This window comes from Pholcus phalangioides, unplaced genomic scaffold (assembly GCF_987345545.1).
Source record: "Pholcus phalangioides strain wild (caught in Gottingen) unplaced genomic scaffold, Ppha-v1.0 ptg000041l_1, whole genome shotgun sequence".
Classification (NCBI taxonomy): Eukaryota; Metazoa; Arthropoda; class Arachnida; order Araneae; family Pholcidae; genus Pholcus; species Pholcus phalangioides.
In genome coordinates, this window is record NW_028301627.1 from 1,776,839 (window position 1) to 1,921,017 (window position 144,179).

The 144,179-nt window shown below is 40.4% G+C and overlaps 2 protein-coding genes across 2 annotated transcripts; one reads left to right on the forward strand and one right to left on the reverse strand.

Moving 5' to 3' along the window:
* Positions 1 to 745: 745 nt before the first annotated feature.
* Positions 746 to 80,196, reverse strand: LOC149065037 (uncharacterized). Its single transcript, XM_089254273.1, has 4 exons — positions 79,300 to 80,196; positions 60,540 to 60,979; positions 27,419 to 27,476; positions 746 to 1,221 (listed from the first exon to the last, which is right to left on the reverse strand). Exons 1-4 carry the CDS (start codon positions 79,676 to 79,678, stop codon positions 746 to 748), a joined length of 1,353 nt encoding a protein of 450 aa, XP_089110399.1. The 5' UTR covers positions 79,679 to 80,196.
* A 14,994-nt stretch (positions 80,197 to 95,190) lies between these two features.
* On the forward strand, positions 95,191 to 99,651 carry LOC149065038 (uncharacterized). Its single transcript, XM_089254274.1, has 2 exons — positions 95,191 to 98,425; positions 98,654 to 99,651. The coding sequence occupies exons 1-2, from the start codon at positions 95,191 to 95,193 to the stop codon at positions 99,649 to 99,651; spliced, it is 4,233 nt and encodes a 1,410-aa protein (XP_089110400.1).
* The last annotated feature ends 44,528 nt before the right edge of the window (positions 99,652 to 144,179 follow it).

Here is a 144,179-nt window from a genome sequence, read left to right on the forward strand (position 1 = left end):
TAAAGTTATACATGAAATTGACCACCAGGAGGAGCTTTGTCCCCATCATTCCTCCTGGCGTATCCGTCTCGTTATAGGTGGTTTTGAATTCAGTTATGAGAAAACATTTAGTTCATGGGGTATTTGGCCGTCTCCGGACTTGACGCACACCCTGTACGTTAGTCACGTAGATGAACACAGCTGGAGTCACACACCCTGTGACTGTTTTCGCGGTATCTTGAGCCTGTACGTGTCAGGTATTTATTTTTCCAGGATTTGTTCCTGTTTGGAACGTTATGTTAAAGGAGGTAACGAAGTTGTTGCTGCCGCACACACCAGTCGCGTTTTGGCACCCATAGAAATTGGTTCCAGTGCCAATCAGAATAAAACTGGAGAAATTCGATCAAGTTTCCATTTAGTTGACGATTCTCACGGTTCTAGAACATATTTCAGTACCAACTACTGTTTTCCTATAGAGTTTTTTCCCCCCGTATTTTCATCGCATCTTTCGTCGGTAGATGTCGTTGAAGGAATTCGGTTAGTGATGAAAGTGTGTGGGAACTTGGCGATGAGACACATTCATTGGTTCAATTTATTGCTGAATCCAAGAGAACCAATTTATTTCTGTTGGTTGAGTGGATTATCTTTTGGTGCTCTCGTTATCCCCATCATCGGACTCGTCCACTACAGGATGGCTGTCTCCAGCGATGTCGTCGTCGTCTTTTCTCGATACGTGTGCGTCCTCATCGCACACATAGAACTGACGTCACAGTCCCAGGGCCGCGGCGTGCTTCTGAGCCTTGAGCCTCAAATCGGCGATGCTGGAGTTCTTGTTGTTCAACCTCTCGGCCGCCATGAGCGCTGACAGGCTAAAAGGATGCGTCGGCGTCGGGTAGAACAGGAAGCTGTGCGGTGGTGGTGGGTGTGCCGTTGGTTGCGCCGCCGCCGCCGCCGCAGCGGCTGCCGCCGACAGCGTGGGACCCCCGGCCCCGCCGCTGGACGTCGTCGGGGGCGTCGTGGTCGTCGCGGCGACGGCGGCCGCCGCTGCGGCGTAGTGCTGCGCGGCCGCGATGAAGGCCGGGTCCGCGTACGGTAGGTAATGAGCCGCGCTGGGCACCAGGTATCGCTCCTGAGGAAGTCTCGCCACGGCGCTCGAAACGTTGATGTACGGAGCTATCCTCGAAGACTCGATCGGTGTGCTGGCGGCCATCATGAGGTCTGAGGAAAGAGAGTTTGGACCAACTGAAATGCAAAATATAGTAAAAGGCATCTAGATTTGTCACTTAAAATTCAATCAAATATGTTACGGTGAATGACAAATCGGTTATTATGCATACTTACTAATCGCGTCTTCGTAAACTTGATAAATTTATCACTTTTACCGGCGAATATGCATAATAGCCAAACGTCGTTGGTAAATTTGATAAATGCTAAAAAAAAATTGTCACTTTTACCGGAGATTATGCATAATACCCAAGCGTCGGAAAAATGATATAAGGATAACATACGCGATAATATCAATATGATACAACGATATACTGATAACAAATTTTACGATCGTACAACGATTTAATGATACATGAATGAATTACTATGTAGTACGATTTACCTAGTTTAACAACGGAGCGACGCTTGGGTATTATGCATAATCATCTGTAAAGGTGATAATGTTTTTAGTACTTATTAAATTTACCAACGACGCTTGGGTACTATGCGTAATCGCCGGTAAAATTGATTAATTTTAGGAAAATTTATCAAACTTAACAGAACGCTTGGCAAGTATGCATAATAACCGGTAACAACATTTATGCATAATTGCCGGTAGTGATCAATTTATGGATATTTACCGACGATGCTTGGGTACTATCAGGGTTCGTACGGAGCTTAAAAACTCCTTAGAAAGTAATTAATTTTAATTTCCTTTTTAAGGACCCTTAAAATACTCCTTAAAATCCTTCCAGCTGTTTCTAAAACAAAGTCGACTCCCCCCCCCCCCCTCCCCCCGGTCTCGATTTTGTCCCCGAAAATTGGATTGTGGTAACTGCAGCTCCTTATTCAAATTATCGGCCCCTCATCGGGCTTTTCATCGTGAAACCCCGATTATATCCTTGATCGTACAGCTGAAGATGGTTTAATCTAGTCCAGTGTTTCTCAACAACCGACCCACGGTTTCCGTTTCCAAAAAAAGGAAAGAAAAGTCGCCACTGCAAGCAGCAGAAATTACTATGGTCGATCGTCATTGCGTCAAATCCCGAATGTTTCGTGGGGAAAAAAAAATTCATTTCATGAATAAGAGCGCATAAGTCCGCCGAATTATGAGAGTTAATTTGTAAATTTCGCCAAATTACGAGCGCTAAATCGCCAATGTCGCCAAATAACGAGCGCTAAATCGTCAATGTCGCCAAATAACGAGTGCTAAATCGCCAATGTCGCCAAATAACGAGCGCTGAATCGCCAATGTTGCCAAATCACGAGCGCTAAATCGCCAATGTGGCCAAATAACGAGTGCTAAATCGCCAATGTCGCCAAATAACGAGCGCTAAATCACTAATGTCGCCAAATAACGAGTGCTAAATCGCCAAACATCGTGTTGAATGTCCTGAGATTTGCTCTCATTTTGCAACAATTTCTTTCTGAGTATAACTGAAAAACAAGAAGGAAAATTGAAAAACTTAATTTTAAAGAGTTTGTGTATGTGTTGATCCACTTTGAGCGAGAGATGAATAAAGAGTTGCTGCAAATTTATAATTTTCTAAAAAAAATTTTGCCAGCTGTGGATTTTTGTTTTGATGAATGAATATCACTTTTTTAGAATTTTTATAATTTGTGTGATGCTGTTATGAGTTATATTTTTGACCGAAACTTCAAAGTTTTAGAATACTTTGGTGACAACAGAAAAGTATGTATGTAGATTGATTATTTTATGAATTCTTATGATGCTGGGTAACAAATCAATAAGTAAGTTGTCAATCATCAAGTTGTAATTTCTGAATCACTTCTGCGTCTATTTTTGAGAAGAGGGAAAATTTGTTTTTCAAATTAAAAATAAATTTGCATATGTGCCCCGCACCCCTTTTCTTGCTGTAAAACTTATACGTTATGAAGTTTGCCATGACTCCTTGAAAACTGCTTGAAACTCCTTAATTTTTATTTAGAAAATTTTGTATGACCCCTGACTATGCGTAATCACCGGTAAAATTGATTAATTTCAGGACAATTTATCAAACTTACCAAAACGCTTGGTAAGTATGCATAATAACCGGTAACAACATTTATGCATAATTGCCGGTAGTGATGAATTTATGGATATTTACCGACGATGCTTGGATACTATGCGTAATTGCCGGTAAAATTGATTAATTTTAGGAAAATTTATCAAACTTACCAAATCGCTGGGTAAGTATGCATAATAACCGGTAACAACATTTATGCATAATTGCCGGTAGTGATCAATTTATGGATATTTACCGACGATGCTTGGGTACTATGCGTAATCGCCGGTAAAATTCATTAATTTTACGAAAATTGATCAAACTTAACAAAACGCTTGGTAAGTATGCATAATAACCGGTAACAACATTTATGCATAATTGCCGGTAGTGATCAATTTATGGATATTTACCGACGATGCTTGGGTACTATGCGTAATCGCCGGTAAAATTGATTAATTTTACGAAAATTGATCAAACTTAACAAAACGCTTGGTAAGTATGCATAATAACCGGTAACAACATTTATGCATTATTGCCGGTAGTGATCAATTTATGGATATTTACCGACGATGCTTGGGTACTATGCGTAATCGCCGGTAAAATTGATTAATTTTACGAAAATTGATCAAACTTAACAAAACGCTTGGTAAGTATGCATAATAACCGGTAACAACATTTATGCATAATTGCCGGTAGTGATCAATTTATGGATATTTACCGACGATGCTTGGGTACTATGCGTAATCGCCGGTAAAATTGATTAATTTTACGAAAATTGATCAAACTTAACAAAACGCTGGGTAAGTATGCATAATAACCGGTAACAACATTTATGCATTATTGCCGGTAGTGATCAATTTATGGATATTTACCGACGATGCTTGGGTACTATGCGTAATCGCCGGTAAAATTCATTAATTTTACGAAAATTGATCAAACTTAACAAAACGCTTGGTAAGTATGCATAATAACCGGTAACAACATTTATGCATAATTGCCGGTAGTGATCAATTTATGGATATTTACCGACGATGCTTGGGTACTATGCGTAATCGCCGGTAAAATTGATTAATTTTACGAAAATTGATCAAACTTAACAAAACGCTTGGTAAGTATGCATAATAACCGGTAACAACATTTATGCATTATTGCCGGTAGTGATCAATTTATGGATATTTACCGACGATGCTTGGGTACTATGCGTAATCGCCGGTAAAATTGATTAATTTTACGAAAATTGATCAAACTTAACAAAACGCTTGGTAAGTATGCATAATAACCGGTAACAACATTTATGCATAATTGCCGGTAGTGATCAATTTATGGATATTTACCGACGATGCTTGGGTACTATGCGTAATCGCCGGTAAAATTGATTAATTTTACGAAAATTGATCAAACTTAACAAAACGCTTGGTAAGTATGCATAATAACCGGTAACAACATTTATGCATTATTGCCGGTAGTGATCAATTTATGGATATTTACCGACGATGCTTGGGTACTATGCGTAATCGCCGGTAAAATTGATTAATTTTACGAAAATTGATCAAACTTAACAAAACGCTTGGTAAGTATGCATAATAACCGGTAACAACATTTATGCATAATTGCCGGTAGTGATCAATTTATGGATATTTACCGACGATGCTTGGGTACTATGCGTAATCGCCGGTAAAATTGATTAATTTTACGAAAATTGATCAAACTTAACAAAACGCTTGGTAAGTATGCATAATAACCGGTAACAACATTTATGCATAATTGCCGGTAGTGATCAATTTATGGATATTTACCGACGATGCTTGGGTACTATGCGTAATCGCCGGTAAAATTGATTAATTTTACGAAAATTGATCAAACTTAACAAAACGCTTGGTAAGTATGCATAATAACCGGTAAGAACATTTATGCATAATTGCCGGTAGTGATCAATTTATGGATATTTACCAACGATGCTTGGGTACAATGCGTAATCACCGGTAAAATTGATTAATTTTACGAAAATTTATCAAACTTAACAAAACGCTTGGTAAGTAAGCATAATAACCGGTAACAACATTCATGCATAATTGCCGGTAGTGATCAATTTATGGTTATTTACCAACGATGCTTGGTTACTATACGCAATCGCCGGTAAAATTGATTAATTTTACGAAAATTTATCAAACTTACCAAATCACTGGGTAAGTATGCATAATAACCGGTAACAAAATTTATGCATAATTGCCGGTAGTGATCAATTTATGGATATTTACCGACGATGCTTGGGTACTATGCGTAATCGCCGGTAAAATTGATTAATTTTTGGAAAATTTATCAAACTTATCAAGCGTTTTGGTAAGTATTGATAATTACTAGTAACCACATTTACCGTAACACACACACACATATATATATATATATATACACTGCATTATGGAAAACGCTGTGTGTATTCACGACTTCAGTAAACATCAGAAATTCAAATAAGTATCGTTGAAAAATCAAGACAAAATAATATATTAAAGGAATCGGAGCAACCAAAATTACAGGAATGTCCCGTAATACGAGACGCAGGATAGTCCGCCAAATTGTTTCAGGCGTTTTACTACTTTACCGCACACGAACTCTGGTCATATATCGCAATACGGTAATTTCCAACCGGTGGAGTTGGGCGGGAAATGAAATCGCAATCTATCGGTGGTCGCCCCCAGGCTCGGTAGGTAAAGAACTTGATTTTGACTTTCTATGGCCGGATTCGAAGCCGTGGACCACATGACGGGAATATTTCATATTGGAAGACGCGCATCTCCCCACTGCGCCACTAGGGCGCCAGCTATTTTAGTGGTCTTTGTTTTCAGAGAAGTTGTGAAACGCTGAAATCCTAGGCGGCTTTCCTCTTTTTTTTTTCACCACAAGGCATTCATAATCATCCATTTCTATAGTAACTACTACAATCAAAACTCACAAACAACGCCAAAAACAGAAGAAAAACGCCAAAAAATTAGCCAAATATGCTTCTGTCTTCTTATATTCAATGTGAAAAATTCTCAAAATATCTTCAAGAATTACTCTGTACAAGTTTTGAGAGTGAAAATACAGTGTGGTCACAAAGCCGATGTGGTGGACGAGTGTCATGGGGTCGCTTAAATGATGGTGAAACGGTGGCGCTGCGATCTGCAAATACGCTGCTGGTCGCTTGAGCGATTTGCAATTGTACCGCGAGCCAGTCAATCGAAGATTTACATTTTGTGACACACTGTATTTCCCCTCTCAAAACCAGTGCAGGGCGATTTTTGAACACATTTTGAGCATTTACTAAATTGAAGCTATACCGTTGAGGGGGGGGGGGGAAGGCCGTGCTATAGCACTCACAGGTCGCTCTGTATAAACAAAAAAGAAAACCAACTTGTGTTGTGACACGTTTCGAAGAGTGATACTTGGAGGGCTCGCGAGCCAATCAACGCAAGTGAGTGGCTCTCAAACTTTCATCGCCCGCGATTCCCTTGACCGATTCCGGATTTGACTGCGGCTCCCCCCGGAATAGTTTGGTACAGCGTTTCTCAACCTTTCTGAACCCATGGACCAGTAAAATGTCGAAACGATCCGACGGACCACTTAACTTACAGCGGTGTGATTATGTGTCCCACATTTCACAGGAAGTTCCCTATATTGTTCTCCTCCCACCCGGCTATAAGTTGGATTTGAACGACCCATCCCCGAAGCCGCTGCGACTCCAGGGCAAGGGGTGACTCTGCGACCCAGGGCTGCGATCCTATGCTAAGAACCCCCTGAAAACGATCGTGCTGCTATCTTATATCGAAGTAAAATGAATATACTTCGACGGACCACTAACTCACAGCACGAATGGTGTGATTATGTGTCCCGTATTTTTCACAGGATGTTCCCTGTATTGTTTTCCTATGGAAATGGATTTGAACGACCCATCCCAGAAGCCCCTGCGACCCTAGGGTTAAGAACCCCAGCCTGCAATCTGAAAGCGATCGTGCTACTATCTTATATCGAAGTAAAATGAATATACTTATGTATAATGAGTATTACACACTTCACTCACTATGAGATGAGAAAAAATCATAGTTTAAAAAAATTCATTCCAGATGGCAGCACCACACATAACAATCATTACACAGAAACAAACTTCACGGGAGAGGTTCAGTGTACGTACACACACATTCCAACATGTACCGATTCGTTAGAAGTTCCGCAGAGGAATATGGACGAGGTGCATGTCTGGCTTAGTAGTAGTAGTAGTAGTACTATCTTATACATTTACCTTACCACGAACGATACTCTCGCACGCATTTGTTTTGCAAGCACATGCCATACCAGAAATAAATGCCACAAAAATTCAATCTTTAAATTCGAGAAATCCAGTCCCTTTTTTTTTGGTGGTTGAACAGAAACCCGAAAAAAAAAACGGGACGGAAAGAGACAAATGGATGCGGTGGGTCGCTTAGAAAGGAATCGGGCAATGGCTTTTGATATGCATTATATCCTCCCTCCGCCCCTGCCCCTATGCGAGGGCATTCGCGACGCTGCAACGGTTACATGCAAATGCTTTATCGCACTTTCAATAAAATCATGGGTAAGGAAACGAACAAAGAAGAAAAAAAAAAAGCGCGCAATTTCAATGTTTTCAAAGCCCATGAAGCTCACATCCTAAAAGATGAGAACGTTTAAAGAAAAACGAAACAAAACCTACAATACACCAAGCAATGTAATGGTTGGAAGAAAGGAGGGAAGGGGGGCGACTTTTACATTTTTGTGTTTTAAAGAAAACGTCGCGGAGAGAGTGCGGCACATGATGCCTATATACAATCTTTCTGGCCCCGAACCAGAAACGGCAAAAAAACGTGGTCGGACAGGAAAAAAAAAAAAAAAAAAGAAGCGTGAGACGGGCGCGAGGGGGGCGACGGGCCCTCCTTCTTTCCATTCCGTCCCCATGTGGAATGTGTTCTCAACCATCTTTATAAAAGGAATTTATTCTTCCCTCCCCCCCGACTGTACTGGAGAAATTGATGTGGGCGTTTACGTGTGAAAAAGTCTGGGGGGGGGGCCCCACTTACCGCCTCGAGCCCCCCCCCCGTTCCTCTCATTCTTACTCTTGAAAAATCGCCGCCCCTGCTCACATCTTATCCGAAGCCATCATTCAATACATGCGAGAAATAACGCGAATTGTTTTATGGGGAAAAATGGAAATATTTTTTTATGGTATTCAGATTGTGGCTTTGGATTTGTCTCAAGTAGTCGAAAAGAATTCGTCGCCGTCGGATGCATGCGTCGAGATTGTGTTTTTGCCCAGGGCTGCAGAGATACTTGGCTAGCTTTGGCGAGTAATGCAGGGGGCTGTACTACTACCTCCTCATGCTTATTCTCATCCGATCCGAATCATAAGCATCGGTTCATAAGCATGACGTTAAGAATAATCCGGAAAAACGATACCAAGGAATTATTCGTAGGCTCACTCCTTAACGTCACGTGACGTGAAAGAGGGAAAATCAAAGAAATCGCTTTCTACACAGGGAAAAGCGATTTTTCCCTTTGGCCGATCGACCACTGCCCAATCAAAATTAAGCTTGGGGTATACAACTACTACTATACATTTACTGAATTTTTTTGTTGATCGACGGTGGCAACGCAATTCAGTTTTACTAATTCTTTCCTCCATGTAATGCACGTGCAGAACATTTGTTGTTGTTTTTCACATTCTTTAACGTTAAAAACGGAAGGTGTTGGCGGGGCCATCAGCTAGATACTTTTCTTTATTTTTTTGAAATGGGGGGGGGGGGGATGGAAAATAAGAGTATATTTTAATTATATTTCTATAATTAAAATATATTTTTCAGCGTGTAAATACTATTCAGAAAGATATTTCAGCATTCTAATTAATTTATTGAAGTTCTTTTTAAGCCGTACTTCATAAGGAACTACCGAAATCACATTGGGATGATAATGTATTGTCCTCCATTGCCTATTTTGATGGACGTGGGTGATTATTACACTTTGCTTCATTTATTTTATATATATATACAGGGTGATTATAAAAAAACTATCCCGACATATGGGCCCCTAACTATCATACCATTCACAGAAACTGAATGGAATTTTGGCATAAGATATTTTGATGTATGCGCTCAAGAATGATATGGAAAACAACAGTGTCACTATAACAGTTACGGTTACAGTGAGGAAATTTCGAAAATATCAAATGGCAACACCAAGTTTTTTGTATTGGAATGTGATCTGCATTGTGAAAAACACTAAATGGCGTTCGAACGGCAACTGTAGCATGAAAATCACCAGCGGTAGATAGGCTAAAAGTGAGGACAACCAATAAGGACAGAGAAGCTGCATAAAATAAAGCATTTTATTGTGTTTTCCACATGACCTTGTGGAGGGCTAATCAGGCTGGAATCTCAGCCGAAGAAACGGTGTGACGAATGAAACGAACATTAATGCTCTGGTGCACGGCAAAGTCCTTTTTCCTTGCCTAGCTCCGGGCATTTTCGTGCTACAGGTGCCATTCCAACGCTATTTAGTGTTTCTCAATATGGAGATCGCATTCCATCGCATGACTGACGAAAGATTGACATTGCGTCACTCCCTCCCCCTCCCCCCGACAGTCCAGTGCCTAGGTCGCATTTCTACGAACCTTACATTGACACGAGAAAGAAAGAAATTGACACGAGAAAGAAAGAAATTTATCGTCCAGTGATTGGTCACAATGACTGACGAAAGCATTGCGTCAGTTTTTGGCGGTGTTCTTGGCGAATTTCTGGATCATCCATTTGGCGATAAAAATTTGTTTTCGCTAAATAAATTGGGAAATTTAAGGATGAAATTAATATGAATAAAAGATGGAGAGTACCTGAAACCAGTGACCTAGTCAGGGAGCAACAGAGTAAGCGATCTAGTTAGTGAGTAAACGAGTGAGAGTGAGCTACCTAGTGAGTGAGTGAGTGACGGAGTGAGCGACAAGGAGAATGATTGTATAACAGAATGACCAACCGAGTGAGTTGATGATAGAATGAGTGACATAGTGAGTAAATGACAAAGTGAGCGACCCGGTGAGAAAGTGAAAGACCGAGGGAAAGTTAATGAGTGACCGAGAGATCAAGTGAGTGACCGGCGTATTGGGAGAGTGATCGAGTGTCGTAGAGTGAGTGAAATTGAGTGAGTGACCTGATAAGCGAGTGATATAATTAGCAACCTAGTGAGTGAGTGACAGAGGGACCCGTGTGTGAGTGATAGAATGAGCTACCTAGAGATTGACTGAATGACCTTGTGAGTGAGTGAGCTAGAATGAATTAGCTCCAGTGACAGGCCGGTTTAATTCATTCATTCATTCACTCACTCGTTAACTTGCTTACTCATTTATTCACTCGTCATTCACTCAATCAATCACTTGCGTATTCATTCATTCACTCTTTCATTCACTCACTCAATCACTCACGCATTCATTCATTCACTCTTTCATTCACTCACCCAATCACTCGCGCATTCATTCATTCACTCTTTCATTCACTCACCCAATCACTCGCGTATTCATTCATTCACTCTTTCATTCACTCACTCAATCACTCGCGCATTCATTCATTCACTCACTCAATCACTCGCGCATTCATTCATTCACTCACCCAATCACTCGTGTATTCATTCATTCACTCAATCACTCGCGTATTCATTCATTCGCTCACTCAATCACTCGCGTATTCATTCACTCACTCAATCACTCGCGCATTCATTCACTCAATCACTCGCGTATTCATTCACTCACTCAATCACTCGCGTATTCATTCACTCACTCAATCACTCGCGCATTCACTCATTCACTCTTTCATTCACTCACTCAATCACTCGCGAATTCATTCACTCACTCAATCACTCGCGAATTCATTCACTCACTCAATCACTCGCGAATTCATTCACTCACTCAATCACTCGCGAATTCATTCACTCACTCTTTCACTCGCGTATTCATTCATTTACTCTTTCACTCGCGTATTCATTCATTCATTCATTCACTCACTCAATCACTCGCGAATTCATCCATTCACTCGATCACTCGCGAATTCATTCATTCACTCTTTCATTCACTCACTCAATCACTCGCGTATTCACTCATTCACTCTTTCATTCACTCACTCAATCACTCGCGAATTCATTCACTCGCGAATTCATTCACTCACTCAATCACTCGCGAATTCATTCACTCACTCTTTCACTCGCGTATTCATCCATTTACTCTTTCACTCGCGTATTCATTCATTCATTCACTCTTTCATTCACTCACTCAATCACTCGCGTATTCACTCATTCACTCTTTCATTCACTCACTCAATCACTCGCGAATTCATTCACTCGCGAATTCATTCACTCACTCAATCACTCGCGAATTCATTCACTCACTCTTTCACTCGCGTATTCATCCATTTACTCTTTCACTCGCGTATTCATTCATTCATTCATTCACTCTTTCATTCACTCACTCAATCACTCGCGAATTCATCCATTCACTCGATCACTCGCGAATTCATCCATTCACTCGATCACTCGCGTATTCATTCATTCACTCTTTCATTCACTCACTCAATCACTCGTGTATCCATTCACTCATTCGTTCAATTAATAATGTCGAACTGATGTCTGTGAATTTTCCTTGAGGGGAATTGCTGGTGGTGAGTTTTCCGGGCACGGTCCCTACTTACTTGCAGCCCTGAAGATGCTACAGGATTGTGTTAGTGTGAGTCAGGGGTTGCTGTGGTTGCTCGAGCACCCACGGTATAATCTGTGGCACGGCGGTCCAAGCAACGACAGAATTTGATTCAAAAATCAAAATATCCTATGTAAAGCACAAGACGAGCACCCGCAGGTTTGAAAAACTTCCGGGCCTCTGGCCCGGGGCAGTCTTAAGAACATTCGTGGGGCCCTCCCGGGCTAGATGATTTTTTCTTCCCCCCCCCCCCATCTGGCTAGAAATGCCTGTTTGTTTACCACTCTACATGCTTACTCTTAAAAACGTTAAACGAGATCTCATTTCCACGAGGCCGGATGGGCTCCATGCGTTAAGACGACGCTCCCCTTAGGGTGCTGTTTTTGTTGAACCGAGTATGGCCAGGCTCTGTCACTATTGCGATTATAAGCCCAGTGCCTCGGACAGCGTGGTCGTGCCAGAGGAAACTCGGAGCGGTGACTAGACCGGGCACCCTCATTTCTATAGCGCCTCCAGAAACCGGAGCTGGAGCCCCACGCAACTGCCCGGGGAGCGCCAACTTGGGGCGGAGCGCCATTAACAGACTGCCCTTAGGCTTTGGTCTTTGACGGGGGCCCCCATTCCAGGAGTTTCACAGCCCCCCCCCTTAAGTAAATTCAATAAAGTGCTAAAAACAAAATAGGATTCCCCCTCTTGCAAGAGCCCTATCAGCCCCCTCCCTTTGTAGCCAAAAAACAAACTGTTAGAAGAAAGAAAAGTTGTCAATCAAAGCCAAAAAAATTCCAAAGGGAAGTTGCCAATTACATCTAAAAAAAATTGTCAAAATAAAGTTGCCAATTAAAGCCAAAAAATTTCAAATGAAGTAAATTTTATAATTAAGGCCAAAAAGAAAATGTCAAAGTTGCCAATTACAGCCAAAAAAAAAGTCAAAGGAAAGTTGCCAATTACATCCAAGAAAACCGTCAAAATAAAGTTGTCAATTGAAGCAGAAAATTTTCAGTAAATTTTATAATTAAAGCCAAAAAAAATGTCAAAGTTGCCAATTACAGCCAAAAACAAATTGTCAAGGGAAAGGAAAGTTGCCAAATATAGCCAAAGAAATTTTTTCAAACGCATCAATTTATGTCACGAAAATAATCTTGATTTCAGAAATTCCACTTCGTCTTGTTGGAAGTAGGAGAAAAAACGGCGCATTTTATGGAAAAATTAAGGCAACACAAATTTAAGGCAATGTCCCGTAAAATGCGGGTTACATGGTCACCTAATAGAGCCCTCTGCGGTAGAAATACAGCATATCTGACGTGACACGCCTTGTGTGACGCGTCACAACCCAATCAAACCTTCCAGATTTTCGTCAGAGACTTGACTTTTCGTTCCTTCGTTCGTGCTATATTCAATTTTTTTCGTGGGCTTACTTATGTGCAATTTAATGTTTAATGTGTACATGATCGACCCATGCCCCACGAGCAAAATGTGGCCCTCGGAGTCATGTGATGTGGCCCGTGACCTAAAACGTAGTTTTGTAAAAATGAAGTAAGCGGCACATTTACAGACCAGTTATGTGACCCACGCAGGGGGGGGGGGGAGGAGAAGGTGGCCCTGGTGCCACGGGTGACGGACTAGACGGACTAGAGGGGGGCGCAAACTTCCCCTCTTTTAGCCTCTTCAACATTACAAGGGGGAGCGACAATGTGCGCTTGCCCCGGCTGATCGAGCAAAACTAGTTGTGGTCCTGGACCCCACGGCACAGTCCCAGATCTCTAAAGTGATGTACGATACAGTTCCAGAACCCTCAAGCATAGGCCCTCACAAGGGTGAGGCTGGCAGGGCTCCAGCCCTGGGGGCCCGTGATTTTTTTTTGTTATTATGCTATAAATTACCTATAGAAGGGCCCGTGAAAACTTTGACTTGGGGTCCCACCAAAGATTCCAGCCTAGAGGCCCTGTTCCAGAATGTAGGGGCATGCCCTCAAGTTATCCGCGGTACAATTTTGTGCCTCAAGTGACCCACCGCATATCCACAGAAAATGTAGCCACGGCATACTTATAGATAATCGCAGCGCAGTTCCAGTGCACTTAAGTGACCCGCGGCACATTCACCCATCAGTGACTCACGGTGCTAATCCATACCGCTTAATTAAGTGGCCCGCGACTCTTTTTTAAATCAATGAAATGGCCCGCGAATCGAGGTTGCCGAACTTTTTGGAACGTGCGGGTCACTTCACTATATTCGAAAACGTGTCACGAGGCACACTTACAAATCACGTTAGTGACCCGCGGTACATAAACAGATCCTTTAAGTGACCCGTGGAGTAATTCCAGATCGCTCAAGTGGGCCGCGACGCTGCTCTAGATCAGTGGTTCTCAACCTGGGTCCATATGTCCCCCTTGCGGTCCTGGGATATTCTAAGGCAGTGTTTCCCAACCACCGGGCCCTGGCATTAGTCAAACCGGGCCGTGAGAGTGATTCATCGTTTAATTTTCCCCCCATTCATTATTGACCGGGCCTTCCACTCGAAAGAAAAATTCTCAACCCGGCCGCGAGCTTCCAAAGGTTGAGAACCACTGTCCTAGGGGGGAGGGGGCGTGGGTGAAAATCAGACGAAAGGGGAGCCACGGTAAGTGACAAAGGGGAGCCAGAGGGAGCTGTGAAAGTTTAGAGCTTTCGAGTGGGGAAAAAAATGTTACAATACTTTCACAGAATCCAGCAGAACTGCCCATAGAACCAGGGCCATCCTAACTCACGGGCGTATGTGTTAATGATCCGGACCTAATATCCTTGGGGGGGGGGCACATGATGAGATCTGGTGCCATGATTTTGAATGTAAGTATGATGTAAGCAGATTGTACTGGTACTTAGATCGTCCTATGTATTGCACAGACCTATTTGCCCCATGAAATTCGGCTCTTGGAAGGGATGATCACCCACTTTCTGGATCCGGGCCTGGCCCAGGGTTCAATAAATCGAGATCTTATTTATAAAATTTTTGTTCATAACGAATTTAGTTTTGATCAAATTGAATTCCACAGGTAGATAGGGTCTCGGTCTGGGATGAGGGACGGCGGCCCTGGATAAGATTAGGGGGGGGGGGGCACGAGAAGAAAATATTGCCCAAAGGGAGGCCATGGGCTGAGAAAAAAAATAGGTTAAGGAAACGCTGTTCTAGATCACTTCAGTTGCCAGCGGCACGTTTTTGAACTCAATGAAGTGCCCCCCGCACTCTCCAAAAAGGTTGAGCAGATGCTGAACCCGTGCTGAACATGCAACGTCGGAAACATTCCTCAGGGAAATTTCTAAAGCCGGGTTTTCCTAGGAGTGTGTGCAGCGTGAAAACGCTGATTGGTTAAAAACCTGAAATTCAGGTTTTTTTTTTGACCAATCAGCATTTACACGCTGCGCGCGCTGAAGAAACCTTCTCCTAGGAAAAACCCCGGCTTAACGAATTGGTACGTGCAGGAACGTATCGTTGCTCACATTCGTGCCTCGAAGTCGGAAAGCAACTCCATTCGACCACCACCACGGGGTTCGAACCCGGATCCTACTTAATAAAACCTCGGGAGAAAGCTACACTGAAGCAATGTGAACAGGAAAATAACAGTCTAGCATTCGGATTTTCGTGGACAGTGTCCATTAACGCGTGTGATAAAGCACATCCCACCATGAAGCGCCCTCCTTTTTATCCTTTCTCAGAGGAGGTCCACCCTCCCTCCCTCCCGACTGGACTCAACTGTCCGTCCTGCCAAGAATCAGTTCTTCAAGTCCACTCTCCGGACATCGGAATCACTAAAATGGACGTCTCGCTGAAGGAATGGACAATCTGTCTCTTTCTACTTATTTGCTTTTTTTTCCTCTATATCTCCCCCCCCCCCATCTCTCTCTAAGGACCGGCTGCATCTACGCCACTGTCTTATTTCACCCACTCATCTGTTTGGGTGGCAGTGGCGGCGGCATGCGTCCGTTTGAATGTCCAGACACTGCGTCAATCCCAGTCGCGTAACCGGGTCCGTCAGCGTCCGAATTAAGCGGGAAATTTGCCAGATCCTCAGACGTAACAGACACAGAGAAGCAAAATGCATCGTTGGCTGAACAGATTCAGAAATTAGATTGTGATCGGATGGCAGCAGTGGTAGGGGGGGGGGGACACCATTCCGGGGGGAAGGGAAGGACTGCTTTATATATATATAATTCTTTGTGTCCTTTTCGGGAATAAAAAAAAAAGGAAACCTCGTCGGGTTTAGACCGACTTTGACGAATGGTCCGTTGCTTAAACTTCAGCTGTTAGTCGTGTGTTTGCTGAGTAATTCGCTCTGCGAATGAATTGCTCTGCACAGAATTTGATTATGCCCGACACTGCTTATAAGAGGAAACGTTCTTTTTTTCGGGATCCTCTCCGGGTATTGCGGTGACGTCGGGACGTCCCTCCCTCCATCTATCGGAAACAACGATTCGACGACGTCCGAGTCTTCTGATGTCGTCTCGCGGCGAAAAAAGAAGGGGGCGCAAAAGAGGAACGGTATGTATAAGAATCAATTTCAATGGATACCACCGAGGATATTTGCTCCTGGGTATAATTTGATATGATTCTCTTTATGTACAGGGTGTCCCGTAAGTGCTAATGCGGCCTTTATCTCAGGAACAGTTCGTCGTAGTAGCAGGGGGTATTCAACGCATGACCCTCGGAGCGTTCAGAAAATGTTTGAGAACATTGAAAAAACAGATTAATCCCGGAATAAATGACAGAAATGATTCTGGAATGAATGAAAGAAATAATTTTTAAATAAATGACAGAAATAATTCTGGAATGAATGAAAGAAATGATTCTCAAATAAATGAAAGAAATGATTTTGGAAAAAATGAAAAAAATATTTCCGGAATGAATGAAAGAAATAATTTTGGAACTAATGAAAGAAATAATTCTGGAATGAATGACAAAAATAATCCTGGAATAAATGAAAGAAACAATTCCAGAATAAATGAAAGAAATGATTTTGGAATAAATGAAAGAAATGATTTTGGAATGAATGAAAGAAATGATTTTGGAATAAATGACAGAAATGATTTTGGAATAAATGACAGTAATAATTCTGGAATGAATGAAAGAAATAAATCATTTTGGAACTAATGAAAGAAATAATTCTGGAATGAATGAAAGAAAGAAATCATTTTGGAACTAATGAAAGAAATAATTCCAGAATAAATGAAAGAAATGATTTTGGAATAAATGACAGAAATAATTCCAGAATGAATGAAGGAAAAAAAGAATTTTCTAGAATAAATGAAAGAAAATATTCCGAAACAAAGTGAGGAAAATTCAGAATTAATGAAAGGAATAATTTTTCAGAATTATTGAAACAAGTAATTCCAGAATTAGTGAGAAATAATTCCGTATAGTTTCTGATAGAAATTATCTCACATTCAATAAAAGAATAATTGCATTATTATTGAATGAAATGATTTCAAGATCCATTGAGAAGGAAAACAATTTCAGAATTACCCAAACTAATAATTACAGAATCATTTAAAGTGATTTCAGATTGGAATAATATCAGAATTAATTAATTTAATCAGCAATTAATTAAAAACTCTTTCAGAATAAGTGAAAAAAAATTATTTCAGACCTAATCAAAATTGGTAATTAACAAAAGAAATAATTTCAGAATAAACTGAAGTTTCAATTATTTTTGTCCCTGTTTAACGTGGGAAGTTTCAGTTTGGCACGCCGTGACTCAAAAATTGAATACCACTGTCGTAAAGGTTGGTTTCAATCTAAAAGACATGCTCAAAAGGCATTCAAAAATTACCCTGTACCAGTTCTGGGAGTGAAAATACATTGTGTCCCCCAAAATTAAAAAAAATAAATTAATTTTTATACAGTCCCCACATCCCGTTCTCCAACTTCCAATTAGAAAGTTATTGCCATGTCAGTCTTATGACCGACAAAAAAAAACAAAAAAAAAACAATTTCATGTTTCTAACAAGGTAAGGGTCCAAAGGTGTCAACCTCAAAAAGTTTCGAAAAAATTTACCACAAGTTCTACTCCTTAGAACATGCACAAAAAATATAAAAATTATCATGTGTCGCGCTCAAAAGAAATTAATATTTTGAACGTGAATAGAGGCCAAGAATTACAAAAAATCCCACAACCCTAGAGTATTAGTGACGTCATTCAAACAACACATGATCAGCTACAATATACACGAGGAGGGGGGGGGAGGGTAAGAGAGAGAAAACCGGTTTCTAGAGGATAGAAGCTGTAGGGGAAGGAGGAAACACTTGCACAAAAGTGTTAAGGAAAGAGGGAAAGGGGAAAGAAAGAAAAAAACCAGTTTCTAGAAGAGAGAAGCTGTAGGGGAAGAAGGAAACGCTTGCACAAAAGCGTTAAGGAAAGAGGGGAAGGGGGAAAGAGAGAAAAAACCGGGTTCTAGAAGAGAGAAGCTGGAAAGGGAAGAAGGAAACGCTTGCACAAAAGCGTTAAGGAAAGAGGGGAAGGGGGAAAGAGAGAAAAAACCGGGTTCTAGAAGAGAGAAGCTGGAAAGGGAAGAAGGAAACGCTTGCACAAAAGCGTTAAGGGAAGAGGGGAAGGGGGAAAGAGAGAAAAAACCGGGTTCTAGAAGAGAGAAGCTGGAAAGGGAAGAAGGAAACGCTTGCACAAAAGCGTTAAGGGAAGAGGGGAAGGGGGAAAGAGAGAAAAAACCGGGTTCTAGAAGAGAGAAGCTGGAAAGGGAAGAAGGAAACGCTTGCACAAAAGCGTTAAGGGAAGAGGGGAAGGGGGAAAGAGAGAAAAAACTGGGTTCTAGAAGAGAGAAGCTGGAAAGGGAAGAAGGAAACGCTTGCACAAAAGCGTTAAGGAAAGAGGGGAAGGGGGAAAGAGAGAAAAAACCGGGTTCTAGAAGAGAGAAGCTGGAAAGGGAAGAAGGAAACGCTTGCACAAAAGCGTTAAGGGAAGAGGGGAAGGGGGAAAGAGAGAAAAAACCGGGTTCTAGAAGAGAGAAGCTGGAAAGGGAAGAAGGAAACGCTTGCACAAAAGCGTTAAGGGAAGAGGGGAAGGGGGAAAGAGAGAAAAAACCGGGTTCTAGAAGAGAGAAGCTGGAAAGGGAAGAAGGAAACGCTTGCACAAAAGCGTTAAGGGAAGAGGGGAAGGGGGAAAGAGAGAAAAACCGGTTTCTAAAAGAGAGAAGCTGGAGGGGGAAGAAGGAAACGCTTACACAAAAGCGTTAAGGAAAGAGGGGAAGGGGGAAAGAAAGAAAAAACCGGTTTCTAGAAGAGAGAAGCTGTAGGGGAAGAAGGAAACGCTTGCACAAAAGCGTTAAGGAAAGAGGGGAAGGGGGAAAGAGAGAAAAAAACCGGGTTCTAGAAGAGAGAAGCTGTAGGGGAAGAAGGAAACGCTTGCTCAAAAGTGTTAAGGAAAGAGGGAAAGGGGAAAGAAAGAAAAAAGCCGGTTTCTAGAAGAGAGAAGCTGTAGGGGAAGATGGAAACGCTTGCACAAAAGTGTTAAGGAAAGAGGGAAAGGGGAAGGAAAGAAAAAAACCGGTTTCTGGACGAGAGGAGCTGGGGGGGGGGAAGAAGGAAACGCTTGCACAAAAGCGCTAAGGAAAGAGGGGAAGGGGAAAGAGAGAAAAAACAGGGTTCTAGAAGAGAGAAGCTGGAGAGGGAAGAGAGAGAAGGAAAAGCTTGCAGAAAAGCGCTATATTAAAATGATTTTTTTCTTACTCATTATATGCTACTTTGTCTCCCATCGCTTCCTTTTATTGCTATTTTCTCCTCACCCCCCCCCCTCTCGTTCTCTTTGTTCTCACTTAGTATTCAGCAGAAAACAAAAAAGGCTGCTAGAGAGTGAAAAAAAAATTTATATAAAGACATCGCCACGGAGCGCGAAAGGCGATGAGTAGCCAACTGTTGTAATTTTTAATAATTGTTTTGTGGGACACATGACGTTCAAATGAAAATTTCATATTACTCTATATTTCTTGCTGAAAATTCTTTAATGACATTCCAGTATCTATATAATAACAATTCCAGGTCTCTTAGTTTAAAAAATACGTGTTATAACAAACTTGGCACCTTATTTATAGACAAAAAGGCGCCAAATTGTAAAGGTAATTTTTTAGTCATTTTTTGTCCCCTTCGTCTCAAATTTCATTGAAAAGCATCAATTTTTTTTTATTTCGCTCTCTAGGCACATATCAATGAATTGTAGCGAGCATTTTGTATTATGATAAACCATTGATGAATAAAAAAATATTAACATGTTTTTATTGCTAATTTTTCATCGCTTTCAAATTTTTTTGCCAAAATTATCATGAAAATAAAATCACAAAGTAAAATGCATGCTAGAATTTATTGATACATGATTACAGAGCAAAATAAAAACAAATTGATGCTTTTCAATGAAATTTGAGACTCATTGGACAAAAAATGACTGTACCAATTTGGCGCCGTTTGGTGTATAAATAAGGTGCCAAGCTTGTCAAAACACTTATTTTTTAAACTAAAAGACCTGAAATTGTTATTATATGGATACTGGAATGTCATTAAATCATTTTTAGCAAGAAATATAGGGTAATAAGAAATTTTCATGTTACCGTCATAATATGTGCCCTTAACAATTTTTTCACTAATTCTGGAACTATCGTTCATTAATTCTGAAATTATCTTTCATCAATGTTAGAATTATCACTTTCATTAATTTTGTTATTATCACTTTTTAATCAATGTTCAAATTATCTCTTCCATTAATGCTGGAATTATCTTTCATTAATTCCGGAATAATCTTTCATCAATGCTGGAATTATCACATTCATTAATTTTGGAATTATCACTTTTTAATCAATGCTGAAATTATCTCTTTCATTAATGCTGGGATTATCTTTCATTAATTCCGGAATAATCTTTCATTAATTCCGGAATAATCTTTCATCAATGCTGGAATTATCACTTTCATTAATTCTAGAATTTTTCTTTCATTCATTCAGGAATTATCTCTTTCATTAATTGTGGAATTATCTTTCATTAAATCTGGAATTATCTTTCATTAAATCTGGAATTATCTTTCATTAATGCTAAAAAATTATCGTTCATTAATGCTAAAATTATCTTCATTGGTTTGGAAGCGTTCCGCGGGCCACTAGAGTCATCTGGAGATGTGCCGTTGGCCACTTGAGCCAACCAGAAATGTGTCGCAGGCAATTTAAGTAATCTGGAAATATGCTGAGTCAGTTCGGTGAACTAAAAATGTGCCGCGGGTCACCCAGGTAATCTGAAAGTTGGGCCACTTGAGGGATCTGGAAATGTGCCAAGAACCACTTGAGTGATTTATAAAACTGCAGTACGCTTAGGTGAACCGTAAATGTGACGCGGGCCGCTTAAATGGTCTCTAATTGTGTTGTTAGCAAGTCAAATGTTTTTGAAACGTGCCGCTGGCCACTCGAGTGCTCTGGAAATGTGTCGGCTAGCTTTTCAAGTAATCTGCCAATGAATCACGTGCCGCTTGAGTGAGCTGGAAGTGTGCCGCGGGTCGCTCAAGTGATTTGGAAATGTGCTTGGGGTCGCTTAAATAATCTGGATATGCGGCTCAAGCCACTGGAGTAATCTTGAAATGCGCCACGGGCCACTTAAGTGATTTGATAATCTTTCGTGGGCCACTTGAGTGGTTCGGTTATTTATAGCGGGCCGCAACAGATGACTTCGACGGCTACATTTAGCCCGTAGGTAATGGGTTGAACACGCATGCTCTAATTGGACAGTTTCGCTGCGTCTACTTGGCGACCACCTAGCTGGTGCAATCATTTCCTGGAAAATAAAGTCAGCCATGGCAATGAAATTGCTGGCGTCGGTTTTGTATCGTTCATTAACATGCCCTTAACCCTTTCAATGTTTTTGACGTAATATTACGTCGGACGTGATGTTCCTTTCTAACCCTGCATGCACCAATGTGATGGTTGCTTTTTCTCACTGTATAAATGTTTTGGTTTCAACCACATTGAATTAAGCCCTTGCTTAAAGATTGTTAATTTGGAGCTATAAATATGGTGAATATGAACTTTGGGGGCTTCCACCAGAGGGCAGCACTTGAAGTTGAACTTTCGGGTCTTTTTTAAAGATGACTTCCAGGAGAAAGTGCCTCCGGGAAAAGTGTGATTTATTACATAAAATTTAGCAATAAAATTCTGGAAAAAAATTCCCGTGAAGATGAATACACTTTGCATCATCTTGGCTGAAAAAGTTTGAAGGAAATAAATTATTTCTGCACAAAAAAAAATTTAAAAATTTGAAAGAAAGTAAAAATTTGCTGAAAAAAAATGCTTCTAATGCATTTTTCGATCATGAAAACTGCAAAAAAAATTTTGAAAATTCCAAAAAATGAATGTTCGGGCCTGACAACACCGAATATAGTAGATGATGATATACAGTCGAATCCCGTTATAACAAACTCCAAGAGACCGGAGAAATCACTTCGTTAAAACGAAATTTCATTATAAAGGAATTCGAGGTCTTTGCATTGTTCCCATGCAAACCTATCTGGGAGATTAGAAAAGTGTTCGTTAAAACGAGATTTTCCACTATAACGGTATTCGTTAAAACGGGATTCGACTGTATCTACTATACAGGGTACATAGCAAACAGGGGCTATGACATTTTACTGGCGAACCTTTGATCCTAGAGAGGCACACTTCCAAGTAGGAAAAAGTATCAAAATAACGTGTAGTACTTAGATAGGAAATTCATGTTTCAAGGGGTTGTGTAGTTATTGAAATAAAAAAGTTAACTTTTTATACAGTCCCAGTGTGCCCCAAAACCTAATTAGAAAGTTGTCCTGTCTCTCCAGATGCCAACAAAAAAAAATTCCACGTTTCTAAGCGCAATATTCGCATAGATATTCGAAAAACGGAGGAAATTTGGGGCAAAGCCCGAAGTTCGCCTGTTGAATGTCCGAAATTCGGACTTTCGCCGGGCTTTGGCCGCCCCTATGCATTGATCCTAAAGTATCTATCCCTATGATTCGGTCATCGTCACGTTGGCGTATTTTTTGTGTGATAATTATGGCCGTTTGTAATTAGTTATAGCTAACCATAATTATTATGGCCAGCGACGGCAACGCTAACGATCAGAGGAATGTGAATATCGATATACCTTGGTGATCCATACAGAGGGATGTACAGAGACGGGCCAAAGTTCGAAATTCGGACATTGGCCAGATCAAACTGGCCCGAAAATTTCGCGAACTGGCCAACTTCGGGCTTCGGCAGTTAATGCTACTACCGAAGTCCGAATTAAAGAAATGATTCAGACTTTGGCCGGCTATTTCACGAAGTGGCCGAAGATCCCTGGCTAAAGCTCGATGTTCTGATGTAGGATCGCCCAGTAGGAGCCAAATCCATTTTTGTAATCGCCAACGTGTGATACATTTCTATATATAGCAGCTCTATTGCATCAGCTCCATGTGACGAGAGGAGGGAAAAAGTGAAATTTGAGAGAAAAAACTACAAAAACAATTATGTAAACATATAGTTTTTTCTCTGCCAAATTTTGGAGAGAAAAAATGATTACCGCATCTTGACTGCGGTTTGATGGGTTGCCGTAATTATCGTATTCAATTATCACGAAAGAATACCTACGACAACTTGACGATGATCTCGAATCACGTCTTTTGTTATCAGACTTTGGCGAACTGGCTGGTTCAATATTTAACTAAATTGTCCGATTCGGGCCGGCCTCATCGCGAATTCGCCAATTTTGGGCCTTGGCAGTAACATATAATATTCGAGCATATAAAGTGAAGAGCCAAAAAAACTGGTACACAGGTATGTGTATGCAAATAAAGAGATATGGAACCAATCAGACTCCACGACACAAAGCTTTACGCCTCACCTGGGCCCGACAACACCGACATTGGACTGTTGAGGACTGGAAACACGTTGCCTGGTCTGACAAGTCTCGGTTCCAATTGCTTCGAGCTGATGGACGTGTACGGGTATGGAGACAACCTCATGAATCCATGGACCCTACATGTCAACAGGGGACTGTTCAAGCTGGTGGAGCTCTGTGATGGTATGGGGCGTGTGCAGTTGGCGTGATATGGGACCCCTGATACGTCTAGATACGACTCTGACAGGTGACAGGTACGTAAGCATCCTGTCTGATCACCTGCACCCATTCATGTCCATTGTGCAATCCGACGGACTTGGACAATTTCAGCAGGACAATGCGACACCCCACACGTCCAGAATTGCTACAAAGTGGCTCTAGGAACACTCTTCTGACTTTAGACACTTCCGCTGGCCACCAAAATCCCCAAACATGAACATTATTGAACATATCTGGGATGCTTTGTAACGTGCTGTTCGGAAGAGATTTCCACCCCCTCTTACTCCTACAGATTTATGGACAGCCCTCCAGGATTCATGGTGTCAATTACCTCCAGCACTACTTCAGACATTAGTAGAGTCCATGCCACGTCGTGTTGCGGCACTTCTGCGGGCTCGCGGGGGCCCTACACGATATTAGGCAGGTTGACCAGTTTTTTTGGCTCTTCAGTGTATATATACCGTTTTACCCGCATTTAATGCTGTTTTTCCCCCCCAACTTTCCTTGGTTTTTCGAACATCTCTGCGAATATTGCACTTTAGAAACATGGAGTTTTTTTTGTGGGCCTCGGGAGAGACAGGGCTATGGCCCACACATTCTGAAGCAGGGCCCCTAGGCTGGAATCTTTTGCGGGCCCCCCCCCCCGACTAGACTTTCACGGGCCCCTTTATGACGAATTTATAGCATGAAAAAGCAAAAGAATTGTGAACATTTTGCCGGGCCCCAGGACTGGAGCCTTGTCAGCCCACCCCTTGTGGGGGCCATGGACAGGGCAACAACTTTATAATTGCGGACTTAATACAACCCCTAACAATTCCGGAATTACTCTTGGTGATTCTGAAATTACACTTGGCAATTCTGAAATTACACTTGACAATTCTGGAATTACACTTGACAATTCTGGAATTACACTTGACAATTCTGGAACTACTCTCGATAATACTGAAATTATTCTCAATAATTCTAAAATTATATATATATATATATATTTCTATCAGTTGTTCTGCAACTACATTCAAACCTCGTTAGTGCGTCACCCGGTTAACACGTCACTCCGCTTACCGGGTCACTTTTTTGGAATTCCCAAATTGTCCTCGGACAGTAATTGGCACAGCTATGGCTTACTCCGTTTAACAAGTCACTCCGCTTACTAAGTCATATTTTTTCTTCTCCCAAGAGTGACGCATTAACGAGGTTTGACTGTATTTCTTTCATTAAATTCTGTGACTATTTTCCTTTCATTAATTATAAAGTTTCATCAATTATGAAATTTGAAGAATGAAAAATATGAAAATATGGGAAAAGAACGCGCCATGTTTTGTTTATATGACGCTTAGAATCAAAGTTACGTTCACTTTAGTGTTGCGTTTTTACATACAAGTAATACGCGAGTAAAGACTTTAAACGTGTTTTACGAAGAATGCTATTTTTGACATTTTACTTGACTTTGTGACATGATTTGTAAACATTGATGCACTGCATCCTTACAAAATTTTAATATGATATTTTGCTATACATTGTTGAGGTTATGAACCAAAATCTAAGGTCTATCACATATACTTTTTGAATTACAGCGTTTTATAGACAAAATGTAGGATGAAATTTCAGAAAAATTCACACGTACTTGAACATATTTTGGTGTAACTTATGAACATATCACGCAATCCTTTAAATTTCGGTTCATAACCTGCAACATTACTAGCTAAATGCACTGAATGAATGAATGAATGAACGCCAGGGTCTCTTGCCACCGGACTTATCCCGTTGCCGAGATCTCTTCCAGCCCAGCTTCGTGGGGAAGAGTCTGGAACAAAGTGAGTGTGCACACCTAACAGTCTGAGTGTGTAGCTAGTGTTGTGTATGATATTTCAGTGCTGCCACCTACACTTCAAATTGTGAGTGAAGTGCAATGATTGAATATTTGTAACGTTGTAGGCCTGTTGCTCTCTGTGGCGAAGACTTTTTAACGGGGAGATCGGCTCGCATTCGCGCCTTGACACTTTTCTTTAAAATGGCTCTGGAGTGAACTTTAAATACATTTTGTTGATAGAAAGTGTCTCGAAATGGTCGAAACAGTGACAAATTTTGGTCTATCTATTACATTTTCTATGTCAAATTTTAGGCAAAATTCATGTAATATTCGAAACACAATTGCAAACAATTTTATTGATGCAATGCTTTGTGATTTTCACACTGTATTTAGCTAGTAATGTTGCAGGTTATGAACGAAAATTTAAATGATTGCGTGATATGTTCATAAGTTACACCAAATTATGTTTAAGTACGTGTGAATTTTTTGGAATTTCATCCTACATTTTGTCTATAAAACGCTGTAATTCAAAAAATATATGTGATAGACCTTAGATTTTGGTTCATAACCTCAACAATGTATAGCAAAATATCACATTAAAATTTCGTAAGGATGCAATGCATCAATTTTTACAAATCATGTCACAAAGTCAAGTAAAATGTCAAAAATATAATTCTTCGTAAAACACGTTTAAAGTCTTTATTCGCGTATTACTAATACGTTTTCAATGTAGTCGGATACCTTAAGGCGTTTTTTCTCGCATTTCCGTAATTCTGTACATCTTTTTGATGCCGAATTCGGCCTTTCGAAATATGTTGCAAATAAGAAACCATGGGCTTCAGAAAAACCGTTTGTTTTCTCAGGGTCCCTCGGATTCGTTACGACGGTCCTTTTAATGCATCAAATGCAAAAATGCATAGCAATTACTGTTGAATCTGGAAATTATAATGAAGTATAAGCAACTATTTGCCTTCGACAATTTTTCTTTTTGACTTTAAATGGCAACTTTACTTGAATTTGACAAATATTTTGACTTTAAATGGCAACTCTACGCGCCATTTCACAAATTTTCTGACTGTAACTGGCAATTTAACTTGCCTTTGGAAATCTTGTTGGCGGTCATAAGCAACTTTACTTACCTTTCAAAATTGGTTTTTGGCTGTAATTGGCACCTTTACTTGAATTTGACAAATCTTTTGACTTTAAATGGCAATAATATGTGCCTTTGACAATTCTTTTTAATTGTAACTGGCGACTATACGTGAATTTGACAAATATTCTGACTAAATGGCAACTTTTTTTTGGCGATATCCGTATTTTTTATGAAAGAAATATGGTCCGCCTAGGTATTTTTATAGTGTTGTGTGTTTTGATACTTTCTACTGGAGTCCCTTGGCAGGCCGCATTTGGCTCGCGGGCCAGAGGTTGGCGCACTCTGGCTTAATTGATACATACATATTACAGCATGGGGGCCCAAACTTTTCGTTCCGCGGACCATATTAGACTCGGAATTTATTTTCCGGGCCGTCTAAGAACGAAATTATTCGGGCCAAAATATTGATGAAACAAAAAATCAGGGCCATAATGAATGCAAATAAATCCACACACAGACTTACTTTTCTGCATTTGGCTCTCGTGCTTCCGACATTTGGCTCTTCTGTTTTGGAACCAAACCTAAACATGAAAATACATCAAGAAATGCAATGAGTATCTGACTAAGTAACTGATTTCGGATTTTATCAACTAACGCATTAACTTATCGATAACATTCTTGTGGCCCTCCCCCCCCTCCTTCGGACCACATTTTCTTTTCTTGCCAATCCCCCTCCCTTTCCTCAGAGGTGCATTTAGGGTTTTGACACTTGTGCCGAATTTTGGCCGCCCTTTTCCCGTTCTAGTGTAATTTTCATGACTACATATTCTTTCCTCGAATTCACCACCCTGTGCTATAATGCGGTTGACCTCAACCCCTGCGTCTCTAAGTCACTGTTTTGGTCACTCCTATTCTCGAACGCTCCAAGTTAATATTTTCGTCGTTCACATGCTTGCACACTGTTTTGGTCACTCACATGCTCGCACACCGTTTCGGTCACTCACGTGATTGCATACTGTTCTGGTCACTCACATGCATGTTTGCACGCTTTTTGGTCACCCCCTTGTTCACACACTCTCTAAATCATTCACATGATTGCACACTGTTTGCATCACTCACATGATTGCACACTGTTTTCATCACTCACATGATTGCACACTGTTTTCATCACTCACATGATTGTACATTGTGTTGGTCACACATGATTGCACATTGTGTTGGTCACACATTATTGCACGTTGTATTGGTCACACATGATTGCACGTTGTATTGGTCACACATGATTGCACACCGTTTCGTCACACACGATTGCACACCGTTTTTGTAACTCATACGATTGCACACTGTTTTGGTCATTCGCATGCTTGCACACTTTTTTTTGGTCACTCCCGTGCTCACACACTCTCTAAGCAATTCACCTCCCTTCTTCACATACTCTCTAAGTCATTCACATGATTGCACACTGTTTTTGTCACTCACGCGCTTTCACACTGTTTTTTTTCCCTCACATAAATACACACTGTTTTGGTCAATCACATGATTGCACACTGTTTTGGCCACTCGCATGCTTGCACACTTTTTTGGTCACTCCGGTGCTCACACACTATATAAGTTATTCACCTCCGTGTTCACACACTCTCTAAGTCATTCATATGATTGCACACTGTTCTGGTCACTCTCATGATTGCATATTGTTTTCATCACTCACATGATTGCACACTGTTTTCATCACTCACATGATTGTACATTGTGTTGGTCACACATGATTGCACATTGTGTTGGTCACACATTATTGCACGTTGTATTGGTCACACATGATTGCACGTTGTATTGGTCACACATGATTGCACACCGTTTCGTCACACACGATTGCACACCGTTTTTGTAACTCATACGATTGCACACTGTTTTGGTCATTCGCATGCTTGCACACTTTTTTTTGGTCACTCCCGTGCTCACACACTCTCTAAGCAATTCACCTCCCTTCTTCACATACTCTCTAAGTCATTCACATGATTGCACACTGTTTTTGTCACTCACGCGCTTTCACACTGTTTTTTTTCCCTCACATAAATACACACTGTTTTGGTCAATCACATGATTGCACACTGTTTTGGCCACTCGCATGCTTGCACACTTTTTTGGTCACTCCGGTGCTCACACACTATATAAGTTATTCACCTCCGTGTTCACACACTCTCTAAGTCATTCATATGATTGCACACTGTTCTGGTCACTCTCATGATTGCATATTGTTTCCATCACTCACATGATTGCATACTGTTTTCGTCCCTCACATACTTGAACACGCATTCTTGGTCATCCGTTTGGTTGCTCACTTATATGGATCCTTGCTTAATGGGTAAATCTTTTGATCATTTACACGTTTACACTTGCACTAGGTCATTTTATTTGGTCATTCACATGCTTGCAAGCGTTCTAAATCACTCTTTTTCTTTTTATGCTCGGTAATTCAAAAATTTCGTAAATTACGGTCTATCTCAGGACACCTTGATTCTTGCGAGGTTTCTATGCAGGCCGTCTCAATACCATGGGGCCCTCGGGTGAATTGATGTTCCGAGGAGGGGGGAGGGCGTACTTACATGATTTGATTTCGAAAAGAATGATACCGGATTTTTATAACGTAGGTCCCTTTTATGAATATGAGTGCCCAGATGGGCTCATGCGTTAAGATAGCCCTGAAAAGAGTACTAGCATCAGCGAACCCCACCCCCCCCCCCTTAACCCAGCTGGAATTACATGCCCGCGATATATATACGTGCTTATTCTAGAAAAACACAGTATCAGATCTCATTATTACGAGACCCTGATTTGCAATCGAGACCGGTGCCGCCCTTACAAGAAGACCCGTTGCGAAAATAATAGCGGGGACCAAATATACCGGGGCGAAGTGCCAGGGGCGAAATTTCTGGCGCCCCCATCGTCAAAACAAGAGCATCCTTTACGACAAGCTCGATGTATACGAATGCGTGAAATCAGAGTGATTTCAATCCTTGAATGCAATTTGCACAAGGTGTTCAATTGGAATGTTGATCGGGTGCTCACGAAGCGCGAAATCGGGCACGGGCATCGGGCCCCGTGGTGCTCGCGAGCAACGGTTGAAGATGCCCGTGGTAGGCAGTACCGCGAAAACAAAACCGTTGAAAGATTGGCTTCAACGCAAAAAAATGACCTCGTATGAAATTATGAAAGATCCCGGAGTTAAAATTTCAAATAGATGCAATTCATAGACAGATCACAGAGAAGCTTGTATTTGATTCATATATGAGTGGTTAGGAAATCGCCTGCCACGAAGAAGCACTAAAGAGAAGAGAGACTGAAACATGGGCGCGAAATCATGTTTCATGGAGACAAACAGTACAGGGGGGCAAAAAGTCCGTAGAAACTTTAAAAATTCATAAAAATCCGAAAAACAACGGTTTGCAGGGTTAGCATCGCTAGGTCACGGGAATTTTTTTAAGACAGGAAAAAAACCTCAAAAACAGCCGATAGATGGTGCTGACGTACACAAGTCAAAGAAAAGATACGCGGATAACGAACAGAATGCCTCCAAATCGTTTATTACAGCAGTATGTGTTTTTTTCCACATGACTACCACCACAGGAGATAACACATAGCAAGCGAGTCACAAATCCAGCAACGGCAGAGTGAAGCGGGTCCACATACACGGTTTACAACGGTGAACTGATTGTGGATTAGGAGCGAAAGTTCTCATTCGCATATTTCCACAGAAGTCGCTCGTACCAGCGCCACCTATCGGCCGTTTTTAGGTTTTTTTTTTCTTGTCTTAAAACAATTCCCGTGACTTAGCGATGCTAACCCTGCAAACCATTATTTTTTTCGATTTTTATGAATTTTCGATTATGGCATGGGCAGAGTTTGCTTCTAATGGTCACTCTTCCTCAACTTTTGACTAAGTCAAAACTCTAATGCCCAAAGGAGAGCCTCGAGAACACAATTTGCTACTGATTGGAGGAGATTTAAGGCAACTCACACTACGTACGGAGCACTTTTTTTTTGAAAACTGTGATTTTCACAAAACAAATGGGGTTTGAATCAAAATACTGTATTACATAATGAAATCCAGTGGAATTTCTCTGAAATATCTGTAAAACATTTTGAGATATTCTAAATATTATGTCCTCAAAATTGGCTCATTTTCAGTACTTATGCCAGTCATTGTACATTGAAAACCACACAATTTATTTGAATAGTTTTGATACCGTATATTTTTATGACTATTATCTGTGCAATGAACTAAAAAAGTTTTAAGATACATAAAATATTCTCTGAGATATGACAGTTTTCGTGAAACGATACGTGAATTTTCACAAAAAATTCAAACACCTGTAAAATATTACATTCTATAGCCACAAGATCTTAGTTCATTGCACAGCTAATGTTATCTCAAACGCTGCCGTAAAATTTCACGAGAATATCTTTCAATAGTTTTTGAAAAAATTTGGTTCCGCTTGGAATAAAGTAACGATAAAAAATGTGTGAATCTTCAAAAAACGCGCTTGAACATTGTTTGTTACCTTCAAATTACAATTGTTGCAGCTGATTTAAATCAGCCATAACTTCGTTGTTACTTAATTGCATGTACAAGAATAAAATAGTTTTTTTTGGATTCTGTGTGTAAAACAATCTTTTCCAAATGAATTTAGAAAACCATTTTCTACAATTTTCGAAAAAAAAATCGTCATTTCAACGTCGTCAGTTGCCTTAAGAGGACCAAAGTTGACATTTCAATGTTTTATAACGTGTCTATTCAAAGATCTGCTGCCACCAAAAAGCTCTCTAATCGCGAAAATGTATCGGTTTTAGACTGGACATAGGAAATTACAAATACAAATACAACGCCACAACAGGCAAAATGCCCAACGAGGTGGCTGATAAAAAGATGCCCATAAAAATATGGTTGTCATATATTTCAAAAATACAGCAACCCAATTAAAAATGCAATTAACACAAGTTATAAACAATATATACACGTGATAAAATATTATACAATGCCCATAAAGAATACTTATGGTTGTCTTATTCTAAGAATGGATAGCTTCTCGATTTAACCCAACATGTTTATCGTATTTCTTTTTAAACGTGTCAATTGTGTTACAATTTACTACCTCCGGGAGTAAGCTATTCCATTTATTAACAACCCTATTAGAGAAAAATTCCCTGCGACACCATAACCTTGCATTGTTCCTCACCAATCGATACTGGCGTCCCCTTTTAAAAGCAGTCGATTGGCGGTGTACTAAAAGTTCATGGTCCATCCTATCCATCCCATTGAAAATTTTGAACACTTCGATCATATCTCCTCGACACCTGCATTCATCCAATGTAAACATATTCAAAAGATGAAGTCTCTCTTCATTACTCAAGCCCCGTGTGCCAATAAGGATACGCGTAGCTCTTCTCTGCACCCCTTCAACCAAGTCTATGTCCCTCTGTAGGTATGGTCTCCAAAACCTTACAGCATACTCCAGTCCAGGACGAACTAAGCCTCGAAAAAGCGGAAGAATGACTTTAGGAGAACGCGAAGAGACCTTTTTGAAAATGAGACCAAGCATTCTATTCGCTTTTTTGACCACCGCTGAACAATGTTCAGAAAACTTAAGCCGCTCGTCAATAAGAATTCCCAAATCGGTGACCCTAGTTGCATTCGGGAAAGTGACACCATTCAACTCGTAAGAGAACCGTGGGTTGTTCGAATTAAAATGAGCGACCATGCAGTTATCAACGCTAAACGTCATGTTCCATTCATTTGCCCATGCTGAAATCCTGTTTAAGTTGGTCTGGAGCAACTCCCTATCGTTTTGATTCCCGATTACCCCCATTAGCTTCACATCATCTGCGAATTTGCTAGTAAACCCATCGATACCCCGATCGAGTTTATCGATAAAAAGTGAAAAAAGTATGGGGCCAAGGACACTTCCTTGAGGAACTCCACTTGTGATGTAGAAAATGGTTTTATAAATTCATTTGGAAAAGATTGTTTTACACACAAAATCCAAAAAACAATTTTATTCTTGCACATGCAATTGAGTAACAACGAAGTTATGGCTGATTTAAATCAGCTGCAACAATCGTTTTTGAAGGCAACAAACAATTTTCAAGCGCGTTTTAGAGAATATTTTATGTATCTTAAAACTTTTTTAGTTCACGAGTCCTGACTTGAATCCTTTTAAGGAATGTGTATGGGCAGTGCCGTCTTAAGGCATGGGCCCGGGGGCCTCAAGAGAAAAGGGGCCTCACGAAAATGAAATCTGGTTGAAATTTTCAAGAATTTGCCTGGTAGGGCCTCAGAAAAATCACTTGGCCCGGGAGCCCATGATGCTCTTAAGACGGCCCAGTGTATGGGGGCATACTTACGATAAACGCACTTGCAAATGAATTGCAGTATTCGACTGGTGATGACTTAGGGCCGTATTCACCGACATGGTTTAAACTGTAGTCACAATTTTTGGATAAGACATCAACATAGATTGGTTAAAAACCCGAACTTAACCAATATCCGTGTCGATCTCTCACCAAAAAATTGTGACTATAGTTTAAACCATGTCTCGGTGAATACCACCCTCAGGCCATATTCACTGACATGGTTTAAACTGTAGTCGCAATTTTTGGATAACGGCCGTATTCACCAACACAGTTTAAACTAGAATCGCAGGTGGAGGAATTGAAGATCGAAACGGATTAGTTAAATTGAGGCTTTTAACCAATCCGTGCCGATCACTAATCCTTTAACCTGCGATTGCAGTTTAAACTCTGTCGGTGAATACGGCCATAAGAGATCAACATAGATTGGTTGAAAACCTATCTATCAGTAAGTATAGTCTTATCAAAAAATTGTGACTATAGTTTAAACCATGTCTCGGTGAATACCACCCTTATTGGCCGTATTCACGGGCAGAGTTTAAACTACAATCGCAGGTTAAAGGACTAGCGATCGATACGGATATTGGTTGAAATCCTCAATATTTAACTCATTCAATCTTCAATCCTTCCACCCGCGATTGCAGTTTAAACTGCCGTTAAAAAGAGCTATATCGAGGAAGTATGGGTACTGTTTTGGATGTTGGAACCCTACAGAATCCATGGGGGGATAGTGAGCGTTTGAAAAAGGTTGTGCAAGACAAAAATCTATTAGCCAAAAGTCTATTAAAAGCGTGGCCGCCGCGCACACTTTGAGAAACACTGGCCTACAGCTCTTACAATCTTGATGCGAATTCGACGGTATGTTGCTTGCTGAAAGCTATGCCCAGACATCTAAGAACTGTAGAGTAGGCCAGTGAGTGATCAAAAGTGATTTAGAGGAACTGCACACGGAGTAAGTCGGTGAGTGAATAAAAAAGTGACCTATTGCAAGCACGTGAGTGAGCAAAAGAGTGACCCTAAGAGCGTGAGAAAGTACGTGAATGACCAAAACTGTAAAGTAGAGCAAATGACCAGAAAAATGACCTAGATTAGTCATCTTCAACCTGTCGCTCACGAGCACCATTGTGCTCTTTGAGGCATCGAGAGCGCTCACTGCTCGCGTTCGATTCCGCGGTCACGAGCACTTGATACACGCTTCAATTAAACACCCTGTAAAAAATTTCATTCAAGGATTACAAACTATGCAGATCTCAGGCGTGAGTACGAGGGGGGGGGGTTGTTGCCGTAAGGGGTGGGGTGCTCCTCGTTTGATGATGATGGGCATTGGTAGTGCTCGTGGGTCAAGAAAGATTGAGGACAATCTGACTTAGAGCATGTGTAAACATATAAAAAGAGTGACCCATAAAGCAAGAAACCATGTCAGTGAGCAACCGAAAGATGATAATGAAGCTGTTCTACGGAACCCAAACGAATTTTTGAATCCGAAAAAGGTGTCGCTACTGACGCCTCAACACCGTAATAGCTCCAGGGCAGAGTGAAGGAAAACTTAGGCATCACTTTTCAATTTACACAGGGCATGCCCCCCCCCCCCTACATCCTGGGGTAGCGCCACTGGGATGGGATCGTTTTCGGGACCCCGAAGCCGGAAATTCCATGGGCCCCCTTCTATAGTGAATTTATAGCATGGAAAAAAAAAATGATGGTATTCGTCCCGGGCCCCCCAACGCTGGAACCCGGTCAGTCCCATCCTTGTGGGACGGCATTTAGGAACTTTCTGGAGCTTCTGGTCAAAAATCCGATGTGTAATGCCACTGTTTCTGAGTTGTTCAGTCATCCAAGAGTGGTCTGATTTTGTATTAAACCTGTGGTTCTCGACCGGGGAACCATACGGCCCTCCCTCCGTGGTCCTAGCATTTTCTAAGGGGGGCACAGCAGAAAATAAAGTGAACGGGGAGCCGTGGCAGGTACTCAAGGGGGGGGGGGCACAAGGAGCCGTGGAAAAAATGTCCACTTTTTCGCAAAACTGCCCGTAGAACCAAAATGATCTTAACACATGTACCAATCCAGGCACTGTCTCCGTGGGACCTCATATCCACAGGGCGCCTACTCAGCACCGTCTTAAATCATGGGATACCGGTGGGCAGGGTGTGTTCCTCATGAGTTCGGGCAGTGGGCAAGTGTGAATTTTCGGGACCCCCCTTATATTTTGTGTTCTTTGAGGCAGAGGTAGGATATAGTCTCGTGCCTATAATACGCAAGGCAGCCAATTTCGAGGCCCTGAAAATTTGTGGGCCTTGGGCACGTGCCTCGTTTGCCCATGCGGGAGACAGATAGTGCCGTCTTAACGCATGGGCCCACCCGGGCGCCTCAAGAAAGGAGGAGGCCTCACAAAAATGAGAACCGGTTCAAATTTTCGAGAATTCGTCAGCTAGGGAATCAGAAAAATCACTTGGCCCTGAGGCCCATGCATGGGCGGAGATACGGGGGGGGGGGGCGTGGGGGGGCATTGCCCCCTCCCCAGAGTCAAACGTGGAGTCGACTGATTTAATGTATATATGTATAGATGAATTGACATCATCGTCATCGTGCTCCCCCCCAGCAGTAGTGACCTTGCCCCCCCAGACTTCCAAGCCAATCTCCACCTATGGGCCCATGCTGCTCTTAAGACGGCCCTGGAGACAGGTCCTGTCAGGATTGGGGGGGGGGAGAATAATGATAGTGAGATCTAGTTACAATTCGAGAGTGCGTATGTAAATGTGTTGGCTGTTACTTCTAGCCAGGGGCGGGAGCCCCCGAAAAAAATCACTTTGCTATGATGCTGTTAAGAACAACACCCTGGTGGGCCAACGTGATGAGCCCTGGTAATATGTATAAGCTGTTACTTTCAGCTCCAGAACCCTTTACCCGGTGGCCCCACGATGCTGAGATGGCCCTTCGTGTAACTGCCACAAAGAGGGAACTCCAACCCAGGGATCCCGAGTTTGACTTTACCCTTTGTTCATTCTATATATACATTTACTTTGAAAAATCACTTCAAGAAGTACAAAGAGTCTCTCTCCGTAATGAGAAGGGAGAGGGCAGCCCTTGTATATAAGAAGGGGGCCACGGGAAGAAAATATTGTCCAAAGTGGAGACCATGGGCTTAAAAAAGTTGAGAAACACGGTATTAAACGATGCAATCTCGTTAAAATTCCAAAATAAAGAAGAACTTCACGGGTCTCAGTAACAAAAATCTCTCCGGGTTCCGGGATTTTTAAGGGTTCCCTGGCATTTGATCAAGCTGAACCCCCCAGATATAGCTGTCACGGAACCACAGAGTTTTTACGGAACACCAATCGGAAACCCATGATGCTATACATCACCGTCGTCAATCGGAGGTGTGTGTGAGTAATGCATTTCAACCATCCTCATCCGAACCGACATCACCGAAGCCATTAGAGATTGATATCATCCCCTCCTCCCATCGTCCCCTCGGGACAGATCTTCAATCAATTAATCCCACACAAATCATTTCCATGGCTCTCAATAATCCGATATCCCACAGCACCTAGGGATTGTCTCCCAACGCCGTATTCCTGGATTCCGTCCCTCGAAAAAGATCCTTGCCGAAGGATTTGCATATTTGACGCTCCTTTTAGTGGTGGCATCAACATCATCAACAGCCCGATGATGTCGTGGCCGCGGCACACACACACACACGCACCCCCCCCCACCCAAACTCCATTCCCATTCCCACAAATCCCGGGCTATTTCCACGCCACCTTCTCCCACACGCTCGCCGATATTATTCATTACCCAAATTGGTGCTTAACAAGATTGAATTTGGGGGCGGCGCAATCAACTCGATTAGGCCTGCAGAGGTGTAGCTTTTAAAACACTGCCGCGCCTATCTCTACGGATTTCTCCCGGACGCGTGTGCGGCCGACTCTGACTCTCTCATCCATCTCTCTTTCTCCTGGATTTTCATCGGAATTCAACACTTCTCCCCCCACCCCCGCCACAAAAATCCTGATCCGTTCTATCCTCTTTTATGGCCGTCCTGTCGCGAGTCCAGAATTCCCGATTTTACTTCAATTTAGGGGGGGTTTTTTCCGGAGGCTCTGGATCATTTAATGGGAGGCCAATACCGGATAAAGGAGGAGGATTAATTGCTCTATTTTCTGGAATTAGGTCCGATACTAAGAAAAAAGGACGGAGAACAGCTCGGTGGTGGAAGAATGATGGGCCCTCGTCATTGATAGGAGAGTCTCTTATTTTATCGGCCAGATTTGATTGGCTTAATTTTTGCAAGAAATTCGTGAAAAAGACGCCAAATTTTGACGAATATAATCGTCCGATTTTCGACTTACAGATAAAAGGGTCCGCTGTGGTGGTCGAGTGGTCATAGTGACGGGTTCGAGCCCCACCGTCGCCACAGTGGTGGTCGGCTGAAGTTGGTTTTCTGTGGTTCCCAACTTCGAGGCGCAAATGCGAGTCGATCTCCCCGTTAAAAAGTCTCGCCACAGAGAGCAACAGGCCTACAAACAGTACAAATATACAGTCACTACACATCACTCACTTCACTTCTGAGATATAGATGGCAGTACTGAAAAATCATACACAACATTAGATATTCACTCAGACTGTTAGGTATACACACTTACAATTCCAGCACAACTCGCTAGGTAGTAAATTGCCTATGGCGATAGACCTGAGTTGTGCTCGGCATTAAAAAAAAAGAAGATAAAAGGGTCCCAAGATGACGCCTCCAAAAAGTTTTCGAAGAACCGCCATGGATTTTCTACTCATTAAAATATCATCATCACAATCATCATCATCAACGCCACCACCACCAACATAATCATCATCACTACCGCCACCGCCATCATCATCAACCGTTTTCAATCCACTGCTGGATGAAGGTTTCCTCTAAATTTTCCCATTCTGCTCTGTCTGATGTTTTAGCCTTCCAGTTGATTCCTGCCACTTTTCTGATCTCGTCGATCCATCTTGTTTGGGGACACCTTCCCGGATGTTTCACACCACAGGGATACCAATCCAGAATACTCGTGGTCTATCCGTTGTTTCTTGCAGTATGTCCAGCCCATTTCCATTTTAAACGTTTAATTGTTTCCATGATGTCATATACCTTTGTAAGGTTCCTTATCCAAGAGTGATTCGTTTTCTGTCTCTCCTTGTGATGATACCTAACAGCTTTCTATGCTCCTTTCTGTTGTCCGTAGCCTTTGTATCGTCTTGCTTGTTAGTGTCCATGTTTCAACTCCATACGTCAGTGCTGGTATCACATACTGGTTAAACACTTTTCTTTTCAGGCATAATGGCATGTGACTCTTCAGAATTACACAGTTTTTGCCAAAAGTGCCCCACCCAATCCTGATCCTTCGGTTTATTTCACTAATGATTCCGTTGCCCATGGTAATTTCTTGTCCCAGGTATACATAGCTTTCTACTTCTTCTATCTCTGTGTTGTTGAGCAAGATTGTCCTCTTTAACGCAAAGGGGTTGAACATAACTTTAGTCTTTTGCAGATTCATTTTCAAGCCCACCTCAATACTTGCCTTCGCCAGTTCTTGTATCATTTTTCCTCTAGTTCGTCTGGATAACTGCTGGTAACAACAATGTCATCTGCAAAACGCAGATGGTTGAGAAACTCTCCATTTATTTTAATTCCTTTTTTATCCCAATCCAGTTTTCTGAATACTTCTTCTACAACAGCGGTAAAGAGTTTTGGTGAGATAGTATCACCCTGTCTGACTCCTTTTCCGAGTTTAATCTTTGCTTTTCCTTTATCCAAACGAATCGTTGCAGTTGCTTTGCCATAAATATTTTCTTAATGATATTGGTGTATGTCTTCCCTACCCCCAATTACTTCTAGGGCTTTAACAACAGCAGATGTGAAAACAGAGTCAAGGGCCTACCTTTGCGTGGTAGTTACTGACATAATGAAATTGGTATCATCGGATTTTTACCTCTCGAAGATTCGGCGTGAAGCAATTTCATTACGAAAGCGGGCCGCGAGTCTTGCGCACCGGACCATGACCACCTTCACTCCATTCGTAGCTGAAGAAGTCTACCTTGGCTTCATTCGTAGCTGAAGATATCTGCTTCGGCTCATTCGCAGTTGAAGATGTCGGCTTATATGCTACATTCGCAGCTGAAGATGTCGGCTTATATGCTACATTCGCAGCTGAAGATGTCGGCTTATATGCTACATTCGCAGCTGAAGATGTCGGCTTATATGCTACATTCGAAGCTGAAGATACCTGCTTATGATACATTCGCAGCTGAAGATACCTGCTTATGACACATTCGCAGCTGAAGAAGATGCCTACGTATGCTACATTCGCAGCTGAAGATGCCGGCTTATATGATGTATTCGCAGCTGAAGATGCCGGCTTATATGATGTATTCGCAGCTGAAGATGCCGGCTTATATGATATATTCGCAGCTGAAGATGCCTGCTTATATGCTACATTCGCAACTGAAGATGCCGGCTTATATGATATATTCGCAGCTGAAGATGCCTGCGTATGCTACATTCGCAGCTGAAGATGCCTGCTTATATGCTACATTCGCAACTGAAGATGCCTGCTTATATGCTACATTCGCAACTGAAGATGCCGGCTTGTATGATGTATTCGCAGCTGAAGATGCCTGCGTATGCTATATTCGCAGCTGAAGATGCCTGCGTATGCTACATTCGCAACTGAAGATGCCGGCTTATATGCTACATTTGCAGCTGAAAATGTCTGTTTATGATATATTCGCAGCTGAAGATGTCTGTTTATGTTACATACGCAGCTGAAGGTGTCTGCCTTCGCTCAGCCGTGGCTCCAGAGGGTCGATGGGAACCGCTGCCCCTCTATAGAGCCAAATAATATTAGTAAAATACGGGTCTACCAAACGAACTTGGACTATCCGCCCCTCCAGTCATATCCAGCGGATCCGATCCTGATATAAGCAAAATGTATTAGAACGGAAATAAATGAAGACACGTCACAAAACAAAGTTGAAGAAACTCATTAGAGAGCGAGACACTTCTTTTATTGCCATTTATTTTTAATTATGTCCCTTCCCGGACACAAATTAACTGGAGTCGCTCTAATTTAGGGAGAAATTTTGCGTTCCCTGCGCTTTCTGTGTGTATGATCTCTTTAAAACTAACGAAATGACTTAATGCAATTACCGGGAAAAACGGGAAACACACACACATATATACGTAAAATTTAGAAGAAAATAAGAAAGGGACGAAAAAAAGGAGCGATTTTCCCGGACGGCCACAAAATACTCGGGCATTAACATCCCCCCCTTTAAAAGGCTTCCAGGAGCAGAATCTCTTATTGATCCGATTCCGCCTTTTCCGCGTGTGGGCGTGGCATTTAAACGATCTCACCCCCCCCCCAGTCGCGTGATCTGATTGGCTAGGTACTTGCGCTAATTAATGAAAAAAAGAGGATAATTAAATAGTTATATATTTATTAATTGGTTCCTTTTTTTTGTTGCGGTGACGTAACAGGTGGGGAGAAATGACATCGTTAGAGATTTTCCGTGATTGGATTTTCGGATTAGATCAGGCGTTCCTCAACGTGTGGCCCGCGGGCCTACATTTGGTCCCCGGAGTGATCTTGGACCGTTTTTAGAAAATGGCTAATAAAACATTGAAGGCAAACGATTAGGAGGAAGGAATAATAATTTGATTACACCCTTCGGAATAATAATAATAATAATTAGGAAAATAATTTTAAGAAATAATTTCAGAATTTTTTTTTGGAAGAAATAATTTCGAAATCTATGAAAGAAATTTCGGAACAAGAATAGAAATTTGGAACTATTCGGAAAAAAAATGATTTCGGTCAAAATTATTACCAAAGAGGAATAATTTCAGAATTTTTGAAAGAAATAATTTGGAAATTAGTGAAAGAAGTTTCTCGGAACAATAATAACAATAATTTGGAGTATAATTTCTGAATAATAATAATAATTCGGAACATACTTTCTGAATAATAATTATAATAATTCCGGAACATAATTTCGGAGTGATAATAATAATAATTCGGAACATAATTTCGGAGTGATAATAATAATTCGAAACATAACTTCGGAGTGATAATAAAATAATTCAGAACATAATTTCGGTGTGATAATAATAATTCGGAACATAATTTTGGAGTAATAATAATAATTCGGAACTTGATTTCGGAGTGATAATAATAATTCGGAACATAATTTTGGAGTAATAATAACAATAATAATTCGGAACATATTTTCTGAATAATAATAATAATTCGGAACATAATTTCGAGTGATAATAAATTAATTCGGAACATAATTTCGAGTGATAATAAAATAATTTGGAACATAATTTGGGAATAATAATTCAAACATAATTTCGGAATAATTAAATGAAATAATTTCGGAATAATTAAAAGAAATAATTTCGGAATAATTAAAAGAAATAATTTCGGAATAATTAAAAGAAATAATTTCGGAATAATTAAAAGAAATAATTTCGGAATAATTAAAAGAAATAATTTCGGAATAATTAAAAGAAATAATTTCGGAATAATTAAAAGAAATAATTTCAGAATTTTGGAAAGAAAAAATTTCGAAATTATTGAAAGAAGTTTCGGAATAATAAGAACAATAATTCGAAACATACTTTCGGAACAATAATAATAATTCGGATCATAATAATTAAAAAAAATAACTTCAGAACTTTTGAAGGAAATAATTTCTCTCGGAATTATTGAATTTATCATTTCGTAAAATTATTTCTAATTAAAGGGAGAATAATTCCAGAATTATTGAGGAAAAAAATCCCAATTTTTGAAACAAATATTTTCGGAATCAGTGGAAGAAATAATTTTGAAAATGGCATTAAAATTTATTTCATAATTGACGAAAAAATAATTCCAGAATTATTACAAGAAATTAGTTCGAAATTAATGAAACTAATATTTTGAAGTTTCAGAACTATCCGAATAAATAATTACAGTAAATAACTGTAAATTTATTAATTAGTAATTTAAAAAACACAATAATTACAGTTATCTGATAATAATTACGAAATGTAATTATCATTCGAATAATATCATTTTCTGCCTATATGATTCAACTTTCATGGGAAATGCAGTCCACGCTCGTCATATTAACGACCCCACGTTATAGCGACCATTTCATTACAACGAGGATCCTCTTTTAGACACGGCAGGCTCAGTTGAAACTTGGCCCGACTGGCCACCAACTTGTATAACTTAGTGACATCTTAATAGAACGGGCCAATTAGGCCCCGAGTTGACAAAAGGGACAAAACTGATTGAATTGAGCTTTATTTATTCTGAAATAATTTCTTCTCCGGGGGCCAAATGTGGCCCGCGTAGAAGACCTCCTGCATTACAACGACCTTCAAGACAAGTCTTGAAAGTTTGCGAAAAATGGCTATCCTGTATGGTTTTTTTTCCGATATAACGACCATCCTGTATGCTTCCCTTCCGATATAAGAACTATACTAACGAGTGGTGGTTGCCTGAAGTTGGTTTTCTGTGGTTCCCAATTTCGAGGAGCGACTGCGAGCTGATCTCCCCGTTAAAAAGTCTCACCATAGAGAGCATTAGGCCTCTACAGCGATACAATTATTCAACCATTACACTTCACTCATAGTTTGAAAAATTGATGGGAGCAGTGAAAAATAGGACAACACACTAGACATGCATTCCGACTGGTAGTTGCGTAAACTTTGTGGCTGGCAGACTCGGCCACGAAGCTGGGCTGGAAGAGATCTCGACACCGGGTATAAGTCCTGGCGTTCATTCATTCAGGCGTAGAAGCATAGCTTTGCACTGCTCATATCTACTGTTCGAATCTCCTTTAGAGGTGCGGAAGTGTTACCCTGCGCAGTTCATCTATTGTTCGAATCTCCTTTAGCGGATTTGTAGCATAGCTTTGCAAAATTCATCTAATGTTCGAATCCTCTTTAGAAGCGTATAGAAGCATAGCTTAGCACTGCTCATTTTATGTTAGAATATCCTTTAGGGGCATAGCTTTAAACGGAATATCCTTCGGGGGCATAGCTTTGAACGGTTCATCTGATGCTGTAATCTCTTTTAGAGGCATAGAAAGCATAGGCGTGGCGTGGAAGCGTTGCTCTATACGGTTCATCTATTGTTCGAATTTCTTTTGAAGGCATAGGAGCATAGCTTTGGACGATTTATCTGATGTTCGAATCCTCTTTAGAAACGTAGAGGCATAGCTTGGCAATGTTCATTTGATGTTAGAATCTCCTTTAGGAGCTTAGAAGCGCAAATTTGCACTTTTCACAGGCGTAGAAGCGTAGCTTTGAACGGTTCATCTAATGCTCGAATCACCTTTAGAGGCCTAGAAGCATTGCTTTGCATTGTTCATCTAATGTTTCCCGGTTCATCTATTGTTTGAATCTTCTTTAGCGGCAGAGAAGCCTAGCTTTGAATGGTTCATCCGATGTTTAAATCTCCTTTAGAGGCATAGAAAGCCTAGTTTTGCGCTTTTCATATATCTAATGTCCGAATCTTCTTTAGAGGCGTGAACGTGCACGGTTCATCTCTGGTTCGAGTTTCTTTTGAAGGCATAGAAGCACAGCATTTGCACGGTTCATCTAATGTTTAATCAGCTTTATAGAAATTATAATAGAGGCCTAGGAGTATAGTTCTGCAGATTCATCTGATGTTCAAATCCCCCTTTAGAAACATAAAGACATAGCTTGGCACTGTTCGTATGATGCTAAAATCTCCTTTAGGGGCATAGAAACATAACTTTACACGGTTCAGAGGCATAGAAAGCGTAATTTTGCATTGTTAATCTAATGTTCCCCTAAAGACCTTAATGGCCTTTTAATTCTCTTTAGGCATTAAGGCCCCTTTAGGCCGGGATTACACTAGAAAAGTTTTGTTAAACTTATATTATAAAACTTGAGAATGCAACCTATAGGCGCATCCATTACATCCAAGCGAATGTAACCAATCGGCGTATTGGTTGTTTTTTTCAAGTTTTGTAAGACATCTTTCATCAAACTTTTATACTGTTATCCCAGCTTTACAGTTATAGAAGCATAGCTTTACGCTGTTCGAATCTGCTTTAGAAGCGTGAAAGCGTTGCTCTGCACGGTTCATATATTGTTCGAATCTCCCTTAGCAGCATAGGAGTATAGCTTTGTACGGTTCTACTAATGTTTAAATCTCCTTTACAGGCACAGGAGCATAGATCTGCACTGTTCATCTATTGTTCGAATATCCTTCGCAAGTTTAAAAACATGGCTTTGCATTGTCTATCCGTAATGTGCCCGGTTCGTATATTGTTCGAATCCCCTTTAGAGGCCTAGAAGCATAGCTTTCCACGGACCAATCTAATGTTTATTTTTGCGAATGTGACTTGCCATCAGACTAATATTTGTTTTTGGTCGTACTCTACCTCTTCCCCAACTTGGCCAATCTTTTTTGGAACACGCTGCATGTAATTTTGATGGTCTTGGTGGGCTTGTGATCGGTCGTTTCTCTTTAAAAAGTCGGACACCACCTTCTGTCCGTCGCGTTGTGATAAATGTTCGTTGTCTCTGCGAGGACACTCTCTCCAGCCTCTAGAAACGTAACTTGTTACTCGTCAATGAGAAGAGTTGTGGAGGGGGGAGGAGAGGAATGAAGCCCCCCCCCTCCTGCCTTTGCCCCACGCCAAGAAATTCTCTTTCATTTCCTCGAGGGAGAATAAGGTTTAAAATTTCCTGACGGACGGACAGACAGAAAAGCCCGGGAGGTGCTCAGTGGGCGCGGAAGATTTAATTACTTAAAATTGTGAGGTTGGCCGCCTCGCAAATGACCAGCACTTAAAGCTGACCCTGACAACAAAAGGGGGAAAACTAACTGCAAAGAATTAATGTACATACACATGGAACACATGAACACTTCTTCGGCCTTTGTTCCAGCTTCATCTGCGGCGCGATCAATCCTTGCCGTGGAAGGAAACAACACTTTGGAGCAAATTTTAATCAGTTGCCAAGCCTCCCTCCGTACACACACCATTCCGCTTTCCCTAAAACTCCAAAGTTAGTTATAGATGAAGAGGCTGGTTCGGAATTTAAATTATTAAATTTCCCTTGGTCGGAGGCAGAAGATTATTATTATCGTTTCGGTGGGGGCCGCCCCCCACCCATCCCTAATGAAATTCTTCAATTTCTTGGGAATTGGAACGTGTCTCGAGGAGATTATGGACTTTTCCTGGTGTGCGCTCGTTACTTCTACTGGGGGTAGAGACTGTTATTAGTTGCACGCATGCATGAAGGTACACTGTTTGTATTCGTTGTATATATTGAATTACGGGGGGATACCTACTTAGTGACGAGTGGGACCACCTCTAGAATGGACTTAAGTCTGGGTTTTCTAACTGGCCAGTTCATTACAGAGGCCATGGAATGCTCCTCGAACAACCCAGTAGCCAATCAGTGATAAGAGAGGTCTTGCTGGTACACTCGACGTGCATAGGGTTGGATGGCCAGCAGCGTATAAGGAGACGCATTAAGAGTGATTGGCGCCAAAACTACCGAATATTTAAGGGGGGAAAGAAATACCTTCAAGCTATTTTTGAGCCTCCATGCTGTCGAACAGTACCGATGTGGTATGCAGGGTCACTGGACTGTTGCTGTATCCGTAGTCGCAGCCCATTGACGTGGGAACGGGACTTACCCAGGGCCATCTTAACGCATATGCCCACCCCGAAATACAGTATTGATTGTCTCAGCGCTCACCAATGGCTTCCTGGTGTCTGAAATACCGCCAATCACGGCAAATTGAAACTGCAATGCCCTGATTGGAAGAGGAATCCAAATTCGGTACACTGATCTCTATTTGGTGTTCTGCGGGTTCCCTGCGACTCGCGAGAGGTTTTCGAAAGTTGTACGGTATTAAAAGCTTTTAAACGTTCTAGAAATATCTATATCCGTTTGCGTTGCAAGGAACATTCTTTCCAAGGCCGAGCGCATAGTGGGGGCGACCAAGAGGTACGGGAGTGTATAATAGAGACAAGCGACGGAAGCAATTGTATTGTTTTGTTCTACACAGCAGATACTCGAGAAGCGAGACAAAGGAGAGAAAGAGGCGTGACTTGAAAAGACATGTTTGTTTTCAACTCAATCTGCTAATTTTCGTTATTTGCTGATCAGTGCGTTTTTCCCCTCTTTCCCTTGCGGAGGGATCCTCACATCATCATACCCTTGCATTCCAGAACCCCTTCTGTGATTTACTCTATCCTCTTCCTCCTTTATTATTTGAGATCATCTCTTTCTCCACCCCATGCGATTTTTTCTTCCTAGTCACAATTCTTGTAACTCGTACCTCTTCGTCTCACTATGAGCGTAGCCTGTATGTTCTTCATTGTTTTACGCTGAACTTTTGCCTTCAACGAGAGGTTTTTGAAGGTTTTACGGCAATTCTTCCCTCAAACCTTTTCCAGTCGCGGCTTCCCAGAATAGTCGAGAAAGTAGCTTCAAACCACTGAAATTACACTCATCAACACACTAACTCTTCGCGATGCCTTCAAGGAGCTGCAACGCCACTTTGAGAATCACTGGTCTGCAAAAACGTTTCATAACTATCAATGTTCGTCCAGGTTTTTATGGAATATTCTTCCGAAAGATCCCTTTCCGATGTCCCGTGGAACCTTTGATATCTGTGAATGGTTTTCAAAGATTCTACGAAATCAAAAGCTGTTAAACGTTCTTAACCAGAGGTCCACAGACCCATTGGGGTACCTAACTTATTGTGTTTACATTGTTATGCCAGGATGATATTCTATAGAGGGGTCCATGGCATTCATTTTATTGGCAAGGGGGTCCCTGGCCTTCATCCCATCTAGCGCAAAAAGTATGCAAAACGCAAAATTTCGACCTCCTTATTGCATAAATATCAATACTTTCCATGGAAAATTCTTCCCAAGGGTCCCTCACCGGCGTTCTGTGGAACCCACGCATTCACGTTAGGTTATCGAGGGTTCTACTGTATCAAAATCTGTGAAACGTTAGATAAATATTAATAATCGTCTCGGTTCCATGCAGAATTTTCCCCAAAAGTCCATCACCGGCCATCCGTGGGCAGAGCCACAAGTGTAAATGAAAATTTACTTTATCGAACGGGACCAGTGCCCATTTTGGCCTACCCTGCACGTAATTCTGAACGAAAGGAAAAACGTAGAATAGAACGCCCTCGCGTGGCCAGACTCTTCTGCAATCCTTGTCAGTGGAACCCCTGCGTCCCGTGATAAGTTTTCGAGGGTTTTACAGTATCAAAAGCTGTGAAACGTTCCACGAATATCAATATTCTTTGTTTCCTTGGACCATCCATTCTTATAACCATTGATGGTTTCGCTCGAATGGTTTGAATCATTGGTCGTTTTTATTGTTTACATCATCATTGAGTTCAAGTTCTCAGTTCACATGAAAGAATCTGGGGAGGGGGGGGGGCGTCCAATTCTGTCCACAGACCAGAGGTTTCAATTGCGTAACCCACCATCAATTCAAGCGCATATCCAGAGGAGGGGTGATGGGAGTGATCGCTGCTCTCAAATGCCGAATATTATAAGAGAAATTTGTCTGTCCTGAGAAAGGTGTGCCTCTTCTCCATTCGCAGCTGAAGATGTTTGCATTCGCTCCATTTGAAATTGGAGACATCTGTTTCGGCTTCTTTAGCAGCTGACGGTATCTGCCTCCACTTTATTCGCAGCTGAAAATGTCTACCATCGCTTCATTTGAAGCTGGAGACATCTGCCTCGGCTTCATTTGCAGCTGACTATGTCTGCTTCTGCTGCATTCACAGCTGACTATGTCTGCTTCCACTGTATTCACAGCTGAAGGTATCTGCATTCGCTCCATTCGATGCTGAAGATGTTTGCCTTCGCTTCGTTTGAAGTTGGAGACATCTGCCTCGGCTTCATTTGCAGCTGACTATGTCTGCTTCTGCTGTATTCACAGCTGACTATGTCTGCTTTCACTGTATTCACAGCTGAAGGTATCTGCATTCGCTCCATTCGATGCTGAAGATGTTTGCCTTCGCTTCGTTTGAAGTTGGAGACATCTGCCTCGGCTTCATTTGCAGCTGACTATGTCTGCTTCTGCTGTATTCACAGCTGAAGATGTCTGCCTTCGTTCCATTTGCAACTGAAAATGTCTACCATCGCTTCATTTGAAGCTGGAGACATCTGCCTCGGCTTCATTTGCAGCTGACGATGTCTGTTTTCGCTGTATTCATGCTGAAGGTATCTGCATCCGTTCCATTTGCAGCTGAAGATGCCTCCGCTCAGGCACGGATTCAGTGGAGGAACGACCACCCTTTCCGAGGAGCCGCGGATAATATGGGAAAATTCGGCTGTCCCGTAGAATACGGCACGATCCAACGAACTCACATGATTCGATCCTCCCGTCACACATCGTCCTGGATCCGCGCCTGTATGAATTACAGCTATTAAAGTCATTGTTAATTGTGTTCAAGGCGCCTTAATTCTAAGATCGTTCTTGAGATATCAGACATAAACAATGGAGATAATTGGAACGATCCCGTCTTTAGAAAAAAGATAAAGAGAGAAGTTTTCATTAGTTTGATGAATCGGTCACTTAGAGCGTCCAGCCGCTATGAATGGGACGTCATAATTGGTGTCTTCGTTTCCTCCTCTTCCAGGACTCCCTCCCCCACAGAACGAATAATATTAATACCCGAGTGAGAGACCAGAATTGTCCGCGAGTGATTCTTTGTCCATATCCATCGCCCATCCATCATCATCTCGGATAAAAATCGACGTTATTCTTTCTATCTTATACGTTAATTTGAGGGACAGACAAAAAAAAATATGGCGGTAACGATCACGTGATAAACCTCATATTAAGATAACGGAGAGGAAAACTACACTTAAAGTAGGATGGGCGGTGGTAGCGTGGAGAGTCCACTTACAAAATTAATGGGTCTCTTTCAATTCCTCGTGAAAGCCATTATTGTTCCATTACACGGCGACACTAAGGAAAAATACGAGAGTGGAGGGCGCTCCGTTCCCCTCCCCTTCCCTCACCTCTCCGTCGTAAAACGAGCGTTTCTCTCCCGTTTCTCCCGGACACCCCCCTCCCACATCTCCAAAAAGAGAGATGACACACACACATATACAAAACAAGAACAATATTAACAACATAAAAGAAGTCCCAGAAACAAACCAACACGGATAGACTTAAGTACCAGCTCCCGGTTCTTGGTTCCTTCAAGTCCAGGACAACCCCCAACCCCCCATCCTTCCTCCTCTTCCTTCATGGGAACTGTATATACATAAATACTACCTCTCCTTAGGAGTGCTGGGGGAAGGGGGGGGGGGCGAACAAAGACAAGAGGATGGAATGCCCTGGAAGAGATTCTGGTCTCCTAACCCACCCCCCTCTTTTCCAGAATCCGGGGCTAATTAATGACTTCAATATGACAAGCCCATTAAAGGGACTTAAGAAAATTACTGTAATTAAGATTAATTGTCGCTTTATGAAATTCGCGAGTATTAAGAAAGGCTTGAACGGAAGGGGGGGGGGTCTTCTTTCTTGCTCCCTCTTTATAGGCCCGCCTCCCCCGCCGCCCCCTTGAGTAATTGTACAAAGGTCTTTAAGGAAAAGAGAGAGAGAGAGAGAGTAACTGCCAGGCCATTTTGTGTATATTAGGGCGTCTCGCGGAATTCTTTTGTGAGAGAATTTCACTTAGTTTGTTATGATGGTTGGATAATTTCGTAATTTGTGTGAATTTGTAACCGTCCGTCCTCCGTTATTTTCCTTTTTTTTTTTCAAACTCCCGGACGGGGTCCTACTAATGAACGACTGCATTTTTCTACTCCTTTTTCCCCGAAAACGTCCTGGAGATGGGAGTTCCTTTTTTTTTTCCTTTACGTCTTCTTCTTTTAATTCCTCGATATTCTTTCCTGGAATTATAAATGAGGAGACTAAAGAGCGTAATAAATTAAATTAATAATAAAAGGGAGTTGTTTCCTTTTTTTTTTTAATGTCCTGGAAATTAACAGAATTATTTTTGACCCGGATTGGATCGGTTTTTTTTTTCCAGGAGTTAAAGAGACGTTTGTTTTTGTGATTCGTTGTTTTAATTGGTTTTTTTATTCCTTCAAATGACCATGAATTTGATTTGGGGGAGAAGTGCTGCCATCTATTTGTAAGGTTCGGATTGAATATTTTTATTTAATGGACTGTGGGGTTCCTTCTGCTCGTGTGTGTCAACGGGGGGAAGACGTGGACCTGCCCTGGCCAAGTCAGAGGGCTCACCCGAGCCAACAAGCCGAGGGAAGACGCGTGGTCCAGGACCTGACCTGGCCACGTCAGAGGTCTCACCCGAGCCAACAAGCCGACGGAAGACGCGTGGTCCAGGACCTGACATGGCCACGACGGAGGGCTCACCCTAGCCAACGAGGGAAGACGCGTGGTTCAGGACCTGACCTGGCCACGTCAGAGGGCTCACCCGAGCCAACAAGCCGAGGGAAGACGCGTGGTCCAGGACCTGACATGGCCACGGCGGAGGGCACACCCGAGCCAACGAGGGAAGACGCGTGGTCCAGGACCTGACCTGACCACGTCAGAGGTCTCACCCAAGCCAACAAGCCGACGGAAGACGCGTGGTCCAGGACCTGACCTGGCCACGACGGAGGGTTCACCCGAGCCAACGAGGGAAGACGCGTGGTCCAGGACCTGACCTGGCCACGTCAGAGGTCTCACCCGAGCCAACAAGCCGAGGGAAGACGCGTGGTCCAGGACCTGACATGACCACGTCAGAGGGCTCACCCGAGCCAACAAGCCAACGAGGAAAGACGCGTGGTTCAGGACCTGACCTGGCCACGTCAGAGGGCTCACCCGAGCCAACAAGCCGAGGGAAGACGCGTGGTCCAGGACCTGACATGGCCACGGCGGAGGGCACACCCGAGCCAACGAGGGAAGACGCGTGGTCCAGGACCTGACCTGACCACGTCAGAGGTCTCACCCAAGCCAACAAGCCGACGGAAGACGCGTGGTCCAGGACCTGACCTGGCCACGTCAGAGGTCTCACCCGAGCCAACAAGCCGAGGGAAGACGCGTGGTCCAGGACCTGACATGACCACGTCAGAGGGCTCACCCGAGCCAACAAGCCAACGAGGGAAGGCGCGTGGTCCAGGATCTGACCTGCCCACGCGCGGAGGGCGCACCCATGACAAGAACTGGAACAAGAGGAGCGGGGCAAAGGGGATGATTGCACCGTGCGGCAAACTTCAGGGCCGATAAATATTAGCGATAAACAAAAATAATGTGCTATATGAAATCATCGAACCTGGCAGTGGTGGAGGGGGGGGGGGGGCGGTGAAAACATGATTTTGCTCCCCCCCCCCCAGCCCCGAATGTGCTGAACGGTCACTTCTTAAACTATGTGCTGGAAAAGCGCCGCCCATTTTTACTAAATTAGGTAGGAAGTCACGTGCCACATCAGATAATTTGAAGGCTACGTTTGGCCCGTGGGCCATGGGTTGAGCATGTGTGGACTAAGCGGTACATTTCCAGATGATCACTTCAGGACCTCGGTATATTCATAGATCACCTGAGTGACCCGTTCCAGATCACTTAAAGAACCCGCGACATATTTACAGAGCACAAGTTACCCACGGAGCGATTCCATATCACTTGAAGGGCTTGCGGCCCATTCTCAGATGGCACGAGGGGCTTTTGGCACATCCTCAGATGACACGAGGGGCTTTTGGCACATCCTCAGATGACACGAGGGGCTTGCGGTGTATTCCCAGGTAACTGAAGTGACCCACGACGGGATATTTACAGATCACTTGAGTAACCCGCGGCACAGTTCCCAAGCAGCTATCGACACATTTCCAGATTACTTAAGGGACCCACGACCTATTTACAAATCAATTAAGTGACCTGCGGTACAGATTCACGGCATTTAAGCGGCCTAAGCTGCAGTTCCGCATCACTTGTGTTGCATTCGAGATCACTTGAGCAACCCACGGTACATTTTCAGACAATTCAAACGATCTGCGGCACATTTACAGATCACGTAAGTGTCCTGCGGTGCTGTTCCAGATCATTAAAGTGGCTCGTGGTACATTTTTAAGCTAATGAAGTGGCCGTGACATGTTTTCAAACCACTGAAATGGGCTGTAACTCTCTTGAAGATTGGGCACCCTTGCCCTTCGTCGACACATGGCTACAAAGCTCGACCGACCACTGAGGGCTCAACTGGGAGCCCGCAATACAAAAGCTCGACCGATCACCGAGGGCTCAACTGGAAGCCCGCAATACAAAAGCTCGACCGATCACCGAGGGCTCAACTGGGAGCTCGCAATACAAAAGCTCGACCGATCACCGAGGGTTCAACTGGGAGCCCGCAATACAAAAGCTCGACCGATCACCGAAGTCTCAACTGAGAGCCCGCAATACAGAAGCCCGACCGATCACCGAGGACGCTCAACTGGGAGCCCGCAATAGAAAAGCTCGACCAATCACCGAGGGCTCAACTGGGAGCTCGCAATAAAAAAGCTCGACCGATCACCGAGGGCTCAACTGGGAGCTCGCAATACAAAAGCTCGACCGATCACCGAAGTCTCAACTGAGAGCCCGCAATACAGAAGCCCGACCGATCACCGAGGACGCTCAACTGGGAGCCCGTAATAGAAAAGCTCGACCAATCACCGTGGGCTCAACTGGGAGCCCGCAATAAAAAAGCTCGACCGATCACCGAGGGCTCAACTGGGAGCTCGCAATACAAAAGCTCGACCGATCACCGAAGTCTCAACTGAGAGCCCGCAATACAGAAGCCCGACCGATCACCGAGGACGCTCAACTGGGAGCCCGTAATAGAAAAGCTCGACCGATCACCGAGGGCTCAACTGGGAGCTCGCAATACAAAAGCTCGACCGATCACCGAAGTCTCAACTGAGAGCCCGCAATACAGAAGCCCGACCGATCACCGAGGACGCTCAACTGGGAGCCCGTAATAGAAAAGCTCGACCAATCACCGTGGGCTCAACTGGGAGCCCGCAATAAAAAAGCTCGACCGATCACCGAAGGTTCAACTGGGAACCCGCAATACAAAAGCTCGACCGATCACCAACTAGGAGCCCGCAACAAAAAAGCTCGACCGATTACCAATTAGGAGCCCGCAATAAAAAAGCTCGACCGATCACCAACTAGGAGCCCGCAACAAAAAAGCTCGACCGATTACCAATTAGGAGCCCGCAATAAAAAAGCTCGACCGATCACCGAGGGCTCAACTGGGAGCCCGCAATACAAACTCCCTTTGGCCTGTCATCGCTAAAAAGCTAAACCGAGGGGGCTCAACTGGGAGCCTTCAACACAAAATCCCTTTGACCGACACCAATGTCGAGACGTGACAAATGACACAAGAGATACGTGTGACGGGCCTCTCCCGTCCTCCTTAATAAAATTATTCTCTTCGATTGTGAAATGGGCAGAGGCTTTCAACAACGAGACGAGATATCTCGTCATTGTCAGCCAAAGTATTAAAAGATTTTAGGGAAAAAAAAGCGTAATTAATTGATATGGACAACCACGACCAAGAAAACGAATAATAATAATAAAAAAAAACCTCTTCAGGATAAATACACAAGTGTTTAGAGTTGGCCGCGTCTCTCCGGACGCTACAACCACACGGCCATCAGTTATTCGCAGTGGCAGAGAGGACGCGCTTTTAAAAGGAATAAAAGCGAGAGAATCACGGTCCCCCTTTCCCGGCACACTGTCCCTCCTTTCACACTGATTAAGTTGGCACTACATGTGCGAGGCGCAAAAAGGCGCCCCCTCACCACCCTACTTATACGCGAATCCTCTTGTTCCTTATTCCATTTCATTAGGCGATTTGAGCCTAAGGCCGGGTCAACAGGGAGTCCAGGCGCTAAAGGAAAGGAAAACTCCTATCCTTTAATTGGAGAAAGAGCATTGCAAAAAGGAGTCTGAAGGGGCCCCCCACACACACGCGCGCCAACCTTTCTCATTCTATCTCTCGCAGAATTTAGTGCCTCCAAGAGAGTATCCTAATTTTTTTCCCCGTCCCGGAAAGGGGAAGGAAGGCTCTCGAGGGTATATATATATCCACTGGCAGATCGTAAATCCGGGACCCTCTCGAGCCTTTTATTGCGTCTTCACGACCCGATCAGGGTTGAGGGGGACTGCGTGTGTGTGTGTGTGTGAAAATATACGGACGGCATTTAGAGCAGCATCGCATTCAATATCGACGGCTATTCGCGCTCAATTCACTCGATTTAACCTCCCCTTTTCTAAGGAGGGGGGCGGGGGCGTCGGCTATTAAGGTATTAAGAAGTGTTTTATGCGACCGGGATTCTGTGGTCGAAGAGACATCTTTTAGCGGAGTATAAATTTTTGACCGTAACAATCGTTTGTTGCTGCTGGAGTCTCTCTTCGTGTCGCGAAATAGCGGCACCTTTAACCACTTAGCGTTGGAGGTTTTGGCAAGAAATTTGGATTATCTGTATTTAACGAATCGGCGATAAATATGGTAACCTTGCTCTAACCTAACCGCATGTTAGAAAAAGGAAGAGGGGAACATACGTGACATAAACCTAAGTGTATATGAAAAAGTTCTCTTTTCATTCTCATCATACATGTTCTCATTCGCTCTTAGATACATATGTTACTGCCAAAGCCCGAAGTTGGTCACTTCCCGAAATGGCCAGCCTGGTTAACCTGGCCAATGTCCGAAATTCGGGCTTTCGCCGGCCCTATGATTCGGGGTCATCACCACGTTGCCGCATTTTCTTATGATAATTATATTTAGCCATAGCTAACCATAATAATTATGGTTAGCTATGGCAACCCTAACTATCAAAGGAATCTGAATATCGATACCTCAGTGATACATATATAGGGATCGACATATAGGGGGTTGGCCACAACCCAGCGAAAGCCCGAATTTCGAATATTGGCCAGACAAACTGGCCGGTCAGCTCACGAAGTGGCCAAATTCGGGCTTTGCCAGTAGCATGTAAACTGTGCCACATGTCAATTAAGCAATCTATAAATGTGCTGCGAGTCACTAAAGTGATCTGTGAATATGTCGCGGGTCACTTAAGTGATTTGGGAATATGTAATGGGCCACTTAAGCCATGTGGAAATTTGCCGTGGGTTGCCTAAGTGACCTGACCAGACCTGTGCCATGGGTAACTGGAGTGAGATGGAACTGCAACGCGGACCGCTTAAGTGGGTCACCCTGGATTACTCAAGGGGTTGTGTAGCTTAATTCATTTTTAAGAAATTGGGGTTGCGGGCCACTTCAGATGACTCCAAGGGCCATAGGTTGAGCATGTATGGTTTATGAGGATGACGTTTTGACCTTGTGTTTTATTGTATAGGCTCTGTGAGCGTCCAAGAGGCGAAATGGCATCTATGAAAGTGAAATGCATGATTCCTGGATCTTCCGAGCGCCTGTAAAGGGTCTTGTAAGTGCTAATGCGGTCTTTAATGTGCTCAAAAGTCACTCTGTGCCAGTTTAGAGAATAAAAATACAGTGTGTTATAAAATAAAAAAGTTTAAACGTTTATACGATCGCCCTGTCCTCTAACTGCCAATTAGAAAGTTGTTTCCCTGTCCCCCCTGAGGCCAACAGAAAAAAAATTCCCATGTTTCTAAGCGCAATATTCGCCGAGACATTTGAATTAAAAAAAACCAGCGAAAAGTTGAGATATAACAGCATAATGTCCTTAATACGCCGTCCTTTCCCAACTTGTTTATTTAAAATTTTCAGCGGATATTGCACTTAAAAGCGTGGGAATATTTCTGTTTGCCTCAGGAGAGACGGAGAAACAACTTTCTAATTAGCAGTTAGAGGACGTGGGACGTATAAAAGTTTAGACCTTTTTATTTTATAACACACTGTATTTTTATTCTCTAAACCGGCACAGAGTGACTTTTGAGCACATTTTGAACATTTTATAAATTACGACCATACCTCTTCGATGAGCGGTTGATGAGATAAAGGATACATTAGGACTTACAGGACACCCTGTATATCTATGTCTTCGAATGAATATAATAGTTCGCGGTCCGAAGCGAATGTAATTGAGAACTTAAGGTTATAGGGACACTTTTTCATGACCACTTAAGACACGAAACTTGTAAACGTTGGACCTGATCACGATATGAAGACATTGTTGAGAATTGTTGAGACAACGCCAAAGACAGCTCAAGACGTGATATAGCATTGCTTGGCACCTGAAGGACATCGTCTGAGGCTTTCCAGCTTTGTCCAAGATCTGAAAAATGTGTTGAAGGTCTGATGAAAACTATGCTAAGGATCTAACGATTGTGCTGAGAGAGATCTAAGGATAGATCTTAAGACATGAAGGCTACATTTCAGATCTGATGGAGAAGCCAGAAATCGATGACGACGTAAAAGTATGGCTACGATGAAGGTAAAAACCACGTGAAAGACTTAAACAGTGAGAGATCTGAGGTCTGAATATCTCAGGAATAGCTAAAAATTTTAAGACTGCGTTAAATACCTACAAAATATGCTAAAAGATCTAAGGATTATGTAAATACCAAAAAACTATGCTGAAAATATGGTTACTATGCTGAGACTGTGCTGAAGATTGCGCTCAAGATTTCCGAGGATTGCATTTAAGATTTGAGGACTACGTTGAAGATCTGAAGCTTACGCAGAAGGCTTAAAAACTATGTTAAAGACCTGAAGAATGAGAGAATGCTATACAGAATATCTTAGGAATAGCTAAAGATCTAAGAACTATGTTAAAGACTTGAAAATATGTTGAAGATCTGGGAACTATATTAAATATTTGAGGACTCTGTTAAAGACCTTAACACTTCACTGAAGATCTGTAGATTATGTTAAAGACTTGGGGACCATAAAAATCTGGATACTATGCTAAGAACCTAATGACTACGTTAAAAATCCGAGCATTTCACTTAAGATGTGAGTACCATGATAAAGATCCGAGGGATCAGCTGATGGATGAAGACTATGTTAAAGAACTAAAGAGTGAGAGACGTGAAAGATCTGAGAGAAAAATATGCTAAATATCTCAAGAATAGCTTGAGATCTGAGAATTATGTTAAAGTTCTGAAAATTATGCTAAGATATTCCTAAGATATTAAGTGTTGCGTTCTCTCAGATCTTTCGGGTCTCTAATTCTTCAGATCTTTAACATAATCTTCAAGCCTTCTGCATAAGCCTCAGACCTTCAACGTAGTTTTCAAATTTTAGGATTAAGGACCTAAAAGCAATGCTAAACACCTGGGTACCATGATTAGAATTGAAGAACGATCAATAAAGATTGAATAAGATCTGAGAACCACGTTGAAGATCAGAGGGTTATTCTGAAAGTCAAGGACTATGTAGAGACTTGAAGAGTGAGAGAACCGGAAAAGAGCTGAGGCAATACTACTCTAAAAGATTGGGAGAACTAGAAGAGCTGAGGCTAAAATACACTAAAAGAAGGAGAGAACCGGAAAAGCTAAGGCAAAACTGTACTAAAAGAGTGAGAAAACCAGAATAGCTGAGGCAATTCAGTGGACCCCGCTTATAACCTTTCTCAAAAAACCGTCATAAAAACGTTGTAAGCAGTAAAATGTTTTAAGCGAGAAATTTTAATGAGAATTAGTAGAGTTGGGACCCCACAAAAATAAGTCGTATTAGGCAGGAAAACTTTCAAAGTGAGAACGTTATAAGCGGGGATCGACTGTACTAGACTAAAATAATGAGAAAACCGGAAGAGCTGAGGCAGTACTACACTAAAAGAGTGAGAGAACCGGAAAATTTGAGGCAACAATATAACAAAAGAAAGAGAGAACCGGAAGAGCTGAGGCAATACTACGTTAAAAGACTGAGAGAACCGGAAGAGCCGAGATAATAATACACTAAAATAGTAAAAGAACCGGATGTGAGCTGAGACAATACTGCACTAAAAGAGTGAGAAAACCGGAAAAGAGCTGAGGCCGTAATACTATACTAAAAGATTGAGAGAACTAGAAGAGCTGAGGCTAAAATACACTAAAAGAAGGAGAGAACCGGAAAAGCTAAGGCAAAACTGTACTAAAAGAGTGAGAAAACCAGAATAGCTGAGGCAATTCAGTGGACCCCGCTTATAACCTTTCTCAAAAAACCGTCATAAAAACGTTGTAAGCAGTAAAATGTTTTAAGCGAGAAATTTTAATGAGAATTAGTAGAGTTGGGACCCCACAAAAATAAGTCGTATTAGGCAGGAAAACTTTCAAAGTGAGAACGTTATAAGCGGGGATCGACTGTACTAGACTAAAATAATGAGAAAACCGGAAGAGCTGAGGCAGTACTACACTAAAAGAGTGAGAGAACCGGAAAATTTGAGGCAACAATATAACAAAAGAAAGAGAGAACCGGAAGAGCTGAGGCAATACTACGTTAAAAGACTGAGAGAACCGGAAGAGCCGAGATAATAATACACTAAAATAGTAAAAGAACCGGATGTGAGCTGAGACAATACTGCACTAAAAGAGTGAGAAAACCGGAAAAGAGCTGAGGCCGTAATACTATACTAAAAGATTGAGAGAACTAGAAGAGCTGAGGCTAAAATACACTAAAAGAAGGAGAGAACCGGAAAAGCTAAGGCAAAACTGTACTAAAAGAGTGAGAGAACCAGAATAGCTGAGGCAATTCAGTGGACCCCGCTTATAACCTTTCTCAAAAAACCGTCATAAAAACGTTGTAAGCAGTAAAATGTTTTAAGCGAGAAATCTTAATGAGAATTAGTAGAGTTGGGACCCCACAAAAATAAGTCGTATTAGGCAGGAAAACTTTCAAAGTGAGAACGTTATAAGCGGGGATCGACTGTACTAGACTAAAATAATGAGAAAACCGGAAGAGCTGAGACAATACTACGCTAAAAGAGTGAGAGAACAGGGAGAGCCGAGAGACAAACTACAGTAAGAGAGTGAAAGAACCTTAAGAGCCGAGACAATAGTACACTAAAAGAGTGAGAGCGAACCGGAAAAGCTGAGGCAACAATATACTAAAAGAAAGAGAGAACCGGAAGAGCCGAGGCAATACTACGCTAAAAGAGACAGAGAACCGGAAGAGCTGAGATAATAATACACTGAAAGAGTGAAAGAACCGGATGAGCTGAGGCAATACTACACTAAATATATGAAAACCGGCTAAAGATTTCAGCTTTGCGCAAGAAACCTGACAACTAATGCTAAAGATCTGAGGACACATGCTTGAAAACACATTTTTACGAGTAAACCTGAAACGAACCTCTTTTGACGTAAGGACACCATCGATGATGGAAATACCAACAATCAATGCAATTCAACTCTTCTCTATGTTCTCTCCAGGAAAGCCTTAGTTTAAGAGAAGTAACTTTCTATCAGACATTAATTTTGCGATACATACTAATTGGCCCAATCTCACAGCAGCAATTCTTACATACGCCAGCTCCACTGTAACCAATCACGTGCAACTAGCAGATGATCGAATCAAATCCCCTGAAAATCATTCGTCATATTTTCTGTCTGGATTCTAATTAATGATCGAATAGAACAGAGAGAGAGAGAGCGACTCACTTTCATAAAGCTAAGCAAAATCGCCCGTCAAATTTGACTCGGTTAATTTCATCACGTTGCGCATCACTGGTAGGTTGGATTCACTACCACATAATGAATAGGATTGAGAGAGAGAGAAAGAGAGCTTGCCTAAGCACCCAACCAACTGACGGGAGGGATACATCATACAAACTGTGGATGGAGCAAGAGACACTTCCCTCTTCAATCGACCAATTTCCATTTTCAGCTTGCTCAGCTGTTTTTTCGCCCGCACACGCAGCAGCAACCCACCCTTACAGAATACTAGGGGGGGGGGGGGGGAATGCTCGTCCAACCGGGCATTTTCGGGCTCGTCCCCTCGACCAGTGGAAGGGTGGTGATAGCGGGAGATTGGATAATTTCATTAGGATTAAGTCACCTTATCCATTGAATCAAGATTAAGCTGTTCGAGGTCGGTGGTTACGATCCGTCTTTCCCCCTCTTAATCTGTATTATATGAATTTAGGGGAGTGGGGAATGTTCCCGCGGTGTGTCCCAAGGCTGGTCCCTTCCACCGATTTTGCCGATGAGTCGCTATGCTTGATAGTTTCATATCGCTGATGATTTTCACGATGGTTAGCTGAATAAAAAGGACAATAGTTTCGCTTACCTGGACCCTGGCTTCGGATAATCCAAGCCTCTGGGAGAGTTCTTCCCTCATGAAGGCATCCGGATAATGCGTTTCGTCGAACAGTCTTTCGAGTTCGTTCAGTTGCTCGAGTGTGAAGTTAGTCCGGGATCTCCTCTGCTTCACTTTGTGCTGCTGCTGTCCTCCGGAATGATGGTGCTGCTGCTGCTGCTGCTGTCCGTGATGAGGGACGCTGTCGATGGTCGACGAGGAGCCGATGGACCCACCGTCAGTCGTTTCGTCCTTGTTGTTGCCATTCTCCTTACGGTCGTCCTGGTCATTGTCGTCGTGGTCGAACCTCTTGCTGTTGCATATCCGGGACACCTCATCCTTGTTGTCCGGGCTACGGGTCTCCGATTTGACGTCCGGTGTCGGGGATTCGATTCCTGGCGATGTCACGGACACTACCGGTGACGCTGGAGCTGTGGCCGGGAACAAAGAAATGAAAAATAACACGTTAATACTGCCATACGGTCATTGAAATTTACTTTACCAAGAGAGTCAATTGAGATACTAGGAAATACGTTCCCGGAAACGTTTCCGGGATGGTTTTGTTTTTCTGGATCGAGTATCAATGTTCGTGCGTGATTGCAAAGAAACCGTCTTTAAATGTAAAACACTTGGGATCCATCATCGGAAGTCAACGGCTTCAGCGCTCCCCAAGACACTGCCGTATTCATGGATCCCGTTTCACACATTAGAATACATATTTACATTATCCTTTTTCCGTGTGGATCGAAGAAATCTCTCTGGAAAATGGGTTTTCGAGTGTTTTCAAAATCGCATTAAGCTTCGCTTACGATGGTGCGATCAGATTCGTCTGCTCTTTCTCTGTCCAAGGGAAATTGCTTCCGCCCCGTAGTCATATCGGCTGATGAAGTCAAGTGCATTTGTGCTCGTTTCATGCCAATCGATGATGCACGAAATAGGGACGATCGCGAACGTCGTAGCCAAAGATGGTCGAAGCGGTAGTGATTCCGTGTGAGTTCTTTAATAATAATCCGTTCAGGAAAGACAAATTTGTCCTTAATTGATTTTTTTTTCACTGATTAAATTTATGTCCTGGTGCAGGTACGTATTTTCAACTGAGGTGCCTATAAAGGAGGGCGGACTTGTCGTTCGTCTTTGGGGAAAGAACCGCTCCGAGTGCTGTCTCGGGAGTCATTTAGAATAAAGCGGGAAAGGAAACAACGATTCGCTATAGCCAGTGGTGCTCAACCGAATTTGGCCCCATCGCGGGCCAAATGCTGCCCGCCAAGGGGTTCCATCCGGCCAGCGAAAGGTTTTCCGGTAGAAAAAGTATCAATGGAAACAACATGATAAAAAAAAGCTAGGATGACCATATTTCATTCACAAAAATACGGGAAATTTGGATTCATGGGAATATCACAATTATCGCAAAAAAATTGTCTAAAATTACCAATTACAGCCAAAAAAAAAATTGTCTCAGCCAATTAAGGTTGCCAATTTCAGCCAAAAATTTCCGATAGCACAGTCAAGTAAGGTTGCCAATTACAGCCAAAAGAAGTCAAAGGCATAATTGCACAAGTCATGAGAGAATAATTTCAATCATTGATTTCAAAAACTCAAGTAATCTTCGTTGAAAATGATGGGAAAAAAACGGGACAGTTTTTTTTTGTGAAAACGTTGAGGGAACAGAAATTACGGGAATCTCCCGTAAAATATAGTTCATATGGCCATCATTCTATATACACGAGTTTCTAGCCCGCGAGCGGCAGAGAATATAGCATATCTGACTGAAAAGGTTGCGCATCTCTGGCTATAGCTATTAATACTGACGACATTTTCGCTTAAAGATGGCGGATGAGTCCGCCTAGTATTTCAGGGAGCTCTACCTTTAATGTGTGGTGCTTGCTCATCTCTTTAAAATTCGTAAGAGATTTACTCAGCGTATCATAAAGATACGTGAGATGCTTGCTAGAAATGAGTAGGAGGCACGCGTAATCCTAGAAATGCGTACTTCTGAACTGCTTAAAAAACTTGGGTTCTTCTAAAGTATTTAGACAGCTTACGTGCTTCTGAAATGCATAGGCGGCTTACATGTATCTAAAATGCTTAGGAAGCTTTCGAGCTTCTGAAATGCTTAGGAAGCTTTCGAGCTTCTGAAATGCTTAGGAAGCTTACATGCTTCTAAAATTCTATGTAAGCTAGAGTGCTCCCAAAATGCTTAGTCAGCTTGCGTGTTAAAAAATGCTTAGGCAGCTTGCGTGTTAAAAAATGCTTAGGCAGCTTGCGTGTTAAAAAATGCTTAGGCAGCTTGTGTGTTAATAAAATGCTTAGGAAGATTGCGTGCTTCAAAATTCTTAGGAAGCTTGAGATTCTTCTGAAATGATTATGAAGCTTGCATGCCTTTAAAATTCTTAGGCTGCTTGCGTGCCTGTAAAATGCTTACGCTTCTTGCGTGCTTCTAAAATGCCTGGGAAGCTTGCGCTCTGCTAAGTTGGTTTGAAAGCTCTCGTACTTCTAAAATGCTTAAGACTCTTGCATGCTTCCAAAATGCTAGGTAAGCTTGAATGCTTCCAAAATGGTTAGAAAGTTTGTATGCTTTTAAAATTCTTAGGAAGCTTACGTGCTTCTAAAATGCTTGAGAAGCTTGCATTCTTCTGGAATTTTTAGAAAGCTTGCGTGCTTCTAGAATGCTTAGGGAGCTTCCGTGTTTCTAAAATGATTATGAATCTTGCGTTTCTTCAAAATGATTATGAATCTTGCGTTTCTTCAAAATGATTATGAAGCGTGCGTTGCTTCAAAATGATTATGAAGCTTGCGTTGCTTCAAAACGATTATGAAGCTTGCGTCGCTTCAAAATGTTTAGGAACCTTGTGTTCGTCTGATATTCTTAGGAAAATTGCGTGCTTCTAAAATTTTCAGGAAGCTCGTGTACTTCTAAAAAGCTTAGGCAGCTTGCGTACCATCTTGTACATTATGCCATGTAATCAATGCATATACTTTGCACTTCCCTTCAATTACTGCGTGCGTAATCCTATAAATGCGTGGTTCGGTGTGCGTATTTTTAAAACGCTTTGGTAGCTTGCTTGCTTGTGAAGCAGTGTTTCTGAAAGTGTGCGTCATGGCTCCTAGGGTCGTCACGAATCTGCTGGAGGTATTGATTTGTGTACCTATTTGCACATCGAAGTAGTTCATTTATAAGCGAAAATATCTACCAAAGTGTTCTAGAAATCCGCAGCTGAACCCTGATAGCCGCAGATAAGTACCCCGATTAAGAGATTGGGCGAGTGAATCGCTGGTAGCAAAAATTTGTGAGCTACTGTCCTAAAGTGTTCGCGTATTTCTAAAATGTTTTCCTCGTGTTTTCCCGCCGTTACTGCTAATTTTCCGCACACACAGAGAAAGGTACGCGCGACATAGTTTGGGAGCCACAGTTATGGAACGTCAATGATAGAAAATAACGCTAGGGTGACCAGAGGCGTATTTATGGTTTACGCCGCCCGCTGGCGCTACACGGATTTTGCCACCCTTCTCCCATTCTGGTCTAATTTTTTTGACCACTCATTCCTCGAATTCACTGCCCTATGCTATTGCCTGTTCACCCCCCTCCCCCCATCCACCTGTAAACATGCTTGTGTCTCTAAGTCCTTCATTTTGTCACTCAAATACTTGCGCAAGCTTTTGGTCGCTCTCATGTTTGCGTACTCTTTTGGTCGCTCTCATGTTTGCGTACTCTTTTGGTCGCTCTCATGTTTGCGTACTCTTTTGGTCACTCACACGCTCACATACTCTCTTAGTCACTCTCATGCTCGCGCACTCTCTTAGTCACTCTCATGCTCGCGCACTCTCTTAGTCACTCTCATGCTCGCGCACTCTCTTAGTCACTCTCATGCTCGCGCACTCTCTTAGTCACTCTCATGCTCGCGCACTCTCTAGGTCACTCTTTGGTCTCTATTTACATACTTCCACACTGTTTTGGTCACTGTGTGCTTGTACACTGTTATACAAATACAAATACAAATACAACGCCACAACAGGCAAAATGCCCAACGAGGTGGCTGATAAAAAGATGCCCATAAAAATATGGATGTCATATGTTTCAAAAATACAGCAACCCAATTAAAAATGCAATTAACACAGTCACCCAGTCACCCACACACGTGCTTGCACATTGTTTTGGTAATTCACATGCTTGCACATTGTTTTGGTCATTCACATGCTTGCACATTGTTTTGGTCATTCACATGCTTGCACATTGTTTTGGTCATTCACATGCTTGCACATTGTTTTGGTCATTCACATGCTTGCACATTGTTTTGGTCATTCACATGCTTGCACATTGTTTTGGTCATTCACATGCTTGCACATTGTTTTGGTCATTCACATGCTTGCACATTGTTTTGGTCATTCACATGCTTGCACGCGCTCTAGGTCACTCTTTCAGCCTTTCACATGTTTGCACACGCTTCGCGTCACTTTTTAAGTCATAATCATGCTAGCATATACGCTCCAGGTCATTCCACTCTTTTTTCCATTCATCTGCTTGCTCACTCTTTTGCTCACTCACATGCTGGCAAACTCTTTAGGTCACTCTTCTGTTCACTCACCTGCTTGCAAACTCTTTAGGTCACTCACTGACCTAGTCTCTCGCTCTGAACAGAGAGGGATTTCGTGGTTATAAAATTTTGCTGCCCTTCTCCCATTATGTACTAACACTTTCTTAGCCACTCATTCCTAAAATTTGCCGGCCCTCCAGGCTATGGCCCGCTAAGCCGCCCCCCAGTAAATACACCACTGATGGTGACAGACCAGAACTGTGTGCGGCGCAATTAAGTGAGTCCGATTCTTGGGATAAATACATTTTTTTTGGGGTTCTTTTGGAATCGATTTTTTAGAAAGAGAAGACACCGTAATCGAGTTTCCCCCGTTCTCTCTGCGGGAAATGAGCGGGAATGAGTCTGTAGTTCTTACATAATGTAGTACAAGGACTCGGGGACTCAGCCCGTGTTCGAACCTTGTTTTACAAGAGTGTAAATATGAACAACGGGGGGAGAGAGAGAGAAAAATCAACGGGACAAAAAAAACGTTTTGTCAACGATCGAATAGAATGGGGGGAGACGGTCCATATTGGATTACAATCAGACCAGCGCGTCTGTGAGGGACTTGACGTGCCAACCTTATTGAGGGGGGGCTTCTCCTCTGAGGCACATGAATACTAACTTTCGTATGGAATCGTAAGAATATCGATTTTTGTCTTGTTCAAGATAACTTTTATTGCCGTAAGAGTTGAGTAATTTAGTCGGTAACCTACGGTCTGAAGTTTTCAAATCCTGAATCAGGAATGGATGTTTGGCAGTATTTCCAAGTTGAATCGAGGAGGAAATTTTCCAGATATTCAAGAGTTTGAACGTAAATGTATTAATTATAATGGTTTTCTTGAAATTCCTGAACCTACGTATCAGTAAAATTTCTAGATAAGGTCCGACAATGTATATGGAAACTAAAGACACATGGGAAATATTTCATAACCTCTGAAGAAACTCAAAAGTAAGATCGGTTCGAGAATTGAAGCCAGTGTTGAAGATCTGAACAATATCTTCCTGTGCGCGAGAATATCCCAAAAGATCTCCAATCATACTTGTATTATAGCATTGTTTAAGACCTGAAAGACTTCGTCAAATGAATAATAAGGTTTTTTTTTAAGATCTGAGAACTACGTTAGAAGTCTGACGAAAGGCAATGCTAAGGATCTGATGATTGCTCTGAGAGAATATCTGAGGACTACGCTGTGAAGATAACATTGCAGATCTGATGATTGCGCTGAGAGAATATCTGAGGACTACGCTGTGAAGATAACATTGGAGATCTAATGATCGCGCTGAGAGAATATCTGAGGACTACGCTGTGAAGATAACATTGAAGATCTGATGATTGCGCTAAGAGAATATCTGAGGACTACGCTGTGAAGATAACAGTGGAGATCTGATGATTGCGCTGAGAGAATATCTGAGGACTACGCTGTGAAGATAACAGTGGAGATCTGATGATTGCGCTGAGAGAATATCTGAGGACTACGCTGTGAAGATAACATTGAAGATCTGATGATTGCGCTGAGAGAATATCTGAGGACTACGCTGTGAAGATAACATTGAAGATCTGATGATTGCCCTGAGAGAATATCTGAGGACTACGCTGTGAAGATAACATTGGAGATCTGATGACAAAGCCAAAGATCTAAAAAGAAGATTGTGGCACTAGTTTTAGTGATAAAAGACCGAATATGACTCGAGTAAAACCAAAAGTTATGTATTTTTCCAGCTAAGAGACCGAAAAAGACTCAGATGGAAGCAACAGAGATGAGTATGACACAAGATTTTTATGCCTAAAAGACCAAATAAAACCTGAATAAAGCGTAAGAGATGGTTATGACGCCACATTTTTGTCCCGAAAGACAACAGGACTCGAATGCAACCCAAAAAATACGATTATAACACCAGTTTTTGCGGAAGACCGAATGAAATTCGAAGAAAACCGAAAGACATGATTATGACACCAAATTTTTGGTTTGAAGACCGAATAGGAGGAATTTTGTAAAACAAAAGAGCAATTTAATAAGATCGAAAGAGACGATTGTGAGATCAATTTCAGGGACAAAATACCGAATGATGCTCGAATGAGAACGACTGAGGTGATTGCGACATTAGTTTCGGTGACGAAAGACTGAATATTACTCGAATGGAACCAAAAGAAATGATTATGACGCCAGATTTTTGTACCGAAAGACTCAGTGTGACTCGAATAAAACCAAAAGAGATGGTTGCGCATCAGAGTTTTGTGCCGGAAGACCGAATATATATATATAAATATATCACTCGAATAAGATGGTTGTGACCCCAGATTTTTATGTCTGATACAAATACAACGCCACAACAGGCAAATTGCCCAACGAGGTGGCTGACTTAAGAACATCATGGATCCCCGAGCCATTTTTTGGAGGCCCTACCTACTACTGCTACACCACACACGCACCCCGCCCACACCCCCACACCCCCGCAGAACCCCCAACGAATCGGTACATGCGGGAATGTGCGTGTACGTGTAGTGAAACCTGACGTGAGGTTTTTCTTTGTTTCTCTGTAATGCTTGTTATGTGAAGTGCTGCCATCTGCCACCAGTTTTTCTAACTATGAGTGAAGTGTTATGATTGAATGATTTATCGTTGTAGGACTGTTGCTCTCTGTGGCGAGACTTTTTAACGGGGAGATCGGCTCGCATTTGCGCCTTGAAGTTGGGAACCACAGAAAACCAACTTCAGCCGACCACCACTGTGGGGTTCGAACCCGGATCCTCGCATCGCGAGTCCGTCACTATAACCACTCGACCACCACAGCGGCACGATACTGAACACGACCCTAATAAAACCAAAAGAGATGGTTATGACACAAATGTTTGTGCCGAAACGCCGAACACGACTAGAATGAAACCGAAAGACATGGCTATGACACCAGATTTTTTGTGCCTGGAGACCGAATATGACTCGAATGAAACCAAAACGTCATGACACCAGGTTTTATAGTGGCCAAACACAGAATACGACCCGAATAAAACCGAAAGAAGTGGTTATGGCACCAGATTTTTGTGCTGGAAGACCGAATGTGACTCGAATGAAAACCGGAAGGTTACGGCAACACATTTTAGTGCCAATACGACAAAAATAAAAACCGGAAAAGAAAATTACTTCAAAATTCTGATGCCGGAAGACCGAATACGACTCAAACAACATGGGAAAGGCGAATACAGTGGAACCAGTTGTGGTTCCAAATACTAGGAAACAGATGATCACGGTACACGTTTTATCGTGAAAAGTCTGCTTAAGCTAATCAGGGGAGCCAATTAGTAAAAATAATTGCATTCAATCGTTATACGATTGATTGAAACTAGAACTCGAAACAAAAAAGTAGAACTCGACCGTGAAGTGCTTCCCAAAGTGGGTGATACCGCCCTCCAGGGGACACGCCAGAGCAGCAGCAGAAGGTCCAACAGCAGTATAAACTCTTACGAGCTGGTTTAAAAGGAAGCCGAGCCTGAAGAGAAAACTCCTGTATGGAGCTAAGTGTGATCGAAAAAACAAACAAACACAGTCACTACAATAGTAGAACGATACAAAAAAAAACGGGATCAGGATGAAAATAAAAAGTATCCTGTTAGAATAACAGGAATCAAATGAGAGAAAATAAAAAACACACACACACACACACAAAACCTGAGAAAATTGCCCCAGAAGTGGTAAAACGATTGCCTAAAACCATAGGCTCTCAACGGTTTGCATCAAGAGCCTCCGGAATTCAATGTTTACTCCCGGAAAAATAAAAACCCACAACCAACCTCTCTCTCTCTGTCTCTCCTCTCACACCTGAATCACGTCTAGAAGTCGGTCACGTAAACCCGAAACACGTCCACTCCAAATCCATGCGTGCTGTAATCACATATATTATAGGGGGAAAGGGGGGGGTGTCTATCCCCTTCCCCCCTCCCCCTCAACCCCAAAAACCACCTTCAAAGATGGACACAAAAAAAAAAAAAAAAATCCTGGATTTTTCCGGGGCCCCGAAAAATTCGCCACTTAGGATTTTCCCAACCTGCTAGAAAAGTTTTGAAAGGTCTAACGCAATTACTCTCATCCAATTTTGATGAGGTTTCGGCTTCTAGCGCCTGAGGTTTTTCCTCCTCCTCCTCCTCTCCCGTTATATATATATATATATTTCTCCCGGACGGAGAGAGAGAGAGAAAAGAGGAGTATAAGATTTTTAAAAGAAAGGTTACAGGGACGTTTGACACGTCACAGTATATCGAGGTGGTTCCGTTGCGCAACGGCTTGGATGAGATGGTTTTTGATTTCGTTGATGTGTTACGTTGATGCCGTATCCGGCAGAAAAATCGTAAAACCACTTGCCGCTCCCGATCCTGAATATTTTATGATACCTTCTGTGTGTGGGGTATTTTTTTTTTTATATATATGCCTCTCTAACACTACTCAGAATTCCAGCTCTTGTTTTTTTTTTCCGGTTTTGCGGGGTTTTTCTTATCTTACTCTTAAAACTCGTATAAATAGATCGGTGAATTGTCGTATCCGCTATCTCGGAATTGTCGTATACATTTCGGACCGTCTATTTCCTTGCGTATTGTCCCGGAAAATGGGATGAGGCCTGAAACAAACGTGACAGTGATATAAAATGGTTTTATTATTCCGGTCGCTTTCCGTACTTTTGCGCGTATCCGGATTGGTTGGGTAAACATTTTACTGTTCTTGTAAAGTATCACACATAATGTTCTCGACTACTTGGAGAACATTTACTTCGGTGTGATATGATTTTAATATTCGGGAGCGAACTTGCGTGCTTCTGGAATGCTCAGGAAGTTTGCACGCTTCTATAATGCTTAGAAAGATTGCATATTTCAAAAATGCTTTGGAAGTTTGTGTACTTCTAAAATGTTCAGGAAGCTTGAGTGCTTCTAAAATGTTCAGGAAGCTTGAGTGCTTCTAAAATGTTCAGGAAGCTTGAGTGCTTCTAAAATGTTCAGGAAGCTTGAGTTCTTCCACAACGCTTTGGAAGCCTGTGTACTACTATCATGCTCAAGAAGTTTGTGTGCTTCGGAAATGTTTTCGAAGCTTGCGTGCTTCTAAAGTGCTCAAGAAGTTTGCGTGCTTAAGAAATGTTTAGGAAGTTTGCGTGCTTAAGAAATGTTTAGGAAGTTTGCGTGCTTAAGAAATGTTTAGGAAGTTTGCGTGCTTAAGAAATGTTTAGGAAGTTTGCGTGCTTAAGAAATGTTTAGGAAGTTTGCGTGCTTAAGAAATGTTTAGGAAGTTTGCGTGCTTAAGAAATGTTTAGGAAGTTTGCGTGCTTAAGAAATGTTTAGGAAGCTTGCGTACTTCTAAAATGCTCAGAAAGTTTGCGTAGTTCTAAAATGCTCAAGACGTTTGCGTAGTTCTAAAATGCTCAAGACGTTTGCGTAGTTCTAAAATGCTCAAGACGTTTGCGTAGTTCTAAAATGCTCAAGACGTTTGCGTAGTTCTAAAATGCTCAAGATGTTTGCGTGCTTCAGAAATATTAAGGAAACTTGCGTACTTCCGAAATGTTCAGGAAGCTCTGGCGTGTTTCTAAAATGCTCAAGAAGTTTGCGCACTTCAAAAGTGTTTAGGATGTTCGCGTGCTTCTGAAATGTTCAGGAAGCTTGCGTGCTTCAGAAAGTTTTAGGAAGCTTGTCTACTTTTGAAATGCTCAAGTTTGCGTAGCTCTAAAATGCTCAAGAAGTTATAGTGCTTCAGAAATTTTTTGGAAGCTAGCGTGCTTCTAAAATGTTCAGGAAGTTACCATGCTTCTTAATGTCCGGGAAATTGGAATGAGGCCTGAAACAAACGTGACAGTGATACAAAATGGTCTTATTATTCCGGTCGGTTTCCGTATTTTTGTGTGTATTGGATTAGTTGTGTAAAACATTTTACTGTCCTTGTGAAGTATCACGCATAATGTTCTCGACTACTTGGAGAACATTTACTTTGGTGACTTCAGTGTGATATTGTATGGGTTTTAATATTCGGGAGAGAGCTTGCGTACTTCTCAAATGTTTAAGAAGCTTTCGAGATCTTTTGAAATGCATGAGAAACTCGCGTTTCTCATGCGTTTATAAACTCGCGTTTATTCAGGAACTTTCGTACTTCTAAATAGCTTAGAAAGCTTGCTTATAAAACCAATGAAATCCAACGCTTTTCGACAAATATGAAATAAAAACCAATGGATGTGTGATAAAAAATAGATCCTTACGATCGATTCGAAACAGTGGGTTCCCGTTCTCAAAGGATAAAATTTAATTAAATGGTGTTCTGTTGCATTGGTTTTATTCACCTTGCGGCAGAGAATGCTGTTTTTTTTTTTAGCTTACGTATTTCTAAAATACTCAAGACGTTTGCGTGCTTCAGAAATGTTTAGGAAGCTTGCGTGCCTAAAATTCTTAGGATGCTTGCGTGCGTGCCTAAAATTCTTAGGACGCTTGCAGGCTTCTAAAATGTTTAGAAAGTTTACGTGCTTCTAAAATGCTTTGAAAGCTTGCGTATTTCCAAAATGCTTTGGAAGCTTGCGTATTTCCAAAATGCTTTGGAAGCTTGCGTATTTCCAAAATGCTTTGGAAGCTTGCGTATTTCCAAAAATCCTTTGGAAGCTTGCGTGCTTCTAAAATGCTTCAGACGCTTTCATGCTTCTAAAATTCTTAGGACGCATGAGTGCTTCTAAAATGCTTAGGACGCTTGAGTGCTTCTAAAATGCTTAGAAAGTTTGCGTGCTTCTAAAATGTTTAGAAAGTTTACGTGCTTCTAAAATGCTTCACACGCTTACATGCTTCTAAACTTCTTAGGACGCTTGCGTGCTTCTAAAATGCTTCACACGCTTACATGCTTCTAAACTTCTTAGGACGCTTGCGTGCTTCTAAAATGCTTCACACGCTTACATGCTTCTAAACTTCTTAGGACGCTTGCGTGCTTCTAAAATGCTTCACACGCTTACATGCTTCTAAACTTCTTAGGACGCTTGCGTGCTTCTAAAATGCTTTAGAAGCTTTCGTATCTCCAAAATGCTTTGGAAGCTTGCGTGCTTCTAAAATGCTTCAGACGCTTGCGTGATTCTAAAATGCTTCAGACGCTTGCATGCTTCTAAAATTCTTAGGCCGCTTACGTGCTTCTAAAATGCGTAGAAAGTTTGCCTGCTTCTAAAATGTTTTGGAGGCTTGTGTATTTCCAAAATGCTTAGAAGGTCGCGTATTTCTAAAATGTCTGAGAAAATAGGATGACGCCTGAAGCATACGTGACAATGATAAAAATAGTTTCATTATTCCATTCTATTTCCGTATTTTTGTGTGTATCCTGGATTGGTTGGGTAAAATTTTACTGTTCTTTTAAAGTATCACACACATGATGTTCTCAACTACTTGGAGAACATTTGCTTCAGTGACTTCAGTGTGATATTGTATGGGTTTTAATATTTGAGAGCGAGCTTGACCATTCTGTGATCCTGTGGGGGGAACAATTTGGCGGCCCTCTGTAATGTATTTTTATTAATTATGCGTAAGAAATGCGATAGACGCTATACCATAATCTAATCGAAGATAGAATGTTATGGCTTTGTTAATCGATACTTGATTTTGTATTTTGATCTGATTTTGCGACCCGATGAGGCTGAACCTTGCACTTTCCCTGCTGATATTTAAACATGCAAAAACAAAAAAGTGTTTAAATTTTATGCATCCAAATCCAAACCGAAAACTTGTATTAAAAGTTCTGATTAAGCACCCAAAAGTCTTTGGATTAATTTACCAGTAAGATGATTAATTGATCAGTGATGTCAGTTGCCATTACGGCTTGAAGCCCATTTAAGGTTCGATTCCCAGAAGAAAATTCTGATAGAAGTGTGATTCATATGATTCTGAAAAGAGTTTGAATGAAAGACAGAATTTTTCGAATAGAATGTCGATTTGGATCAGAAACAATCAAGAGTTGGACATGATTTTGGATGGGTCAAAACTTGATTCCGAATATGACATGACTTGGTTCTGATTAAAACATAATTGTAGGTGGGACTTGATTCTGAATAAGAAAGACATGATTGCAGGTAAGACGTGATTCTGAACAAACCGTGATTCTAACTAGAACTAAATAGACTGAAATTTTCCATAAGTTCAGACTTGTATGCAGGAAATCGTGGAATTTAAATCTGATTGGGATAGACTTCTTGATAGGAAATGAGTGAATTGATTGAAAAAGTATGTCTCTTAAGATAAGATTCTGAATGAATCTGGATAGGACATGTTTCAGAACAGGGGACGGAAATTCTCTATAGGACATGATTCTACGTTTTCAATGTCATAAATCTTGGACACGTTTTACCAATGAGATGAAGACCATCTACTCCCTCTTCAGAATAAATTCCAGAATAAAATTTAAATAAGAGATAATTGTTTTCTCTCGTGCGAGCTCGCGGGCACCTGCGAAACATTTCCGAGGACTTCCAAAGCGTTTGTGGACTCTCTAAGAACCCTTGTTCCAGACCAGTGTTTCTCAAAGTGTGTGCCTCGCGGCTCCTAGGAGCATCACTAATTTTCGTCAGGGTCGATGCGACGAATTGGAGATATTTGGGATTCATTTGTGTACATATTTATGCTTCAAAGTAGTTCTTTTATAAGTGAAAATATCTACTGAACTATATTCGGGGGGAGCCGCAGATTGAGAGGGAGCCACGGGTGACAAAAGTTTGAGAACCACTGTTATACAAATACAAATACAACGCCACAACAGGCAAAATGCCCAACGAGGTGGCTGAGGAAAAGATGCCCATAAAAATATGGATGTCATATATTTCAAAAATACAGCAACCCAATTAAAAATGCAATTTAAAAAAATTATATATAATTCTACACAAACGCGAGTTCAAATGGGTTACCATTCTTCTTTAAGATGAGATTCTGGGTAGACGAAACTCTTGATAGGATATGACTCCAGAAAGAAAGTGAGTTTGAATAGATTAGAAAAGAATATGTCTATTGTAAGATTCTGCACGGACGATACTAAGAGAGAGTAAAACATGGTTCTGAAAACAGGAGACGGAAAAGCAAAATTTCTGACACAACTTGGATCTAAGCCTGTATGAAATTCCCTATAAGACATGATAGACAGAAATTTGAGTTTTTATGATTATTCCTAAGCCTTAAAACTCTTTATCCCTCCATAATCTAGATGAGATTCTGGATTAACAAAACTCGTGATTGCGCACGAATACGACCCTGAATTGCTTAAAAGTGTGTGTGTGTGTGTGTGTGTGTGTGGATCTGAAATAAGAGAGATTTAGAATACATGAAAATCTTTGTAGAGGACAACATTCTAACTTTTTAGAATGTTGTTAGGAGTTTGAATATGATTCTAAATGAAAGTTTAAGATAGGATTCTGTATAGCAAAAGCTCTGGATAGGAAATGATTCTAAAAAAGAGACAATGGAACAAAATTGTCGATGTGGGATTTGAATCTTAATTGGATGAAAATCTCCTGCATTGATTCAGCTTACCTCAATGTATTCTCCCGATAGACATGATTCTAGATAGACGCGAGTTCTAATTGTTTAGGATTAGTCTTTACGATGAGATTCTGGATGAACGAAACTCTGAATTTCGAATGATTCGAGAGAGAGAATGCGTATTTATTAGGAGTGTGGCTAAGATAATATTAAAAGAATGGATGCGAAAATCTGAGCAAGACATTCTAGAGGGGAATCTAATTTCAATATGATTCTTAATGAAAGTGTAAGACAGGATTCTCAATGAAAGTGTAAGACAGGATTCTCAATGAAAATCCAAGAGGAGATTCGGAATGAAAGTCTAAGATGAGATTCTGAATGAAAGTCTAAGATGAGATTCTGAATGAAAGTCTAAGATGAGATTCTGAATGAAAGTCTAAGATGAGATTCTGAATGAAAGTCTAAGATGAGATTCTGAATGAAAGTCTAAGATGAGATTCTGAATGAAAGTCTAAGATGAGATTCTGAATGAAAGTCTAAGATAAGAATGAGAGTTAACTAAGATTCTGAATGAGAGTCTAGGAGTACGAATATGGTGCGCACTGGTTTCCGATTCTGCGAATCTGTGCAATTGCGGATTGGTTAAAAAAACCTGAAATTCAGGTTTTTAACCAATCAGCAACGTGAATCAGATTTTCAACCAATCAGCATGCACTATGTTCGTACCTTAATATAAGATTCTGAATGAAAAATTCTAAGATAAAATTATGAATGAAGAATTCTAAGATAAAATTCTGAATGAAGAATTCTAAGATAAAATTCTGAATGAAGAATTCTAAGATAAAATTCTGAATGAAGAATTCTAAGATAAAATTCTGAATGAAGAATTCTAAGATAAAATTATGAATGAAGAATTCTAAGATAAAATTATGAATGAATGTCTAAGGCCGGGATTACTCTATCAAAGTTTGTAAAAGCTCTTTGACAAAACTTGAAAAATTCAACCTATACTTGAAAAATTCACCGGTTGCATTTGCTCGAATGTAACCGATGCGCTTATTGGTCGAATTTTTCAATTTTTATAAAAGATCTTTTATCAAACTTTTATAGTGTAATCTCGGCCTAAGACAAGTTTCTGAATGGAAGTCTAAGGGTACGAACATAGTGGTGCTGGTTTCTCATTCTGCGAGTCTGTGCCGTTACGGATTGGTTAAAAAAAACCTGAATTTCAGGTTTCTAACCAATCCGTAACGGACAGTAAAAACCTGAAATTCAGGTTTTTAACCAATAGCGTGAGCTATTTTCGTAAAAAAAAAACTCTCGATAGGACTGATCTAAATTGGATTACAGTAAAGACCCTCTTATAACGGATCGTTCACAAACCCTTCTTAAGAGTGAGGATTATTCTTCAAGGTAAAATTTACCTGCATGATAATTCCTAAATTTGACGTTCTAAGTTAAAGAAACCGTGCATGTCCGCGGAAAAATCGCGCGTCTGGACAGATCGCGTGTCCGAATCGTAAAAGAACAAAAGAACCTCCCGAATAGGACATAATCGAAATCAGCAAAACAAATCGAGCTTGAATCGGACATTGAACGTTGGAACAAAGAACAGCGCAAAATCCAAATCAAGCCAAAAAAAAACTAGAATGTGTGACGTAGTTGTTCTATCAAAATACAACGCGAGAAAAATTGAATCGGGCATCGGAATAAATTGAAATTCCCCATGAAAATATTTACCAAGAGAGAAATACAGCGGTTACGCCATGTAATAGAATAGAGTCTTGTCATGCGGGATGGACATGCGAGTGTCATGTCGGATTCGAAGCTCAACGGACGCGGAAACACAAAAAGTGACAGAACAGAGTGTCTTCGGCGTGTGTGAATTATATTGCGTGTGCGTAAATATAAAATTTCAGACATTTTTTTCGTGTGTGTGTGTGTCTCCGGGATTGTATTTGAATACCCCCACCCCACCACTCGGGGGATGACGGGAAGGAAAAATGTGTAAGGGGTTTCCCCAAAATCACTTTTGACACGAAATCCTATCGAATAAAAGTCTCCCCTCGTTTCTAGTCGGTGGTGAGATTTGACCGCTTGAATCTACATAAACTCGTCTATTGGGATTTGTGCCAGAAATTTCACATCGAATTACTATCGAGGGGGGAAAATTTCGAAATTTTTTGCCATTGTTTTCTTTTCCAGAGAAAGAATCTTTGCTTTCTCTCAAACCGATCGCAGCTCCAGTCCTCAACGATATTCAAGTCGTAAAATATGTAAGTGCAAGCAAAGTGCCAGGACCAGATGATATCTATCCTAGGGTCCCCAGGGAATGTGGTAATGAACTGTTATGACCAGTTGCACATGGGAGTAAGTGTTGCTGAGGGTATCGTCCCAGGGGATTGGAAGATTGCTAATGTTGTTCCGATATTTAAGGAGGGTAGTAGTGAAGTGGATAGACGAGAATAATGTATTGTCGGAAAATCAGCATGGGTTCAGGAAGGGGAAATCATGTGTAACTAATCTTCCTTGCTTCTATGATCACGTGACGAAGGCTTTGGGTAAGGGCATAAATGTAGATGTTGTTTACCTTGATTTCCAGAAGGCATTCGATCGGGTCCAACATGGTAAATTCTTAAAGCGTTTACACGAGATTGGGATTGGGGGCAACTTGCTGAATTGGATAGAATCGTGGTTAAGAGATATGTCGCAACGAATTATGGTGAACGGGGAATTCTCTGGTTGGACAGGCGTCACTAGTGGAGTTCCTCAAGGAAGTGTCCAGGGCCCCCATACTTTTTTTCACTTTTTATCGATAAACTCGATCAGGGTATCGATGGGATTATTAGCAAATTTGAAGATGGCGTGAAGCTAATGGGAGTAGTAGAGAATCAAAGCGATAGGGAGAGGCTCCTGACGAACTTGAATATGATTACAACATGGGCTAATGAATGAAGTATGGCGTTTAGCGTTGACAAGTGCACGGTCGCTCATTTTAGTCCGAACAACCCACGGTTTTCTTACTAGTTGAATGATGTCACTATCCCGGAGGCAACTAGAGTCACCCGATTTGAGAATTCTCATTGACGAGCGGCTTAGGTTTTCTGAATATTGTTCAGCTGTGGTCAAAAAAGCAAATAGAATGCTCGGCTTCATTTTCAAAAAGGTCTCTTCGCGTTCTCCTAAAGTCATTCTTCCGCTTTTTCGAGGCTTATTATCATCATCCGTCCACTACCTATCGTTTAGTAAGAGAAAATTCTACGTTGTGGTGTCACAGGAATTAAACCCTAAACCGAATTAGGAATTTTCTCCTATAGGGTTTCTGAAAAATGGAATAGCTTACCTCCGGGAGTCGTTGATTCTAACATAATTGATATGTTTTAAAAAGAAGTACGATGGACAGACATAGTGAGATGAATCGAGAAGCGCTATCGCTAGTTACATTAAGATACCATTATCTTTTTTATAGGAAGCGTATTATATAGTATTAACTATTAGTTCGTTCTTTCGTGATACAGTCAACGTCCGTTATAACGGCCCTACGTTATAGCGACCTTTCCATTACAACGACCGGCAGGATAATTTTCAAATGCTTTCAGGTACGAAACATCCAAAATGTAAACCTTTCGATATAAACGACCATTCAATATAACGTCCGTTTCTGACGGAACAATGGTGGCCGTCATAACGAGTGACGACTGCATATGCTTTTATATCGGGTTAGAGCAAAGAACGCGTCAGTGACTGACTAGAAGAGTGACCTAGAGAGTGTCTGAGCGTTAGAGTGACTAAAAGAGTGATTAAAGGACTAGGTCAATGAGTGACCAAAACAGTGTGTTAGAATGTAAATGGCCAAAAGAGTGATCTATAGAATAAGGGATACGCCAGTAAGCGACCAAAAGAGTAACCTAAAGAGTGAGTGGCTAGGCCAGTAAGTGACCTAGAGAGTTTCTGAACGAGAAATTGGCCTAGAAATCTAGAGACTAGGTCAGTGAATGACTAAAAGAGTGATGGAGAAAGCATGTGAGGGACTATGAGAGTGACCTAGGGAGTCAGCTGCTATGTCAGTGAGCCACCAAAATAGTGACTCAGGGAGTTAAGGAGCATGAGAACTGACCTAGAGAGCGCTGGACCAGGTCGGTCAGTGACCAAAAGAGTGACCTAGAACGTGTGCGAAACAGTGTGAGATCATGCAAGTGACTAAAACAGTGAGAGCACGTAAGTGACTAAAACAGTGAGAGCACGTAAGTGACTAAAACAGTGAGAGCACATAAGTGACTAAAACAGTGAGAGCATGTAAGTGACTAAAATAGTGTGTGAGCATGTGAGCGACCATAAGAGTGACCTAGAGACAGAGATGTATTTGTAGGGGTGGAAGCCAAGAGGGTTATGGCGTAGGGCTGCAAATTTGAGTCAAGAAAATTAGACTTGAATGGGAGAAGGGCGGCAAAAATTTTATAGCCCATCGGCATGGGCCCCCCCCCCCACAAGCCCTGGGCCCCGGGACAATTATAATTTCTTATTTTTTCATGCTGTAAATTCACTATAGTTGGACCCGTGAAAAGTCTAGCTTCGGGGGGGGGGGGGAGGGAGTCGCAAAAGCTCCCAATCTTAGGGCCCCGCTCCAGGATATTGAGGGGGACGGGCCCAACGGCGTCAAAGCCATACGTCTCTGAGTGAGTGTGTGTATGAAGCGGATCCAGAAAGAATCAAAACTCACCGATTTTCTCGCTGGAGTCCTCGTCCTTCGTCCTGTCCTCCTTGTCCGTGACGACGCTGGATGGCGAGGACGTGCTGCCACTGGCCGGCCTGGGCGGCAGGATCAACGGCGAGGTCAAGCTCAATCCCATAGCCGGATGCGAGGGTCCCAGTCCGGGAATCACGCCACCACCGGCCCCGAGCAGCCCCGGGAACAGGTGGGGTGCGCTGAGACGGTCCACGACGCTGTGCAGGGACCTGGCGGTGGCCCCGACGTGGCCCCCGGCCAGGGCGACGTTCCTCGCCGCCAGGAACTGCGGGAGGCTGTTGACGCTGGTCGTTATCGGCCGGTCCGGGTTGAATGACTTGGTCACGAACTCGGTCAGCTGTTCCATGTTCATCTGGAGTTTTTTTTTATAAAATTATTTTAGTGTGCTTCTCAGACGGGGAGGAAATTATCAATTACCCGGATTATCAATTATCGAACCGGCCTAAAACATTACTGGATGCCGTCGCAGGAGCATTTCTCTTGCAACACAAACGGTGTCAATTTCTTGGAATCCTCGCACAGTCAGAACCCGGAACATTTCCGTGCGCAAATAATTATCCTGAATTATTCGGGCCACAATCGAGCAACATCCATAATTATCACTACGGTCAGTCTCAGTTTGATGATAATTCCATAAGCCAACTACCCAGGCAGTTCTTGAAGGGTCATTAGATACAGATTACGATCACCAATTAGTCATAATCTCCGATAATTTCTGGAATTATCTTACCCGGTCGGTATATAGCGATGGACGTCAACAAGTCCTGGAGGAGGTGGAGAAGAGACACGCACACACATGCACGGGGCCACCCCCACGTGGTATTTGTCTCGGAGAATCCCCGTCAAACTTATCAAGTGCTCAATTCCAGCGTGTGGTGATCACGAGTGGTTCGCTGAGGATCGAGTGAATCCTTTTTCCCGGCTAAAGACCGGGACGACGTTTGAAATCAAGGATCCGGAGAGGCACGTGGGGGGAGGGGGGAAAGGAGGCGGGGCTATACGGAGCGTTTTGGGCGTGGCCTGACGGTCGTTACGTCACGACTTCGGAGTTTTGTGGTTGAACGGGAAAACGTCAAGGAGCCGTCTTATATGTACGTATCTCGAATTCTCCAACTTCTTTTCAAATTATTGTCTTTTTCTCCCTCGAGCTGAATAACTTCTGAATAGTTTCGGTTTCTATTTCGGGAAATTTCTCGTTGAAGGAAAAAATAGGCCGGATAGGTGAGTACTTAGGCCTTTTTTTTTAAGTTAAGATATGTCGTAGGCCAGCCATGCGCGGATACAGAGGAAGGCGAGATGGGGGCGATCGTCCCCTTCCCAAGAGCCAATAAATGAGGGGAAAAAATTACATGTCCCGTAAAATACGGGTTGATTCAATGACGTTCGAAGTTGAATGTTTCTGCCTCAGCTTTATTCGGAGCTGGAGATATCCGCTTCGGATTTATTCACTGCTGAAGATGTCTGCCTCAGCTCAAATCGAAGCTGATGATGTCTGAAATAACACCACTCGAGCTGATAATGAGTGCTCGATTTCATTCGCAGCTGAAGATAGCTGCCTCCGTTCCATTCGCAGCTGGAGATGTCTGACTCGGCTACATTCACAACTGGAGATTTCTGCCTCGGCTACATTCGCAGCTGAATATGCTCGCCTCCGCTTCATTCTAGGATGAAGATGTTTGCCTCTACTCTATTCACTGGGAAGATCTCCTCTTCTGCTTCATTTGTAACTGGAGATAGATACCTTTATTTGCCGCTGATGGTGCATGCCTCGCCTCCATTCGTAGCTGAAAATATATGCCTAGGCTTTATTCGCAGCTGAAGATGTCGGCCTCTGTATGTCTTCTCGGATGTCGAATTTTTGCCTCTCCAAGCATTTAAAACCATGAGGGCCGCAAAAAATATTTGTGCCCAGCCTCTCAAACAGGAGTGGATTCAGGTCAATGTGTCGGGAGGGGTCAATTGTTTAGGTTTGTTTAAAAGTCCTGTATTTTACGGGGCAAACAAATTTTCATATATTATTCGACTCTTGAAGGAGGTGGTCGTTCCAACCCTTCCCCCCCCCCCCACTCTGGACCCACGTCTGAACGGAGAGGCAGACATCTGCAGCTGCGAATGGAGCAGAGCCAGATAACTACGAAAGTAGTAGTGAAATGTACGAAGCCGCTTTTCAGCTTCAAATGAATCGAATGAAGGCGATTTTCAGCTTTGAATGCAGCGAATGAAGTCGATTTCCAGCTTCGAATGCAGTGAATGAAGGCGATTTTTCAGCTTCGAATGGGGTGAAGGCAGACATTTTCAGATTTGAATGGAGTGAGGCTGATATCTTCAGCAGCGAATGGAGCAGAGCCAGACAACTACGAAAGTAGTAGTGAAATGTGTGAAGCCGCTTTTCAGCTTCAAGTGAATCGAATGAAGGCGATTTTCAGCTTCGAATGGAGCAGAGCCAGACAACTATGAAAGTAGTAGTGAAATGTGTGATGCCGTTTTTCAGCTTCAAATGAATCGAATGAAGGGGATTTTCAGCTTCGAATGAATGCGATTTTTAGCTTCGAATGAATGCGATTTTCAGCTTCGAATGAATGCGATTTTCAGCTTCGAATGAATGCGATTTTCAGCTTCGAATGGAGCAGAGCCGGACAACTATGAAAGTAGTAGTGAAATGTGTGATGCCGTTTTTCAGCTTCAAATGAATCGAATGAAGGTGATTTTCAGCTTTGAATGCAGCGAATGAAGTCGATTTCCAGCTTCGAATGCAGCGAATGAAGCCGATTTACAGTTTCGGATGGAGCGAAGGTAGATATGACATCTCAGCTGCGAATGGAGCTGCCGACATCGCATCCTCAGCTGCGAATGGAGTGAAGGCAGAAGGATTCAGTCAACACCCACCCCCATAGATAAGACCTATATACTGTATATATCTTATCTATGGTGGGGGTGTTGACCCAGGGTGACGTGTCGGAAAAGCAACTCTTTGTGTAGTTACATCGGATCATTCTGTATCGTTTTGAGGGACAAAAAATTTCTTCTATATTATTCGGTTCTTGGGAGGGGCGATCGCCCTCATCACCCCCACCCCCGGATCTGCACTTGCTCTTGAATTAAGGACTTCTTGTGACCAGGGGCCCAGGGTAATCACAAATTTTTGGAAAACCCCACTAGCATTAGGAATCGTTTCATATTATTGATGTGAGGCAATTATGAATAAATGTCATGACCAATGCCCCCAGGCTCTTCGTGAAGTGAATGACCATTTACAGGTCACTTCTTGTACAGGCTAATGTTTGAAGTCAGTTCAATGAGGCCAGCCACTTCCATGAGTGCCGGATATTCCGGCTCTTAATAATAAATATTCAAAAAACTCAACCGTGTGAGAAAAATATGTTACCGCCGCTGTTTGAGTGAATGAGTGAGTGATCTAGTGACTGACTTGGAAAGCGAGCGAGTGAGCAAACGAGTGACAAAAAGAGCGAATAACCGACAGAATGAGTGACTCACCGCGATAGTCAGGTCACTAAGTGAATGAATGAGTGACCCACCGATATAGTCAAGTTACTAAATGAATGAATGACGAAGTAAGATGATTGCTTTCTGGGTCTCGTCATTGTAAGTCATTAGAGCTCTGGAGCACTCTCTCAAGAATACATGTGGTGATTGAACTTCCCATTCGGTTAATTTCCTGTCGACGAATTTTTATTTCCGTTAATTTCTCGTCGATGAATTTTTATTTCCGTTAACTTCCTGTCGATGAATTTCCGTTTCCGTTAACTTTCCGTCGATTAATTTTCATTTCCGTTAACTTCCTGTCAATGAATTTTCATTTCCGTTAATTTCCCGTCGATGAATTTTTATTCCTTCAATTTCTCGTCGATGAATTTTTATTTCCGTTAACTTCCTGTCGATGAATTTCCGTTTCCGTTAACTTTCCGTCGATTAATTTTCATTTCCGTTAACTTCCTGTCAATGAATTTTTATTTCCGTTAATTTCCCGTCACTAAATTTTTATTCCTTCAATTTCTCGTCGATGAATTTTTATTTCCGTTAACTTCCTGTCAATGAATTTCCGTTTCCGTTAACTTTCCGTCGATTAATTTTCATTTCCGTTAACTTCCTGTCAATGAATTTTCATTTCCGTTAATTTCCCGTCACTAAATTTTTATTCCTTCAATTTCTCGTCGATGAATTTTTATTTCCGTTAACTTCCTGTCAATGAATTTCCGTTTCCGTTAACTTCCCGTCGATGAATTTTTATTTCCGTTAATTTCCCGTCGTTGAATTTCTATTTCCGCTAATTTCCTGTCGATTAATTTTCATTTCCGTTAACTTCCTGTCAATGAATTTTCATTTCCGTTAATTTCCCGTCGATGAATTTTTATTTCCGTTAATTTCCCGTCACTAAATTTTTATTTCCTTCAATTTCTCGTCGATTAATTTTTATTTCCGTTAACTTCCTGTCGATGAATTTCCGTTTCCGTTAACTTTCCGTCGATGAATTTTCATTTCCGTTAACTTCCTGTCAATGAATTTTCATTTCCTTTAATTTCCCGTCGATGAATTTTTCTTCCGGTGCATTTTCGCCAGTGACGTTTACCTTTTATTTAATTTTCTTTTCCATGAATTTTTATTTCATTTCTTTTTTTTCTTGAATTTAATTTTTTTCTCTTAACTTCAAATGAAAATAAATTCATTAAATAATCAATTTATTTTTTCAATTAATTGAATTAATCGATGAAATGAAAATAAATAATCATATGATTAATAAAAAAATCAAATTTTAATTTAATTTTTCCATTTATTGTTTCCTTTATTTCGCTTTCATTTAACTTTCTTTTGAAATAATTTTCTTTTCAATGAATTTTCCTTTCTCTCATACAATTCTTCTCTCATTTAATGACTTTTCTAATTAATAATCATTTAATGTTTTTTCGGTTAAAAAATTTGCCTTTCGATTAATTTTTCTTTCTCACACAAATAATTTTTCTTTCATTAAATTTTCCGTTCGATTACTTTGCGTTTAAAATTTCCTTAAAAATAAAATAAATTTTCCTTTCGGTGAATTTTTCTTTCATTCAATTTTGTTTGATTTCATACTAATTTTCATTCGATTAATTTTTTCTTTCCCTTAATTTTTATTTTTTCAATTATTAATTTTTTTTCTCTTAATTCTTCTTTAGTTCAATTTTTTTTATGAATTTTTCTTTCATTCAAGTTTTTTATGAATTTTTCTTTCATTCAATTTTTTATGAATTTTTCTTTCATTCAATTTTTTATGAATTTTTCTTTCATTCAATTTTTAATGAATTTGTCTTTCATTCAGTTTTTTATGAATTTTTCTTTCATTCGATTTTTTATGAATTTTTCCTTCATTCAATTTTTTATGAATTTTTCTTTCATTCAATTTTTTAATGAATTTTTCTTTCATTCAATTTTTTAATGAATTTTTCTTTCATTCAATTTTTTATGAATTTGTCTTTCATTCCGTTTTTTATGAATTTTTCTTTCATTCGATTTTTTATGAATTTTTCCTTCATTCAATTTTTTATGAATTTTTCTTTCATTCAATTTTTTAATGAATTTTTCTTTCATTCAATTTTTTATGAATTTGTCTTTCATTCAGTTTTTTATGAATTTTTCCTTCATTCAATTTTTTATGAATTTTTCTTTCATTCAATTTTTTATGAATTTTTCCTTCATTCAATTTTTTATGAATTTTTCTTTCATTCAATTTTTTTATGAATTTTTCTTTAATTCAATTTTTTATGAATTTTTCTTTCATTCAATTTTTTATGAATTTTTCTTTCATTCAATTTTTTTTATGAATTTTTCTTTCATTCAGTTTTTTTGATTGATTTTTTTTCCGTACAATTTTCTTTCGGTTAATTTTTTGTCATTAATTTTTCTTTTCCGATTATTAATTTGCGGTAAATTTATCGTGAATTGTTTCGATGCAAACAGGGATTTCAATGGAGAAAAAGATGAACACCTCTTATCGACACGTCGAAATAACACGGATCATCTACTATATACACTTCTACTATAGGCCTACGCAACCGTTTAGTGACTGCACAAGTCACCCATTGTTCCCATGATGTCGGACTGGGGGGAGAGGGGAACGGGAAAACAGGAGATTGTGATCCCCCTTCCCCTCGTGTTTTTATTGGATTTCAACTCAACACCGCAGAACTAAAAACACCCGCTCCAGGGGTGGTTTCCTTTTTCCTCGGCCCCCCCTCTTTTCTACCATCGGAGATTATTTTACTCCAGTTCTGTATTTGGCATGTTCATATTTCATTAGTTTGCTTTAGGCGTGTCCTTGCTTTTTTGTCTCGATCACACGCATATAGCGAACGAAAATTTGAGGAATTATACTGTGCGATCATGTTATTCGTCATTTCGGTACATAGGCTACGTAAAGCTCCGGTATTCAATTGATCGTTCCTGTGATCGAATGTCTATTTGGTTTTTCCCAGTGCGTGGCCGTTTAGTAACTGTTTCAACGTGTTTGATCGCGGTCTGATTTTACCCGTGGCACCAGGGCCACATCATGGAGCATTCCCGGATAAACGAATATGTTTAGACCAGCTGTTTCATTGTTTGAACACGGCCTGATTTACCCGTGGCACCAGGGCCGCTTTATGGAGCATTCCCGGGAAAAATAATGTGCTGCAATGTGATCCAGCTGTTGATCGTGTTTTGATTAACCCATAGTAGCAGCAGTGCCGTCTTAAAGGAAGGGCCGACTCCGGCATGGCTCGGGGTCCTCAAGAGAAGAGGGGCCTCACAAAAATAAGATCTATTGAAGTTTTGGAGAATTTGCCTGGTAGGGCTTCAGAAAAATCAGTTGGTCCCGGAGCCCATGATGCTCTTAAGACGGCCCTACGCATCAGGGTGCCTTCACGGGTAAAATAATATGCCGAGGCCAGCTATTTCAACGTGTTTGATCGCTGCCTGTTTAACTAGTGGCACCAGATTCGCATCATGGAGCATTCCCGGGTAAAATTAAGCGTTTGTTGAGGACGTCTGCTTCAACTTGCTTGATTACAGGCTGATAAACCCATGACACCAGGTTGCATCATGGAGCCTTCCAGGGTGAAATAATGTGCTGAGGCTAGAGAGAGCTACTTGCCCAGAATTACCGCCTATTGATATGTATAGTTATTCTGAAAAATCAGATTTCCAGATCTCGTTGTCATCACGTAGGGATAGCCTACCCCCTATGCAGTCAGCACCATCGAATGGGGCCATGCATGAAGATGGCTCCACTATATCCGCCCCTTTCTTTGATGTGTCTGTCCTCAGGCCTGGACATATATGACAGCTCCCTTTCTATAGTAAATTCACTGTGCAAAAAGAAAGCCATCCCGGGGGTGCAAGACTAGAGCCTTGTAGTCCCGTCCTCCAGTGTGGAACAAGTGGCATCAGAACCAGAGATGCTGTGGGTGCTCGAGCACCTTCAGAATCAATAATCAATAAAATCAGATAAACATGATTTTTTTCCCAAAAGACACTCGAACAATCAGTGGCTTATAGACCAGTGGTTCTAGATCTGGAACCATACCGCCCCCTCGTGACTATGGGATATTTTAAGGGGACCACGGGAGAAAATGAAGTCACGCCAGGTGGTTAACGGAGGCCACAGAGTGCTGAAAAAAAAATGTAACTACTGTAGCCTACGTTCACAATTCAGCAGAGCTGCTGATAAAACCCAGACCATCTTAACGCATGCACCCATCCGGCCATGACCCAAAACCTCATGCCCGTAGAAGGCCTACGCAAGATTTTACTTCCATCTCAGTATCGGCCGTGAAACACCAATTTTCCCGGAGGGGCATGATGTTAAGATGGCCCAGCATAAAACCAGACAAGAAGAAAACTCTCACTAAACTCTAGCCCAGGGTAGGCTCGGATTCAGGGTGATATGTCAAGATAGCAATTTATTGTGTTGGTCCGCGTAGCGTACGCCAATTTTTCTCTATATAATTCGGCTCTTCGAAGGGAGTAGTCACTTAGGGATCCAGAGATCAAAACCTAATTTATAAAGTTTTATTTTATATAAATTATAAATTTAGTTTAGACCTAATCCATTTCAATAAGTAGAAAGGAGGGGGGTCACACTTCTGTATGAAATGCGGAGCTTTATTAGACAAGGGAGCCCGCTAATCAGATATGGCCTGAATGGAGGGCCAATGGCTAAAAACAGTTTGAGAAACAGTTATAGACTCAGTTTTAAACATTGCACCACCAAGGCTCCGTCGGCAATCGCCAATAGGCTTACTGTTATAGATTTATCTGTACCAAAAAAGTAGGGGCCCTAAGAATTATTGGAGCCCTCCTTAGTTTTCTTTGAGGCAGAGGCGTACGCAGGAGAAGGGGGGATGTGGGCTGCGCCTGGAATACAAAGGGATAGCCAACTTCAAGGCCCTGAAAAGTGCGGAGGGGACCCTTATGAACACGAGATCTGCGTGAAATTTTCGACAACAAGTTTGTTTATTGGTAAGCAGGTATTCCTAGGGAACATTTCTAAGGCGGTGGGGGGGGGGGGGCTTCAGGAAAAATCACTCATGGGGCCTATGTAGCCCCGTTTTGCCACTGTGAGGAACAGTTCCCAAATATACTTTTTGTTCATCACCCCTTCTTCAGAATTTTTTTCTCTCACCCCCCCCCCCCCAACTCAAGCGGACCCATACGATCCTATGGTACATCGATTGTTTCTATCTCCCCCCCCCCCCAGAGCCATTCCATCGCCCACTTCGGGAAACACTATACTAGGTATTGCCGAACACATACCTGGACGTGAGACCGCGTTAAATAAGTCAACGGACCCTCCTAATTATCCCCTTCCTCCCCCGATGTATAAATCACATTCTGTCACAAGCGTTGCCCTTTAATCCCGCCCAATTGTAAGCGATCCGTGTTTGATTGGCCAATTTGTAGGCGTCATCGAATACGTCACATTTTCTTCTCTCTCTCTCTCTTCGTCCGATGCTCCTCCCACTCGAAACTTGATCCGGGGCAGTAGCGTGGCGGCGGAATGGAATCTCTGGTATTTTGAGTTTATATATACCGTACAATGCGTGAACGCGTAGCAGCTCTTGAGCTTTCTGATCCGGGCAACGACGGCCGTCACTATTTATATTTAGAGTTTTCAATAATTAATTGGAAATGGAGGTGCATGATGGGATGACACATAATGATCTTCAATTGGATCCGTAGACATTTTTTGTTGCTATTAGACTAGAAACTAGCCATTACATTTGTTTCCCATGGTCTAGGGAGAACCTGGGATGAATCTGATTTTTGATTTTAATTTTGATTACTATATGATAATTTTTGATACTTTTTTTGATAATTTTTGGTACTTTTTTTGATAATTTTTGGTACTTTTTTTGATAATTTTTGGTACTTTTGTTTGATAATTTTTGGTACTTTTTTTGATAATTTTTGGTACTTTTTTTTGATAATTTTTGGTACTTTTTTTTTGATAATTTTGATACTTTTTTTTGATAATTTTGAGTGTTTTTGATAATTTTGATACTTTTTATTGAAGTTTTTGATAATTTTGATACTTTTTATTGAAGTTTTGATAATTTTAATACTTTTTGATACATTTGGTAAACTTTTATACCTTTTTGTTATTTTTTTGATAATTTTAATACTTTTTGATAATTTTAATATTTTTGATAATTTTAATATTTTTGATAATTTTTTGATACTTCGTTTATTTTGATACTTTTTTGTTTATTTTGATAATTTTTTTTATATACCAAATGATAATTTTTGTTATATAGAACAAGTAAAAACAGTGTTCATATAATTCTATTAATTCAATGTAGGCCTATTACTCGAAGCTCGATGAAAACAATATACAAGTGATCATCATTTCTAAGCTGAAACAAAATAAAGCTACTGGGCACGATAAGATAACTCATAAAAGATTTGAAATAATTTCCAAATATCATCTTCACGTAATGAAGAAGATATTATCAAATCATCAATATATTACATGGAATTTCTCAATCCTGAATTAGAATATATATTCCATTGTTGATCCCATCTTTAAAACGGGTGATGCGAATGATCAGGGCCATTTCGATTCGTCCGGTTTTTTTCAAAAGTTATAGAAAAGTGTATGAAAAGCAGTGAATCACAGCTATCTTAACAAAAATGTTTGCTTTAAACCAGTGATTTCCAACGTGGGCGTTAACGCCCCCTGGGGGGCGATGGAATGTTCTAGGAGGGCAGTAGCAGCTACGGGTATAGCATAGGATTCTATGGGTTAGATTGCGTTGGGGGAGCTGGGAGAAAAAAATTTCTGGAGAAGGGGGCGATGGGAGAAAAAAATTTCTGAAGAAGGGGGCGATGGGACAAAAAGGTTGGGAAACTATGCTCTAAACCAGTGTTTCTCAACCGCCGGGCTGTGGCCCGGTACTGGGCCGTGACATCATTCATACCCGGGCCGCGACTGATCTGCCGTTTCTTTTCCCCCATTCATGTTCAATGTTTTCCTTAATCATGTGTTTGACCGGGCCTTCCACTTACAAAAACAAATGAAACCGGGCCGCGGGCTTCCAAAGGTTAAGAACCACTGCTTTAAACCAATATAGTTTAAAAAAAAAATTGAAATACAGAAATGGGCATAATTGAATTCAATGATTACTTAAAAATAAAGGATTTAACAACAACCAATATTCTACAGCAGTCTTTCTAGATTTAAGAATGAGATTTTGTGGAATTGGATATGTCACCGTCAAAGCCCGAAGTTGGCCACTTCGCGAAGTGACCAGCCGAGCTGACCCGGCCAATATATCGATCCCTATACATCCCTATTGTTTGTAGTATATTAGTAGTATATCTGCTATTAGTAGTAAGGTCCCTATTAGTAGTATATCTGCTATTAGTAGTAAGATCCCTATTAGTAGTATATCTGCCAAAACCCGAAGTTGGCCACTTCGTGCAGTGGCTAGCCGAGTTGACCCGACAAATGTCCGGAATTCGGGTTTTCGTCGGACCCTATACATCGATCCCTATGATCAGGTGTCATCGCCGCTTTGGAGTATTTTTTTTTCTTTGGTGTGTGATAATTATGGCGATTTATAATTAGCCATAGCTATCCATGATAATTATGGTTAGCTATGGCAACCCTAACGATCATAGGAATCTGAATATTGATATCTTAGTGATACATATATAAGGATGTATAGGGATCAACATATAGGGGGTCGTCCAAAGCCGGGCGAAACCCCCGAATTTCCGACATTGGCCGGATCAACTGGATCAGCCACTACACGAAGTGGCCAATTTCGGGCTTAGGCAGATATACTACATAGAAAATATCAATAGTTAGACTAAGAGGCAATATGTTGAAAGGGTTTGCAACCGATCTCTAAAATAGACAACAGTCTGTTAAAATTAATGGAAAAACATTTTTCAGGGAGTCAAACACGGCGTACCACTAGGATCTGTTCTAGGGCCATTGTTGTTATTAATTTATAACAATGATTTTTTTGTAAATTGAAGCTAATGATGATACTGGTGATACTGTGCTGTATGTTGAGGACACTGAAATAGAAAGTCTCGTGAAAAACGTAGAAGGCCTGATAACAATTAATTTATGCCTATAGTCTGTTTCAGGTTAACTTTGCAGTGAAGAGAAAGGTAGAGAGTGTATTCTTTCGCCGCAAAATATAGTTCTCATACATCGGAGGTTTAAGATGAACACTTATACAGAATATTTCAATTTTTTCTATGATTTTGAAAAAAATACTGAAAAAAACATCGTTTTGAACCGATGTTCACTTGTTTAAAATTGTTAAATTATAAAAAATATTGGTTACCATTATCAAAAATCCATAGCAACGGCAACGACATTCTGGCGCGATATCCTAGAAATTTTCCCCACCAATATCACTGTCGTGTTTTTTCCGTTACACAATTGTATACTGTATATGTATATTCTTTTTCGTTATTTGGTTGAATTTTCCACAACGATTCAATTTTTCATTCAGTTTTTCATGCAGTTATAGGCTTACATAAAAACGAATATTCAATCAGTTTTATTTTCTCCCCAAAATAGGCCTCAGTGAGTTCAGATATTCACTCACAGATTACAAGAAGTGTTTCTCTTCCACAGAGTGCCGATACTATTGTGAGAGGCCGTCTACGGGTGCAGAAGTTTTTTGTTTTAGATCCTCTTTTTTTTAAATTATTTATTTTTTGCTATGTTTATGGTATAGTTTTAGTTTCCGATCACGGAGAGTATTGACAGAGTCGCGACTTCCACTCACACGAACGGACGCCATCTTCCACCCAACCTGTTCCTCCCGATGCGCCCCTTGCCTTTATAGTGTCTCTTCAGATAAAATAAATGAGAGGGGGGAGGGGGGGTCCACAGTGGTTTGGGCTTTCATCTTTTATGTGACAGTTGTGTCTTTATTTTCACCAGAGATAGCCACGCTAAAGTTCTCTGCTCTTCCATTCCTGAATACTATGTTTTTGAATACTCGCTGTAAACAAAACTCGATAAGAATCATCCGTAATAACCATGAGCACCACATCAACCGTAACAAAAGACTAAAGCTGTCGTGAAAACAAGTGGCATCGACGTATACCGTTCGGGAAAGGGGGGGGGGGAAGGTCGAGCGACGAAAATTTGGGCAAGAAAAGTGAGTAGAAAAATTCTAAACTTTACCGTATCATTATTATTATTTGGTGCTATTCCTGCATTTACACGTGAAAACAGAGTTAATCTGCTTCTTCTCAATTTTATTTAACGTTAATTTTTTCCATTTAAATTGAAGAAAAAATTAAAACTCCCCAAGTTTTTGAGAGTCATGGTTAATATACAGTATTTTAAAATTACACGTTGCTTTCATAATATTGTTTGGATTTTTTTTTTTGTAAATAAATTTCAGCTGAGGGAAGGGAAATATTGCAGAAAAATATATGACTTTTTTGAAATTTTTAATGTTACTTACGGCACATTAATGAAGAGTAAGTTACTCTTACATTACAGTAAGTTACTGTTACATTAATCAAAAGACAAAACAAATGATTTCAAAAACCTCACTTTAATTTCTGAAAGTATCGGCAATGGTTTTCTTTTAATTCTATAATTATTACTAATTTAACTGTGCAATTACGTTACACGTAAAAAAGATTTTTCTCAGTGAGATTGGCGAGAATCGGCCATACCTTACCGAGGCCGCGCATCGATACATTGGTTAAGAGGCTTTCGTTCCCATAGCAACGAGTGATGCGGTTCCCTCGTAGCTTCCCCTTCACTGCAAAGTTAACCTGAAACGGACTATAGTCAAACAATAAACTAAAACTAAACATGAAAAAAAACCATGGTTGTCAAATAACAACCCATTGTAACTGTAAAGAAATAAATAGAGTTTCTGTGTGGGTCATAATCCCGACAGACGAAATACCGATAGGTCAAAATCCCGACACGGTCCAATTTAAAAATTAAATTTCGCCGTATAAGCCGCACTTCGCGATTTCTGTCGGGATTTGAATTTCTCGCGGTGAGGGGCGTTGGGGCGCCGATGAGAATGATAAATTGCGACCAAATATATAGGATTGATATATATGAGATTGCGATATATACGGGGTGATTATAAAAAAACTATCCCGACATATGGGCCCCTAACTATCATACCATTCACAGAAACTGAATGAAATTTCGGCATAAGGTATTTTGAGGTATGCGCGGATAACGCGGAGGTATGTGAGGAATGATATGGAAAACAACAGTGTCACTCTAACAGTTACGGTTACAGTGAGAAAATTTCGAAAATATCAAATGGCAACACCAAGTTTTTTGTATTGGAATGCGATCTCCATACTGAAAAACACTAAATAGCGTTGGAATGGCACCTGTAGCACGAAAATCCCCGGAGCTAGGCAAGGAAAAGGGACTTTGCCGTGCACCAGAGCATTAATGTTCGTTTCATTCGTCACACCGTTTCTTCGGCTGAGATCCCAGACTGATTGATGCTCCACAAGGTCATTTGTGAAACACAATCAAATGCTTTATTTTATGCTGCTTCTCTGTCCTTATTGGTTGTCCTCACTTTTAGCCTATCTACCGCCGGTGATTTTCATGCTTCAGTTGCCGTTCGAACGCTATTTAGGGTTTTTCACAATGGAGATCACATTCCAATACAAAAAACTTGGTGTTGCCATTTGGTATTTTCGAAATTTTCTCACTGTAACCGTAACTGTTAGAGTGACACTGTTGTTTTCCATATCATTCTTGAGCGCATACATCAAAATACCTTATGCCAAAATTTCATTCAGTTTCTGTGAATGGTATGACAGTTAGGGGCCCATATGTCGGGATAGTTTTTTTATAATCACCCTGTATATATATCTTTAAGTCTATGGTGTTACGGATCACGACCACGACCTAAAATTGGTTCGCGGGGGGCCTCCGATTAGGGTCGTACGAATGCACTTACAGCCAAAATGATTTGAAATGGATATTGCATTTTGCGAGAAAGTAATTTAAAAAAAAAATAAGAATTTTTACAGCTGTTTTATGCAAACTTGGCGATAAAATGTATTGGCGAATTCCTCGAAGATGTATTTTATGCATGGATATACCGTTTTAACAAATACCGTTATTAGTGTGAAAATCTCGATTTAACGATAACTTTTCCAATCCCCTTGTGACGTCCATCGAATCCTACCCCTTGAACTTATGTGGACTGCCCCGGCGGGTGCAGACAAAACATCTGCCGGTTGTAAACACCTGCTCCTGTAGAGTAGTACGCCGTCGTCTAACGAGAGATAAGAACTTGGAGAGAGAGAGACGAACCGAGATAGTGAATGGATGTGCGACCAACGTGGTCGACACTAAAGTATTTTAACTAAAATGTAGAATGTACATATATTGTTATTTAAAATTAAAAATCATTTAATCAAGAATAATGATTTGTTATCTCATTGGCAAAAATGAGTTCACCACTACGCTACAGCTAAAAAATTTGGTGGCAGCGGTTTGGATGTGTTTCACGTCGTTCCGATGTTCTTCTTCGTAAAAGTTTTTGACTGTTGATGTCTCCAACAGGAGTTTCGAATTCGGCCATCCGTGCCGTCGAAAGATTTGGTCATCAGTGCCATTGAGAGATCCGGCCATCCGTGCCGTGGGGAGATTCGGCCATCCGTGCCATCGAAAGATTCGGCCAATCGTCCCGTCGAAAGATTTGGTCATCAGTGATCCGGCCATCCGTGCCGTGGAGAGATTTGGCCATCCGTGCCATCGAAAGATTCGGCCACCCGTGCCGTCGAAAGATTTGGTCATCAGTGCCATTGAGAGATCCGGCCATCCGTGCCGTGGAGAGATTCGGCCATCCGTGCCATCGAAGATTCGGCCATCCGTGCCATCGAAAGATTCGGCCACCCATGCCGTCGAAATATTCGGCCAACCGTGCCGTCGAAAGATTTGGTCATCAGCGCCATTGAGGGATCCGGCCATCCGTGCCGTGGAGAGATTCGGCCATCCGTGCCGTCTGGATAAATCTCGGAACTCTGGAGGAATTGGGTCATCAGCTCCGTCAGGAGAACAATAAGTGCCTTGAAGTAGAGTAGTGTGTAAACAGCAGTTTCACCCAGTGACTTTTGCGACAGTGATAGTTATTGTTGGATCATCAGATCATCTCGTTAGGTTCTAAGTCTCTCCGAAGTCCGAAGGGGTAAGTGCCATGATTAAGGCAAAAATTTTTTTTTGAGGCACAGTATTGTTTAAAATGTACCGCAGTTGATTTTATTTATTTGTGGTAGATTGTATATTTTGATTATTCTTGAAAAATAGCTGAATTACTTTTATTTTGAAGTTAGTTTGTATAACTAATATTATCAGCTATGGCATTCCTTGCAAAAGCTAGAAAAGAAGATTTGAGGTTGTTAGCGGAAGAGTTGGGGGAGAATGTGAATGATAGGATGAGAATTTTGGATCTAAAAAGACTGATTATGAATTCAGCAGATTTTGAAGAAGAGTTTGTTAAGGGGCAATTTTTTACTATCGTCGAAGAGCGAGAGGCTAGGGAGGAATCAGCTAAGAGAAAACTTCAGGAAGAAGTAGAAGAGAAACAGAAAAAAGAAGAATTTGCGAGAAAACAAATGGAGGAAGAGGCAGAAGAAAAAAGAAAAAGGGAAGAACGGGAGTTTGAATTAGAGAAACTACGCTTAGAAGCAGCAATAAAAAACGAGGGTCGAGGTTGTTTGGATTTCGATATAAGAAGCGGTGGGGGAAGTTATGAGCTGACAAAGCTTGTCCCCAAGTTCGATGAAAAGGAAATGGATATCGCGTTGTTTCTTGCTTTATTTGAAAGGCAAGCCAAAAGAGTGGGGGTAGAAAAAAAAAGGTGGGTATCAGCCATGTTGGCTCTTTTACCACCCGACGTGGTACAACTTATAGCAAAGGAATCCGAAGAAAATTTTGATAACTTTGAACACATCAAAATGGTTCTCCTAAACAGGTTCAAAATGACCCCAGAAAATTTTCGATTAAAATTTGTCAAACATCAGAGAAATTCAGCCAAGCCGTGGCGGAATTTCGTTTTTGAACTTTCTAAATATTTTGATGAGTGGGTGGAAGGTTTGCAAGTGACTGATTTTGAAGGGCTAAAAAAATTGATGGTCACAGATCAAATAAAAAGGCGCGTTCCACCGGAAATAAGAGAGCATTATATTGATGAGTGGGCGAAAATTATCACTCCCTATGATTTGGCCGAAAAATTGGATGCTTACGAGAATGTTAGAGAAGGGTCGAAAAACCCTCAGGACAAAAAGTATAGCTATAATAGATGGCAATATGCGGAAAAAAAGTTCTCTAATAAATCTGCCCACTACGAGAAAAAAGATCTACAAAAACAAGAACATAGAGAATTTGAGAAACGTAGGTCCCTTAAATGCTATCAATGTGGTTCGCCATCGCATTTACGTCCGAACTGCCCGAAATTGAAGCGAACATCAGAGGGTACAGTTAATTATGTTAATGATGGGTCAAGAGATCTTTTAGACCCATATACAACCCTTGGTAGAGTAAATGGCATTCCTATGAAAATTTTGAGGGATTCGGGGGCCACAATAGATATAGTTTGTGAGAAGCTTATCACTCCTGATATGTTGACAGGTGAAAACATATGGCTTAAAACACCGTTAGATCCTGATCCCAAGTGCCTACCCTTGGCACATGTTGAATTATGCGGTAGTTTTGGAAAAATATGTACCAAAGCAGCAGTCATTAGAAACGAATTAGATCAAGGGCGGTATCTCTTAGGAAACCGTACGGCGGAATTATTGGAAGGGTGTAAGAAGCCTTGTCTTTTGTCCCCAGAGGCGTTGAATGCCGTAGAAACAAGGGCTCAAACGAAAGCAAAGTTTAATAAGGGGATCATCCCAGAAGAGAAAAATGTTGAAGTTCTCGGGGAGAGTTGTTTAGGCGCGCAAGAAAATGAAGAGGCACGTGATGATCGTCTGTTATCAGATATTATTGTTGACGAAAGTGATAATCTTCAATTGCCAGAAATCAGTGAAGGGGCTGAGGAATTGTCTTTGTTGAAGGTTAGTTCTAAGAAACTGTCTAAAATGCAGCAGGACTGTCAATCCTTAAGGGAATTAATGGCATTAGCCCAAAAGCCTGTAAATCCTACTGCGAAGAAGACATATGTTCTTGAAAACAATCTGTTGTTTAAGATGCATGAGGACCACCTCGGAAACATAACAAAACTACTACTAGTACCGATGGAACTCAGAAATAGTGTTAAGGCACTTTGCCATGAAAGCACTTCGGCTCATGTAGGAGTTACAAAATCAAAAGATAAGCTTTTGAGATATTTCTTTTGGCCTGGGTGTTATAAAGATATGGAGGAATATGTGCGTACTTGTGACCAATGTCAAAGAGCGGGAAAACCTAACGAAAAGAAGAAGGCACCTCTCAAATTGGTTCCCATTATTCAGGAAGTATTTTCAAAAATTAACATAGATGCTTGTGGACCTCTTCCAGAGACCCCAACTGGGAAACGGTACATCATTACAGCCATGTGTCTATCTTCTAAATACCCAGAAGCTATACCGGTCGTTGATATTAAATCAGTGAGTGTGGTCAATGCACTACTCGAGATATTTAGCAGGACAGGTTTCCCGAAAGAAGTACAGTGTGATCAAGGGACGTCGTTTACGAGTGCTCTCACTTCGGAATTCTTTCAGAGATTTGGGGTTAAGGTGAGTCACAGCTCCGTGTATCACCCACAGTCCAACCCTGTGGAACGGTTTCACAGAACCATTAAACGTTTGTTGCGGTGTCTGTGTGAAGAATCTGGGCCCGATTGGGAAAAACACCTTCCGCTAGCATTGTTAGCGTTACGTACAGTTACACACGAAAGTACAGGGTTCACTCCTTCAGAACTAGTGCACGGGAAGAATCTAAGAATTCCAGAAACATTAGTGTATGAACAGTGGACACAGTCAGGGGATGAGAAAAGTCCTGTTACAGAATATGTTCTTAAACTCATAAATAGGATGAAAAGGTGTCAGGACTTGGCAGTTAGCAAAATGGAAGAATTACAGATAACTAGAAAAAAATGGTATGATAAAAATTCTGTGAAAAGGGAATTTAAGCAAGGTGACGAAGTACTAATTTTTGCAATTTCTAAACCGAATAAGGTAGCAGTTCAGTGGACTGGTCCCGGTGTAATTCAAAACAGACTGTCCGAGACGAATTACATTGTTAAGCTTCCGGATAGAAAAGAACAAATATATCATGTAAATATGCTAAAACCGTATTACAAAAGACCCGAGAGCATTAATTTCCTGGATTGCGTAGGAAATGATGGGTACACGGACAATGATATAGATTTTCCCCATTTGGATACCAATCCAAATATTTTCAATTTTGAAGACATTGTCCAGAAAAGCAACTTGCTTGAACGTATAGATCCCCAAAGAATTGAACAATTTCATAAACTGTTGAATAAATATTCTGAGATATTTTCTAACGAGCCAGGAATGACCCATCTGGTTGAACATGATATCACGTTGATAAATGATAAGCCCGTCAGAGCTAGGCCGTATAAGATTTCTCAACGACAGAATGGTATTTTAAAAACTGAAATTCAACGAATGTTAGATTTGAAAATAATTGAAGTAGGGGAATCAGATTATACCTCACCAATGATCTTAGTTGAAGCACCACATAAGGATCCCAGACCTTGTATTGATTATCGCCGGTTAAATGAGGTGATACGCACCGAATTTTTTCCATTGCCAAATATCGAAGAAAGGCTTGAATTAGTTTCATCAGCAAAATTTATTACCTTGTTAGATTTATCCAAAGGATACTGGCAGATTCCATTGAGTCCCACAGCTCAAAGATTTGCCGCTTTTGTTACCAGTTTCGGAACGTACAGGCCACTACGCATGCCATTTGGTCTGAAAAATGCTCCATATTTCTTTAGTAAACTTATGGCAGAATTACTAAGAGAGTATGAAAATTTCGCTGTACCATACCTCGATGATATAACTATATTTTCTGAGTCATGGGAGACACACCTGAAACATGTCGAATTAGTGTTAGAACGCTTGAAGGGAGCTAAATTAACACTAAAACCATCAAAATGTCGTTTCGCCCAAGATCATGTCAAATATTTGGGTCATATAGTTGGGCAGGGGTATAGGAAACCATGTGAAGCGAAAATAGAGGCCATTGAAAAGTTTCCTACTCCAGAAACCAAAACTGAAATCAGAGCGTTTTTAGGATTGGTAGGGTATTATAGTCATTACATTCCTATGTTTTCGGTATTGGCTGCACCGTTATCAGAAGCTTTAAAAGGGAAAGAAAAGAAAGGAGAAATCATCTGGACTTCTGAGTGTAATGCGAGTTTCACTTGTTTGAAAAACAAGTTAATTAATCAACCAGTGCTATATGCACCAGATTTCTCTAAGCAATTTATTGTGCAGACTGATGCGTCAAATATGGGAATGGGTGTAATTTTAGCTCAAGAGGATATTGCAGGAGAAGAACATCCTATACTTTTTCTCAGCAAAAAGTTTTCTCAGGCAGAAAGAAACTACACTACTACTGAGAAGGAATGTCTGAGCATTGTTTTTGCTGTTAAACGTTTACACTATTATCTAGATGGTCAAAAATTCTTGATTGTCACTGATCATAATCCTCTCGTGTGGTTACAGAAGAATTGTAGCACAAACCAGCGTCTGATGCGTTGGGCATTGTCACTCCAACAATATGACTTTCAGATACAGCACAGACCTGGTCGCAAAAATAGGAATGCTGATGTGCTAAGTCGTAATATTCCCGAATGACCTGCAATTTGTTGAATGTTTCGAAAATTTTATGTATGAATGCTTTAATTTTTCTTGTTATTTTTTGTGTTATATTATTCCATCATAATTGCAGAGTTTAATGAAGAATTGTGGTTTTTTTTGTGTGTTGTTCAAAAATTATTTTGAATTCGGTTATATATAAACCCAGAAAATTCTACGGATCATATAATTTTTTTTTATTTTTCAAATTTATTTTTCTGTGATTTAATTGCAATGTATCGCGAACAATGTTTTTTTTTTTTTTTTTTTAATTTTTTTTGTGCCTCAATTTGCCTGACATGGTACTTCAGTGGTAATATATCCCTATATAAGTGTTAATATAATTTTATTGCAATCTTCTTATAAGCTTATTTGTGGTTAATTTAGATTGTGAATTTCCATTGTGAAAATCCCAATGGAAATTTCTTTAAGGGGGGGAGGAAGCTGTGACGTCCATCGAATCCTACCCCTTGAACTTATGTGGACTGCCCCGGCGGGTGCAGACAAAACATCTGCCGGTTGTAAACACCTGCTCCTGTAGAGTAGTACGCCGTCGTCTAACGAGAGATAAGAACTTGGAGAGAGAGAGACGAACCGAGATAGTGAATGGATGTGCGACCAACGTGGTCGACACTAAAGTATTTTAACTAAAATGTAGAATGTACATATATTGTTATTTAAAATTAAAAATCATTTAATCAAGAATAATGATTTGTTATCTCATCGGCAAAAATGAGTTCACCACTACGCTACACCCTAGACAAGTTTACATGGGGACCAATTTAAAACATCTACTATTCCTTTATAACGAAATTTCGTTACAGTGAAGTGATCTCTCCGGTCTCTTGGAGTGCGTTATAGTGGAATATCGGACTGTATTCAATCGTGAATTATGGGATTTGTGCTTGCGGGGGGGGGGGGGTGCGGAGCATACGATAGCAACATATATCAACTGAACAACACGCATAATGGAATAAGATTCTAAATAATAAATAATTGGTAAGACCCAAACTCGGGTCGCAAGGGCTTCCGAAATGGGTCGTTCAAATCTACTAACGGCGAAGGACCCTTTGAGCTGCGGATCCCGCACCTTTCTGATTCGCAGGAGATTCACAGAAGGGTCGTACGAATCTACTTACGGGCAAGGGTTTTTGAGCTATGGGTCGTGACCCAAACTTGAATCACAGGGGCTTTTCCGAGATGGGTCATACAAATTCACTTACAGCCAAGGATTCATGAGTTATGGGTTATATTATCCCCCTGTGGGTGATGGAATGGTACGGAGGGGGCGATAGAAGCTACGGGTATAACATAGGATCCTATGGGTTCAATTGAGTTGATTAAGGTCAGTTGAGGCCCCGGGCGCAGCAGGAAATATTAAAAAAGGGGGGGGGGAAATACAAAACTACATGTTTAACATATTTTTCAATAAATAGAAAATACTTATACAAATACAAATACAACGCCACAACAGGCAAATTGCCCAAAGAGGTGGCGGACTTAAGAATATCATGAATCCCCGAGCCATTTTTTTGAGGCCCTACCTGCTACTGCTACACCACAAATGCACCCCCCCCCCGCGGAACCCCCCAACGAATCAGTACATGCGGGAATGTGCGTGTACGTGTAGTGCAACCTGACGTAAAGTTTGTTTATGTGTAATGTTTGTTATGTGTAGTGCTGCCATCTGCCACCAGTTTTTCTAACTATGAGTGAAGTGTTATGATTGAATGATTTATCGTTGTAGGACTGTTGCTCTCTGTGGCGAGACTTTTTAACGGGGAGATCGGCTCGCATTTGCGCCTTGAAGTTGGGAACCACAGAAAACCAACTTCAGCCGACCACCACTGTGGGGTTCGAACACGGATCCTCGCATCGCGAGTCCGTCACTATAACCACTCGACCACCACAGTGGCTATTATTAACATTATTAATAGCATAATAATCACAACATTTTCACATATGAGAAAGTATAATATTGCAATTAATACGTACAATAGGACTAACAATCAAACATTTGAACAAAAAAATATTGTAGGATTTTTTACTTGGAATTAAAATTGCAAATGTGAAGATATTTAAATAAATTTTTTTTCTTGCTTTTCGTTTTTTGCAAACTCATTAACTATCTCATCACAATCAATAATTTCAAGTAAATCACTCTTTATATGTGTAAAAAAATAGCCATATTATTTATTTTTTCCTCTGACTTTGAATTTCTTAGATAATTTTTTACTCTTTTTAGACAAGAAAATGAGCATTTCACCCGATGCGTTTGAAATTGGCACGGCTAACAAAATTTTCAAAATAATTTCCACATTTGGGAAAACGCTATTTTTTAATACATTATTCATTTTTAACTCATCTAAAAAGACTAAAAACTGTTTCAACTCATCTAAAAAGACTAAAAACTGTCCCAACTCTTCTAAAAAGACTAAAAACTGTCCCAACTCATCTAAAAAGACTAAAAACTGTTTCAACTCATCTAAAAAGACTAAAAACTGTTTCAACTCATCTAAAAAGACTAAAAACTGTCAAAACTCATCTAAAAAGATTAAAAACAGTTTCAACTCATCTAAAAAGACTAAAAACTGTCCCAACTCATCTAAAAAGATTAAAAACTGTTCCAACTCATCTAAAAAGACTGAAAACTATCCCAACTCATCTAAAAAGATTAAAAACCGTTCCAACTCATCTAAAAAGACTAAAAACAGTTTCAGCTCATCTAAAAAGACTAAAAACTGTCCCAACTCATCTAAAAAGATTAAAAACTGTCCCAACTCATCTAAAAAGACTAAAAACTATCCCAACTCATCTAAAAAAGATTAAAAAATGTTTCAACTCATCTAAAAAGACTAAAAATTGTCCCAACTCATCTAAAAAGATTAAAAACAGTTTGAACTCATCTAAAAAGATTAAAAACTGTTCAAACTCATCTTTAAAATTATTGAATCAATGTCATATTTACACACATTTTTCTATTAAATTATTAACGCATTTTATTTTCTTTTGTTCTACACACAATATAAACGCGTAAAAAAATTACTTATAACACATTTTCATAGATTTTTCCGCGTCTGTTCAGTTCTGCTATTAAATGATCGCCGCTGTGGTGGTCGAGTGGTTATAGTGACGGACTCGCGATGCGAGGATCCGGGTTCGAACCCCCACAGTGGTGGTCGGCTGAAGTTGGTTTTCTGTGGTTCCCAACTTCAAGGCGCAAATGCGAACCGATCTCCCCGTTAAAAAGTCTCGCCACAGAGAGCAACAGGACTACAACGTTACAAATATTCAATCGTTACGCTTCACTCACAATTTGAAGTATAGATGGCAGCACTGAAATATCAAACACTACACTAGCTACACACTCAGACTGTTAGGTGCACTCACACTTTGTTCCAGACTCTGCCACGAAGCCGGGCTGGAAGAGATCTCGGCAACGGGATAAGTCCGGTGGCAGAGACCCTGGCGTTCATTCATTCATTGCTATTAAATGATCACATATTACGTAGAGTATATTTTGCAAGAAACATTCCTTTGGATTTTCTGTGCATGTCCGCTTGCGATCATCTTAACGAACAATAAGGGGCTCAACATGATAAACATGTTGGAGTAAATCGGGAAGCTCTATCCATATTTAGAATAAGACAACCATAATATTCTTTATGGGCATTGTATAATATTTTATCATGTATATATATATTGTTTATAATTTGTTGTTAATTGCATTTTTAATTGGCTAGCTGTATTTTTGAAATATATGACATCCATATTTTTATGGGCATCTTTTTCTCAGCCACCTCGTTGGGCATTTTGCCTGTTGTGGCCTTGTATTTGTATTTGTATTCAAATGAACAAAAAGGAAGCTGTGGTTATCAAACGTTCGAGAACCACTTGATATTGTATAGATGAAATTATGTATTGCTTACCTAGTTGCTTCAAATAGAAGCAGGGATCTCCTCAGCACTTTTGAGGACTTGCCTTGGTAACTTGATGAGCTACAAGAGGGCACTAGCCACTGTAAATCTTATAACAACACTATCCCATATCTGCCGGCCTCAGTCCGTCCTGGGCTGTTTTAAGAACATCATAGGCCCCCGGGTCAAGTGATTTCAGTGAGGCCCTCCCTACCTGACAAATTCTCAAGAATTCAACTGCTTCTCATTTTACTGAGGCGCGTCTTCTCTTGAGGCTCCCGGGCCCATGTCCTAAGACGGCACTGCCTCAGTCACAAAACAAGCTGACAAGTTTTCCCCAAAACATTCTGGTTAGGCGACTGAAACATATATAAAAAAGTCACTGTATCCCTATCAATACAGAATTTCATTTATTGTTAAAACACACTTTTACTCCCAAGCAAAAAAAGAGACACTGTCTGGACACAATCAAAAAAGGGAGAGGATGTAAACTATACAAAAACACCAGCCATAGGTACCCAAGGCCGTACAAACTGCTGGACACCTTACAGATCAGGGGTTTCTCAACCACCGGGCTCTGACATCAGTCAAACTGAACCGTCAGTGGTTCATTGTCCCATTTTTACGCATTTATTTCTCATTAATCGTATGTATGGCCGGGCCCTTCACTCACGAAAATGAAATCGACCGGCCCGCGGGCTTTCAAAGGTCGAGAACCACTGCTCTAGGAGATAGTGTCAAAATGCGGGGCTCGCTTAAAAAGTCTCGCCACAGAGAGCAACAGGCCTACAACGATTAATCATTCAATCATTACACTTCACTCGTATTTAGAAAAACTGGTGGCAGATGGCAACACTACACATAACAAGCATTACACAGAAACAAACTTTACGTCAGGTTTCACTACACGTACACACACATTCCCGCATGTACCAATTCGTTAGAGATTCCGCAGGGGAATATGAACGAGGTACATGTGTGGTTTAGTAATGCGGGGCTCGTCGTGACCGCACCTCTCGCACAACCCCCCTAAAGGTGGATCTACTATGTTCTAGGAAAATCTACGGCAGTGTTTCTCAACCGCCGGGCCCTGACATCAGTGAAACCGGGCCGTGAATAGTTAACCGTTTCATTTTTACCCATTTGTGCCCCATTAGGCGTACGTATGACCGGGCCGCAGACTTCAAAAAGGTTGAGAACCACTGTACGACAGACAGAACAAGAGGTATAGAGTGAAAAAGAATTATTTTTTGTTAATTTTTTACGGAACCAACCAACGTACTGCATAACCCTGTGACCAACCCCGGCTCCGACTCCACTCCAGACGGGACCTTGATAAAACATAAAGGTCTGGATATCTCCCACCCATCCCCATCCCTTCAGGCAAAACAGGGAATCCTTGGCAAAGGCAAAGATTGAGAGAGAGAGAGGAGGTGAGCTCAACAGCAATGTCTCCCATATCGGCGCCTAATCGATTGTTTTGCCAAAAAAACCGCTACTTGGTGTCATTAGAAAAAAGTGTAAAGTTGGGGATTTGCGGGGCCACCTAGAACTTGGGGCGCCCGGTGCGCCCGCCGTTAAATCCGCCACTAGTTGAGGGCGATGAGAGAAAAAAATTTCTGAAGAAGGGGGCGATGTGTGGAACAAAACGTTTGGAAAACTATGGTCTAGACCAGAGGTCTTCAACCTTTTTTCAAGTCGCGAGCACTGCCTATACCCATCATCAAAAGAGGAGCACCCTCAAATGCAAATTTGACATTCGAACGTGCATGAAACGACGATGATTTCAATCCTTGAATTCAATTCTTCCAAATCCGAACGTTGATCAAGTGTTCGCGAGCACGAAATTGGACACGACCATCGAGTAGGCCTACTCTGGGTGCTTCCGGGAGCACAATGGTGCTCGCGAGCAACGGGTTGAAGATGCCTGGGTCTAGAGAGAGACTCTAGACCAAAACTTGATTAGTGGTGCTTCCGAATAGAGTCGTACGAACCCACATACGGTCGAAGATCTTTGAGCGATGAGTCATGCCCCAACTTGATTCGTAGGGATTCCGAGATGGGTTGTACAAAAATTCGCCTGCAGGAGAGGACTCTCACGACCCAAACTCGATTCGCAGGGGGTTTCAGAGAAGAGCCGTACGAATCCACTTACAGCCCTGTTAGTAAATTCGCAGCACCTGGTCGCAGCACCAATTGCGTCATTTGTCACTATTAGTGTTTCGCATTAGTGGTTTCACTAATTTCGAAGAACAACAGTCTCATGGGTCGCGCATTAATACAAATACAACACCACAACAGGCAAATTGCCCAACGAGGTGGCTGACTTAAGAACATCATGGATCCCCGAGCCCTTTTTTACCCTACCTACGAGCCCTACCTACCACTGCTACACCACCCCGCCCACAACCCCCCGCGGAACCCCCAACGAATCGGTACATGCGGGAATGTGCGTGTACGTGTAGTGAAACCTGACGTGAAGTTTTTTTTTGTTTCTCTGTAATGCTTGTTATGTGTAGTGCTGCCATCTGCCACCAGTTTTTCAAACTATGAGTGAAGTGTTATGATTGAATGATTTTTCGTTGTAGGACTGTTGCTCTCTGTGGCGAGACTTTTTTTAACGGGGAGATCGGCTCGCATTTGCGCCTTGAAGTTGGGAACCACAGCAAACCAACTTCCGCCGACCGCCACTGTGGGGTTCGAACCCGGATCCTCGCATCGCGAGTCCGTCACTATAACCACTCGACCACCACACTTAGACAAAATTATACGTACAGGATTATAAAATTTAAATAATCAAATAATAATTGCGTGATAAAAAAAAAATAACCAAAATAGAAATTCAGATAGACATATAAAAATACAGTAGATCCCGCTTATGAAGTTTTTCAAAAAAACCGTCACGAAAAGACGTTATAAGCGGAAGAACGCTTTAAATGGGAAATCCTAATATAAAATTACTTAGAGTTGAAACCACGAGAATAAGTCGTACTAAGCGGGAAAACGTTATAAGTGGGAACTTTATAAGCAGGATCGACTGTATATCACGTCCCATAATTAAATTGAAAAAGCTACTCCTATACAGCCCCAAAAATATTGAACTACAGTGAAACCTCGCAACAATGACACTCGATATAACTGTAAATCCCTCTACAACAGGGGTTCTTAACATATGGGTCGTGACCCAAGCTTGGGTTGCAAGGTCTTCCAAGTTGGGTCATTCCACTCCACTAAAACCCAGGATCTCTTCCATTGGGGTCACAATTCAACCTTGATTCGCCATGCCTTCCGAGAAAGGTCGTACAAATTCATTTACAGCCAGAGGTTCTCAGGGCCGGTTCTGGGCATTTTTAACAAAAGTAAACGAATATTATTTTGGCGATATAAAAAACCGCTCCTCCCCTTCAGTTGGCACCCTACAAAAATCACCCCCCTTTTCAGTTGGCGCCTTCTGCGGCCGCGTAGTTCGCAGGACTCAAGATCCGGCGTTGGGGGGTTTCGAGCTATGAGTCACTGTACAAGTTTGATCTCAAAGGCTTCCGAGATAGGTCGTACGGTCGTACATAGGCTACTTCGTGAGGTCAACGAATTCCCTACAGGTCACGAAGCGGTACGAAGTGACCTGTAGGGAATTCGTTGTAATATTTACAATGTTAATAATTATAATATTTACGTCGTAATATTATGACAAAAATTTCCCTGCGACACACCATAACCATGAATTGTCCCTTACCAAACGATACTGATGTCCCCTTGTGAAAGAAATTAACGGCGTAAAAAGATTGACGGCGAATTAATAAATCATGGTCCATCCTATCCATACCATTGAAGATTTTAAACACTTCGATCATATCTCTCCGACACCTGCGTTCACCCAATGTAAACATATTCAAAAAATGAAGCCTCTCTTCATAACTCAAGCCCCGTGTGCAATAAGGACACTCGTAGCTCTTTTCTGCACCCCTTCAACCAAGTCTATGTCCCTCTGTAGGTATGGTCTCCAAAACCTTACAGCATACTCCAGTCCAGGACGAACTAATCCTCACCTTTTTGAAAATGAGACCACACACGCACGCACATTGATGAATCAGTAGTTAAGAAGCAAAAACTTGCTGAATTGCCACAGCTCAATACTAAAGTCATACACGTGAGTTGAAGATGACGACGACAGACCGCGCCTGGTATTTTTAGTAGCTTCTACTTGAAATTGCCAAAAATAAGTAATTTGCAACGTTGAAAAAGAAAAATTCTATTTCAGAATGTTAGGGGATCTACTGCCAATCACACTGTCTCGGTTCCGCAACATTTCAGAAAGGTGTTACGTCTACCAAATGTCAATTTATGACGATCTTAAAAGCCTTTTTTTTAATATTTATCTTAAGGCAGAGGTTCTTAACCTGTGGGTCGGAGGGACTTCCGACATGGTAGTACAAAATCCACTTACAGCCAGGGATTCTTGAGCTATGGATCAAGACACAAATTTGATTCGCAGGGTTTCCTTGATGAGTCATACAAATAGACTTACTACGTTTGTCACGCCGTGGGGAGGGGGGGGGGGGATGGTAACCAAGTAATTGCAGCTAGAGATTCTTGAATTATAGACCCAAAATTAATTCGCGGGGATTCCGACGAGATCGGTAATACGAATCCGCTTACAGCAGGGACTTTTGAAGTACGGGTCGCGACCCAAAATTAATTCGCTGGGGATTCCGAGATCGGTCATACAAATCCTTTTGTAGCAGGGATTCTTGAGCTATTGGTGACGACATAAACTTCATTCGCAGGGCATTTCAAGATCGGTGATACGAACCCGCTTACAGCAGGGACTTTTGAAGTACGGGTCGCGACCCAAAATTAATTCGCTGGGGATTCCGAGATCGGTCATACAAATCCTTTTGTAGCAGGGATTCTTGAGCTATTGGTGACGACATAAACTTCATTCGCAGGGCATTTCAAGATCGGTGATACGAATCCGCTTACAGCAGGGACTTTTGAAGTACGGGTCGCGACCCAAAATTAATTCGCTGGGGATTCCGAGATCGGTCATACAAATCCTTTTGTAGCAGGGATTCTTGAGCTATTGGTGACGACATAAACTTCATTCGCTGGGGATTCCGACATCGGTAATACGAATCCGCTTACAGCAGGGATTCTTGAAGTATGGGTCGCGACCCAAAATTAATTCGCTGGGAATTCTGAGATTGGTCATACGAATCCGTTTGTAGCAGGGATTCTTGAGCTATTGGTGACGACATAAACTTTATTCGCAGGTCATTTCAAGATTGGTTATACGAATCCGCTTTCCGCAAAAAATTCTTGAACTATGAATCGTGATCCAAAATTAATTCGCAGGACATGCCGAGATAGGTCGTACGAATCTGCTTACAGCAGGGATTCTTGAGCTATGAATCACGCCCAAAACTTGATTCGCTGGGTAATTCCAAAATGGGTCATACAAATCCACTGACAGTTCTGTTATAAATGTACTTATTGCTCACAGATTTTGTCAATTTCGAAAAAAAAACAGTCCCATGGGTCGCAAAGATGATGTTGTTGTTGATTTTGAGTCTCGGTCGAAAAAAGTCAAGAACCCTCCGTCTTAAGGGATATATTTCCCGTATAGAACCACCCTTCAAAACTCTCCCTATTCTCTCGAACGAAACTCACCAGAAAATAATTCTTTGCAACCCCGCCGGCAGACATCCATCCACCAATAACAACCGACCATCGCCTTCACTACCAATCAATGACGGAGAGATAATTCCGCCAGCTCGACAATTTTCCCAAAAACCTTTCAATTAACACAAAATACCCTCCACTCTCGCTCTCTCTTAAGTTAATTAATAGGATTCTGCTGGCATCGTATATACCTACGTGGGTAAAAGTTCGAGGACGTTAAGCCAATCGAACAATAAAAGAGAGAGAGAGAGAGACCGCATCCATCCCCCATATCTTAGAAACACAACCACCAATACTAAATACTTTTGTGCGAGATAAAATAGGAGCCAAAAAAAAAAAACAGAAACAACAAACATGTCGGATATATCCGAGCTCCAAATCAAATCGGGTTTAACCGTATCCGCGTCCTTTTACACGCGCGCACACACACACACGTGATCACGACGAATTGAGTTTTATTTACGCAATCAATTAGTTAAACTTTCCGGGAGATCTTAGTTAATTGCCTGGCTCCGAGTAATTAGGAAATTGGCGCTTAATTCGGCTTAATTCGTTGACGTCGCTTCTTGCAAAATAGGCGCCTCTTTTATAGCAACGAACCGAATTAAGTCGATGACGCAAAAAAAATAAAGAGCCACAAAGAAAGAGAGAGAGAGAGAGAGAGAACGAGCCCGCCGCCATTTTGACCACGTGGCGCGCGAGGCAAGGTGCGAATGCGCAAACAATCGCTATTGGATAGCGAGGGAGAGCCATTGCTCAATTAAATTTCCGTCAATTAAAACGGGTTAGTTTAATTGCTTTATTCGATTAATGGCTTCATTACTTACTCAAATAAATTGCGAGCGAGCAAAAATTTCTGTGCGTTTTTGTTCTGTTTGTTTGCTACTAATCTCACGCGAAATTCGTAAATATACAAGTTTGGAGCTGTAATAGTGTAGCCGAGACGTGGCATTTGAGCGTGCTGTGAATACAGAATAAACCCCTCTTTTACGGCCAAATAATAACTTCTTCCCGCCCCCCCTGTAAAATAAACGAATGCATTTTAAACCCTTGATCAACGGTCATCCCCCTGTTTTACGGGCGAATTTTTTTGGCCCACCAGTGTCCGCAAAAGAGAGGTTTTACTGTACTCGCTTTTTTTTTCGGGACCTAGGACTACTGAAAACTTGGATTATCCGATACAAAAACAATCGGAAAGAAGATAATTGTTTCATTTTCAAACAGGCAATACCACGAGAAATACTAGAGCGGGGTTTAGTTCTATATAGTTGAGCCTTTTTTTTTTTCACGGGTCCCTCTAGAGCAGTGTTTCCCAAAGTGGGCAATATCGCACCCTTTGGGGCGATGGAAAGATCCGGGGGGTTGTAGAAGCTACGGGTATAACATAGGATCCTATTGGATTGGATTGGATTTTAAGTTTATTGGCGCAAGGACCAATTCGGTCAAACTGCGCCAAAACAAATGATATGAAAATAAGAAAAATGTCCTTTTGTCATGTCAAAAAACCAAAACTGTGCATGATAAAAAAGCAACATGAAACGTAAAACAATGACATAAATTGTAAAAACTATAATTTGTCGTATAAACCAATGGCTTTGATGAATTTAAAAATGCGAGATGCATCGCTATGGTCAGATAAAATGTCATGAAGTGGGAGATGATTCTGACCAAAAGCGGTCGTAAAATGGTGACGATGATGTGAACAAGTAAAAGCATGAGCAGTGGTCAATGGACTTTGACAATGTGGGAACTCTGGTTGACTCTCTCGTAATAATAGATATGATTGTGTGAGGCGACTGTGTCCTATACGTAACCGGGTAAGCAGAACTTCCTCCTTTCGGTTAGTCCTGCAGCTCGAACGCCAATGACCAAGTGTGGGCTTACCTGGTTATCCCAATGATCCTGCCAGCGGCGATGCATCACTTCTCGGAAGATTGAGAAGTGGTCACTGGTTACCAAAAGGTTATTGTCAATGTTAGTTGTTGTTCGAGCTGCGTTGTCTGCTTTTTCTTTGCTCGGTATTCCTACATGATCTGGTACCCAGTACAATTTCACTATGGTACCATGATGAATGAGGTGATTCAATTTATGAAAATTTTCATGAATAAATGGATGAGTGTGAAAAGTGAAGGAACACAGTGCTTGCAATGCGCTGAGAGAGTCGCTATAAATGATACATCGTCGGTGGCGTTTGCGTCTTATATGACGTAAAGCCTGAAGGATTGCGTACAGTTCTGCCGAATGAATAGAAAATGTGTCTGGAAGTTTGAAAGATGTCTCCTCACAGCAGATGTAGGCACAACCGACATGCCCAGGGCCCTTGGAGCCGTCGGTATATATGGGGAAGTACCTGTTGTACCTACCCCTGTGCCTAAAGAATATCTGTCGATATATGGCATCTGCTGTGGTGGCTCTAGGATATGATGATAATGATAGAGAGACATCTGGCAGAAACTGTTCCCATGGTGGCAGTTGTCCAGCAACTGGGGATACGCGATTAATGTTTATTTGTAGTTCTTCTATGAGTGCCCTCATACGAAGACCATAGGATGGAACACATGAAGGGCGAGCAGCAAAAAGTCTATGAAATGACGGATTGAAAGTGACATTATGAAGTGGATGACCTGTCAAAGATTTCATTTTCACATAATGTTTCAAAGAAAGTTGTTGGTGTCTTGTTGTAAGAGATGGCTCGTTGCATTCAACATACAGATAGGATCCTATGGGTTGGCTTGAGTTGGGGGCGATGAGAGAAATAAATTCTGAAGAAGGGGACCATGGAACAAAAAGTTTGGGAAAACAATGCTCTAGTGTGATTTTAGAGTATAAAAAACAATATAAAGGAAAATATGGGATTCACATATCTGGTCTTTTTGCTTAGTTTTAGATTTTTGGCGTAACCTTCTGATCTTATATTTAGTCTTCGGAGCTCAGTCCTTTGACCTTTGGCACAGCCCTTAGAGTTTTAGCAGTCTTTAAATTCTTTTGTTAAGTCCCCGGTGTAGTCGCCAGATTTTTCGGGTCTATCACTCTTTAAGCCTCTTACATAGTTTCAGATCTTCAGCTTAACTCGGAGATCTTCAATGTAGTCCTCAGATTTTAACGAGTCCCTAGATATTTAGTATATGCTTACGTGTAGTTCTTAGATCTTTCGAGTATCTCATTCATCAGGTTTTCAAGGTAGCCTTTAGATTTTGAGCATAACCATCGGATCTTCAATGGGTCCTTAGATCATTAGAATAGTCCTTAGATCATTAGAATAGTCCTTAGATCATTAGAATAGTCCTTAGATCATTAGAATAGTCCTTAGATCATTAGAATAGTCCTTAGATCATTAGAATAGTCCTTAGATCATTAGAATAGCCCTCAAATCATTAACAGGTTCTCAGAAGTTATAGCGCAGCTCTTAAAAGTTGAGCTTTGTCTATAAATCAACAGCATGGTCTTCAGATTTTTAGCGCAGTCTTTGAAGATTTGAAACAATTTTTAACAAGTTTTCGGGTTTATAGTGCGGTTAGTAGATCTTTAGCACAGTATTCTCTAACCTTTGAGATCTCTAATTCTTCAGGACTTTTTAACATAGTTTTCAGATCATCAGCATAACCCTCGGATCCTCAGATCTTGGCACAGACCTTAGATCTTTAGATGATCTCTGAGAACAGGTTCTCGGAGTTTTAGGGCAGCCTTTAAAAAGCTTGAGAGCTTTCTCCTTAAACCCATTACATAATCCTAGGATTTTTGCCGCAGTCCTTCTATTTCGAGCCTTTTGTTTCTAATTCCTTAGAATATTAGCTAAAGATGTCTACCTCAGCTTTCTTCGCAGCTGAAGATGCTTGCTTCCACTCCATTTCGAACTGATAATGTCGGCCTCGACAATACTCGAAGCTGTAAATGCCTGCCTCCTCTTCATTTGAAGCTGAAGATGTCTGCCTTCGTTGTATTCACAGCTGAAGATGTCTGCCTCCGCTCCATTCACAGCTGAAGATGCCTTACTCTGCTTTCTTCGCAGCTGAAGATGCTTGCCTCGACTCCATTTGCAACTGATGACGTCTGCCTCGACTCTATTCGAAGCTGAAGGGGCCTACCCCGCTTTATTCGAAGCTGAAAATGCCTACGTCCCAATAACGGATCGATGGGGACCAATATACGGTCAATAAAGCGAATTTAGGAGGGAAAAAAATGTTTTCTCGAAAAAAAGGCTTCTCGAGAAAACTAATGAATATTTTTGAAAAATTCATTTTGCTTTTCATCAAAAATAGGCATCCACACGGGCTGAGAAGTATAATTAAATAATAATAACGTTTGGCAATTTTAAAACTACTTTGGCATCATTACTACGTTTTCTACATTTTTGCAATTCTTTCCATTTCAAAGAAATAATTGCTTATTTCTAATTAATCTTTCCAGCTTTTAATTGAAGTTCTTACTTTTCTTTTTTGACTGTCTCCCAAAATAATAATGCATCAGTCATATTTATTACGAGTAATATTTAAAATATTATAGTAATACCAAAGCACATTCTAAGCAAAATATTGCCGTGAAAACTTGGGGGGGAAACACTTATTGAAGTTTAATATGCAAATAATCAGATTTTAACTCAAAAAATAATAAATTATTCTCATATAAAACACAAAGCATTAAAAATAAACAGTGCAAATAAACAAAATCTATGATTTGTGGGCTATTGAACATTTCATGATGAATTTTTGTGGAGGAAACGTGTCAGGGTCTTGTTTCTAGATCTCCACTTTTTTGATAAGAAACTGATGAAATATTTAATTTTCAGACGAAACTTACTACTCTTGAGACTTCCAGGCTATTTTCAAATTTTGTCTTTTCATTAATGTATCGGATTAACAGGTCTGCTGACTTTTTAAAAAGGCAAGCTCAACCCACCATTAGCGCGAATAACGTCAAACAACTCTACACGAGTCACACGTAAGGCCATTTCAAAAATTTCTTACGTGAAAAAGGGGCGACTACGCATAATGCAAAACGTTCACCAACAATGTGTGGAACATCCGAAGAAGCATTTCACGATTGGAACAAAGTTAAACTTTCTTTATAACTCACTTTTTGTACTCAAAAATAAGCCAAACTTTAAAGACGAATTACGAAAATTATTTCCTCTACTCGGAGCTTGGAAAATAACGAACCGAAAAGGACAGAGAACTAAAAATGAGAATAGCAAGAAGAATTTCATGGTTCCATTCAAACACAACCGAGTAACGACCGAAGCTTTTCATGACATTTCGGCGAGAGCCCCATCTCAGTGAGTCATTACCCTCCTTCGACCCTCGGGACCCCCCCCCCCCCGATGTAAACAAATATCACCCCAAGATGCACCAGACATTTCTCTATACACCCATATGATTTTTTTTCCGAAGCAAGAACTCCCCTCCATTTGAAGCTGCGGATGTCTGGCCTCGTTGTATTCGCTACTGAAGATACCTGCCTCTGTTTTATTCGCTGCTGAACATGTGTTCCTCCGCTCCATTCATAGCTGAAGATGGCTGCCTCTGCTTTCTTCGCAGCTGAAAACGTTTGCCTCGACTCCATTCGAAGCTGTAAATGCCTGCCTCCCCCTCCATTTGAAGCTGTAAGTGCCTGCCTCCCCCTCCATTTGAAGCTGTAAGTGCCTGCCTCCCCCTCCATTTGAAGCTGTAAGTGCCTGCCTCCCCCTCCATTTGAAGCTGCGGATGTCTGGCCTCGTTGTATTCGCTACTGAAGATGCCTGCCTCTGTTTTATTCGCTGCTGAACATGTGTCCCTCCACTCCATTCACAGCTGAAGATGGCTGCCTCTGCTTTCTTCGCAGCTGAAGATGTTTGCCTCCACTCTATTCGAAACTGAAGATGTCTGCCTCTGCTTTCTTCGCAGCTGAAGATGTTCACCTCGACTCTATTCGAAGCTGAAAATGCCTACGCCCGCTTCATTCGAAGCTGAAGATGTCTGCTTCTGTGTTATTCCTTGCTGAAGATGCCTGCCTCCACTTCATTCGAAGCTGAAGATGTCTGCCTCGACTCCATTCGAAGCTGAAGATGTCTGCTTCTGTGTTATTCCTTGCTGAAGATGTCTGCCTCGACTCCATTCGAAACTGAAAATGCCTGCCTCCTCTCCATTCGAAGCTGAAGATGCCTGCCTCCGATATCCATCCGAAGGTCGAGAACCACTGCATTAGACCGATTTCTTATCCGGAAAATAGGTGGCAGCACATGCATTATAAATTCAGTACTACTTCGCATCGGAAACACAAAACGGAAATTGATCTCAACCGGAAATCTTCCAGCGATAGAAATTGATTGATATTCGTATGATATACGATTTTTTTTTTCTTCTCTTCTCCATTGCAGTCTCGGTCCTTCAGAATCATATTAGATTATGAGATTCTTTGTCCTTCGACGTGAAGGAAATCGATTGAAACTGAGGGAAAGTGGAAGAGACCAAGAAGGACACAGACAGCAAGCATTCGGACGTATATGAATGAAGCTTCACTGACCACCACCACCATCCACCATACAATGTAAAAACAAAACAAAATACCATTAAAAAGCCATCAATTTTCAAAGATACTTCATTCCAGTATGAAGAATTCTCCAGAAACTGATGTCGAATGTTGCGTTTGATGTATGGGATCCGGTTTTAGACGCGAAATTCCGAATCTTTCATCCGGAATGTCGTATAACCTCGATCCCATATATTTCTGGATTCCCTCGATATATATTGTTTTTTCCCCCCCCTCCTTCTAAAATCGTATCACGGCCTCATGCTGACACGGATAAAGGGAATGTCCCGGATGGATTTTACTCGATTCGATGTCGAATACGATGGATTAATGTCCGAATCATGTTGATATATCAGTGAGACATTTGTTTCAAGTTTCCCTTATTCTTGTGGGTTGAATGGGATTTTTTGTGGATGAGAGAATGTTAAACCATGCTGAATTGGTAAACTGAATGAATTTTGCGAAAAAATGTGCTATTGGTTTAACTAACAAATGATTCTTTTTGGGGGGCAACGTGCAAAGTCTGACTGATACGTGACTGGTGATAGGATTGATGACTGATAATAGGATGACTGATAAGATTCATTACTGATTAAAGGATGACTGATAGAATTCATGACTGATAAGATTCATTACTGATTAAAAGATGACTGATAGAATTCATGCCTGATAATAGGATGACTGATAGGATTCATGACTGACAATAGGATGACTGATAGGATTCATGACTGACAATAGGATGACTGATAGGATTCATGACTGATAACAGGATGACTGATAGGATTCATGACTGATAATAGGATGACTGATAGGATTCATGACTGATAATAAGATGACTGATAGGATTCATGACTGATGATAGGATGACTGATAGGATTCATGACTGATAAGATTCATGACTGATGATAGGATGACTGATAGGATTCATGACTGATAAGATTCATGACTGATGGGATTCATGACTAATAATAGGATGACTGATGATAGGATGACTGATAGGATTCATGACTGATGATAGGATGACTAATAGGATTTATGACTGATAATAGGATGACTGATAGGATGACTGATGATAGGATGACTGATAGGATTCATGACTGATAATAGAGTGACTGATAAGATTCATGACTGATAATAGGGTGACTGATAAGATTCATGACTGATAATAGGGTGACTGATAAGATTCATGACTGATAGAATTCGGAACTAATAGGATTCGTGACTGATAATAGGATGGTTGACAAGATTCATGACTGATTAAAAGATGACTGATAGGATTCATGACTGGATAGGTCCATATGCTGAGATGGCTCTGGTTCTATGCAGGACCATTTTAGCAGTATTAAGAGGGCGGGAGCATGGCCACCCTTTGGACCATATTTTGCTTCCGTGCATCCCTTCCTCCCTGTTTTATCCAGTCCCCCTTTTACCGATCGGGGGCGAGACCCTTCTTATTTATTGAATTGATTTTTAGAGCGAATTGATGCAGAGATCTCATCATGTAGAACCCACTATTGAAATCAGGCTCAGGGCTATCTCTGCCTGGATAGGACCACGTGTCGAGATGACACTGGTTCTACGCATGGCCATTTCAGCAGCATTGGAAGGGCAGGGGGGCACGGCCACCCTTTGGGCCATGTTTTTCTCCAGTGGTTCCTTTTGTCCCATCCCCTGCCCCCACGTCAAAGGAGGGGGGGAGATAATTTATGCAGGGCCATTTTAGCAGCATCGGAGGGGGACCATGGACTCTTTAGACCATATTTCTTCCGTGGGCCCCTTCCCCCCATAAAGGGGCGAGATCCTTCTTTGTTATTGAATTGATTTTTTTAAGCGAATTGATACAGATCTCATCATGTAGGCATGACACTGTGGCATGACACACTGTATTTTCACTCTCATAAAGGCCGAATTAGGACTTTTACAGGACACCCTGTATATATTTAGCGGTTCACAGAAATTTTGCCTCCGACATTTCGCCCCTAGCACGTTTCATCCCCGGTATATTTCGCGCCCGGAAACCGCGCTCCTGAAATTTCGCTGCCCTTACCGTATATGAGCGACTGTATGGGTGATCAAATTACTAACCCTATGAGTGACCAGGTGCGTGGTGTAGGAGTGACCAAGTCAGTGATGATCACTGACAATCACTTACTCATGCGGTCACTCATACACTCACTTGATCCTTCATATGGGCATTTGTCAACCATATACAGCCACTAATTCTCACTCACTCATACGGTCACTCACTTGGTTACCCATACAGTCATGCAATTGGTCACTCGTATGGTCACTTATTCACTCGTACAGTCAATCGCACACTCATATGGTCACTTATTCACTCGTACAGTCAATCGCACACTCATATGGTCACTTATTCCCTCGTACAGTCAATCGCACACTCATATGGTCACTTATTCACTCGTACAGTCAATCGCACACTCATATGGTCACTTATTCACTCGTACAGTCAATCGCACACTCATATGGTCACACATTCACTCAATCGCACACTCATATGGTCACTCATACAGTCAATCGCACATTCACTTTGTCACTCATATGGTCACTCGCTCATATATATCATTACTTACACAATCACTTGGTCACTCATACAGTCAATCGCACACTCATATATATGATTACTTACCGAATAACTTGGTCATTCATACAGTCAATCGCACACTCATATGGCCACTTATTCACTCATACAGTCAATCGCACATTCATATGGTCACTTATTCACTCGTACAGTCAATTGCACACTCATATGGTCACACATTCACTCATTCAGTCAATCGCACACTCATATGGTCACTTATTCACTCATACAGTCAATCGCACATTCACTTTGTCACTCATATGGTCGCTCGCTCATATATATCATTACTTACCCAATCACTTGGTCAGTCATACAGTCAATCGCACACTCATATGGCCACTTATTCACTCATACAGTCAATCGCACATTCACTTTGTCACTCATATGGTCGCTCGCTCATATATATCATTACTTACCCAATCACTTGGTCAGTCATACAGTCAATCGCACACTCATATGGCCACTTATTCACTCATACAGTCAATCGCACACTCATATGGTCACTTATTCACTCATACAGTCAATCGCACACTCATATGGTCACTCATACAGTCAATCGCACACTCACTTTGTCACTCATATGGTCGCTCACTCACATATATGATTACTTGCCCAATCACTTGGTCACTCATACAGTCACTCCAAATGCCTGGGCTGGAATTTCCAGGATCAAAAACGTCCGAGGCGAAATTTCCGGAACCCAAATTTATCGGGTCCCACTAAACCCCCACCTCCCAGGACAGGGAATTCGCTTTAGAATCCCCGGGGCCCTACATGGACGTTACCCGGAGAAAAAAAAAATGGTGCATTATTTCCATATTGTCACATTTATCTAAAATATTAGATTTGAAGAGTTTTTATTTTCCGTTTCCGGGAAATTGCACAGTTACGATGTCTCCCTCGGCCATTTTCTGTTATGACAAATGACGGCCTTGACTCTTTCCGTTCTGGTGCATCGTATCTGATGCCACACGAGAAAAACTAAAAGAATAAATAATATTATATATATATAACAATATGTGCCCATATATATGCGAATAAAAGGAAATGGGATTTTGAAGAATGGTTTCTCTCCACCAGAGTGCGATGATATATCCCGCCTGATGGCAATGGCGGCCATTCGTTTCTGTGTGTGTGTGTGGTTCATTTTATTTGTTGCTGTGTGTGTGTGTGTTTTAATACATGGCGGAAAAAACGTTGAAATACATTACGAGTCGTTTTACATTACACTTTATATAAATCTAGATGTGATGGTAAGTCGACGTTGGTAGTGAAATGTATTTCGAGTCTTATTTCACTCTTGCGGGCCCCTTTCTGGATTGTTATCCCGCAAGGCTGTAGCGAGGGGGGTTGGGAAGGACTTGGGGGGGGGGGTCTGGGCCCCCTCCCTCCGGGGTTGGGAAGGACTTGGGGGGTCCGGGCCCTTCTCCCTCCACCCCCGAAATGTGAGAAAATGAAGAGCGCCAAATCTATTGTTTTATCACTTTGGTCCCCCCTCACGAATGAAATTTCTGGCTACGGGCCTGCTATTCCCCACCCCCCCTCCCAACTTCTTGTCTGTTTTTTTATGAATTTCTATTTTCCCTTCCTCTCCTTTTCCTGAATTCATAGAAGAATTTCTGACTCCTGTGGTCTGTCGAATTTCTGTCCCTATCCATAGGGATCGGGGGCGACACATCAGATGCTGTCACCCCTCTTTTACGGCCAAATAGTAATTTCGTCTTGCATAACAAAATGATGCATTTCAAACCCCACCCCCCGATTAGCGGTCACCCCCTCTTTAACGGACGAAATTTTTTTGTCCCGTCGGTGACCGCAAAAGACGGGTTTTACCGTATTTTTCTCAGGTTTAACGTTTTTTTTCCAGCAATTTTAATTACGATCGGTGCCTATACTTTTGGCAATGTTTTTTGATGACGATTGGCGGTGTCCCGTATTTTACGGATTATTATTTAAGACCCCCAGTTTACCATATTTTTTTCAATGGAAAATGGTCACTCGATCAATTGAATACTTTTATTCCGTGGAATGCTGTCCATTTTTGTTAACTGCATTTCGTGTAGCGGCCCTTTATTTCCACACCCGCCTGCAATTTTTTCAGTAATTAGCAAATCGCATTTAAAGCAATAAGTAGCAGTTTTTTTTGGCCAAATTGAGTGATATCCCGTATTTCAGATCGCAGTTTGATGCATTCTCCTCGATGATGTATGGTGAACCTAAATACGAAGGGGGTATAATTTTATTTGAATCATATGTATATTACTAATATCAATTGCAAACGGGTGAATAATTTTGCCAAGTCTGCCTGCGGACCACAAGTTGAGAGACCACTGCTCTGTGCGATGAACGATTGCTGAGATAAAGACCGAATTAGACCCATGGGTCGAAATACAGGGGGCAATCCCCCCCCCCCCCAGCGTCGTAAAGTCGACTGATTTAATCTAATTAATGTATTTGCGTATATATGAATTGACATCATCATCATCAAGCCCTCCCCCCACCGATCAAGTTCCCCCCCCCTCCCTCCCTCCAGACTTTCAAGTCTATCTCCTCCTACGATTAGAACTTACAGGACAGACATCCTGCATAGTCCAGACAGATACTCAAGAGGCACCGACATGAAGGGGCTGAAAATCGCCATTCGTCCCGTATACGGGACTCCATGCGCAGGAGGCGGAATGGCACGTTCCATTGTATATTCATGAGTTTTTGGGGTGTGGGGGGGTTTCCTAAAATGGTCTCAGCTGTTAGGTTCAGGCTCCTTTTCGTCCCGTATACGGGGCTCATGCCGAGGGGCGTAGCCAAAAATTTCGTTCGGGGAGACCACTTTTATTTCGGGGGACCAAAGTGATAGAACAATAGATTTGGCCATATTTTGCCCTTTTTTCGGTCATTTTATCACATTTCGAGGGGGGACTAGACCCCAAGTCCACCCTCGCTACGTCCTTGCTCATGCACATAAGCAGGAGACGGAATGACGTTTTCCATTGTATATTCATGAGTTTTGGGGACCTCGAATGGCCTCAGCCCTCAGGTTCAGGCTCCTCTTCGTCCCTTATACGGGACTCATGCCCATGAACAGGAAGCGGAATGGTGCGTTCCATTGCATATTCATGAGTTTTTTGGGGTGGGGGAAACCTCATATGGCCTCAGCCCTTAGGTTCCTTCTCCTCTGCTAATACCGTGTGTATTGTCGTGCATGTGTTCGGTAGGTGGTGCCATCTAACTTTCAACCGCGAATGATTTTCCAGAACTGGAACCCGGCTCGAATTCAGTATGGGGCTTTTCCGTGCTGCGAGAGAATGGTTCTCATACAATGAATTCGATTCTAGACATTGCATTTCGCTCACAAATCATCTCCACGAGACACACACACACACACACACTGGGAATTACAAATCACTGCCGTGATTTAATCACTCTCCGTCTCGTCCCTCAAGGGGAACAAAAATTGAAATAAATGTCTCTTGTCTCACGATCTACTCACGACCCCGATCAATCACTTAATAAGAAAGATCAAAAAATAAATATCAAAAATATTAATATTAGGGGGTCATTCAAGTATTACGTCAGCATCGATGCGGAGGGAGGAGGAGGGGGGGTTCGAGGGTTCGAGAGTTTGGTGATTTGGTGACTTTTGATGAGGGGGGGGGTGTTTAAACAATGCTTACGTCATCAGCCACCCTTTATAGAAAATATGAAACATTCTTGATGGCATCTTTGCTTGGTAAGCCAAAAACGAGAAAAAGGCTTTCGCTAATTTGTGGGCCCCTTAACTAACACGCTCTACAGAGCCACTTCAGTGATCCCTGAAGGTTCCGCGGATCCTTCAAGTGATCTGGAGATGCGTCCGGTTGGCTCAAGTGCTCTAGAAATGTGTCCCTGGGCTTGAGTGCCCTGGAACTACGCCGCACGCCACTCAAGTGATCAGTGATTATGACGCGGATCACTTAAGTAATCTAGAAATGCTCCGCGCGTAAATTGAGCGATGTAGAACTGCACTGGGAGCCGCTCAGGTGCTCTAAAACACTGCCACACGTCACTCAAGGGCGTAGGTGCCGGAACCTAGGGGTTGAGGCTATTTGAGGCCCCCCCCCCCCCACCAATAATTTCTGAGAAAAAAACAATGCAATGAGTCTCTTATATACGGGACGAAAAACAACTTTCAGTTCCCCCCAATGTTTCCTTCACGTCAGCGCCTCTGCTCAAGGGATCCCTAAATGTGCCACGAACCACTTAAGTGTCCTGGAACTGTGTCTGAACGTGCCACGGGCCTACTTGAGTCATCTGAAAATGTGGTTTTCTGGAGAGAAAGGGCACGAGTCTTTGGTACGTCACTGGTCTCAATATTCGTTAGGAGGTGGGGGGGGGGGGGCAGAGCTCGCGAAATTTTGCTGACAAGGGCGCGGGACAGGGCCACGGGCCTCCGAGCAAAAAAAGCGATTGTTCTAAGGCCCTACCTGGCGAATTCCCAAAAGCTCAACCACTCATTTTTCTGAGGCCCCCCTGTTCTCTAGAGACCACCGGTTCGTGCCCGGTTGGGCCTACGCGTCGAAACGGGACTGGGTGGTCGGAGTTTTTTGCTGACTTCTGCTGACGAGGGGAGGCGGAGGGTGTCGAAAATTGCTAAAAAGTCCGCCGACGTAATACTTGAACGGCCCCCTCACAGGAACGAAATGCTCATTTGATGTCAATCCTGCACTCAATTAAATTAGAATTTTTTATTTTATTTTCTCCCGTTATTTTTTTTCCGGGAAAAAAAATGATAAATTCCGGGATGAAGGATGATGAGTAGGAGACGGCTCTGATTGGTCGGAAGATGGGCGGAAAAAATAAAATGGCGGGAAGAGATAGATAAGAATAGCGAAAATTAAAAGACCAAGCCAGCAATACCGTTAATCAAATTGCGTGAGATTGGAGAAGAAGGAGGCACAGAGAGTGCTTTATGTTTAATAAACAACGATCTAATCTGATAACGAAGGATTAATTCCCCCCTGCCGTTTGGAAGCTAATGATGATGATTACTGGGGGCCCCCCAGCGCCCCCCCCCCCACGCCCGCGGTGGCCATGGAGACGCCGATGCCAGGAGATAGGTCATTCCGGTGGAAAAGACCAGCGATGGGGATGGTTGCCAGAGTTTTGACACCCTCTCCCCCCTTGGATTATTGGTAGGCGAGATTTCTCTCTGTGTTGTTCTTAGGTCTTGGCGACGATTGGCGACGGGAATTTGATGGAATTTTGTTATATTTACGAAATTACGGAAAAAGATTTCCGTAAAAAAATTTACGGAAAAGAAAAGAAGTACATATTTGATAATGGTGAATGAAATTTTTTGTAATTTTCATAGATGTTTTTTTGTGAAATAAAATCATGATATTTTTTTATTCATCATCAGTTTAAATGAATTAATTTTTCATAGTGTTTTATGATTTTCCAAAAGTTTAATTTTTAGAAATTGTATCCTTGTTTTTGAGTTTTGGTTTTTGCACAAAAAAAATGTAATTTTTCATGAGTTCGAAAAAAAAAATCATTTTGAAAAAACAAAAATTTCATGATTTTGAAGAAAACAATTTTCATGATTTTGAAAAAAAATATTTTTTTCATAATTTTGAGGAAAAAATATTTCATGATTTCGAAAAAATTTAATTTTTAAAATTTTTTTCGAATTTCATTTTTCTAATTTTAAGAATTTAATTTCACACGATTTATCAAAAAAAATTATCTTTTCATTATTTTTATGGGAAAAAAATGGTTTCCCATGATTTATCAAAATACAATTTTATTATTTTTCATGATTTTTCAAAATTTAATTTTTCATGATTTTTCAAAATTTAATTTTTCATGATTTTTCATCATTCCATTTTTCATGATTTATCAAAAAAATTAAATTCATTTTTTTCTCAAACTCATGAAAATTTTTTCATGATTTTATATCAAATATTTATTTATCACGTGGTAATTGAAGTTTTAAGCAATCATGAATGGATCCCGGGATTCCGTAAACCAATTGCTTTACACCATACATGCTCAACCCATATGCCGGCGGGTCAATCGTGGCCCTCGAAGCTATTAGTAAGTGACCCGCGACCTCAAACGTAATTTTGGTATATATAAACTAAGTGGCACATTTTCAGATCACTCGAGCTGCCCTCGGTACACTTTCAGATCACTTAAGGGATCCGCACTACAGTTCGAGATCAATTAAGCGTCACAAGCACATTCCCAAATTACTTCGGTAACCCGCAGCACATTTTCCGATCACTACAGCTGCCCACTGCACATTGTAAGATCATTCGAGCTGCCAAGGGTATTTTCAGGTGACTCGTGGCTCATTTTCAGATCACTCCAGCTGCCCGCGGCACATTTTCAAATCACTCGAGCTGCCCGTGCCACCTTCTTAGATCACTCAAGCTGCCCACTGCACATTGTAAAATCATTCGAGCTGTTTGCGGCATTTTTATAGATCACTCAAGTGACCCGTGACACATTTTCAGATCACTCGAGCTGCCCACTGCACATTGTAAGATCACTTGAGTTGCCCACTGCACATTGTGAGATCATTCGAGCTGCCCAAGGAATTTTAAGGTGACCCGTGGCTCATTTTAAGATCACTCCAGCTGCCCGCGGCACATTTTTAGATCACTCGAGCTGCCCGCGGCACATAGTAAGATCATTCGACCGTCCCGTGTCATTTTTATAGATCACTTAAGTGACCCGAGGCTCATTTTCAGATCACTCGAGTTGCTCGCGGCAAATTTTCAGATCATTCGAGCTGCCCGTGCCACCTTTTTAGATAACTCGAGCTGCCCGTGGCACATTTTCAGATCACTCAAGCTGCACAGTGCACATTTTAAGATCATTCGAGCTGCCCGTGGCATTTTTATAGATCACTCATGTGACCCGTGGCACATTTTCAGAACACTCGAGTTGCCCGCGGCACATAGTAAGATCCTTCGAGCGTCCCGTGTCATTTTTATAGATCACTTAAGTGACCCGAAGCACATTTTCAGATCACTCGAGTTGCTCGCGGCAAATTTTCAGATCATCCGAGCTGCCCGTGCCACCTTTTCAGACCACTGGAGCTGCCCGTGCCACATTTCCAGATCACTCAAGCTGCCCACGGCACATTGTTGTCCGTGGCATTTTCGTAGATCACTCATGTGACCCGAGGCACATTTTCAGCTGCTCGCGTCATTTTTATCGATCACTCAAGTGACCCGCGGCACATTTTCAGATCACGTGAGCTGCCCGCGACACATTTACAGATCAATCAGGTAACCTGTGGCACTGTTCCAGATCAATTAATCGAGTGGCCCGCTACACGTTTCCAAATCAGCGAAGTGGCCCACGCCCTTCTAAAGGTTGAACATCCTTTTGCTTTATGCCATTAGAATTCAGCCGTTCCAAACCTTCCTGGGATTTTTAAAATCACTCTCCATAGCGCTTGGGCCCTTATCTTTCATGTATTTACCACACATGCTCAGTTTTACTGATTCATTCTATAAGCAGTGGAATCCCTTAAGGGCAGTGTATACGGATCACAGAATGGGAGCCCATTCTTTAATTCCTAGTCATTTCTCTACGGTGACAAGTCTTTTCAGGACGCATAATGAATTAATCCTTGCATGATGTTGTTTTCTCCACAAATAAACCCTTTATACAGTGAAAACATCACTAAGGGGGAATTCCCTATTTTATGTTTAATTTATACCTAAAATAGGAAAACTTAATAAGTACCAACAAATAAATTTTTGATTTTATGTTCCACGTATTAATGACAAAAAATAAATTTTTTAAAAATAAAGTTTATTTCGGTAAAATAAGACTCTATTTTGAAACAATACAAATTTTCCATATTCAAAATATATAATTAATACTAATGTCCATGTCGTATTTATTAAAACCCTTCATTATTATTTTTTAAATATTCCTAATTAAATTTAAGGAAAAACTTCCCATTCTATAATCGAATAACATCGTTTCTACCAATTATAAATAATTTTTTTTTTCCCCGTTCCAAATATTTACTCTTATTATGAGCTACAATGAAATCAAATACAGATATTCATAAATTAACTCAAAAAAACAAAAATTTATTTCCCATACATTATCAAGAGACGAAACAAACACACACACAAAAAAATACCGGTAAACAATTTACTGAACATCGAATTAAATTATCATCGATAAGGTACGTCGAAATCACTAATTAATTTATTTCGAGTTGCAAAAAGAAGTAATTAATTTTTTCGTATATACGAAATCACCAGAAAACAAACGGACAGATTAATGGACGTAAATTAATCATAACCGATCTTATAATTGCCAACAAAAACGAAACGAAAACCTTGCGATCGGTCGGGTTCATGAAAAGGTAAATTCAATTTGAAATTGAAATTTTCTCAAAGACAATAGAAACGAAATTAGAATCAATTAATTAATTAGTTTCCGTTTCGGAGAAATGTATTCGTTTTTGTTTATGGAGGGATTTCTTAATCGAAGAATTCGGATTGCTGCATTAAATTAATTATTTATTATTTTCAACCTTTTACAAGTTAAATTCATATTCGGATTAGTTTTTATTCCTTTTTCCAATTTTATTGGGTTTTTTTTTAAATTCAGAGAAATTTACGAGAAAAATTGTTTTTTTGATTATTTTCTTGACTTAATAATGAGTATAGAAATTATACTAGGGAATGAAAATGAGTGATTTTAGTAACATGAATTTATGGTATGAGTGCGGAAATGCTTGTTTTCCAATTCAAATTCATAATTTCATGTCATCACAGGAAATAAATTAATAAATTTTTTTTAATTATGTGTGTGTCATCATTATGTGTTCGATCTATTTGTGGGATACTGAAGTGTTACATGGCGTACTTCTTAAATCGCCACAAAATACCAAATTGCCACACCATAAAAATTAGTAAAGCAATTTGTACAAAAAAATTTTCTACAGCAATTTTTGTGAATGAACAAAAGTTTGCCACTGCACGCTTCTCTGAAGTATCAAGGTACGCTTTCCCAATTTTCCTGGGAAGCTGAAGTGTCACTGTGCAAATATCCATGGTATGCCGAAGTGTCACTATGAACTTAGCAGTCTTCATAGAATTCCTTTGTACGACACACTTACCCGAACTTCATGTAATACCGGCGAACTTCCCTGATCCCAATGGAACGATGGACTTACCAATCTTTAGGGAATTCGAAAGTGTCACGGAACATTTTCCTTTTTCACACTTCTTTTACACTTTACACTTTTTCATAGAGCATCGAAGTGTCACGTCATACTTACCCGATCTTCATAAAATGTCGAAGTGCCACGACATACCCGATCTCCATAAAATGCCGAAAAGTGTCACGACATAGTTACCCGATCTCAATAAAATGCCGAAGTGTCACAACATACTTACCCGATCTTCATAAAATGCCGAAGTGCCACGACATACCCGATCTCCATAAAATGCCGAAAAGTGTCACGACATAGTTACCCGATCTCAATAAAATGCCGAAGTGTCACAACATACTTACCCGATCTTCATAAAATGTCGAAGTGCCACGACATACCCGATCTCCATAAAATGCCGAAAAGTGTCACGACATAGTTACCCGATCTCAATAAAATGCCGAAGTGTCACAACATACTTACCCGATCTTCATAAAATGCCGAAGTGCCACGACATACCCGATCTCCATAAAATTCTGACGTGTCACAACATAGTTACCCGATCTCCATAAAATGCCGACGTGTCACGACATAGTTACCCGATCTCCATGAAACGCCGAATTGTCATGACATACTTATCCGAACTCTATAAAATGCCGAAGTGTCACGACATACTTACCCGAACTCTATAAAATGCCGAAGTGTCACGACATACTTACCCGATCTCCATGAAATGCCGAAGTGTCACGACATACTTACCTGATCTTCATGAAATGCCGAAGTGTCACGACATACCCGATCTCCATAAAATGCCGAAAAGTGTCACGACATACTTACCCGATCTTCATAAAATGCCAAATTGTCATTTACAGTTCCCCCAATAATTCATAGAGCACCAAGTGTCACGACATACTGACCCGATTTACATGTAATACAGGTGTACCTCTCCGATCTCCATGGAATTCCGAAGTGTCACGGTGGACTTACCAATCCTTATGGAATGAGAAAGTGTGTCCCGGTTTACTTCTCCGATCTTCACAGAGCACCGAAGTGTCATGACATACCCGATCTTCATGAAATACAGGCAAACTTCCCTGATCTCCATAGAATGCCAAAGCCTCACGGTGGACTCACCGATCATCATAGAATGCGATAGTGTCATGGCATGATTCCCCGATCTTCATCAAATGCCAAAATATCATGGCAAGCTAATTAATCTACACGGGAAGCCGAAACATCACGGTATATGTCCGTATTCACGTGCAAATACCAAAATGTCACTGCACAACTCTTTCTCATTTTCCGTATATTACCTTAATGCCATAATATTCAGGTTGAAGAATCATATGCGCATCTAAAACTGACACCAAGAGTGTAGAGCCGTCTTAACGGGTTTTGGTGAGCAAAAAGTGCAAACAAAATATTAGAAAAAGATGCAAAATAGCATTTTCATCAAAAATAATCAAGGTTATGTGAATAATAACAGAAAAAATAGGGAGTTTGCAGTTAATTTGCGCAATTTAAAATGCATGAATATTTCTCATTCCCACACTATTTTGCTAAAACTAATGCTACCTAAACAAGGGAAAAAATTGTCTTTTATTGGCTCTATAGGGCATATTTTTAGTTTTTATACGCCATCAATTTTTAGTTTTTATGCGGCAAAATGCATTTTTATAAAGTAATTTTCCACCAGGTCTTAATTCAAGTCATAAAAATCCTAACTCCCCATTATTCATTACCATAAACACGGGTGAAAATCCCGGGCAATCACAGCCAAAAAAAAAAAAAGGGGGCGGCAAACGTGCCAAACACGACAACCCTCCCACGACGGAGAACACGCAACCTCTTTAGAGTCTTTTCCGCGCTATTTGGCGACAAGTGAAGTGAAGGCGATGACGTACAACATAAGGTAGAAAGAGAGAGATGAGGGAGATCGAGCGGCATGAAGGTTGAGCAAAATCTAAACAGCCTAAAACGGAATGGATTTGGCGGCTGGCGTGAATCGCTATTGCGACTAAATGGGATCCTACAACATGCTTGTCTGGTCCTGTTACGAGGGACCACGGATCAAGTCAGATTCACACGCAAGCAGAGGATGGAGAGAAGGCAACTCCGAGGACTCTCTCTCTCTCGCTAAAATCCACACATTCAGTGCTTTATATAGCACTTAACATCCCTACCGACATGTATTTAGGGTTCTATAGGTCGGAAGTGTTGTAAGTTATGTTGTCGGAGGGTAGATGAAAGCTAAAAACGCGAGCACAACCCCATTTTTTTTTTCTTCTTAACACTACTCCACGGCTGCCGTTCACCCTTAATGCACGTTTTCCCCTTGAAATGAACGCAATAGATTTGTGTGAGTCGAGCTGTTTTTTTTAGTGACTTGTTATCATATGAGTGCAATTGTCACTGTGAACAGTAGAGGTCACTGCTGGGAACAACAATAATACGTTAGTGGTCATAACATTGTTGCGTAGCGTTCGTGTTTAGTGTTGTTTAACCGTCGCGGTCCGTGAAACATTTTTAAATTTTTTTAAATTTAAATTTAAATTTTTTCCCGTTCATATATTTTTACCGGTCCGCCAATTATTTTGCCTTTTTTATTCAATTTTTCAGTCCTCAAACAGTTTCTATCTACTTATTTTTTGCTGCGGTCCTAAAATTAATTAATTTATTTATTTATTGGTCCGCAATATTTTTCCCGGCCCGTAAATTATTTCGCGTATTTATTTGATTTTTTCACAGCCCTCAAATTATTTCTTCTATTTATTCGTTATTTGACAATCTTCAAATTTTTTATATTATTTATCTATTTTTTACCGGCCCGCAAATTATTTCTCCCATTTATTCTTTTATTCTTTTTTATCCAGTCCGCGAATTATTTCTCCCATTTATTCTTTTATTCTTTTTTATCCAGTCCGCGAATTATTTCTCCCATTTATTCTTTTTTTGCCGGTCTGCAAATTATTTCTCCAATTTATTCTTTTTTTGCCGGTCCGCAAATTATTTCTCCCATTTATTATTTTATTCTTTTTTGTCCATTCCGCGAATTATTTCTCCCATTTATTATTTTATTCTTTTTTATCCATTCCGCGAATTATTTCTCCCATTTATTATTTTATTCTTTTTTATCCATTCCGCGAATTATTTCTCCCATTTATTCTTTTTTTGCCGGTTCACAAATTATTTCTCCAATTTATTCTTTTTTTGCCGGTCCGCAAATTATTTCTCCCATTTATTATTTTATTCTTTTTTATCCATTCCGCGAATTATTTCTCCCATTTATTATTTTATTCTTTTTTATCCATTCCGCGAATTATTTCTCCCATTTATTCTTTTTTTGCCGGTTCACAAATTATTTCTCCAATTTATTCTTTTTTTGCCGGTCCGCAAATTATTTCTCCCATTTATTATTTTATTCTTTTTATCCAGTCCGCGAATTATTTCTACAATTTATTGTTTTTTTGCCGGTCCGCAAATTATTTCTCCCATTTATTTTTTTTGCCGGTCCGCAAATTATTTCTCCCATTTATTATTTTATTCTTTTTTACCCAGTCCGCGAAGTATTTCTCCAATTTATTCTTTTTTTGCCGGTCCGCAAATTATTTCTCCCATTTATTCTTTTATTCTCTTTTTATCCAGTCCGCGAATTATTTCTCCCATTTATTCTTTTTCTGCCGGTCTGCAAATTATTTCTCCTCTTTATTCAATTTTTCCTAGTCAGAAAAAAATTTCTCCTAGTTTATTTTCGTCACGGTCAGCAAATTATCTGGTCCATCTTATTTATTTTGCGCAAGTCCTAAAATTACTTTTCAAATTTATTTATTTATGGCCAGTCCACAAATTATTTCACCTACTTATTCATGTTTTGCCGGTCTGCAAATTATTTCTCCTATCTATTTAATATCTCTTAGTCAGCAAATAATTTCTCCTAGTTATTTATTTTCTCACGGTCAGCAAATTACCTCGCATATTCATTTAATTTTTCGTATTTTGATTATTTTGATTATTTCTCGTATCTACTTATTTTTTGCCGGTCATAAAATTAACTTCTCCCATTTATTTATTTATTGCCGGTCCGCAAATTATTTTTCATATTTATTTACTTTTTGAGTGCCTGCAAATTATTTCTCCCTTATTTACTTATTACATTAATATTCATCGTATCTCATTAAATCTCATTAACATTTATCTCGCTCATGAGATTTTCTCAATGTTTATCTTCCTCATGAAATCTCACAAGTGTTCATCTTTCATGAAATTTCTTCATGTATCTTATGAAATCTCAGTAATGTTTATTTCATGATATCTAACAAATTTTATCCATAGTGAGATCTCATCAGTGTTCATCCCTCACAAGACCTAGAAAAATTTCACCTCGTGAAATTTTATCAAAGGGTTCATCGTATATCGAAAGATCTCATCGATGTTCATCGTTCTCATTAAAGTTCATCAACGTTCATCGTTCTCATTAAAGTTCATCAATGCTCATCGTTCTTATTAAAGTTCACCAATGTTCATCTTTCCAATGGAATTTCCTCAATGTGTTCACATTCTTCCAATGGAGTTTCAACAATGTCCATTCTTAATAAGATCTCATCAATGTTCATTCTTAATAAGATCTCATCAATGTTCATTCTTAATAAGATCTCATCAATGTTCATTCTTAATAAGATCTCATCAATGTTCATTCTTAATAAGATCTCATCAATGTTCATTCTTAATAAGATCTCATAAATGTTCATTCTTAATAAGATCTCATCAATACTCATTCCAAATAGGATCTCATCAATATTCATTCCTGACCAGATCTCATCAATATTCATTCCTGACCAGATCTCATCAATATTCATTCCTGACCAGATCTCATCAATATTCATTCCTGACCAGATCTCATCAATATTCATTCCTGACCAGATCTCATCAATATTCACTCCTGAGATCATTCGTTCTATCTTATGAGATTTCATTCAAATTGACCGTATCTCAAAGGATATCATCAAAATATTCATCACATCTCATCACTCGATGCTCATCGCCAATGCAATCTCAACCATGTTTCATCTCACACGAAATCTACTATATAATATAAAATCACAAACTCGAAAAGGGCCTGTTTCTAAGCAACCGAAATTAGTGACGATTTTATGTTACGGAAGTGGGTGACGGAAATCTGTTACGTTTTTGTGTTACGGAAGTCGGTTACGATTTTGGGTCAAGTATTCATTTAACTCTAGCATATATCGGGACCCATTTCACCCATCGGGACCATGTTATGTGCATGTACCGAGAGGCTCCCACACCCTACAGTAGGGCCAATAGGCTGGAATTTAGATGGCGAGGCCCCAAACCAGCTTTTCAGGGGCCCCTCTGTGGTTAATTTATAGTGTGAAAAATCAAAAAGTGATAAGAATAGTTGTAGCCCCTGTCAGCCCTGCCCTTGTGGGGGGGGGGGGGGGTCATGCCGAGAGGTATGTATATGTATAATATACATATTACAGCAGTGCTCCCAACACACAGGGTTGGGGTACCCGGGGGGATCACACGTATACCTTCATGGGAAAGTTAAAAGTCTTCATTTCCAGGGGCCCTTGATGGATCTCATTGTTTTCTTGCTGCTTTAACATTGAAAAATTTGCGATAGCGGAAGCAAAAGATATATCCAGTCTGGGGGCCCCACAAAATTTGTGAATTCGGTCACGGGTAGTTGCGTGGGGGCCCTGGATTTTATTCGTTGGTAAAACGAATATAAAGGAAAATTTTTCATGGCACTCGCATCGGGGAATGAGCGACAAGCTTCCAAGTCGGGGGCCCCATGTTTACAGGTTTCATTTTGGGGCCCTGGATGAATCTGATTTTTTTTTGTTGTTTGACATTGTAGAATTTGCAACAGCGGAAGACCGAGATAAGTCCAGTCTGGATTCCCCCACTAAAAATTTGCGTATTGTGTCCCCGCTACTGGATGTGGGGCCCTGAATTTTATTCGTTGTAAAATTGATAAAAATGAAAAATTTTCGTATCCCCTCACAGGGGGGGGGGGTGTCCGACAATCTTCCAGGTCAGGGCCCCATGGAAATGTTGACAGGTTCTAATTCGGTGCCCCTGGATGTATCTCATTAATTTTTGTTGTTTAACATTGTAAAATTTGCAACACATCGGTAGCCCAAGATATATGCAGTGTGGGGCCCCACTAAAATTCAGCGAATTAAATCTGTCACCCCCATGGGGAAGTTTTCTGGGGGTACTTGATGAATCTCATTTTTTTCTTTTTTTGCTTTATTATTTTTATTAAAATTCGCCTCTTCAGTAAGCTATTGCTTTCACACCCCTTCCATAGCACGCTGATGAAGTGGGATGAAATATACAAGATATGTTGTGAAGAGAAGTGGGGGGGGGGGGTTGCCCGCCAAAGGCGACAGGGGGGCAGAGAGCCCCCTAGTACGATAATAAATTTTCATCCCTCACAAAGGCTCATACATATTCATCTTTCATGAGATCTCATTTAAATATGCTTCAAATCTCACACGAGATCTCAACAACGCTCATCATTAGGGGGAAGAAGACTGGATATATCTGTGAATGAACGAAACAGAAACGACATTTTGATTAATTACAGAATGAAATTGATTAAAAGAAACAAACACACAAATTAGATACTCAATTAATTAAGTTTATAACTTATTGTGCCTTACAATATTTTATTAATGTTCATCCTTCCCGGAGATAGATTTCATCGACATTCATCCCTCATGTTCCTTAATTTTCAGTCCTCACGAGATCTAAGAGTATTGTTCCTCAAGAGATTTTATCAATTTTCGTCGTATCAAGGTATCTCCATCAATGTCCATCGTATCAAGGTATCTCCATCAATGTCCATCGTATCAAGGTATCTCCATCAATGCCCATCGTATCAAGGTATCTCCATCAATGTCCATCATATCAATGTATCTCCATCAACGTTCATTCCTCCGATCAGGTCTCATCAAAGCTCATCGCTCATAAGATGTCATAAATTTATCCCACATGAGATTTTATCAATTGTTATCCTTTAATGAGATTTTCCTAATATTCATTATACCTCAGAATATTTCATTAATGTTCATTTGTCATGTGAGCTTTTTCAAAAAATTTATCTCTCACGAGATCTCACAAATTTTAACCCTTACAATATCTCACAAATTTTTGTATCTTATGAGATTTCACCAATGTTTTTCTCTCACGAATTTTTTCAGACTTTTATCATCAATGTTCATCCCTTCTCATGAGATCTTATTTATGTTCATCGTCTCACAACATATCATCAATATTCATTCTTCAAATCAGATCTCATCCTTGTTTCATCCCACACGAAATGTAATGAAGTTCCACCCCTCACGAAGCCTCATAAATATTCATCTCATGAAAAATGTTCACCCCACAATACATATCATTGTCCAATCCCTCTCTCATGAGAACTAATCACTTTTCCATCTTCTACAATAATCTCACAGGACCACATCAACACTCATCGTGAGAGAGTGTTGATCAACTCATCAGATGACGGCATAACGGATCATTCCGTTACGCCGCATGGGATCTTATCATGTTTTTCCATATCTCATGAGAGATGCTAGAAATTTTTCCATTCTTTTCTCACTGATATTCATTGCATCTCTAGTGAGATCTCATCGACGTTTATCTCTCTCTCTCTTTCATGGGATTTCCTCAATTTTCATTTCTAAAAATCTAATAATTGTTCATTCCACATTGTATCTCATTATGCTTTTCGTTTTTTATGAAATCTCTTTAAATGTTTATATTTCATGAAATCTCTAAGTATTATTCATGTACCTCATGAAATCCCACCAATGTTTATCCCTCGGTAATTCTAACAAATTATTTTCCTCGTGAGATTTTGTTAATGTTTATCCTTCCGAAGATCTGATTAATGCTCCTTCATGAGATTTTAGTGTAATATGCTCTCTCTCTCTCTCTCTCACACACATACACACACATATCGTACCTCACTAAATCTCATTAACGTTAATTATTTCCATAGGACTTCATCAATGTTCATCCCTCATGAAATTTCATACTCCTCGTCACATCTAAAATTTTCGTGCCTCAAGAGATTTTATCAATGTTCGTCGTATCAAGATATCTTATTTATCCTTCCTATCAGACGTCATTAATGTCCATCGCTCATGGGATCCTCGTGAATTTTTAATGATGTTAATCTTTCATGAAATTTTCTAAATGGTCATTATATCCTACAATATTTATAATTAATGTTTATCTTTCTCTTGAGATTTCATAAATGTCCATCCTTCATGAGAGTTAAAAAAATTTATATTCCACGGGAAATCTCACAAATTTTATCTCTCATGAGATCTCATAAATTTGATCTCTCATGATATCTCATAAATTTGATCTCTCATGATATCTCAGATATTTTACACTCATGAGATTTCATAAATGTTTATCCCTTCGGGGAGATTTTATTTATATACATCGCATCTCATAGAACATCATCAAAGTGCATTCTTCTCATATACATGGTCCATGTTTACCATCCCTCACGAAGCTCCATAAATATCCATCTCATGAAAAATCTGATAAAAAAATGTTCATCCTACATTACATATCATCGCATTACATACCATCTCTCATAAGAACTAATCACTTTTCATCTTTCATAAAATCTAATAACCTCACAGATCTCATCAACGTTCATGATTAGATGGAGAAAGAAACACTCTTCATATCTCTCTCTCTCCGGAGAAAAAAACAAAAGCAGGAACTACCTTTTGATTAATTATGGAATGAAATTGATTAATAGAAACAAACACAAATCAGATATTCAATTAAATTTCGTCTCGAAGTGTTCATAACGATTCATCAAAATAAAATCAGCGAGAGAGAGAAAAATAAAGCATTACGATCCCATAAATAAATCGATTCACTTTCCAAACAAATTAGAAAAAAAAAAACAAATAATGAACAAACATGAACAACGTATGTTCTTCATGTAATTCATAAAATCTCATTAATGTTGATATGTCGTCATGATATCGAACGTATTTTATCTACCGTGAAATCTCATCAGTGTGCATCCATCACGAGATCTCACAAAAATTTAACCTCGTGAGACTTTATTATCAATGGGTTCATCGAATATCGAAACGTCCCATCGATGTTCATCGTTCTCATTAAAGTTCATCAATGTTCATCGTTCTCATTAAAGTTCATCAATGCTCGTCGTTCTTATTAAAGTTAATCAATGCTCGTCGTTCTCATTAAAGTTCACTAATGTTCATCGTTCTCACTGAAATTCATTAATGTTCATCGTTCTCACTGAAATTCACTAATGTTCATCGTTCTCACTGAAATTCATTAATGTTCATCGTTCTCACTGAAATTCATTAAGGTTTATTGCTCTCATTAAAATTCCCCAATGTTCATCATTCCAATGGAATTTCACCAATGTTCATCATTCCAATGGAATTTCACCAATGTTCATCATTCCAATGGAATTTCACCAATGTTCATCATTCCAATGGAATTTCATCAATGTTCATCATTCCAATGGAATTTCATCAATATGTTGATGAGATCTGATCAATGTTCATCATTCCAATGGAATTTCACCAATGTTCATCATTCCAATGGAATTTCACCAATGTTCATCATTCCAATGGAATTTCACCAATGTTCATCATTCCAATGGAATTTCATCAATATGTTGATGAGATCTGATCAATATTCATTCATTCCACATTACATATCATCGTGCAATCCATCACTCATAAGAAAAAATCACTTTTCACCTTTCATAAAATCTCAACCTCACAGATCTTATGAAATTAATTATTATTACGCTCATGATTAGAGAAAAAAGGAACACTCTTCATATCACCGGGGAAAAAACAAAAACAGCACAACGACATTTTGATTAATTACAGAACGAAATTGATTAAAAGAAACAAACACAAATCAGATACTCAATTAAGTTTCGTCCGAAGTGTTCATAAAAATTCATCAAAATTAAATCCGCGAGAAGAGGAAAAATAAAGCATTACGATCCCATAAATAAATCGATTCAATTTTCAAACAAATAAGAAAAAACAAACAACATTTTCATCGTTTTCTCCATCTCTCGTGAGAGATCTCACGTACTTTTAAATCTTTATAGCATTGATATCCATCGTATCTAATGAGATCTCATCAACGTTCATCCCAATCACGAGCTTTTCTTAATGTTTATCTCCCTCGTGAGATCTCATAGTTGTTCATTCCACATTATATCCTTATCACGTTCTTCGTTTCTCATCCAATCTCATAAGCGTTCATCTCTTTTGTGAAATTTCATAAGAATTTTCTTCATGTAATTTATGAAATCTCATTAATGTTGATTCGTGTCATGATATCTAACATATTTTATCTACCGTGAAATCTCATCAGTGTATATCCTTCACGAGATTTCACAAAAATTTAACCTCGTGAGACTTTATTATCAATGGATTCATCGAATATCGAAAGGCCCCATCAATGTTCATCGTTCTAATTAAATATCATTAAAGTTCATCAATGTTCATCGTGCTCATTAAATATCATTAAAGTTCATCAATGTTCATCGTGCTCATTAAATATCATTAAAGTTCATCAATGTTCATCGTGCTCATTAAAGTTAATCAATGCTCATCGTTCTTATTAAAGTTCACCAATGTTCATCGTTCTCACTGAAATTCATTATTGTTTACTGCTCTCATTAAAATTAATCTATGTTCATCATTCCAATGGAATTTCATCAGTGTTCATTCTTAAAAGGGAATTTATTATCAATGGATTCATCGAATATCGAAAGGTCCCATCCATGTTCATCGTGCTCATTAATTATCATTAAAGTTCATCAATGTTCATTAAAGTCCATCAATGTTCATTAAAGTCCATCAATGCTCATCGTTCTCATTAAAGTTCACCAATGTTCATCGTTCTCACTGAAATTCATTAATGTTTATTGCTCTCATTAAAATTCATCAATGTTCATCATTCCAATGGAATTTCACCAATATGCTGATGAGATCTCATCAATATTCATTCATCCCACATTACATATCATCGCGCGATCCATCTCTCATAAGAAAAAATCACTTTTCACCTTTCATAAAATCTCAACCTCACAGATCTTATCGATGTTCTTCGTTCTCATTAAAGTTAATCAATGCTCATCGTTCTCATTAAAGTTCACCAATGTTCATCGTTCTCACTGAAATTCATTAATGTTTATTGCTCTCATTAAAATTCATCAATGTTCATCATTCCAATGGAATTTCACCAATACGTTGATGAGATCTGATCAATATTCATTCCTCCCACATTACATATCATCGCGCAATCCATCTCTCATAAGAAAAAAATCACTTTTCATCGTTCATAAATACTCATAACCTCGCGGTTCTCATCAACGCTCATCATTAGATGAAAAAAAGAAACACTCTTCATATCTCCGGGGGTAAAAAAAACATAAACAGCAACGACATTTTGAATAATTACGGAACGAAACTGATTAAGAGAAACAAACACAAATCAGATACTCAATTAAATTTCATCTCCAAGTGTTCATAACAATCCATCAAAATAAAATCCGCGTAAAATAAAGCATTACAAAAAAAAATCCCATAAATAAAAGCGATTCACTTTCCAAACAAATTAGAACAAAATCAAAAAATTAAATTCTCTTTAAGGAACTGTCTTTGATCCATGTTTTAGGCTACTCATCTAAAGTGCATAATCACATCAGTACCGTTGCCAACCGTCTCAGACTCGAAAAAAAAAATTGATATTGTTCTTTAAGTTTCGAGAAAAAAAACTTTATTTAATTTTATTTTATTTTTTAAATTTTTCTTTTTTCCGGGAAACACACACAGAGAGAGAGAGAGAGAGAAATAAACTCTACAGTAGGAGAGAGAGAGAGAAAGTACGAGGCGCACTTTACAATTTAACGGCAGATTGGAGAACTCAATGTTAAAAACGAAAACAAAAAATCCAGAAAAGAACGATGAAAATGGATTTCATGTAGTGGGGCCAAGCATGGGTGGAAAAACCCCCCATTCCTCGTCGCCCCCCACCTTATATCCGATATATACTAAATTTTCAATTTTTCTTTTAAATTTTTTCCCCCTTCTAATGTGTTGTTTTATGGCGCGGAAAAAATAACAAAAAAACAAAAAATTGGAAAAAATTTCCAAGGGAGAGAGAGAGAGATCCAGTTTTTTAAAAATAGCTTTTTGCCTGTAGCTTAAGGGACGGATCCTAATATCCCGGAATAAAAAAATATATATATGTCCCGTTTTTTTCCCCCCTTTAAATGTCCCTTTTTTTCAGTGAAATTCATTGATTACTTCAAAAGATGCACTCAGTATTTTTGCTCTTTTTTTTTTGAAGATACAGACAGAGGGAAAACTTACAAACAGCCCTTATATGTATTTTATTTATTTTTGTTGTGATTTTCTTAAGAAATAGGGCAAAAACCATTAGAGATCTAATGGGTTTTCTTCCCTTTAGAAAGTTCAATTTGTATTAAGAGCGAAATCGTTTTAAAGTGCGCTTTAGATAGACATAGGATACGTAAAGGAAGAAAAAGTAGATATAAAATCAAAATATAAAACGTAAAAAGAGAGAGAGAGTGAAGGTGATTCCCGACGAAATACAATGCGAGTGACTCCCGACGTTTTGGTTAATGATCGAGAACTAATATTCATTTTATTTTTAGTGATGTGTGTGTGGATATGCGAGATATCTAAATTCATTAAGTTAATGAATTTAGTTTTGATGATGATATTTAGACGGGGGGAGGGAATTATGTCGTGTGTGGGTAATGGAGATCTTAACCCGATTGTAATTTATTTTACTTACTTTTTATTATGTCATGGAAATGGAGAGCGTCATTATATTGAGATGTCGGAAGTAATTATGGCGGAAATTAATTATTTGAGAATGGTTGTTTTTTTTTTTGAAAGATAATTAGTAAGTATTATTGTAGAATTTAGTGTTTTGGTTGCGGGAAATCTATTATAATGTCGTTTTTTTTTTGGATGATAATCATTTTTCTGACGTTTCGTGACTAGGGTTAGGATTTTTAGGACCTAAAAACCGACAGAATAAGATCCACAAAAAATGCATTTATGCCCTAAAAATACTAGAAATATGCCGTAAAAATCTAAAAATATACTTTTATAAATAGGCTGACCATATTTCCTCCAGAAAAATATAAGAGAAATTACGGGGAATTGCGAATCATTGTCAAAAAGTGATGCCAAAGGTACACAAATAAAATTTCCGATTGACCGAAAAATAGCCAATCATTATACAAATACAAAGGCCACAACCAGGGCCGGATTAACCATTAAGCAAAATAAGCACGCGCTTAGGGCATCGGGAGAAAAGGGGCACCACAAAAAGCTATCAAACTGTTATATTTATATATTTTTTGGGGGGGGGGCGGTAGCCTAGGTCGATAAGATACTCGCCTAAAATGCCAAAGGTTGTTTAGAGGTGTCGCGAGTTCGATATCCGGTTCGTCCTTGTCAGAAAACTTTCCTGACACGGGGGGGCCACAAAAAAAACAGCAAAAAATTGCTACCGCAGGGAGTCCCCCCATCGAGGGGCTAGCGCACCAACCTCCCGATGAGTATAAAAAACAAGCCTGCCGTTCGGAATCGGCAATAAATTGTAGGCCCCGGTCTAATTAGCCCTCGCGTGCAGAAAAACGATCGTGGTGCAACAAAAATGATCAAATGATTTTTTTTTTAGTACAGTTTTTTTCCAGCATCAAGCATCCGGGAGAAAATCCTAGAAAATTTTCGATTGATTTCATAGTTGAAACCCCTTTCATCAAAATTATGACACAAATGCAGGAAAACTAATAACATTGCAAACTAGAGATCACATTAATGCTGAGTTTCTGGAATGAGATTTTGTGCAATTTCCGTAAAAGTTAGCTTGTGTTCTTTCTTTACAGCATCATAAGGGCCCTTTGACTGAATTTTCTGAGCCCCCTCCCTTTCTATCAGCTAAAAATACCTGTCTACCAGTTTGCATACTAATTATTGCAAATCGCAAACAGATCTAACTGTTAAAAGGGAGACCCACGCATTAAGAGTAAGCCAAGTTTAACAGAATAAGGACGTGAACTTAGAAATGCGCAAATTTTTATGAGTCATCAGCGGATCAACTGCATACGGCGGCTTTTCAGCCACCCTCGTTGGCCATTTTGCCTGTTGTGGCCCGGCCTGGTATTTGTGTAAGTTCAGAGGGTGTTACTTTAATTTAGGGTCACGGTATTGTATTTTAGCTAAAATAATTTTTAAATGAAGTAGTCAAAAATACACTATAATATGTCCCAATATACTCTTTTCGAGGAATTAACGAAATAATGAGATAGATTATTGTTTTCTCTTTATGCTTTAAAATCCCTTGAATGGACATGCAAGAGTATGGTTCTGAGGTACGATATCACAACTCAAAAATGTATTAGGAAAAACAAGTACCCAGTTCACCAAAAATAAGGTACCTTAATAAGGTCCGTGTGTAATATCGGCCATGTTAGGATTCAGTCAAAAATCTGAAGTCTGTCTTTTTTGAAAATATGAAAGAAAAACTCCAAAAACTTGTAAATATGCTCCAAAAAGAGAAATAAGTAAATAATTAAGAGGTATTATCAATGCAAGATTCATCGAAAGTATTCGATGAATCTTGCGATTCATCGAACAAAATCATTCAAGTGCTTAGGGTGTTCAAATCTCTTAATCCGGACCTGACCACAACAGAAGAAATGCCAAAAGAGGTGTGGCTGAGAAATGATTATTTGCTAAAAATGATGACAACGGTAAGTGAAATTGCCAATTACTGCTAAAATCGCCAATTGCGGGAAATGAAGCTAAGGAAAAGAGAGTTTGGGGGCGGAAAATCAATCTTCATTGCTATGTTGAAATATGCGAAATAATGCTCCCAAACATGAAAATATGCCCCTTTCGAAAAAGATCATAAAAAATTCCCCAAAATTATTGAAAATCTTGAAAAATGCCCTATTGCGTAAAAATAGCGAAATATACAAAATGCATGAAAAAATATGCAAAGTCATAGAAATCGTAGCCCTAGTCATGACATAGATGTTTTCGATGCAATCAAAGTTTTCGATTGTTTAACGCTTATCTCAAGGGGTCTTCAACGCATGGTTCGCGGGCCACTTTTAGCAGTTGGAGCTTGTTATCGTGGCCCGCCGATCATTATTAGAAAGTTTCTAAAAGTATCAAAAGACGATTAAGGAAAAAATAATCATTTGATTTCGTCCTCAGGCCAGTGAGAGATTGAGCACGTGAGGCCAAATCAGTTTTTGTGGCCCTTGATTTCACACATTTCAGACGGAAAAGTCGGAATCCGGAAAGGCAAAACCAGTTACCGAATTCACAGAAATGCTGAAAATTATATTCCTTAACGAAGAAATATTTCCAGAATTTATAAAAGAAATTATTGTAAATTTTTTAAAGAAATAATTGCAAAATTTTTTAAAGAAATAATTGCAAAAATTTTTTAAAGAAATAATTGCAAAATTTTTTAAAGAAATAATTGCAAAATTTTTTAAAGAAATAATTGCAAAATTTTCAAAGAAATAATTGCAAAATTTTTTAAAGAAATAATTGCAAAATTTTTTAAAGAAATAATTGCAAAATTTTTTAAAGAAATAATTGCAAAATTTTCAAAGAAATAATTGCAAAATTTTCAAAGAAATAAGTGCAAAAATTTTTAAAGAAATAATTGCAAAATTTTTTAAAGAAATAATTGCAAAATTTTTTAAAGAAATAATTGCAAAATTTTTTAAAGAAATAATTGCAAAATTTTTAAAGAAATAATTGCAAAATTTTTTAAAGAAATAATTGCAAAATTTTCAAAGAAATAATTGCAAAATTTTTTAAAAAAATAATAATTGCAAAATTTTTTAAAGAAATAATAATTGCAAAATTTTTTAAAGAAATAATAATTGCAAAATTTTTTAAAGAAATAATAATTGCAAAATTTTTTAAAGAAATGATTGCAAAATTTTCAAAGAAATAAGTGCAAAATTTTTTAAAGAAATAATTGCAAAATTTTTTAAAGAAATAATTGCAAAATTTTCAAAGAAATAATTGCAAAATTTTCAAAGAAATAAGTGCAAAAATTTTTAAAGAAATAATTGCAAAATTTTTTAAAGAAATAATTGCAAAATTTTTTAAAGAAATAATTGCAAAATTTTTTAAAGAAATAATTGCAAAATTTTCAAAGAAATAATTGCAAAATTTTCAAAGAAATAAGTGCAAAAATTTTTAAAGAAATAATTGCAAAATTTTTTAAAGAAATAATTGCAAAATTTTTTAAAGAAATAATTGCAAACTTTTTTAAAGAAATAATTGCAAAATTTTCAAAGAAATAATTGCAAAATTTTCAAAGAAATAAGTGCAAAAATTTTTAAAGAAATAATTGCAAAATTTTTTAAAGAAATAATTGCAAAATTTTCAAAGAAATAATTGCAAAATTTTTTAAAAAAATAATAATTGCAAAATTTTTTAAAGAAATAATAATTGCAAAATTTTTTAAAGAAATGATTGCAAAATTTTCAAAGAAATAAGTGCAAAATTTTTTAAAG

Bases quoted from the DNA above. Each gene is read 5' to 3' on its own strand.
- LOC149065037 (XM_089254273.1), bottom strand. From the start codon at position 79,678: ATGAACATGGAACAGCTGACCGAGTTCGTGACCAAGTCATTCAACCCG. The intron at 27,477-60,539 runs GTAAGCGAAACT...TTTCATGTTTAG, and splicing joins TATCCGAAGCCAGGGTCCAG to GTTTGGTTCCAAAACAGAAG. The intron at 1,222-27,418 runs GTAAGTCTGTGT...TTTGCATTTCAG, and splicing joins CGAGAGCCAAATGCAGAAAA to TTGGTCCAAACTCTCTTTCC.
- LOC149065038 (XM_089254274.1), top strand. From the start codon at position 95,191: ATGGCATTCCTTGCAAAAGCTAGAAAAGAAGATTTGAGGTTGTTAGCG. The intron at 98,426-98,653 runs GTATTTTAAAAA...TTACCTTGTTAG, and splicing joins GATTTCTCAACGACAGAATG to ATTTATCCAAAGGATACTGG.